General features: G+C 57.4%; 3 protein-coding genes, 1 long non-coding RNA gene and 1 other non-coding gene across 16 annotated transcripts; 3 read left to right on the plus strand and 2 right to left on the minus strand.

Moving 5' to 3' along the window:
* Positions 1 to 11,268: 11,268 nt before the first annotated feature.
* SYT7 (synaptotagmin 7) lies at positions 11,269 to 75,432 on the plus strand. 12 transcript variants are annotated; one of them, XM_049713309.1, is made up of 14 exons: positions 11,269 to 11,485; positions 40,079 to 40,182; positions 44,262 to 44,341; positions 48,095 to 48,176; positions 48,344 to 48,475; positions 49,359 to 49,583; positions 53,147 to 53,515; positions 57,726 to 57,848; positions 62,708 to 62,843; positions 67,066 to 67,336; positions 70,789 to 70,958; positions 71,354 to 71,468; positions 71,964 to 72,163; positions 74,334 to 75,432. In XM_049713309.1, exons 2-14 carry the CDS (start codon positions 40,094 to 40,096, stop codon positions 74,436 to 74,438), a joined length of 2,097 nt encoding a protein of 698 aa, XP_049569266.1. In that variant the 5' UTR covers positions 11,269 to 11,485; positions 40,079 to 40,093; the 3' UTR covers positions 74,439 to 75,432. The 12 variants fall into 12 exon arrangements, with proteins under 12 accessions (XP_049569266.1, XP_033269998.1, XP_049569267.1 ...); XM_049713308.1 differs by lacking the exon at positions 11,269 to 11,485 and adding an exon at positions 16,522 to 16,662; XM_033414107.2 differs by lacking the exons at positions 11,269 to 11,485; positions 48,095 to 48,176 and adding an exon at positions 16,290 to 16,662.
* A 5,200-nt stretch (positions 75,433 to 80,632) lies between these two features.
* LRRC10B (leucine rich repeat containing 10B) lies at positions 80,633 to 84,315 on the minus strand. The gene has a single exon (XM_004264190.4). It carries the CDS (start codon positions 83,979 to 83,981, stop codon positions 83,103 to 83,105), a length of 879 nt encoding a protein of 292 aa, XP_004264238.1. The 5' UTR covers positions 83,982 to 84,315; the 3' UTR covers positions 80,633 to 83,102.
* An 11,341-nt stretch (positions 84,316 to 95,656) lies between these two features.
* On the plus strand, positions 95,657 to 95,729 carry TRNAG-CCC (transfer RNA glycine (anticodon CCC)). Its single transcript has one exon. It is a non-coding gene; the product is annotated as a tRNA-Gly (tRNA).
* A 4,015-nt stretch (positions 95,730 to 99,744) lies between these two features.
* PPP1R32 (protein phosphatase 1 regulatory subunit 32) lies at positions 99,745 to 107,138 on the minus strand. Its single transcript, XM_004264189.1, has 13 exons — positions 106,784 to 107,138; positions 106,499 to 106,616; positions 106,082 to 106,235; positions 104,944 to 105,072; positions 104,288 to 104,351; positions 103,760 to 103,872; positions 103,296 to 103,355; positions 103,098 to 103,184; positions 102,615 to 102,728; positions 102,436 to 102,530; positions 100,654 to 100,818; positions 100,055 to 100,146; positions 99,745 to 99,847 (listed from the first exon to the last, which is right to left on the minus strand). The coding sequence occupies exons 1-12, from the start codon at positions 107,100 to 107,102 to the stop codon at positions 100,068 to 100,070; spliced, it is 1,497 nt and encodes a 498-aa protein (XP_004264237.1). The 5' UTR covers positions 107,103 to 107,138; the 3' UTR covers positions 99,745 to 99,847; positions 100,055 to 100,067.
* Positions 107,139 to 107,855: 717 nt separating this feature from the next.
* Positions 107,856 to 109,436, plus strand: LOC125965115 (uncharacterized). Its single transcript, XR_007478647.1, has 3 exons — positions 107,856 to 107,879; positions 108,141 to 108,284; positions 108,795 to 109,436. It is a non-coding gene; the product is annotated as an uncharacterized LOC125965115 (long non-coding RNA).
* The last annotated feature ends 12,536 nt before the right edge of the window (positions 109,437 to 121,972 follow it).

Consider the following 121,972-nt stretch of genomic DNA (forward strand, 5'->3'; position numbering starts at 1 on the left):
CAGACCCCAAGACCCTGTGTGTGGGCTCAGAGGTGAGGTTGACCCCGATGTGGTCCATGCACGGCCTCATTTCTATGGTCCTGGGGGGTGGGGGCTGGAAGAGCCCAGGACCCCTCTCCTCCGCCCCTTGCGGGAGGGGCCCCAGGGCACTCAGCAGCAGCAGAGGCTCCTGGGTGAAACCAGTCTCTGAAGTCACTCCGCGGTGTGTTCCCACCAGCCTCCTCCATCTGCCCATCTGTAAACGGCAGCTCTGACTCCGTGCTCCTGAAGGGCTTCCCCAGGACCGAGAAAGATGCTTCTTCACTCCCCGGGGAGCAGCCAGCTAAGGCTGCCAGGACGGTCTGGCGTCTGAAAACTCTCCTACCTCCACTGCAGCCCGGGCCCGGAGCTCCAGGAACGCTGAGTGACTCCATTTCCCCGGCTTCAACAGTCTTGGCTGCTGTAGGGTCAGACCGCGAGCACTGACATTTCAGAGGCTCGCGCTCTGCTAAGTGAACATTAGACACAGCTTACTTAGCTGCTGAAATCTGCGGCTGCCTCCTACATGCTGTTTGATAAGCTTTTGTTGTCACCTCCCTCTGGTGCTGCATCCCCGGGACCTGGGGCGGCTTGTTTGCCCAGAGCCAGGAGGTTGGGGGGGCAGGGCGGTGGATGGTGCAGAGCCCTGGCTGGGAGCCACTGCCCAGCTGTGTTACCTTGAGCACAAGGCTTGCCCTTTCTGGTCTGGAAATGGCTTTCCATAATGTGACCCGGCTTCTCTGTCCAGCAGCCTTTTCACCGGGCCACTCCTGGGTGCGGTCCCAAGCTTGGGACAAAGCCACCTACTCTTGGGTCCCTAAGCCAGCTCCCCACTCTCAGCCATAACCCCTGACCCAAACTATTTGTCATTCCGGGACCCTTGCATCTCTTCCAGGCAGAGCCTGCTAGGATCCCTTCTCCAATGCTGCCCTTCCCTTTTCTGAGCCGCCAGCATGCCCTGTCCAGGCTCACTCTGGACAGTGTCCTGGACCACTGTGCAGGTGGGTGCTCCATGGGGCTGGGGTTGGGTCTTATCAACACCTGGACACCTTGCACAGGCCTGGAACATGGTTGATCTCTACAGATGTTCATTCAGTTATTCAACAGAGAGCTCTTGGGGCAAACTGTGGAGCCTGCTCCATGCTGGGTAATGGGATATGGATATTAGAGGCTAATAAGGCACAGCCTGACGCTTAGTCCGCTGAGGAGAAACACAACTACATAGCAGGTGATTAGAGCTCTAGTGGAGAAGAGCCCAGGGAGAAGCGGGAGCACATATCAGGGCTACTCGATCCTAGGAAAACCAGGGAAGGCTCCCTGGAGGAGGCAACATCTAAACTATGACTCAAAGGATCAGTAGGAGTTAGCCAGGTGGAGGGAAGGGTTCCAGGAAGAGGGAACATCCCAGACAGAGTCTGGAGTGTAAAGGAGGCATGGTTTATTCTGGAAACTCTCAGTAGTCGGGCTAGCCCCCCGATTATCTGGCTCTTTCCCACTCCTCTAATAAAGAAAGGGAGATCATTCTCTCCCATTGGATGAGTTTCCCAAATTCCTATCCCTGCCTGAACAGACGGAGGACTCCCAAGAGGCTGACCATTTGCCACATGCCCCCTGATCTGCCAGTCACTTCTCCGCTCTGAGCCTCAGTTGCCTCATCTGTTAAATGGCGGGGCGTGGGGGGGGGTGCGGAGGCAGGCCCTCAGGCCCACATAGTTAATATTTTGAGAGGCCCAAAGGAGAAGACAGCAGGCTCAGTCCTTTCCCTGCCTGGCCAGCAGGTGCAGCCTGAGTTGGGGCCTGGGTCCACAGCGGTGGGATGCGGGGAGATCGTGCCCACCAGTCTGAGGCCAGGCTGTGGACCCCTGTCTCAGGAGTCTCTCTTTCTGGGCCCTCCTCCCTCCCAGCCCCTTTGGATGGGGATTAAAAAAAGAAACGGGGCTTCCCTGGTGGCGCAGTGGTTGAGAGTCCGCCTGCCGATGCAGGGGACACGGGTTCGTGCCCCAGTCTGGGAAGATCCCACATGCCGCAGAGCGGCTGGGCCCGTGAGTGCCCGCTGAGCGCATCTGGAGCCTGTGCTCCGCAACGGGAGAGGCCACGACAGTGAGAGGCCCACGTATCGCAAAAAAAAAAAAAAGAAAGAAACGAAAGAAACGGTCCTCCCACCACCTGGCAGGCGTGCCCACGATGAGAAATGCCTCTCTGCTGAGCCCTCGCTACCACTCAACCCTACCTGTCCTGATCTTCTGGCTGCCCGCCCCCTGCCTGACTGCGGGAGGGGTGGAAAAGGCATCCCTCACGGTGGGCTGGGGACTCGGAGCCTAGGTGTCAGGGCAAGAAGGACAGAGCGGGGAGAAGGGAGCCCTAGGACCAGCTTGACACCGGTCCTTCTTCCCTTCCTGGTTTATAGGGAGAGTGTGGGGAGGGAGTGGAGTCCACGACCAGCAGACACACCGAGCCTGGCTCAATTCCCGGAAAGCCTGGGCCCCCATGAAGGGCTTAACAAGCTTATGGAATCAGACTGGCAGGGTCAGGGGGGACATCAGAAATGGTCTCATCCAATAAATGGGAAACCTGAGGCCCAGAGAGAGGCCAGGGCTTCTCCAAGGCAACACAGCAAGTTAAAGGAGGCAGACACAGGACTAGAACTTGGGGCTTCTGAGTCCTGTCCCAGGGCTGGGACCAGCGGCGGGGAAGGAAAGCAGGGTCACCTTGGGGACTGTGACAAAGCCAGGCCAAGCTGCTGCAGGGTCAGGATCCAAGCCTGACCATGGCTTCAATGCCTCCCCTATGCTGAAAAGGTTTGTCCATAGGTGGGCTGGGTTCCTGTCCCACCAACTGGGTTGCAATAGGAGGGAGATAAGGAATTCGTGCTTAGATCTTCCGAGAAGCCAAACTTCCAGACCTTTTGACATTCCAGAATTACAGAAATGCTGGAAGGAAGCTTCTGGATCACCTATGGATGAGGGAGCTGAGGCCCAGGGAGGGGAAAACTGTCCCAAAGCCCAGACCCCAATGAGTGGCCAATGCATGTCTTCTGACTTCTAGTCCAGCCTCTCCTGGTATATCAGTGGTTAAGAGGCCAGGCTGTGGGTGGAGTGTGACAGACCTGGACTCGAACGCCTGCTCTGCCACTCACTGGCTGTGGGACCTCCCTTCAATCCCTAGTCTCTCTGAGCCTCAGTTTCTCCATCTGTAAACTGGGGATAGCAGTACTGACCACATAGGGTGCTCTAAGGATTTAATGCAATGACACGAGCCACACAAGGGTAGACCTGGCCTCATTCGCCACTGTGTTCCCAGCACCCAGAACGATACCTGACCCACAGCAGGCCCTCAGGAAAAGGGAACACTTATCATCACTGTGCTCCATGCTACTTCTGGCTGACGTCTTCAACTCCCAAGTCCCCGGAAGGAAAGTGGAGGAATCTGGCTGCTGTAGAGGGAAGCAGCCAGCGTCCTAGAAAGAACGGCAGTGCGTCCTTAGGCAAGTCCCATGCTCTTTCTGTTTGGTTTCTCCCCACGGTACAGGGTGGGCATTGCCAAGTGATGACTGAAGTCCTCCAGGTCCAGGAACTGTTCCTGCACCTTGTGCCATGGCCTTGCCTAAGGGCACTGACCCTTACCCTCTGGGGTACCTGGAGGGGGCGCCGAGGGGCAGGGCTGGACACGAGGGATGGGAATGAGGCAGTAGCCCATCTGCGAGGCTCCTGGGAGCCTGGGCTCTATTAGGCTGCCTGCTTGCAGGACACATGAGTGATCAGGACAGCCAGGCATCAGCCCGGCCTGAGAGCCAAGCTGATGGTGGATGCCGCCTGGTTCATTACAGGGGTGAGGGGCAGGGCCAGGGCCTTGCTGAGCACCTCATAGGCTCCCACTCCCACGTCAGCCTTACCAGCACCTGGCACTCAGCAGCTCCCTTCCCACCAGGCATTGGGGAACGTAAGGAACATTGGGGATCTCATAACAGACTACAGAGTCCACTCTGGAGATTAGCACTCGCTCCGTGCAGGCCCCCGTGAGGGTGTCTACCTCCAGATTACAGGGGGTTGGGAGGATGAGTGAAATTCCAGGAGCAAGAGGCCCCAGCTGGGCATGGCGGAGCAGGTCCCCGTGCCAGGGCTGTGAGCCCCCGCCTAGGGATGCCAGCTCCCATCCCAAGGTCTTTCCCTAGTGTGTTACCCCCATGAATCCTCCTATCCCCTCCCTCCATACACACACACATACACACACACACACACACACACACACACACACACACACACACACACACACCATGCCCTTAGCAGAACGCCCTGCATCACAGCCTCAGAGGAGGGGCTAGCCAGTGGGCTATTTTCTAGGGGTCCCAAAGGCCCACATCTGGAAGTCTGCAAGTCTAGAAAACTCTGGGCTCTGGAGAGAGAAAGCAACGTTCTGTCCTGACCCCTTGGAGGAAATGGCCTCCAGGGGCCAGGGAGGAAAAACAGGAAGGGCCAGGCTGGGCAGGAAGTCCTGGGGGTGGTGCCAGGCCAGAGGAAGAGGCACCAGGAAGTGGCCAGTGTGGCCCTGGCTGAGGGCTGAGTTAGGGACTGTCATGGGCTGCGCTGACGGGGGGGGGGGGGGGGGACGGTCCATCCCCAGTTGGCCGCCGCCCACCTGAGAGCTGCGTCAGGGCCCCCAGCTCACATGGTGGGAGCTGGCCACAGGATGGGGGGTGGAGTCCTCTGTCAGCAGGGGGACACAGACCTGACAGCTGCCCTCTTCTCCCCACTCCTTGGCAGGCAGGGGGCCAGAGCAAACTCCCCTCCCATCAGTCACGCCTTCACTCTTCATCCACTGAGCCCTCCTGTGTGCCAATCAACAACTCTTACTATTGCCCCTAATTCACAGATGAGAAAACTGAGGCATGGGGACCAGAAAACACTTGTCCAAGTTTACACAGCAAGTGAGTCATGGAAGAGAATTCAAACGCTGGCTGCCTGATTGCACAGCCCCTGCTGGAAACGGGAATGCTTAGGAAGAGACCCTCTCCTGGCGGAAACAGGGCAGTAAACTCCCAAAATTCAGCGGAGCTGGGGAGCCTGAGGAGCCGGGAGGTTGGCAGCTGACCTGGGCCTGCAGCAGGAAGGCTCTCTGCCCAAGATCCCTTCACAACTACCACCCCCTGCTCGAGGGGGAATATTCCTCACGATCTCCTCTCCTCACACCCACCCCTGCCTCCCCCACCCTCACTCTCAGCTGTGACCTTGTTTCCCACTCCCCGAAGACAATCCAGCCTCTCAGAAGTGCTTCCAGATCCACAGGGGCACATCCGCCCCCACCAGCATCTGTACCCACTCGCCCGACTACCCACGCTCCCACCGCCACTGCCGCTCGGAGCCCAGCCTCTGCTCCGCTCAAGGACGTCACTCCAGCAAGTCTCCCCAGCCTGCGAGCTCGCTGCTCTCCCTCGCTCCCGCAACATCAGTTTTGCCCTCCCCACCAGATCTTTCCGGTCGGTCGGTGGACATACTCGCTGTTCTTCCTCCCATCTTTTTTTTTTTTGTCATTTATTTATTTTTTTAACATCTTTATTGGAGTATAATTGCTTTACAATGGTGTGTTAGTTTCTGCTTTATAACAAAGTGAATCAGCTATACATATACATATGTTCCCATATCCCCTCCCTCTTGCGTCTCCCTCCCTCCCACCCTCCCTATCCCACCCCTCCAGGCAGTCACAAAGCACCGAGCTGATCTCCCTGTGCCATGCGCTGCTTCCCACCAGCTATCTATTTTACGTTTGGTAGTGTATATATGTCCATGCCACTCTCTCACTTTGACCCAGCTTACCCCATCTTAAACAAACCTGTCTTGATACCACTCCCCCGCCGCCAGCTACCACCATTCCCCTGCTCCCCTCTGCAGGGGAACCCCTCAGAGTTGTCCGTATCCACTATCATCCATGTCTCTCTTCCTGATTCTCTCAGAGCCACCCCAATCTGGCCTTCCCGCACCCCACTGCATCGGAAGTGCTCCTGTCCAAATCGCCAGTGGCCTCCCCATGGCAAAATCCAGGGGTCAGTTCAGTGTGTCTGCACTGGCGCTCCTCGCAGCACCGGACGGTTGGGCACCACTCCCCCTGCTGTTGTGCTCCCGTTTTTTCCAGCTTCTCTGGACCGTTCTTCCTTGGTCTCCTCTGCTGGTTCTTTCTCTTCTCCCAGACCTTGGTACCCCAAGCCCAGCCTCCAGTCCTGGTCTCTCTCAGTACTCACTCCCCTGGGCCATCCTACCCATCTCACTGCTTTACACCAACCACCTCTATGCCGATGACTCCCAAACCCATTCCTCCAGCCTGGACCTCAAATGCCCAACTGTCTCTTGGACAACCCCCCGCCCCCCACCGGCAGAGACAGCTTGAATCCATCAGGTGCCAGTGCTATTCTCACTCATGCAACTTGCTTTAACACACACATTCTGCCTGGGGGCGCCATCTCCCCTAAGAGGGCGAAAATTGCTTTTGGGGGGGTGGGGGACAAAAACTCTTAGCTATTGCAATGGGGAACTATTTCTCACCATCTCCTCTCCTCACACTTAGCTATTGCAATGGTTTGTGACTCTCCAAAGGGCCAAAGTACATAAACGTATATACCCCACAGCTGTGGAATTAAAATTTCATAGGGAGGGGGTGATAGACGAAAAAAGTCTAAAAAGGCTCCTTGGGGGTGGGTGATAATTTTTAAAAAGGCTGAGAAGCAGTGTTGCTCTAACACAGATTTCTCATTCCAGTGGATGGCAAGCTTCCTTCCATCGCTCAGGCCAAAACCTTGGAAGTGATGTTGCCTGTTCCCGTTTTGTCACAACCCACATCCAATCCATCAGGAAATCCGGTTGCTTCTGCCTTCAAAATAGATCCAGAATCCAACCACTTGCCTCCCTGCTACCCCCACAGAATCTACCCTGGTCTGAGCTGCCTCATTTCTCGCCTGGATTATTTCTCGTCTCCCTGCCGCTCCTCCCTTGACACACAGCCAGAGCGATCCTTTTACAGTGTAAGTCAGCTCACGTCCCTCCTCACCTAACACTGCAGAAGTTCCCATCTCCCAAAGTTCTCACAATGGTCCTCCCTCCCCACTCCCCGTTCCTCTCCTGAGCTCTCTGCTATTCCTCTCTCTGTCACTCACTTTGCTCCAGCCCCACAAGCCTCCTAGCAAAGCCTCCAGGCACAGTCCCACCTCAGGGCCTTTGCACTAGCTGTACCCGATCCCCGGTACACTGTTACCCAGACAGCCACAACCCTCACCTCTCACCAGGCTTTGCTCTGATGCAACCTTGTCAACAAGGCCTGCCCCGACCACCCTCTCTCAAGGTTGCAATCCGTCCCCAGCGTTCCAGATCATCCTTAGTTCTCCAGACCCTTCATTTTCCCACAGCACACGTCACCTTATAGCATCCCATGACATTCACTTGCTCTGCTGATTGCTGATTGCCTGTCTCCCCCGCTAGATGCCAGCTCCCCAGGGGGCTCTCTGTTTGGTCACTGCTGTCCACTAGCATGAGATGAGGGCTGGCACACAGTAGGAGTGTCTGATACCCCCTGGACACCCACCCCAGGAGGGTTTCGGACTTTTCCCCCACCGGGCTCCATCACATCTCCCACCTTTGCACTTGTTCGCTTTCTCTGAAATGTACCCTCCCCTATACCCATCCACACACACACACACACACACACACACACACACACACGCGCGCACACACACACACACACACACACACCCCGAGACACTATCCGTTACTCAGAACCCTCTCAAAGAGCACTTTATCTCGTTAGGTCAGGAAGGGCCCTGCCTGTCAGGCAGGGAGTGAGCTTTTCCCCAAGAGCAATGGGAATTCATGGAAGGGATTTGAGCTTCATGGTCACATATGGGCTTTGATGCCCATAGATGGTGGGTGGGAGGGGAACCAGCTGGAGGCAGAGGAGGGGACCCAGGGAGGAAGCTGGTGAGAGGCGAGAGGACCCGCTGGCAGTGGAGGAGGGACGGGGGGGAGGCCAAGGAGGAATGGAGAGGTAGCCAGGAGCAGGGAAAGACCAGGCCTTGCCACCAATTCGGGGTGATAGGAACACAGCCGAGGTGTCTGATCCACAGGGCTGGATGGGGTGACGAGCTGGCCAAGCACAGGGAATGGGCAGGGATCACACTTCGCAGGGGAAAGGAGGTTCACAGAACAAGCTTCTCTCTCCCCCAGCTCCAGCCTCCATGCCGTTTCACTGGGGCATCTTGTACCCCAACACTTCTGGCCATCAAGGGGGCAGCCCATGGGGATTTGGAGACGGATGGGGTTTCCCCAGAGGAATCCAGACCTTGGACCTGGGATGGCAGGGAGGGCCCCACAAAGGGGGCTTTTTCAGAACACAGGCCTGAAGCCTGTGCCCCTAAATTTACAGGAGAAAGTCCGGCCAGAAAGTCCATACTTGCCTCACTTTCTGCCTGGCCTTGTTTGAGCAGAAAGACAAATAGGACAGGCAGTGGCCTTTGTGACATCGCAGGGACCCTTGAGCTCTCAGCCCAGGGTGTGGAGGATAGCAGAGGCCAGAGGGCATCTCCTGGTCAGACACAGCTGTCCGACAGAGCATCTGCTTGGAGGAGCCAGATATTCAAAACCACCTCATCTCACATCCTCACGTTGCAGATGGGGAAACTGAGGCCCAGAGGGAGAAGCAAGTTGTTGTAGGGTACATCTGGTTTTCCCAGGGGGAAACTGAGGCTTCCTGGAGAGAAGGACTTACTGCTCTGATGGGGATAGACTAATAATATCGACATATATATAACTCATTTCTTCCCGAGAGTTCAGAGTGGGGCATATCTGTGATCTCATTTGTCCGCAAGACATCCCACTGGGACGGGTCGCAGGGCCACTCCGTGCAGATGTTGCGAAAATGCTCCGTCATCGCCCTCCCCTCCATAGCCTTCCTTTTCTTCTTCAGCCTCTATTATTTCCTTTCTTCTCCGATCCAATTTAATTCAGCAAAGATTTAAGAGGCCCCCCACTTGGTGCAAGGACTGGGCATTTGAGAAGCTTCTGGATTTCCCCAGGGCCAAAGTCATTGCTCTGTTTTCTGTGGTCTCAGAGCACTTTGTTCAAACCTGCATCTGTGCACATGTCATCGTCTTTCTATAGATCAACAGTCCTGGAGGGCGGGCTTGGTCTTATTCAAGCTTGCTTTCTCCCTGGCATTCGGGAGCCTGGAGACATTCTTGTCCAGGGCATGCTTGCCCGAAGCATCTCTCCATTAGTGTACTTGTCCCACTGAATGCCAGTTACCCAGGGGATGAGCCCAGATGGGGGTTGTGAATATGCAGAACCCAGCATACAGTAGCATAATGTCGGCTGAACGGATCAATTAAAAAATGAAAGAAGGAAGATGAAGATGGATAGGAATGGGCTCTCCTTGCCGCATCTGTTCCATGGGTGGGGAAGGTGGGTAGATAGCAGGACTGGAGAGGTGTACAAACACTAATAAAGTAGACAATTCCAGCAGAGTAGAGATGAAGAAGTACCATGAGCCTACAGAGGAGGAGAATCACCTGGAAGAATCAGGGACGGCTCCCTGGAGGAAGCGGAATTTGAGATGGGCCTTGAAGGGTGGAAACACAGGGCAGAAACTCAGGAACAGTTTTTAGCTGAAGGCAGGGCACTGGGCAAGACAAGGACGGCAAGGTCCTCAGACGGGGGCTACTCTGTGTCAGGCAAAGTTGCTCGTACCTGATTCCGCAGGCAGTGGGGAGCCATTGAAGTTCTCGGGGTCAGAGGTCAGCATGATCAGATGACCAGAAAATCAGTGAGGAGGACCCTGGACTGGAATGGAGGAGGCAGTCAACGGGTCAGGAGCCACTGCTGAGGCGGGGGGTGAGGGGATGAGTGTCTGACTTAGGCAGGCAGCCACCAAGTTTGCAATGAGGGTGTGAGAGGCTCCACAGAGAAAGGGTCTGAAGGATCTGGAAGCCCACTAGATGTGAGGGCAGGGCAGGTGAGGCTCTGGGGAACTGATCTGGAGTTTGGGAGAGTGATGGGGCCTTAACAGGCATGGTGTGATCCCAGGGAGGGGCTGCTTCCCGAGGAGGTAATGAGTTCACTCCACCTAGGTGGAGATCCTTCATTAGGACGGCAGATGCCAGCTTGGGAGGGAGGTCAGGGCCCCAGAGACAGGGCTGGGAGTCGGGCTGAAGCAAAAGCCGAGGCCCTGGGAGTGGATGAGCTCATGCAGGAGAGAGTGTGGCGTGAGAAAGAAAATGGGGCTGAGAACAGAGCCTTGGAGGACTCTCACAGTTGTGGGAGGACAGCAGCAGGAAGAGAAGGGAGCCAGGAGGAAACGGAGCCGCCAGAGAGATGGGGGTGGTTCCCCCATCTTCTCCCCTTTTCCAGGGCTGCCCCACCTCTGCTCCCCCCTCACCTCTCAAGAGCGGGGCCGGAGGGACCCTGGTGCCTGCCCAGCCTCCGGAAGGCTCCAAGGTGAAAGGCAGTGAAGCCAGCGATTGGAGTACTTGGGCTCTAGAACTGGTCGGAGCCAGGGAGGTGGGGGAGGGGGGAATGCCCCCTCCCTCATCCTTCCTGGCTGTGTGACCTCAGACGTGCGCCACACCCCCTCTGTTCCTCAGCCTCTTCGCCTTCCCGAGGGGATCACAACAGGACTTCTTCATCGGGCTATTAAGTGGGATACTGCATGTTATGCACTTGGCACTTGGGCCTGGCAGGCCCTCAGAGCTCAATAAACGGTGGCTGCTGCTATAATGATTATTACAGGGCCGGGACTGGATTCTGGCGCTCGGTCTGGCCGGGCCAAGGAGCCCAGCAGCCCCCGGAGCCTTTAGCGAGGAAGGGAGCCTGGCAACGTTAACTCTCCCAGCTCCCGCAGCGCTGAGGCCCCTTCTGTTACCCTCCCAAGCGCAGAGCCAGGCATCGTGGAACTGGGGCAGTCACAGCTCTCTGGGCGCGGATAACCCTTTCACCTGCTGAGAAAGGGGACCCCACACCCACTGCAGTCTTCAGCTCCAGATGGGGCGCGGGGTTGCGGGCCTCAGACCCCGGGCGGGCGTATCGTGTCCCCAGCTCGGCGCACCCGCGTCTCCGGCGCCTCCTCCTTCGGGGCGGACGCGGACGGCGGACGCCTCCTCTCCCGTACGCGGTAATCCACCAGCTCACGCGGGCTCCGCGGCGCCCCCTCCGCGCACGCGCATCCCCGCCTCGGCCCCCGCCCGGCCCGAGACTCAGCTCCGGGCGCTCCGGGTGGGTCCGTCCAAGTTGACGAGAAGGACAGCCGCGCTGGGGGCGCCCGTCGCGGGGGCTGATGGCCCTGATCCTGATGCCTCGTCCCCCGCCCCTCACGGATTCCGCAGCCGGGGCCCACCCCCAGCGCGCCTTCTGCGCAGCCCTGCAGGAACCGGAGCGCGGAGGGGCGAGTGGCGCCGGCTGTGCTGGGGGCTTGCAGAGCGGGCGAAGGTCTTGAGTCGGTGGGTGCCGGCTCTTGTCCCCTCACGCACCGAGACCTGTACCTGAGACTTTTCAAAGCCTCATTTTCCCCTTCTCAGCTTCAGGCTAAGGGATCTTTTATTGGACCCTGGAAACAGGTTAATCGATCCCTTGGGCCGCGTGCCCGTCTATGCAGCCTCAGTAGGGAGGGGAGAGGAGGCGTGTTCCGCCGGAGTCTGGGGGATACTTACTCCGACCCCAGCCTTATCTGGACCGGGTGGGGGCTCCCTGGGAGGGGCGGGGGTTGACTGAACTGGCCCCTCTACCAGCGGGGCTCGGGTCTGGGGTCCCACCGCTGCAGGCAGAGCCGTCTAACGCTGGGTAGCCCCCATTAACTAGGCCACTGCTGGGGGTGGGCGGTGGCGGCTGGAGCTGACAGGCTTGGGTCTCTGGGGGAGGTGGCCCCAAGGGCCAGGACTTTGAACAAACCACAGAAGGTTTCTGCAATATCAAAAGAGCTCTTAGTCACTAATCTATGGTGGGGAGGGGGGCCGTTGGTGAAAGAGCCTCTCCTTGGTTCCCATCAGCGGAGGATCAAAAAGCATTTGGTCAAAAAACCTTTAAATACCTTGAAAGGCAGGTGAAGCCTGTTCAGTAGGCTCCAGGAGGTACTGAAATATTAGTCTGAGCTGCCGGCAAGCTGGCTCCAGCCACAGCGAGTGCTGGGGGAGGGGGCCGCTGAGGCAGGAGGGAGAAATGGTGGGGATAGACCACCAGCCCTGCCCCACCATGACCCAGGAATCACTGTGGGGAGGGTGAGTAGGGCAGAGAACTGGGCTCAGACTCTCAGAGCTGGAAGAGACCTTGTAAATCTCTGGGTCAGGGTTTTTTGTTTGTTTGTTTGGGGTTTTTTTTTTTTGCCGAGCTGCGCTGCACGTGGGATCTTAGTTCCCAGACATGGGACCCAATCCGTGCCCCCTGCAGTGGGAGCACCGAGTCTTAACCACTGGACTGCCAGGGAAGTTCTGTGTCTGGGATTTTTATCTGGAACCTGTAGGACTCTCTCTCACCCAATTATGGACAGAATGTTGTGTCTGTATTTGAATACGTGTTTTTCTAAGGAACAGAGGTCCCTGGGGTTCATTAGATTCCCAGAGGAGTCCAAGGCTAAATTAAGACTAAAAATCAACATCCTTGTTGTACAGATTGGTAAACTGAGGCTTGGAAGGATGGAATCACTTACCTCAGGTCACTCAGCTTGTGATCGGCAAGCCAAGGTGATTCCACAATGCACCCTGATAAGGGCATCTCACTAGTCCCCATATCTCTGTCTGTCTCAGGGGCCCAGAGTTGCCTGAAACTAAGGTAGGGGTGTCTCAAAACAGAGGCCTCAGGCCAAGATTCTGACTGAGGGCGGGGCTGTGACCAGCAGGGACTGGCAAGGAGAAAAGGCAATAGCTTCCATCTTTTGGGGTGATGGGGGTTTGAGCTGCTGAGCCCAGCCCTCAAGGGTGTCGGGGTGACCATGGAGAGAGAGAGAGACTCAGAGCCAGAATCTGGAAGGGGAGGAGGTTACAGGGAGAAAGGATGTGGATGGGGTTGGGAGTGGGAAAGGGGTTTCCGGCAAGAGAATGTTTCAGGCCCTACGACATGACCCGAGGATGTGGAATGGGGACCCAGGGCTATGAGAGGTCAGTTTGGAGCAGGGTCTTTGGTCCCTGGGGCACCCCCCAGGGAACTAAGAAAAACACCTAGCCCTTGCCTTGCCATCTCCCCAGTGTATTCTCACAGACCTACATGGTGCAACTATTAGCCCTATTTTATGGATGAGAAAAGTGAGGCCCAAAGGTGTCAAGTAACTGGCCAAGGCCAAACAGCTGGGTAGTGGCAGAGGCAGGACCAGAATTGAAGTCTAGTATTCTTCCCTGGATGCTGTGGGCCAGACCCCGCCTCTTTAGTATCAGGCCTCCAAAGCAGGACCCAGCAGAAGTGTGGGCCCCGGGTAGACCTCTGAGATGCGCGGGTTACTGGGTCTCCACTGTGAGGAGGTGGGCAGAGAGGGCTGCAGCTGCCTTCTAGGGGTTTGCCGTCGCGTCCTTTCTGGGGAGATAACGTCGGTTAATGTGCTTTTACCTTGTCCAGACTCTTGTCCTCTGTCCATGAGGAAGGGGAAGCCTGGGGCGGGGGTAGCTGCGGGGTTGGGGGCAGGGTGGCAGAGCAGGTTGCTCCTGGTCTGGCCCATCCGTGGGCTCTGCTGCTGCCCTGCACGGCTGCCTACTGGCCCATCTCTGAGCCTGCCCCTCCTACATCAAGAGGATGCTGAGCCTGAGTCTCTTGCTACATGGATGGTGGTGAGGAGAGAGGTGTGTTTGTTCTGTCACGTGAGCTGCACAATCAGCTTCCTCAGCATTTTATTAATAATTCAGCCCATGTCCAAGGAAGCGGGGTAGGGGGGACAGGAGCTGTGGGGAGATAGCAGCACTGGAGACCATGGCAGATGGAGGCCAGAGGGGAACCCAGGAGCCCTGCCTGCTGCCGTGACCTAGCAACAGAGCCAGGTGGCCTCAGGGGCCCTGTTTAGGAGAGTGCAGGCCTGGCATCTGCTTCTGTGGGACAGAACGTCCCTCCCTGCTTCGCACCCCTCCCAAAGCGGACCCAGGACACCTGGACCCTGAAGACAGCACCAGATCAGAAGCAGGCCTGAGGGGTCCACAGCAAGCACCGTGACAGTCCTTGGAGAACCAGGTGCTGCCAACATTTCCTGCCACGACATGGAACCCAGGACACAGGGGCCAGCAGCGTCAGAGAATGAGAGTGGGATGGGAAGGGGAGAGGGCAAATCCCCAGGCCCTCCTCTGGGAGGGACCGGGCAGAACAGGGGTGATTCACACGCTCTGATCTCCTTTCTCAGAGGGACCTGCTCACTCCCCCAGGCTTCATTTCCTGCTTGTGCCCAGCCCTTTGTGAGTGCTCAGAAGACAGGAACTCACAGCTGGCTTGGCTGTCAATGATGCTCCAGCAGGAGAGAAGAGCCTTCAAATTCAAGAGAATCGTTCAAGGTTAGACATCTAGAAGAACTTCCCTGACAGGCGAAACATGGGAATGGGGCGTGTCCCTGTTAAGGGTAAAGTAATGACAGTAAATGGCATTCAAAATCGATCAGGAATAAGTTCTGTGCTCCAAGTACAGAACTTGGTGGGGGGGAGGGATGAACTAGCTGCTCTTCACTAGGGCAGGGAGAGAGGCAGCTGGGGGTACAAGCAAGAGCAAGGCGAGCCTGGGGACCCTGGAGCCCCAGCCTGTTGGCTTGGCTCTCTGGGGTTTGCCAAAAAGGGGTGTGTGGATAGTGCCTGAACTCTTGGCTACTCGTGGATGAGACTGGCTGCAGGGCGTGTGAAACGTAATGGCCCTTGACCAGGGGATGAGGAGCTGAGATTTCTGGCCACTGAGGAATTATGGGCTAGAACCTACAGTTGACTTTTTCCCTTCCCTATTTAATTAGAACATTCAATCCAAGGAAATCTGTCCTCCACCGGAACAGTCTTCATGGAGGTTTGCTCGGGGGAAGTTCCTTGTCTGTTTCTCAACCAGAAAAGCTGTGGGTGGAGGTGAATGTGTGTGTGTGTGTGTAAGAGGCTCCATGTGAGTTCAAGGCGATGGTTTGTGTATGTCAGTGTGTTGAGGGAGACTTGAGATGGAGGCTTGCCCCTGTGGATGCTGTGGGAAGGTGGAGGTGTGGCTGGGTGTGAGCTGAGCAGTATAGAGTCTGCTTCTCGAGGTGACAGTAAGAATCCTTGACTCTGGAAAGCCTGGTTCACCTGTGAACTGCATTCTCAGTGGAGGGGAGGGGAGGATGCCCAGGGCTTTTGCCCCCCTGCTTGTTCCCTTCAGTTCAGGGTAGGGGCATGCCCTGTATTGTGTGAGGCTTCAGCGTCCGTATCTCGTTGTGTAGGAGGTTTATTTGTGTACCTGTGTGTGTGTGTGTGAGGAGGGGTGTACCTGAAACCACCAATGGTTCAGTTCCTGGCTTTTAAAAGCCCTGGGATATGGGCCCCTTGTCCTCCCTGCCCCAGAATCAAACAGTTCCAATTCTGCAGAGAAAGGAGAATTAGGGTTCACCTGATTTGGACTGTGCTGAGCTGACAGAGGGACAGAGAGGGCCAAGTGAGCCCCCGGGTTGGAAGCGGAAGGAGGCCTTTCTTTCTTACCCCCTGAAGTTCTGAGGTCAAGGAAAAGGAGGGGGGCACTGGAGGAGTGGAGCGCGAGAAGCAGGGGCAGAGGCTGAAAGGTCTGTTTTCTTCTATTGTGCGGCTGGGTTAAGTGGGGAGGGTCACTAGGCCTAGTCCCTCATAGAGGGTGGAGCTCCTAGACTCCAGCTGTGCGCAAGCTCTGGGGATGGCCAGAGTGGTGGACCCAGGCTCAGCGCTGGCAAAATTCCACTCCTGGTTTTTACACACGCCAGCTCCCCTTCCAGGGACGCCGCGCTGTCGAGTCCGGGGCTGACGCCCTGCAGCCGCCACCGAGCGGAAAACCCGGAGTGGATTTCCACGCCTTTTGGAACGGAGTCAAAGGGCACCTCGGAGGAGGTGGCCGGCTCCGCCGCCCTACGGGGTTCGAAGCCGCTGCCATCAGGGGCGCACCGGCGGGGTGGGTCGATCAGTGCGGCGGGACCCGCAGGCCCAAAGAGCCCAGCCGGCGGGCTCCGTGCCCTCCCTGCGGGGGCTGCGGGCGGGGCGTGGGGCGGCGGTGGTGCCCTCGGGGCGGCGGCGGGCGCGGGCTGCAGTGCGGCGCGCGGCCAGCAGCGGGCAGCAGGCGGTGGCTGAGGCGCTCGACAGCGGGCGGGCGGCGCCGGCGGTGCCCAGGGCGCGCTCACACACGAGCTCACACACACATACACACGGCCTCGTACACACTCACACACGCTCCGGCGCGCACACGCGGCGCGCAGGCCGGAGGGAGGAGGCTCGGCGCGGCTCGGCGGCGGCTGCAGCGTGCTCGGCGGGCGGGCGGGAGGGCTGGCGGGCGGCCCCCGCTACCCGGCTCGGCGGCTCGGTGCAGCCCGCGCGGCCCCCGCCCTCGGACCCGCCCCCGGGGGTCGCCCGGCCCCATGCCCTGCAGCGGCGGCGGAGCAGCGCGCGGCCACGGGCGGCTCTGAAGAGCCCGGAGGGAGCCGGCGACGAGGGGACCATGTACCGGGACCCGGAGGCGGCCAGCCCAGGTAAGCGCGGCCCCGCGCGGGCTGGGGCGCCCCGAACCGGCGGGCAGGACGGCGGCAGCGCCGGGAGCCGTCTCGGAGCCCCAGCCCGGGGCTACTGTCCGCCGGAGCCGCACGGACTCCCCCCACCCAGGGTCATCCCACACCGGGGGCGCGGGCTTGAGCGGCAGCAGCTCGGACCCCGGCCCCCCGCAGTTCGGGCACTGCCAAGCTTGATGCCGGGCGCCGGCTTTGCAGTGTCCCCACAAGGACCTCCCCCCCCACCCCCAGCAGCCCAAGGACAACGTGTGTGGCGGAGCGAGGAGCCGCTGCCCCCGCAGTGCCCTCAGAGGCACCCCCGGGTCCCCAGCCCCAGTGCCTCCCGGGTGCCAGTGCTAGGGGACCCCAGAACAAGGATCCCGGGCAGCTTTCAGCCAAGGTTGTGGGCACCGGGAAGCAGAGTGACATCGGCGGTGCCAACTGTGAATTGAGAGGGTGCCAGGGGGCAAGTGGGCATCTGGTGCAGCAGCAGGGGAGGGGGGCTTCTAGAGGGTGGTGAGCCACAGGAGCGTTGAGGAGGGAGGTGGGGGTACCTGAAGGGAAAGAGAGCACAGATTGATGAGAATAGGGGTACCAGGGGAATGTTCTCCTGGGCTTGGGGAGGGGGGAAGCAAAGAACCCCAAACTCACTCCCGTCCTGTCAGGGTTGGCAGGGGGAGGGGCCGTGCTCCCTTGCATTTCTCCTGAGCCCAAGCCAGGGAGTGGCCTGGGAGCCCACGTCTGCCTGGTATCCTGGAAGCCAGGCCAAGGAATCCTTCCACCTTCCCCAGGAAATTGCTCTGCCATTTCCTCCTTGGCTCCGGACGCCTCCTCACACAGCGCCCACCTGTAGGCAGGTCCCCTGCAGCTCCTGCCCAGTCTCAGGCTCAGCTCCCACCTGGGGTGCCCCACCCCTGACCCAACACCCGCAGTCTGCCAGTTCTGGTAGCAGGGTCTCCGCTTCTGGGTTTCTGTCTGATGCTGAAAGCACGACACCTCAGCCTGAGGACTTGCTCCCGGACGAAGAGCCTCTAGGCTTACTGCTGCTAACCTCTGGGGGTTGGCTGGGCGTCCTGGGGGAAGGGAGAGCTCTAAGGCCCTCCACAGAAGGGGCCTAGGGCCCCAAGGCTTTTGAGGGCAGTCCAGTGGGCGCCGGCTTTGTCCACTCTTGCCCCAGCCCCACATCTGCTCTTTCCCTCTAGGGGCAGCCTCAGCCTGTCCCTGCATCCATTCTTACCCTCATCAAGCCATGGCAGCCCGAGCCCACTGAGGAGGACCTCCTGGGTGCCAGGCATTGCACTCATTCAGCGCTTGCGTATATGGGTGAAAGAGACTCAGTCTCCCTCTCTGGAACCTCATGCCCATCTATGAATGTCCTCTAGGTAATGGCAGAAGGGACATTGCCTTTGGAGACCCCTCCCTTCATCTCTCTGGACCCAGGTCACCTACCCTGGCATCTTTCCCCAAGACACTGCCAGCTTCCAGCACTTGGACCAAAGACAGAGGTGTTCTCTTGCTTGGATCACCCTCTCAGAATTAGTTCAGAGACCAGCTCCATGGTATGAAGATGGAAGGGGGGATGCAGTGAGGACACTCCCCTCCCCTGCCCTGCCAGGCTGGCAGCCTCCCCTTTCCTGTTGTCAGGCCAGTGACCTGGGGCCCTGCCCTCGTCCCCTCTCCCTCCCTCCGTTTTCCTCCCACGCCTGGGCACCATGACATCACCACTCCTCCAAGCACCTCTGCCCTCTCCATGGAGGCCAACTTGATGTGCTTGGCATCTTCTGGGCAGAGGGCCTGGAACCCAGTGCTGCCCCTGGTGTGCTGGCAGCCCCCAGACTTTGCCCTCTCCCCCTTGAATGGGCCTTGCTGTCTGGGCTGGAGACCTGTCTTGCCCACTCTGGTTGCAGGACCCACTAGTCCTGTGGCAGGGGCAATTCTGACCGGGAAACAGACCAGCCTTACGTTTACTTCTCTCTGATGTGGACAGTGGGCTGGATGGGGTCAGACATAGGCTGGAGAGGGCAGAATTTGCTTTTAATCCTAGTCCCCTGGGGCTCTCTGAGGGGCCGGGGGGTTGGGGGCCTCAGTCTGGCCTCTGTGCCCTCTGACATCCCTGCCCACCTCCTATAATCCCTACAGCTTCAAGCCAGACTTCCCACCACCACCCCTCCACCCCAGCTCACCCCAGGCTCCCCAGACCCTGCTCCCCCAGGCAGGGTATGTGTCCCCCAAGGCAGGCACCAGGTGGGAGTAAGATATGCAAATTAATTCCCGTGTGATTCAGGCCCATCCATCTGGTCCCCCAAAGGCCAGTACCATTTACATCCTCATCCCCTCATCCCACTGCCTGGAACACCTGTGGCCCAGTCCTTTAAAAAAAATCTTAATCTCCTGTCCTCTTGTCCCAGGATGGTTCCAGAAGGTCCCTGTGTACCCCCTCCTTCAGCCCATGCACTCTGCAAGTCCCCACAGGGCTCAGTCTGCTGCTAAGACCCTTATCCTGACAGGGGACAGGAGCAGTTCCCTCCCCTTGTGGGCCCCTAGCCTCCAGGCAATTCTCTTCCTGATCTTTTGTGGCTGAAGCAAGGGACTGTGGGGAAAAGCCACAGCCCAGTGAAGAACGAAGACCAGCCCCCCCCCCCCCCCGCCCTCGCTTCTGCTCCAAACTCTGCCTCGCCTCCCCCCAGCCATGCCTGCAATCTCCCCTCTGTCCCCTCCAATAGACATGCGGCCCTCTCCCGGCCCTCAGCCTCCATCCTCTGTCCATCCCAAAGCTGGCCTGGCCAGGCCTCCCTGTGTCCCTGTCCCCCGGCAGGGCAGGACCTCGGTAGGCCCGCAGGGGTCAGTGTTGCAGTGGGCAGGCAGGACGGCAGCAGGGAGAGAGGGAGGGAGAGGTGACCTTGCGGGTGAGCAAGGCCAGAGAGGCAAAGTCTGGGCTGGTGCAGCGGCTCTGGGAGAGGGTTCAGGTCCTGAGGACTGCCAGCCCTGCCCCCAGCCCTCTATGAACTTGTCCTTGGGGATAGCAGTGCTTGAAGTCTTCTCTGTCTGTCCCACCTGTTAGTGGGCTCTGCCCCCTACAGCAACTCTTCCAGGCAGGTCGTTCCTAGGGAGTGTGGGGGACCCTCTGCATGGGCCAGGGGGCCTTGGCACGTAGGGTCTTCTCTCTCAATGCAGGAGGATCCACACGATTGTCCAGGCCAACCCTCCACCCACTGGGCACAGGCTAGGGACAGAGGCTGTTGGGTGGCGTGTGGCGCAGGAATCGGGGCTGAAAGGGCAGACCAGCGGTGTACGCTGTGAGGGCCGTCAAGTTTAGGGACGGGACTGGGGTGTGGGACTGTCCAAGGAGACCTGACTGACCATTTCACTGACAAACCCTGCCCCCACCCCCAGCTCCCCCATCTGCACAGGCCCAGACCTCCCTGGCCTGCCTCCTGGGCTTGGCTCACAGGCTGGGACTGAAGATCAAGGGACCTCCCAGCGGGCCATGGCTGTGAGGGGGACTTGGGACAGAATAGGTCCAAACGCAGGGCTGGGCGTATGACTTCTGCCGGGTTTGGGTCAGGGTAGCCAGTGCCCCCAAGCTGTAGCGTTTCCAGGGAGACAGGACTTCCCCCTACCCCTTGGCCTCCGATCATGCTGTTCAGTGGCCTCGCGGGGACAACTTGACCGCTAGGCTGGGTGCTCAGGACTGGGGGATGGTGGAGAGGGAGAGAGCCTCAAAGCGCCTCCTGGTTGGGGAAGAGGGGCTAGAGCAGGCTGGACTGGGGTGGGAACCCACAGGCCAGCAGGTGACAAGTGAGGGACAGCTGGAAGGCAGAGGAACAGGTGGGTGTCAGGCGAACAAAGACAGGCCCCGGACAGCTGGGCCCTGCCCCTGGCTGACCCCAAGCTCAGGCCCAAGGGGCACTGCAGGTAACATCGAGTGACAGTGGAGGACTGTCCCCTTCTTACCCCCTCCAGCCCTGCCTGAGGGGCAGGCAGAGGAGGAGTGTGTGGGCCCCCCCTTCCCACTCCTCCGTTCCCCACCCGCACTCCCCGCCCACCCACCCCCATTCTCTCAGGGGCTTTGAATCTTTATTGAATCTGATGGACCGTTCTCAATAACTGCTTCCCGCAGGGGAGTGAGGCTGGGATCAGCAGGGAGAGGAGTGGTAAGGGGGGCCTTGTGGTGTGTGTGGGGGGGCTCGGGGTCGGGGGGGCGTGCGGGAGGCAGAGTCCTGAGCAGAGGACTCTTGGCTGGACAGGCTCCGCGGAGGCACGGAGGCATCTCAGGTAGGTGCGGGCAGCCCTGCGTGGAGCCGGCGCCCTCTCCCCTGGGCAGTGCCGGGCAGGTGGTACATGCCGCCAGCAAGGTCAGTGCTCTCTGTTGGGGCTGTCACTGGTCTGGCCAGGTGCCAGAGCCAGCCTGTGCCAGGCCAGCCCGGGTGCCCACCTGCCTTGCCAGGGGACCCCAGCCAGTGGTGCCAGGTGGACCTTGCCAGTTCCACGGACGTGGATGTCCCTGACCTTCCGGGCAGCAGGGGCAGGCTTGCTGGGCCCTGTCCAACTTGTGTCTGGAGGGCAGGACTTCAGTCTCACCCAGCAGAATTCCCCAGGGGTTGGAATGGAGTTGGCAGGCAGCATGGGACCTGTGGAAGGGGCTGGACGGCGCCCAGAGCCTGTGCCTGGGACTCTGGGCCCGGTTGGTCAGAACGTGGGCTGGCACGTCGGGCCTGCCCTGGGGGGCTCTGCAGCTTCTGGTTGGAGGAGCCCCTTGGAAGAGGTGTGTCGCCTGTGAGGCTGGGCTGGGGGCCGACTACTATGGTGAACTGGGACGTCTGGGGAGTTGACATGTCCGAGGGGTTGAGTGTGTGGGGCTGCAGCACCAGGGAGCGGGAGGGCGGGGCCGGTGCACAGAAGCGTTGCGCTGCGTGTGTACCTGTGCGTGCGCGCGGGTGGCAGCTGGACGGCCGTACTCGCTGTGCTCGTCTGAGCTCTGTGCCCGCTGTAAACAGCAGCTAATGAGTGGATTTGTAGCGAGGTGCGTCGAGGTGCCCAGGGAGCTGTGACGGAAAGCGCTGGGGGAGGGCAGCTCCCCTGGCCCTGTACCCAGCCAGGCGGGGCCTGTGCCCTCCAGGGGCCCTGCCTGCCCCCTGCCACACCCTCCCACCTGCCAGCTTGGCCACCTCTGAGGGCTCCATCTGCTGGGAGCAGGGCCTCACCTGGCTGTGTGGCGTGCATGGGCATGGATGGGGGGTGGTGGTGGGGGGTGGAGCTTTGGCCTGTACAGATACAGGCATGTCCACAATAGCGTGTGGGTCTGTCCGTGTGTGTGTGTGTGTGTGTGTGTGTGTGTGTGTGTGTGTGTGTGTGTGTACCCCTTCCCAGAGCCCTAAGAGAACTGCCCACCCAACCCCAATCTTGGTAGTGGCCCTGCTTCTTCAATGCCCTTCCTGGAGTGCAGGAAGTTGGAGTTCTCCAGCTGGCTCGGGGAGAAAAGGGGTGACCCTTTCTGCCCATCGGAGGAGGCAGGCGGGAGAGGTCTGAGCCCCAGCTGGGAGTTGCTGGTTGCATCAGAGAAAGGGGAGAACTTTGGGCCTAGAGAACCCCAAAACCCCAGCCCTGTGGTTCTAGGGCCCTCAGGAAGCCCCCAAAATGAGAGAGGTGGGGTGCCAGGGGGTCCGTCCTAGCAGGTCCGTCTCACAGTGCTAGCTGGCGAAGCGAGCACCCTGCTTCCAGCCAGGCGGGTGGTGGGTGTGGGAGGCCCCGAGGGGTGGCTGCTTGAGTCCCTCCACGAGGGGAGCAGAGGACAGAGCTGTGTGGCTAATGTGTCCAATTAAATTACTTCAAACCCTGCCGTGGCAGATGCTCCCGGCGGGTACCTGGGTACAAATTGGATCCGTCTCGTTACCACGGGGTGGTGTCAGTGGGGCCAGAGTGGTGTCCAGATCAACCAGTGGCGCGGCAGGCCCTCTCCTGCTCTGCCCAACCTGGGCCTGCCGTGAACCCCTCGCGCACTCACTCACTCCAGCCTCCCTCAGGTTCCTCAGGTCCACCGGGTCCAGATATCGGGGCTCCCTGTACAAATCCTTGCCATCCCAACCCCAGTCCCTGGCAGCCCAAGGGTCCCTCTGAGCCCTCACTTTCTTTCTCCAGGAAAACGGGAGTCCCCTGCTTTATAGGGGGTTCAGCCTAAGGAAGCCCCTCTTAGGTCACCCAGCATACCCTGTTCCCTCCCCTGATAATAACAATAGGACAATAATAGCGAGTCCTTATTTGTGGAGCACGCAGTACGTGCTGCGCACTTTACCTCCGCGAAGCAGGGGCCGGCTTGCTTCAGCTAGGTCTCCGGGGTCAAAGAGCCTCTGGCAGAGACATTTGCGGCTGTGTCCCTGAAGCAAGTTACTCACCACCCTGGCCTCAGTTTCCTCCTCTGTTAAATGGGTATGAGGATGGTTCTTACCTCCCATGGGATTGGAGGATGAGATAAGGCAGAAAACATCTTTAGCAGAAAGCCCTGCACGTAGTAAACACTCAGCCAACGGCAGCTGTTATCAACATCGCCCTGCACCGAGCGATTGATGTGTGGGACGAGGGTTCCGGAAGCTCCGAGGAGGATAGGCCTGCCTCAGCCCTGGTGGAGGAGGCCTGGGGAAGGCTTCACCGAGGCAGGGTCTGTCAGTTACCATCAAAACCGCAAAGATGTGTGGCGCGTTCCACAGGTGCCACGACGTATGTTAGCTCGTCCATCCTCAGACCACCCTGGGACGGGGGCATTGGCGGGTAGAAGTTGATTTGGGATTCCAGCCACACCACCAGATCCAGGAGCGTGAGCGTTGGGTCCGGGGCTTTGGGTGTTGGAGGAAGAATAAGAGCTTGCCATGTGAGCAGGCCGGGAGGAGGCATTCTGCGTGGTGGGGACAGCACATGCAATGGCCCGGAGGTATGACGGGTCTTGGCCAGTCGAGGCAGCAGTGAGTGTCTGAGCGTGGGGGGCTGGAAGGGAGTCCTTTGGGGGGCAATAGCAGGAGTTGAGGATTGGGAAAGGTGGGCTGGGCCAGATTATGAAGGTCCTGGCATTCTGAAATAGGAAGGCTGGGCTTTATTTATTTATTTTTTAAATTAGGGCAATGGTGGGCCGTGGATGGCTTTCAAGCATATCTCTATAAAGAACTTTAACTCGGTGGCGGTGTGGAGGGTGGAAGCCTGGAGACAGGCCCATATCTGGAGCTGGAGGCCCAGCCATTAACATATCTGTTCCCACCTCTGCCCAGACCCTCCTCAGTCCCTCACCTGCACAGGGCTGTGTCCCAAGCAACCATACCGGGTGGTCTGGGACCCTGGCCTTCGAAAGCTTGTGGTGGGTAATGGGCAGTCAAGGGGACAGCCTGGCGCAGGTGGGCACGGATTTCCCCTCCCCACTGGGGGCTTACCTAGGGGGCTGGGGTATCAGAGAAAGCCTCCCAGAGGTGGACAGGCCCAAGGCCCAGCGAACGCGGTTACGGTTCCAGAGAACCGCTCTGCACCCGCCGCCCCCACCGTGGGCATCAGGGTCCAGCCCTGGAGGAGCCGCACAGCTCAGGTTCCAGCTGCCAGGCCTGAGCTCCAGAGCCCCGCCAGAGCCAACCTGTCTCCACAGCAACTAGGCAGGCCACCCCGCTCCCCGTGCCCACGGCCCCTGGCACAGGGGCCCATTCACAGCAGGGCCTGGGTACATCTTCCCACTTCCCTAGGGGGCCACCCCAGAGCAAACGCTCTCACACCCAGGCACTGGCAGCGTGCGAGCATGTTGGCGTTTGGGTCCGTGTGTACACGTGGTGTGTATGCGTGCCCCGCGGCAGGACGCGGCGGGGTGGGGATGGTCTACGTTTTCTAATCACCTTAGCTGGGGATATATTCCCCTGCGGGAGAGGGTCCAGCAGGCGCCAAAGGGCCAGGCTGAACTGTGGGCTCTCAGGGATCACGGCAAGGAGGCAGCCCAGAGAAGAGACAGTTAGGAGGATTTGCCGCTAAGGGAAAGCAGCGAAGGAGACTCTCTTAGCAGTGCCTGGTGGGTCCACAGACCGTCTTGTTCTTCACCTACATCTTCCATTTAATCTTCACGGCAGTCCCTCAGGGAGATCTCATTACCACTGTTGGACAGATAAGGAAACTGAGGCCCAGAGAGGTGGAGTGTCTCACCACGTCACTCAGCAGAGCAGGGATGAGATTGCAAGTCAGCCTCACTCCCAAACCTAGGTCTTAACCACTGGGCGACACTGTCCAGTGCCTCCCTTATCCCACTAGGATCTGAGCCAGCCTGTCTCTCGGCCCATCCCTCGGAAGGGAGGGCTGGGAATCGGTACTGGCCCCAGCGCCTGCTTCAGTACTCCGTGTCCCCTAGAGCTTTGTTCTCAGGTCCCTGGAGTGGGGCGGAGCCTCCTTCCCATCCTGTCTCCTCTCCCTCTCTCCAGGCCCCATGGAAGGATCTTCTCACTCAAGGGGAGGCACCCCTTACTCCCTGCTTGGCACCTGCCAGCCCCGGAGGAGCCTGATGAATCGGCTGGGTGTGTACCCCCCGCACACAGAACCCCATTCCTCCCTCTCCAGCCCCCGCCTGGTTAGGGAGGTGTGAAGGGAGCGATTTCACAGCCTGTCAGCTGGGGCCTAAAAATACCCAGAGCTCTGAGATGCCTGGGCAGAGGGAGGAGAGAGCAGGGACCAGGATGGGGTTGCAGGGGTGCAGCGGCAACGTGGGCAGAGAAGCCCTCTCGGCACCACGGTCCTGCTCGGGAGCGATGGGCAGAGCCACCGTCCCCGGGTCCCCCGTCTGGCTCCGTGTCTGGCGATGCAGAGGGGAGCTGGCATCTCTAGGGTCTTGAGAGCTCAGCTCTGGCGCTCAGACCTAAGGGAGGGCTTAGTCTCAGACAGGAACCGTGAACCTCGGGCCCCCAGAGCCTCCGATCGATGCCTCTTTCTCCCTCTCCGCCCCCAGGTTGGCTGGCATCTTTGGGCTGTGGGAGCCAGGCTGGGCGTGTGCCTGCTTCCTTCCTGGAGAAGGTGCCCGCTTCTGTTAGGGGAGAGGTGTGAGGAAGGCATCGTGGATGGGGGTGCCGGCAGGTGCGGGATGTGACGTGCGAGCCACCCAGGCACCGGAGGGGGGCAGAGGAGAAGGGGCGTGGCGGCCCACATCGCGACCACGTGGCCATATGCTGCAGCCTGGCACACGGCTTCCACGAGTCAGCCCAGAAAAGGGGGCCGTCCGTGTGTATGCGTGCATGTGGGCCTGCCGGAGCTGGCCTGTTCTTGTGGACATGGATGGCCGTGTGTGGCTATTCCAGACAGAAACTGGGTGGAAGCACAGGAGCGGGCGTGGAAGCATGAGCAAACGCATGTCGTGTCATGCAGACACGTGATAGTGTGTGTGCTTCCCATGTGGAAATATGATGGCATGTGTGCCTGTGCAGAGGGACATAGGCAGATCTCTCTGGGGCACCAAGCAGGGGCTGAGAGAGTCATTAGGGAAACAGTGCAGAGTAGCAGGCAGAGCAGGGGCTCCGTGTCAAAAGCAATGGGGTGCGAATCCCAGATCGGCCACGTATTGATTAGCTTTGTGGCCTCGGGCAAGTTACTTAACCTTTCGTTGCCTCATTTCCCCGTCTGTAAAGTGGAGACAGTAATAGCTCCTGCTTCAGAGGGCTGCTGGGAGGTTCGCTGAGTTAATGTCCATACATTGCCTGGAACCGTGCCTGTCACAGAGTTAGCACAGTGCATTCTAGCTCTTGTTATCTGGTCCTACCCTTTGATGATATAGGTGGGAGCACCAGGCCAGAGAGGGCAAATGACATGCCCAAGGTCACACAGTATGTTAGTGGCAGAGCCAGGACTAGAACCCAGACTCCAGCACCTTAAGACAGGGCTTGTTCAAGTCTGAGACCTCCTTTGGGCCACAAGAAGCCTCCACAACACAGAACTGTAACCCCATTGGCATTTGGGGCCTAGATTCCGCCAGGGCTGGGCTGGGATCTTGGGAACTCTGGGATCTGAGCATCTTCAGATAGCGCTGGGGTAGAGAGGTCCTCAAAGCAGTGGCCAGCCGCCTGAGTTAGAACCAGGCCACTGGTTAGTCTGCGGACTTTGCCAATTACTCAACCCTGAGTCTCAGTTTCTTCCCTGTAATAGAATAATAGTAATACATACTCTATAGGGTTATCCTGGGGATTAAATGAGATCTGCATGTAATGTCTTAAGTGGTGGGAACACTGTACCTAGTAAGTGCAATAATGTTAGCTGCAGTTGTAACCCTTGCAGAACCCTCCCACCCAGTGCTCTATAAATGGTGACTTCCTTTGCTTCCCTTCCAGCCCCTGGCAACCCTCACTCCCTTCTGCCTGCCACCCCACACTCCACAGAGCTTAGACTGATCAGGGGCTGACTTGCTGGCGACCAAGACCTGTGTTGTCTCCTGTTATTGGCTTTGCCGAGGAGGGAACAGGACCCACCACTGCAGCTTAGCCCCTGCTCCCTTTTCACCTGGCCTTAGCACTCACTTGCTCTGTGACCTTGGACAAGCAGTCTTTCCTCTCTGGACCTTGATCCTGCCTCTGTAAAGCGGAGGGGCTGGACCACACGGCCCCAGAGCCCCTTGGCCATGCTGTTTTGTGACACCCAGGAGGGTCCTGGCTTAGCCTGCTGGAGGGGGTGGCAGGTTGGCAGGAAGGGAAGTCGGCTGGCTGCCTTGGGCGAGTGGAGCATCTGGGGCCTGAGCCGGCTGGTGGCCTGCCATCATGCCCGCCCACACCTGTGGCTGCGTAGGAGGGCGTGCAGGCCCGACTGGCTGGGCACTGACATTGGGGGAGGCTCAAGGACAATGATGTAGAGAGAGCCCTTCTTGGGGCCCTGGGAGCTGCCGCTCCAGCTGTCCTCCCCCCCCCTTCTCCCCAGGGATTTCCTTTAGCAATTCCTCCTTCCTGTCTTCTTCCCCTTTCTGGAGTCTCCCAGTATCTCCCCGCCTCTACCTCTTCCACTTCTGTAATCTTGACCATTTTCCGGGGTGCCTTCTTTCCTCCCTCTGCAGAAGGGAGATCTCTCCCTCCTCTTCTGTCTTCCTGCTTCCTGAGATGCCTCCTTTTTCCTCCCTATGATGTGTCCCCGTTTCTCTGGATCCTCCCGGCTCCCCCTGCTTCTCCTGAGCCTAGGTCTCTCTCTTACTCTGTATGGCACGTCCAGGCTCCTTCCAGCTTCTTGTCCCCTGGCTCTCTTCCACTGCAGAGTCCCTCCCCCCTCAGCATCCCCAGCTCCCTTCTTCCCGTTCCTTGGAGCCTCTTACTCCACCACCAGTCCCCCTGCCCTCAGAAGTTTCCTGGCCTCCTTCAAATGATGGGGCCGATCCAGGCAGTTCCTGTGACTGCTGCTGCTACCCAGTACCTCAAGAACACCCCACCCCTGTGAGTTGAGTAAAGGGGTCAGCCCAGGGCCCAGGGACTGTCAATCTTGCCTCCTAATTAGCAGGAAGTAATTGCCTGGAAAAAAATTTCATTTAGAATGAGACTTGGAGACTCCAAGTTAGAGCTGAGCCAACTGATGTTCCCCTAGGGAGCAGGAGAAGGGAAGCGGCTCAGGTCAGGGCCTCAGGAAGCCTGACCGGAGACGAAAGCCCTTAAGACCCACTTCCGGCTTGCCTGCAGGACCTCAGCCTTGAAGAAGTGGCGAGAGAGAGCTCTGGGCTGGGAGTCCCAACATCTTCATCTGACTTGTGGCTCCACTGCTCATCGTGTGACTTGGGACAAAACTTATTCCTTTGAGCCTTAGTTTTTTCTCTCCTGTAAAATCAAAGGAGGGCCTCCGCGCCATGAGGGCTGATTTGGACGGTGGCTATGAAAGCAATGTGCAGGCTGCAGAGTGCTGTGGGAGTGTGAGGTGCTACTGTCTTCCTCCGTGTGGCTCTCAGCTGAGACGTGAGGATCGTGGAGTGGTGGGGTAGCCCTGGAAACACGTAAGTGGCACTGAGGTTTCCCGAAGAACATGGAAGGATGGTGAGGTAGACCCAGCTGAGCTGCAAGATTAAGGGCAGATGGATGTGGTTTCCCATGCCAGTCTCAATACTTGCACCACCCTGAGTGGTCACCTCACCTCTCTGAGCTCCACTTTCCTGATCTGTAGGATGCGGATCCTGATGCTTTCCTGGGAGAGGGAGGTTTGGTAAGGCTAAATGTGATAATGTTCGCAGAGCTCTTAGCACAGTGCTTGGCCTACAGTACGTGCTCAGCATTTGATATTAGCTATATCTACTGTAATTAAAGGATATTATCTTTACTCCATGCCTGGATCCAGAGAAGCTGATTTGGGGTGTTGTCTTCAGGTGGTTTTGTTTTGCTGTTTGTTTTTGGAAGAGGGGAATTTCTACACCCAGTGAGGCTAACCAAGCAGATCTTCTCAAAGTGCCCCTACCCGTGGGGTGCGAGGAGAGGAGTGGGCTGCAGCTGTGGGCTTCTCCCCCAACACACACTTCTTCCTAGGCAAGAGCCGTGGGCAAGTTTCTTATGTGGGTGGGTGTGAGGTAGAGAGCCTCTGCCCTGGTGGAGGGGTATTACAGGTCTGTGTGTTCATCTCGTTAGGACTGGCCCAGCAGCGGGAGAAAAGGTTGTGTTTGTTTAAACAGGTCTACCCCACCCACCTTGGAGGAGGGAACAGGAAGTTCCACCTGGTAGGGTCCAGCAATGTGGGTTGAGTCTTTGCTGTGAATGGGGCAGCATGGCACCCCAGGGTGGCTGGAAAACAGTCAGACAGCCTGGAGCTTTTGGGTGTTGGGCAGCACTGCAAGCTCAGAGCTCCAGATTGCCCCGGGAGGGGTGAGGGGGCGGCGAGGGCCCGGCGGTCTGCCGCTCCTTCCCCACACGCCCAGCGCCACCGCTGGGGACCTTCTGTGTTCCTGATCTGAGCGCAGTACCCGCGCCAGCCGCCAGGAGGCAGTGCGGCGGGGTCCCCTGAGGGAATGGGATGCGGCATTTACATTAGAGGGGGAATTCTTTTTGTCTGGAGTAGGGCTGCTGACTGGAGTTCTTGGTATCTGCGGACCTCATCCAAGAAAGGGGGTTCTTGAGGTCGGGCTGCTCACTGCTGTGGCTTCAACTTCGGACTTATCACGGAGTGATTAGGAGAGTAAGGTAGGACCGCTACGCTGCAGTCCTGAAAAAGCTGCTGGTTTCCTGAATTCCGCTCGCCCGGGGCAATGCACGGGGTGGCCTGGAGGAGGGGGCAGTCTCGGGACTGAGTTTCTGTTTCAGAACCAAGGACAGAGGCCGTGGGCCGATCGTTGTTTCAGCACCGCGGACAGAGTTCAGAGCAGCGGGCTCTGTGGATCCATCCAAATATTTGCGGTGCAAACGATACCCCCAGAATATGGAAGAATGGCACCTCCAAGAGGGAGTCTCGGATACCTTATATTCCAACGAGGAGACTTGGGGCCAGGCAGTTGAGTTAGTGGACTAAGGTCACACAGCCAGTGACAGTGGGTGGCAGAACTGGGTTCAGATCCACAGTGGTCTCTCTCCAGCCACCTCTCCCACACCTGGATTCCCACTGGTTATATCCCTCCTTCCTGACCATCTCTGAGAGCAGCTTCACAGTATGTTGCGTCCCCGAGAGCCCTTGAGCTGGTGAAGATTAAGTGGACCCCCCACACCACCAAAAGCTCAGGAATCTGAATCCCAGGAGAGAAGATTCCTAGACCCTGGGGCTTTCATGGCTCCAAGCTTCAGATGGGAGGGCGTCAGGGCAGGACAGGTGCCCTGTCCTGTAAGGAAGCCTATGACTTGGGGAGGTAGTGTTGAGTCATCAGCATGAGGGACTCTTAAGTGCTCTGAGATCCTCAGATAAAATGCCGCACACCATTCCAACCCCGGCTTCTTTGCAGCCGTGTATTATTAATAACAGTAAGACGCTGATTTAGGCCAAGACACAACAATGCATTATTCATAAGAGTAACTAGTGGTCAAGGCCTGCGCTTAATCATCACACGTCCCTGATCCTGCCGCCGCTCCACAGTCCTGGTGGAGAGACCCTCCAGCTGAGCTCCTCCTTTTCCTGGGGTCCTGCTGCCCTGATGGACATGATCATTTTCATGGCTGCCCAGGCAGCTCATCAACTTTGGGATCAGGGTGGGTGGCATGTTCCGGGCTAACTTCTGGCTGGACACCCTTCAGTCTGGGCTCCCTGCTCAGAGCTGGCACCTGGCCCTGTCTGTCCTGAATGGCTTTGACCCTGATGACTTCCATACTCTGCAGCTCTCTGGGGTCTACAGATGGCCTGTTACCCCGCACCCCCTCTTTTGAGGCTGAAGACTGAAGGCAGATGCACCAGGCTTTCCTAAGCCAGGAATTGTGGGAGTTTTTTTTGGGGGGTGGCTGTGGTGAGAAGAGGGGCTCACCGGGCAGAAGATACCCCCACCACCTCCATTAAATATGACGATGGATTTTAAACCCTCGGTAGACTCTGGAGTACTTTGTCAACTGTTGTGCACTGAACAAGCCTGAGCCATTGTTACCAAGGCCACACTCTCTGCTGGAAGAGAGAGCGGAGGTAGAGAAGGTGTGGAGGAGACCCTCGTAGCTCACCAGGCCCCGCTCCCTGATGAGAAGTTCAAGTGCTTGTGGATCCTGACATGTCCCCGGCCAATTTCTTGCTGGAACGGCTCCTGGCCCCTCCGGATAATCCTTCATTCGCTGTTTACTCACTTGGCATCTCCTCTGAATTCTAAACCGTCTGCATCCAGGCGGCCTCTGCGGCCCCTGCCAGCACACTCTCCCTAGCTCACTCACACATTATCTGTTTTTATTACAGTCAAGGTCGAGGAGGCTTGCTCTCACTAAGCCCCTATTTTCAGCTACTTGTAACTTTCCGAAACAGTTCCCCGCAGGCCTCCTCTTTTGCCAGCCTTGTTCCCGCCCCAGGTGAGGCCGACATTGCTTTCGAGGCCTGGAGCTTTGCCTAGCTGTCTGGGGTTCAGAGTTTAGCTCATTGGTTTTCTGTTGCTTTCTCCCACACGCTGCCTTTTTCTGGCTTTCTTGTGTGTGTCAGGTTGAGAAGAGGAAGGGAGGTGGGATAGGCACCAGAAATGTTCCCTTCCGGTGCCCAAATAGCCCTGGGGCTGGTAGGCTCTGCCCTTGCCCTCCCACCTTCCCCCATTTCCATCTGCTCTCCGTGCACGTGGAGGGGTGCTTCCTGTGGAAACCTGTGACTCCAGCTTTCGCTGTTTTCCACCTCGAACGTCATCCCGCAGCCACCGGAGGATGGTGGGGGGAGGCGCTGGGGCATGATGCACTGTCGTGCAGCATCAAGTGGGAGGAGGCAGGACCAGGATGGGGATGTGATCCGCACCATCACTGCTTTATCTCTGGAGTAGTGGTTGCACCCTAGTCCGTACCAGAGACGCGGCCCTGGGAAAGTCCTCAGGTACCCCACCAGCCCCTTCTTCCTGCTCCTGCCCGGCCCCAGGCACCCAACCCCCAACCCGTTCTGAGACTTTGAGAACATCTGAGCATCTGTCTAATGAGGCTGCTTTACTGAGGCCAAGGGCTGGGGCAGTGGAGGTGGGAAGGAGCCGTGGCAAAGGTGTGTGGGTAAGAGGGGTCGTTGAAGTGCTTGGGGGAGTTCGTGGGGAAGTGGAAGCCCTTTCCCCGGCTGCTCTTTGTTTTGTGTTCACCCCATTTCTTTCTTCCCTTCCGTCTATACTCGGAGCAACTTGCTTTAAGGCTTAGTGCCCGTGGGGCACAGAGTTGAGGTCTTCCAGACTCCAGGCTCAATCCAGGCTTTGTCTCTCTTCTGCTGTGTGGGCAAGTGCTGACCCCTTCTGAGCCTCAGTTTCCTTCTTTGTAAAATGAGGATAAGAGGATTTACCTTCAGAGGGTGCTAAGGCTGTGAACATGATTCAGTTCTGAGCATACATTAGTTACTATGGCTAAAGGCACTTGGTGAGGAAAGCAAGGGCCTGGGATCTGAGGATGACTCCAGGACGTTAGGAGGGTGTGGGGGTGATGGGACAACTTTGGACTGGCTAGATGTGGGGAGTGTGTATGTCACCATCTGAGCGTGTCAGAGCAAGTGAATTCTGGGGAAAAAAGCCTATGTGCTCAGATCTCCAGCATGTCCAATGGCTCCTCTATATCGTGTCCTGGACTATGGGCTGTCAGAGACACCGAGCAATGAGGAGAACCTCTTAGCCCTGCTTGGAGGACAGGCCTACTCCCAAGAAAAGGAGGCTGGATAGAAGGCAGTTCATTCAAGTTTGGAGACTGCTGTGAACGCTTGTCATCAGGGAGGGCTTCCTGGAGGAGGAAGGCTCACATGGACCTTGAATAATTTCATGCATTTGTTTAGCACATATTTATCCAGCCTCTCCAGTGTACCAGACCTTGGGCTACAGAGATGAGTGATCTGGGGGGTCTCAGCCCTCCAAGTGTTCCCAGTGGGGGAAAGACATACAAAATGCTAATTATTAACCCACAGTGATGAATTGTCATAGTTATGGGGGCAACAGAAAGGAATGTGTGAGGGAATGAAGACCATCTTTGTCTAGGGATTTTGAGAATAGAAAGAAGAGAATAGAAGGGAGGGCATTCCAGGCAGAGGGAAGAGCTTATGTGAAGTCTCAAGTGTGAAAGAGGTTGGCCTTCTTGAAGGAAGGAGGGAAGTGGGGTGTGGCTGGGTCACGCAGTGTAGCATGTTACAGAGTGCTGTCACGTGCTTCACCTCAGAGGGGGACAGCCATAGCAGGGTCAAGGACAAGTTCAAGTTGCCTTAATTCCCCACACCTGTTTTTTCCTCTGCGAAATGGGAATAATAATTTTAAAGGTTGCAGAGAGCACATGAGATGGTGCCTATAGACTTCCTGGCACGGTGTCTACCACAAAAGGCACGTGCTCAATGAACGTTAGCTATTATTTGATCCTGACAACACCCCAGCAGGGCAGGTCAGGGGTTCTTATCATCGTTTGAAGGTAAAACACTGAGGCCCAGAATGGGACTCGCCCTGGGTCACTGGCTGGGAGCAGAGGTGGGACTTGAACCCAAGTCATTTGCAAGTCTACTGCCTGTCCCACTGCTCTGCTCCAGAGGACAGATATGCATGGGGGGAGAATTCCAGGCCAGAGGAAGTGCATGAACATTTAGACCTCGTGGACAGCAGAGTGGTCTAGGCATCTGTTCGTGACCGTGACCATGACCGTGACCGTGGGTGTGTGTGCGTGTTTGTGTATGAGTGTGAGCATGGGTGTCCATTCAAGGGGTGAGTCAGCATGGCTTGTGTGTGTGTGTGTGTGCGCACGCGCGCGTGTTTATACGCGGGAGGCGGGCACAGGCGTCTGTGCCGAGGGTGAGTCTCCGTGGCTCGTGTGTGTGAGCCATGGGTGTCCACGTCTCTGGCCTGTAGGTGCGCACCTGCTCCCCCTCCCCTCCTGCTCCACCCTGGGCAGCTGGTGAGCTTGCCCTCAGAAGTCCATTCCCTCTCCGGCAGCTCCTCAGCAGCCAGCGGCCCTGTTTGATTCTGTTCATCTATAAATCATGGCTTGCTGAGGAGATGAGAAGGAGTTGGGAGTGGGAGCAGAGCCCTGGCAAGGGACGGGATCATTTCTGCAGTTCACACCTGAAGCCCAGCCTGGCTTCCAGCTGTTGCCCACCCTCACCCCCCAGCCCCATGCCTCAGCCCTCCCCATTCCTTGCCATAGGTGTTCACTGATACTTGCTCTTGGTTAAGCCCTGGGCCAGGTCCTGGGGCAGGGATCAGGGGTGCACGAGATCGAATAAGACGTGACCCCTGGCTTCCACTATCCTGTGGGGAAAACTGAATGTGTATTCAGTATTTCATACAACACACTGAGGGCCAACTCCCTGCCTCAGATGTCTCTAATGCAGGGTTCGACGTGGTAATGCTACGATAATAGCTAGCATTTACTGCCTACTTATTCCGTGTCAGGCACTGTGCTAAGTGCATTCTTTGTGCTAATTCCTTTAAACCTCACAGTAGTGCTACGGGGCCTGTACTATCCCTGTTTACAGATGGGGAAACCAAGGCACACAGAGATGAGGTCACACAGCTTGGAAGAATAAGAATCCGAATTGCCTGACAGTCTGGCTCCAGAGCCCTGGCACTTAGTCACTGCACCTTAAAAGAAGGGTGCAGGCACAGTGTGATGGGAGCTCTGTGAAATTAATTCCCACTGGGGAGATTATGGAAGGCTTCCTGGAGGAGGTGCTTTTCATCTGGGTCTAGAAAAATCAGGACTTGTCAGTCAAAGATGGGCATGGGGGAAGACCAGAAGGGATCCTGGTGTGTGTGTGTGTGTGTGTGTGTGTGTGTGTGTGTGTGTGTGTGTGTGTGTGTGTGTGTGTGTGTGTGTGTGTGTGTGTGTGTGTGTGTTTAAAGGAGAGAGGCTCTCAAACTCTGTCACTGCAGCCTGTCCCATCTTTTCTATCCCGTCTTGTTTGGGTGACAAGTGAGATAACGTATGCAAGCACTGGACATTCAACAAATATTTACTGAGCACCTCCTGTGGGTTTGCCTGTCACAGAGGTTATCAGAATGAACAAAGCAGGTACAGCCCCTACCTTCATAGTCTGGTACACAGTAGGCACTTAATAAATGGTAGCCTCTATTACTATCATTCCTAGAGGCTTGGGATTCCTCCTCATTCATTCAACAAGCATTTATTGGACACCTACTATATGCCTGGCTCTGTCCTTGGTGCTGAGAAGACAACGGTGAACACGAGATTGAGCCATGCCCTCATGGAGTTGATGTTCTAGAAGGGAAGGCTGTGTGTGGGCATCTTGTCCACCTGCAAAATGGGTCCACCTCCTCAAGCACACAGGTTTTATTTACCCTGAGAGCTCCCGGTGGGGTGGCATGGTCAGAACCATGGGCTATGCCCACAGCACCTGGCAAAGCCTACAGGACTCTACTGGATTGTCATTAATCCTGGGCTCTAATTGGTTGACATGGCCACCAAAGGCCTGGGCAGAAGGTCAGGGACATGCCTGAGTTTACATCTCACATCCTGGCACTCTTGGGACTGGACCCCAGAGGCCTAGCTCTCCTTGTTCCTGGCTCACCCAGCCTCCCAAGTCTCCCGATGTCATCTGTCTGCCCTTGTCTGTGTCTCATCCCTGGGACCCAGATGTCTCCTCTGCCCACGGATAGGTCGTGGAACTCAGCTCTGTCAAAAGGCTGACTAGGGCTGCAATATTTTCTTTCCCCAAATGTTAATATGCTGACGCTAAGGGGACTTGAAACCATGTATGTCATCGGAGGAAGGGTTAGAAGGGCTGGGGCAGCTTTGCCTGGAGAAGACTGGAAGGGGACATGAGAGCTGTCAGCAGGGATTTGGAGGCCTGTCATGTGGCAGTGGGAGCTGGTTTGTTCCCGGCAGCTCCAGAGGACAAGCTTAGGACCTTGGGGGGAAGTTCCAGGGAGACAGATTGAGCTCAGCTCAAGACACAGCAGCCCTAGCTACCAACGCCCATTTGTGGAGGGTCTGCATCCTGCAGAAGCAGCTTCCTGCCCCTGACAGGGCTGCCCAGGGCGTGCGTTCATTGATGAGGCCTGACTTCCAAGGTCCCTTGCAGCCCGAGACATAGTGACTCCGTGTTCTGGGAATGGTTTCGCCCTGGCTGGCAGGCAAGAACAGGCTTGCCCCCCTTGATGGCAATGTCGCGTGCAGGCCGAGGACATCGTGTCACTTTTGTTCACAGCATCGATGCAATTTGCACTGGCAAGGATTTGTTTTACCGTGGATTCAAGGGCTGTCCAAGGGTTGCTTGGGGTGGGGGGCAGGGAATCTTTGGGACTCTTTGGGGGAGGGGTCAGCTGCCTGGAAGATGACAGCATCCGTTCATGCTGCAGGGGTTCCTAGGGTCACTGATCCAGGAGGGTTCAACTTTCCTTAGTAACACATCCCTTTCCTCAAATGGAACTTTCTGTGGAAGCCCAAGATGTGGAACAGGGAAACCATGCTGCTTTCGTTGAACAGGGCTTGAAGGGACACAGCCCCGTCTACTCAGCATCCATCTCTGTGGCCCCTGAGAAATTCCTGGGAACCCTAGGTGTTCCAAAGAACACACCTGGAAAACCACTGGCCACTCGCCTCTGTAGTGGGTGTGATGTCGAGACAAAGAATGTAGACTGTGAGTCAGACTGCCTGGGTTCGAACCCTGGCTCCACCGCCTACTAGCTGAATGACCTTGGGCAAAGTACTTGGCCCCTCCGTACCTCAGTTTCCCCATCTGTAAGATGGGGACAGTCTTAATGCTCACCTCGGTTATTGTTGTGAAGACGAATTTGTTGCTGCATGTGGAGCACCTAGAACCCCTGCTTCTCATCAGAGTGAGGAAGGATCAGCTCTCCACACGTGAAGGCACCGATTCCAAGAGGTCGCCTTGCTCGTGGCCACACAGCTGGTTAGTGGCCAGAATAAGGCCTCAGCCTCATTCTCCTAGACTCCAATTAGCCCAGTGCTAATTCTCCATGCCCACAGAATACTAATTGCTTAAGATGGGCATTCCCTGGGTCTCTGGGGACCACTGGCTTTTGGGATTGACAGCCTCTGTCCTCAGGGGCTCTCCAGCCTAGAGCAGGGCTTGAAGAGCAGTTTTTGATAAGGACCTTGTTTGGCAAAGAGAGGAAGAGGCTCCAGGGAGGTAATCCCTTGGAGAATTGCCCCATGGCCAGAGATATGTGGGGGAGGGTGCGGGGCAGAGGAATCACCTGGACTCTGACCTCCTGCCACAGCTCCCAGCTCGTGAGCTCGCTGACTCGCCCTCTGACCCTGCCCCTCCCCTGCTCAAAAACCTTCCATGGCTCCTACGGCCTACTAACACAGGAAGCCCCTCGGCCTGGAAGACAAAGCCCCTCGCCATCGGGCCCTACTCTCATTCCCAGCCTGGATCGCCACTTCACTCCCCATAACCTAGTCCAGCTCCTCAAGCAACACGCCTGACCCTTCTTCCCCTCTCATGCCTTTGCTCTCGCCGTTCCCTCTGCCCAGATTGTCCTACCCTCACCTCACATCCCTCTCCCAGACCACACCAAATACCGCCTCCTCAGGAAAGCCTTCCCAGATAGCTCCCTAGTCCAGCAACCACTTCTTCATCTGTGTTTCCAGAGCTCTCTGTACACCTGAGTGGGAACTAACCCAACAACCTTAATAATAATCCGTATCTACTGAGTACTACCACGGGGTGAGTGCCATTATTATCTTCACTTTGTTTCTTTTAATGTAGGGTTTGTTTGTTTTTTATAAATTTATGTATATTTTATTTATTTATTTTTGGCTGCGTTGAGTCTCTGTTGCTGCGTGGGGGCTTCCTCTAGCTGCGGCGAGTGGGAGGTCAGGGGTGGGGGGCTACTCTTTGTTGCGGTGCGCAGGCTTCTCACTGTGGTGGCTTCTCTTGTTGCGGAGCACAGGCTCTAGGCATGAGGGCTTCAGTAGTTGTGGCTCTCAGGCTCTAGAGCGCAGGCTCAGTAGTTGTGGCGCACGGGTTTAGGTGCTCCGTGGCATGTGGGATCTTCCCGGACCAGGGATCGATAGCGCCCCGCCCCCCAGACCCTCCCCGTGGGGCAGGGGCAGCTTCCATGAAGAGAGTTAGAAAAAGCGCCGGCCTCATTCTCGGAAGGTGTGTTCGCACACCTCTTTACCACAGGCCTGAGTCTGGGGGCCCTGGTGGTGTGCCCTGTGGTATTATGCACCCCCCCATCCCCAGAAGCCTGGAGGTTAAAGATGGAGGCCTCCCATTTGGCCTGAGAACTGTGACAAATGTGGCCCCTTCAGCCTTGCAGAGCTGCGCTCCTCCACCCGAGGGAGGGAAAGGCAGGACCAGTTCCTCGGTGTCTGTGGACTGTCCGGATCAGAGCTCCCTGGTGCTGTGGGCCCTGAGGTTGACAGTGAACTGGTGCAGTGGCTTCCTGGGGACCGAGGCTGTGGACCTGGGATGGGAGGAAGCTTAGTTGGCCTGGCAGGTGGACAGGAGGCGCCCAGCAAGGGTGGCTTTTTCCCACAGCTCTGCGGCTCCGGAGGTTGGGGAGGGAGGGGTGGGGCCCAATCAGGATTCTGGGGAGAGCGGGCAGCAGACTGGCTGCCCAGGGCACTGGAGTGGTGGTGGGAGGCGGCCCGAGGGCCCTGAGAACAGGGGATGACCGCCTGGCCCTCCTTCATGAGGCCCCGCAGCAAAGCATGAGACACCGGACGCCAGAAGCTAAAACCAAAGGAACCGGGACCAGACAGATCTTGTCAACTCTTAATTACCACCATCGCTGAAACCGAAAGCCTAAGCAGGCTCCTCTGTAAATAAACAGCATCCCCTTGACTTTTAGACGCGTCCCCGCCGTACACACATTTACAGAGCACGAGTGATCTATGCCGGTCTCTGTCGACTCACTCCCCCACAGGACGATTTCTGGTCAAGTTTTGCCTTCCTTACCTTTGCTCTGGGCTCGTGTTTACAGCCACCTGTGAGGAGGGAGGGAGGAGGTTTAATCCACATTTCCGGGGGCGGGGGGAGGAACTGAGCTGTTAGGTGACTAAAGCCACACAGCTAGCAAGTGGTGGGATTTACACAGAAACCCGGGGTTTTGCTCCCAGGGCAAGTCCATCAAGGTTTCCACTCCGAAAGCACAGGACCCCTGAGCTGTTAGAATGGAAGCTGTGGGGCAGCCCCTGGGGAACATTAAGGACATTGCCAGCCAACAAAGGGGGCGCTGAGCCGATGGGGTGGGAGGACTGGAGGCGAGCTCAGGGGCTAGGGCATGGGAGGACAGGGTGTGCAGAGGCCAGCTGGGTAGACTTGCAGCCCAGAAAAAGCTGAGCCAAAGGGGATGAGGACGGGTCAGAGCGTTCCAGAGATTCCCTCTTTGACTATACATGTAGCTGTTGAGTCTTGGGCAACACTTAAGAGGGTCTGTCAGTGCCTGTGGGGCAGATGTCGTCAGAGGGACTACGGGAACTAACGCTTTGGGCAAATTGGGCTGGAGCTGTGGCTCCGGGTATGTGGGGGAGGGGGCGGGCGGGGATGGAATCATGCCACACAGAAGCGGTGGCTCTTTTAGAGGCATTTGAAAGCCCGGTGGGTGAGGCCTGGCTAGGCCAAGGGCACACTTGGCCTCTCCCTTCGAGGGTGCGAAGTTTGGGGGATGGTGCGGACCCCACGCAGGGCTCGTGCAGTGAGGGACTGGGAGAGACCTGCCCGGAGACTCCCATTTTACAGGTGAGGAAAGTGAGATGCAGAGAGAGGAAGAGACTGCCCAAGGTCAGCCAGCAAGGCAGAGCTGGGAGTAGAACTTGGGGCACAGAGCTCCCAGTGTGGCTAGGGTGGTGGTTCCGGGGGGCTCTGGGCTGAGGGAGGGTAGCTGGCCCTGGCCAGTGAGGGTCTGACCTGTGTGTGTCCTCTCCAGGGGCGCCCACCCGCGATGTCCTGCTGGTCTCTGCCATCATCACCGTCAGCCTTAGCGTCACTGTCGTCCTCTGCGGCCTCTGCCACTGGTGTCAGCGCAAACTGGTGAGGCTCCCAAGGGCCCCGGGGACGGGGCCTGGCCCTGCCCCCACCCCCACTCAATTACAGGCTCGCGAACGCTCTCAAGGGCGCGTGCAGATGACCCACTTGCCCACATAGGCACACTTCCGTGGAAACTCACACCACACGCACGCACGCGCAGACTGAGAATCGAGGCCCCCTCCCACACAGCTCTGAGCGCCCCGTGCCCTCCGCCCACGGCCCCCAGCACAGGGCTGGGCGTGGCCGAGCTGGGCCTCCTGTCCAATGAGGAGGCTCCGCCTGACCCGGCCCGCCCCCCCGCCCCCCTGGGCGCCCGCACATCCATCCTGGTTCTGGGGGTTTGTACAAGCACAAACGGCTTCTTTTCATTTTTAACGAGGGCTGGGAAATTAACGAGCAGGATTAGGCCATCAGTAAGTAACGAGACCATCAGGAGGGACATTCATCACCGGAGGGCGCCGGGAGGAGGAGGAGCCAGGCTGAGCCGCCCTCCCTGCGCCCTGGCCGCTCCCAGAGTGGGGCTGAGCCTCGAGAACCCTACTCATGCCCCGTCCTGCTGCCCCAGCTTAGAAGTGCGATGGGGACTTTGGGGACTGCAGGGAGGACCCCCGAAGGTGGGCCCAGAGGTGTCCCAGGTGTGGGGCCTTTCCAGGCTTAGGTGAAGAAGGGTCCCTGGCAGGCACCTTCCATGCCCCAGATTGAGAACGGTGGGAGGGAGGGCAGGGTGCCGCATCTGGGAGCCCCATTCTCTCCCTGCCCGCCACAGAGGGGCGGGGGGCACGGTGGGGGGAAGGGCTGTGGCCACGGGTGCTGTGTGGGCGGGGGCTCAATGCCTTAGTCCTAACGAAGAGAAGGGGCAGATGCTCCTGGGGAGGGCCCAAGAGGCCCATAACCCAGCGTGCTTCCTTCAGGAAAGGCGAACCCGGGAGATGGGAGTCATTCTTCATCCCGGGATGTTCAGCTTCAGGAAGCTCCTTTCCCTGGAGAGGAGCCAGGGAGAAGGCCAGCCCTGCCCCACGTGTGAGTGTGTGCGAGTGTGTGTGTGACTCGGGCCCACTCCTTGCATGCAGGTGCCAGACTGGCTGCCCTGCATTGTTCCTGGATTTCCTGTCTCTCTGTCTGTCTCAGAATTTCAGGGGAGGTGGAGGAGGGGCTTGGCCACGTGCTCGGGTGTGCGAACGTCCTCCGAGGCTGGGGAGTGGCTCGCACGCACTGCAGCCCTGTGCGCCTCGCTGCAGGGCCCGTCCGGCTGTCTGTCTGTCTGTCTGTATTTGAAGGCAGGGGAGAGTTGTATGAACAGGCGCTGCTGGTGACCTTGAGCGGGGGTCTTTTGTGCTAAGGGTGTCGACTTTGAGGGCATTGGTACAGTGTGTGTGTGTGTGTGTGTGTGTGTTTCTCTGTGTTCGTTGAGAGCCCTACCCCCACTCACCTGGAGACAGGAGTTCAGAGATGACAGCTTTTGTAGCAGGTGGGGGCCTGTCAGTGCAGTAAGTGCCTCGGGAAGCTGAGAGCTGTGGAACCTTCCCTGGCCCAGCCCCTCCTCCCAGCCTCCAGCCAGAGCTTCCTCAGGGGTCTCAGGGGTCCGGACCGCAGTGTGTCCCTCTTGACTTGTCCCTCTGAGCTGCTGATAGAACGTTCCTTCGCCTAGGACCCCCAATCCTGCCACCCCCTTCCAACCCCTGGTCTCAGAAGCCAGGGAGCCTTTTGTCCAGGCTGTCTCCATGCTCCATGGAAGGGGCTTTACAATGCTCCCCCTGCACAGTTGCTGAGCTCTCCTTGCCTGCCTGTCCCCTCAGCAGCAGTGACGTGATACCTGACAGCCCAGATCCCATTTCCAAACATTAATAACTTCCTTAATCTCCAACTGGCTTTTTCCGGATCAGCCTGGCCAACCCCCTCCCTGATAAGCAGGCTTGGGGGATTGGGCTCCTTTGGAGCTGTTTTATGTCTCCTGTACCCACCTGGGGTTCCTATCGTTGCCCCATTAACTTCCCCTGACCCCCAAGGCAAGTCCTGCCCTGGTTTCTGTCCCCCATGTGCCCCAGCTCCTCTGCAAAAGGGTCCTTGCAGCTGGAGGGGAAGCCTCTCTGAGCTGTGGAAGGAAGAGGGACAGGCAGAAGCTCCCAGAATGCCTTGGGTGAACCAGGTGCCGGGCCTTGGGGAAGGGGCAATGGACCAGCCTTCGAAGAGGGTGCGGACCAGAGCAAGTTCCCTGAAGACTAGGAAGAAAGAGGAGAAGGGGTGAGGGGTGGGATGGGGGGGCTCTCGGCAGGGTGCTGCCTGCCCCACGCTGCCGCAACTGCTGGAGAACGGGGGGCGGGGCTCCTGCCTGAGGGTCCTGCCCAAGAAGGGCCCTTGGCCACCAGGGAGGGGCTCCAGGCTCCTGATCTGCCCAGTTGGAACTAGGAATTGTTTGGGATTTGAACTTCTGGGTAATGATGGGAGGGACCGGAGTTGAGCTGAGAGAGGGCAGCTTTTGTGGACCCAGGGGATCCAGCAGCTCTGTTTTTTAACTCTTAAAGTTCTGGCTCAGAGGCAACGGCCTGAGGCTTGGACCCCTGGGGGGTGGGGCTTCCAGTTAATGGATTTGGGGAACTGCCGGGTACCAGGTTCCACACCAAGTACCAGAGCCCATACAGTCCCTGCCACTGGGGACAACGTTCCCTGGGGTGGGAGCTGAAGTAGGTAAGCAGAGTAATAATAATAATATCTGTGATGAGAAGCTTGAAGGGTGAGGGACCCAGGGCTGATCCAGTGACATCACACCATTTCAGACAGGAGGGGAAAGGGGGGCTGGAGAGGGCACGGGACGTGAGCAGGGTGACATGAAGAATGTGGGGCACTGCTGGGACAGGACCCTGGCACCCCTGAGGCACAGGGGTACTGGAGGTGGCATGAGGGCCCTCCCCCCACCTCCACCCCTTCCTGGGAGCTCCGCTGTTGTTCTCCCGAAGCAGGCGGCTCCAGTCCCCGGAAGGGGCTGCAGCTGGCGGGAGCGTCGGTGAACGCGGCCGTGTGGCTTTTATTTTGCTTCAGGGAGGATGCAGTAATTGACTGATGTGGCTGTGGTCTTGGCTCACATGACGGGATGTTGGAGGAATGTGTGCCTGCGTGTGCGTGTGCGTGTGCGTGTGTCCCCGACCCCACTCGGCTGGGCAGGGGCAGGCCGGTGCCCAGTGGGAGACAGCTCCGGCCCCTGCACAGCCCCCCTCCCCCGCCCAGGCCCGTGGCCCCTGGGTGTGCGTGAGGACATTTGGTGGCAGCCAGGAATGTTAATGGTGCCGGGCTCTGTGTGAGCTAAATTTAGAAACCCAAACCAAAGAGGTGAATGGTGCTCACCTTCCTGGCAGCAGGCCCTGTCACCGCTGCAGCCTTCCTCTAGCCAGGGGACCTGGCATGCCCACCCCGTCATCCTGCCCTGCCCCTCCCTCCACCTGTGCTGGCTGAGGAAGAGCCAGGCTGCCCCCGGCCCCAGCGTCAGTGGGCAGCCTCGCTTCCCAAGGCTGCCTTCCTGTGAAGGAGGGTGCTCAGGCCCTGCCCTGCCTCACGGGCCCGGGGCAGGAGGGACCCCCAGGGAGCCCCCAGACAGTGACGGACATGGCCCCGGCAGGACTGGGCACGGGCCCTCTCCCTGCCCCTGCCACTCACGTCACTGGCCACTGCCAACCTTGCCCTGCAGGATGCCACCCCACCATCTGGGGGCAGTGACGTGGCCAGTGGGACGTGGCCAGGCGCCTGAGAGCCGTCTGTCCACGGCAGAGGGAGATATGCTTCTGGGAGCCGAGCCAGAGCCCCAGGAGACAGGCAGATGGGAGGGACCTCATCCCTAGGGGTCAGGGATGGGGTGCAGGTCAAGGGGGCGGGCCAAGTCCTAGAGCCCGATGGGGCCCAGGAGTTGCCCACCAGGGATCAGGGATTGGTAGGGCTGGCACCCAAGGTGGTGACACCCTCACACGTTGGCCCCAGACCTTGTTGCCGAGGCTGGGCTCCAGTGTACTCCCCTCCCCCCAGGGCCCCGTTCTGGGGAGGCAGGGAGAGTCCAGCCCTGTCTCCCAGGAGTGACCCTGGTGCTGTCTCCACAGGGCAAACGCTACAAGAACTCCTTGGAGACGGTGGGCACGCCAGACTCAGGGCGTGGGCGCAGTGAGAAGAAGGCCATCAAGTAGGTGCCAGGCTTCGAGTTTGGGGTGGGGCACGCAGGCAGCCCAAGTGGGAGGACCACCCCCCCAGATCTGGCCACACACACATTCAGTTTCCCCCCTCACAACCTGGTGCCTTGCTCTCTCCCCAGCCCAGTCCCATACACCCACTCCCAGCACCTCAGGGTGGCCCGGGGCTCCGCCTTTCCTGCCTGTGCTTCCCAGACCCTCAGTGTTCCAGGGCCCCCAGCCCCGTGTTCTGGCTGGTCTCCCTCCCAGCACTGTCCGCTTCTTCCCTCGACCCCGGGCGCTACTTCCTCCTTCCAACCCTCACGTCACACTCACGCTGTCCCCAAGCCCTGCCTAACTCCCCTGCACCTCCAAGCTCCTCCCCCAGCCCTGGGGCTGGGGAGCCCCTCTCTGGGGGTGGGTGGTGGCGGCTCAGACTCTTTCCTCAGACCCCACCAATGTTCTGAGGGTAACCTGGAAGAAGGACGGACAAAAACCCTGGGGACCCCAGCAGGACCCAGTGTTGGTCTGCTCAGGGAAAGCAGAGCGATGGGGAGAGACTCTCCCCTCCCCCGTCACGCCCGGTCCCCAATGCACATCTTGCTGCCTCTGGCTCACCCCAGTTTCCGCATTTGGCTCTGAGATCAGTCTTCAAGTCGGCAGGTCTGCCGTGCACTGCAGACCCTCTGCAGACCCCTGCTGAGGGTCACTGGGAGACGCTGGGAGAAGGTTCTCACCTGGTTGGGGGCTCTGGGAACAGGGCAGTAGGGGTGGGGCTCTCCCTAGAGGGCTCTGTACCCTTTGGCCAGTGCCTGGCCCTTTCCTCTCTGCTTCTTGGCCTAGGCCTTCACGGGGAGGCTGCGGGACGCCCCTCCATCTTAGCCTGCCAGCCAAGGGCTCCGCCTGGAAGCGGGGCCTCCCCCAGCCCTTCCTGCCCCACCCTGCCTCCTTCAACTCAAGGCCCCAGCCGCGCCTGCCCATGCCTTCCCTCCTGCCCTTCCCCTGGTCTATCTTCCTGTCTTCCTACTTCCCTCCTTCCTCTCCCCTTCTCCTGAGGGCTCCCTCCCTGCCCCTCGTCGGCCCCCCTCCTCTTTTTGCATCTCTTGCTCTGACCCTGTTTGGGGCCTTCGCAGAAGCTGTGGGTGTGTGTCTGTTGGGGGGCGGGTAAGTGAAGGGGTGGGCCAGGCCGAGGCTGGGCTTGGGAGGAGGCCGCGGGGAGCCTTTGAAGCTGGGTTTAGTTGCATGCTCTCCAGTCTTCAAAGCCGAGAGCTGGCAGAGCCCAGGCCCCAGGCTTTCTGAAGAGGGGAGGGACCACATGGCGGGAGCACGGGGCCAGCCCGGCACCTGCCACCTCCAGGCCAGGCCTCTAACCGAGTTTGCAGCCACGGTCTGGGCCAGAGAGCTTGTCTCTGCCAGCTGACCATCAGCTTCCTGGGTAAGGCTGTGTGTGTACTAGATAGACCTAAAAAGGGCCCACAAGAGAAGCAGAGAGGGGGCAGTGGGGCGGGGAGCAGGCTCTGCGGGCTCTCTAAGGCAAAGTGAGCGCAACAGTGGGTCGTCCCCTGCCTCTCTGTGGCCCTGCAGTCCCTGCCCCCTCCCACCCGGCTGAGCTTTCAGACCCTCTGCCCCAGGGGGAGGAAGCCACCTTTCTTGTCTACATGCCCCCAGGTTCCTAGGCCTTTGCCTCTTCCCTGGGCCCAAAGCCAGTCGAGTGGCAGGAAGCAGGGTTTACCTGCTGCACAATCTCCCCCTGGGCTTAGGACCTCCTCCAAAAGGATCGTGTTATCAAGGATTCTGGGAAGCTGCATTCTTTAATACTGTTTCTCAAACTGTGTTCCTCAGAGCGCTTGTGCCCCATAAAAGATTAATAGTGATCCCATGAATCAAGGGTTCCATGACCAACTAAGTTTGGGAAACAGTGATATTCATTGGCACATTAAAGGCTCTGAGAAGTCCTGCAGTACAGGAATCAGTGTTTCATAAACTTCTTTAATTAAAGATCCTCTTTTCTGGTACCACAGCATACAACCCAAGGGGCCCTGGAGCTCCTTGGAGCACAGGGTGGGAGACCAGCCTGGCAGTGATGACCCTGGGTGGATCTCTCTCCAGGACCTAGGGTTGGATGGCCCTCGATTTTGGAGATCTGGAGGGGGCAGGGGGAGAGAGGCCTTCCAACTGCTCCATCTCTCTGTTACACTAGGGGAGGGGCCCAAAGGATGTCTCTGGTGGGAATAGGGAATAGGCTCTTCTGTGGAGGGAGCCTCCCCAGGGAGACTCCCCCCCCCCCGCCGGTCGGGTTCCATCCCAGTGGACTGTTCTGCCTCTCCCACCTCTGGCACCCACTGCCCCTGTGAGCTGGCTCAGGACTTTGGCCTTGGACCCTGTGCACAGAGTCTCCTGTGAGATGTTTCCAAGGTGTTCTCTGGACTGGCAGAGACTGACCACACCAGGGAGGCCCAAGGGGGCCCTGCCCACCCTCAGCCCAGGGCCACTGTCTCCTCCTGGCCTGTGGGGACAGCTCAGCTTCTCTCCCTCTTTCTCTCCTTTGTTCCCGAGGCTAAGGTTGAGAACCAAGGTTGAGGTCAAACTCTGGGGGTGGTGTGGGGGAGAAGCAGGTCCCCCAAGAACACGTATCCTCCATCCTCAGGGGGTGTGCCTCCCGACAGTGCCCTCCCCGCAGCAGGGCTCTCACCTCGGCCTTGAGCAGTGGCGTGGCCTCAGCACACGCCAGGCCCACCCCTGACTCTCCTCCCCGAGCCCCTTCCCGTAGACACATTCCTGAGGGCTCAGGCGTGGCTCCTTTCCGGAATGTTCCTTTGGCCTGGGAGTTGCCCTCCTTTCCCTGTGCTCCCAGTTCTGCTCTTTGGGGTCCCAGGAGCCTGACGAGCTGGTGAAGCCCCTGGTCCTCCTGGGGTTTCCAGGCCACGCCTTCTGCTGAGGCTTCTGTTGCCCTCCTCTAGGGGAGGTCCCTGCCTTCTCTGTGCTTCTAGCATATCTGCTTCTTCGGTAGGACATGTCACAGCACAGGAGGGGGTGGGGAGACTGGGGTACACGTTCCTTCCAGACCCAGGAGCTCCAGTTTGGAAAAGGACAGGGGCAGGCCAGGTACATGCCAAGGGCTGGAGGCTGAGTCTGCCCATCTGTCCCCCCACAGAAGGGCAGGCTTCCTCCGCACAGGCCCAGGCCTCCACGTGAAGGGGCCCCCCGTGACCTGCAGACAACCACCATGTCAGAGGCCTGGAGACGCTTCCCTTTGCTGGGGTGACCCAGCCACCACTTTTGCAATGAGCAGAGAATGCCTTCCGTTCAGCTGAGATCTGGCCGGTCTCCTGTGAAGCCTGCATCCCAGGCTTTCCCGAGGCCGGGAGAGAACAGAGGAGGCCAGGGGGACCTCAGGCCAGTGGGAGGAGGAGAGACTGGCAGGGAGCTGGGCCTGTCCCAATAGTGGCTCCGTTAGGTAGCTGGAAGGGGGGAGAACTCCCGGTCTTCCAGAACTGGGGCCTCAACCCGGCATGGGAGAGCGGATGGCTCAGCGGTTACAGCCAGCCTTAGGGTTCGACAGGCAGAGAGACTGAGGCCCAGCACGTGGGCAGCAGGGTTTGATCTACCTTTCAGCAATCTCCAGCCAGAAGCCAGCACCCTGTCCTCCGCCCACTCCCCACGCCATCGCCATCCCAGCCCAGGCCGTGTCCCCGGCCCCCCCACCTCTTCCCTCCCCTTCCCCTCCCCCTCCCCTCCTCTCTCACCATCTTTCTCTCTCCCACCAGCTTCCCGGGTGCGAGGCTCCAGTCTGCCCGCCTGCGGCTCGCCTCCTTGCACGCGGCTTCTCCCGCCCTGGAGCGTGTGCGGGTGTGTGTGTGCGCGTGCGCCCGTGCGTGTGCCACCCGCCTCTCTTCCCCTCACAGGAGCCGACCCCGGCCCGCCCCACCCTCCCCCTCTGCCCGCCGCACAGGACTTGCAGTTCTTGTTTCTTCTTGTATCTCCCTGTTTTCTCCCCTCTCTCTCTGCCCCTCCAGTGATCTAGACAGAGACTTTTGGAATAACAATGAGAGCACAGTGCAGCAGAAATGGAGCTCCTACCCTCCCAAGGAGTTTATTCTAAACATTTCACCCTACGCCCCTTATGGCGACCCACGACTGTCCCTCAAGTGAGTGACTTTACCTGGTTTGATCATATGTACCGAGTATCCGAGTATCCGCGCACGCCCTCCTCCCCCCGTCCCCCCCGGCCCCTCACTTCTCCTGCTCCTGCCCCCTCCCCACCCGCGCACCCCATGGGCAGGCTGACCATGGAGACGAGCAACCCCTCCTGACCCCCCGGCCTGCCTGCCCCTCCCCGTCTCCTCCCCCAGGGCTAGCCCCCAGCTGGTCCCCGCGGCCCCGGCCCCCTCTGTGCAGTCAGGATGGGGTTGCCCGTTTTTGGTCCCTCCCTCTCGGTGTGGCTGCTTCCTCCTCCCTGCTGTGTGCCGCTGCCCTGGCTGCTCTGGCGGTGGTCGGTGGTCGGTGGTCGTGGCGGTGGTGGCGGTGATGGTGGTGGTGCTGATGAACTCTGACTAACACGGCTTTCTCTCTCTCCCTGCCTTGGGGCCTCCTGGCCTGGACAGCCCGCTCTTCCTCCGTCGTTAACCCTTCGTTGTCCTGTGGGATAGACTTGGAGGTGGCTGTCCTCCCCCCACCCCCGCCGCCCCAGCCCCAGGCGGTGGGGAGGGGCCCCCTCCACTGTCGTGGTGCGTTGTTCTCCGACCCCAGCCCGCCCGGTCCCCTCTCTCCTCTCTGCAGGCTCCGCTGGTGACCCATCTGCAGTGCTGATGTCTCTCTCTCTCTCTCTCTCTCCCTCTCTCTCTCTCTCTGTCGTCTCTTGTCCGTCTGTCTCTCTCCTCCTCCTCTCTCACTGTCTCTTTCTTCCTTTTATCTGTCGTTGTTTTTCCCCCTCTTACCACCCCATCCCCACCCCCACGTGTGGCCTGCCCTCTGTCCCCCCACCGCCACCCCCGGTGCCCCTCTGGACCGGCTGCCTCCTGGTGCCTCCAGTGGCACCCTCCTGGCTGGCGCCAAAGTGGCCGCCGCTGCGGGGCTGGCAGTGGAGCGGGGAGGCCGGCTGGGGGAGAAGCCGGCGCCGGTGCCGCCACCCGGAGAGGACGCCTTGAGAAGCGGCGGCGCTGCCCCCAGCGAGCCGGGCAGCAGCGGCAAGGCGGGGAGAGGCCGCTGGCGGACGGTGCAGAGCCACCTGGCCGCCGGGAAGCTCAACTTGTCCAAGTGAGTGATGGCCCCACGGCCGCCGGAGCCGTGAGCTCAGGCCTGCCCCCGCCAGTGTGGACAGCAGGACCCCTGGCATGCCCGCTGCTGCCCCCAGAGGTGCCGTCCTCGGCCCCTGGCTCATCCCATCCCTTCACGAGACCCCCATCATCCTTGCCATCGGGCACGACTAACTCAGCCATGCACTGTGCATCTCAGCCTCCGGCTGCTGCCCCATCAGTTTCTTTCTTTGCTGGTGACCAGGTCATTCCATTTTCTGCCCCCGGGGCAGCTTCATTTCAGTCCTTGGGTCATCCCATCCTCTTTGATTGGCCGCTCCATCTCAGCCTCCATGGGCATCAGGCTGCAGCTGTTAGCCATTGGACCATCCATCCCTGGGGAGCTGGCCCACTCTCAGCCTGTTTTCTGCCACTCATCTGCCACCGGGCTTTCCCTCTTGCAGCCAGCAGGTGGCTCTAGACCCGGGGTTAAGCCATTTCATTCTGACTCTCAGGCGACTCCATTGGCTTGTCCCAGTCTTGCTTGCACTGTGACACCATCCGTTCCACAGGCCAGCCCTGAGCAGCCGGGACGCCCCCACTGGCTCATCCTCATCTCGGCCATCCCCATCGGCTGTCCCAGTCTTGGTCAGTGCGCGGTCCCACTCTCAGCTGTTGGGATTGTGTGTTCTTGGAGGTTGGGTTGTTGAGCCCTAGCTAACTTCTCTTTTCTGACGAAGGTGGTCTGGACATCAGACAGAAGAGCTGTTTCCTTTTTAATAACTGTCTGAGCCGGCCAGTCAGTCCCTCCCTGGGAGCAGCAGACATAGGGCTAGCTCCTGTTCTCAGCAGACAGTATGTTCTCCCCTCCCACCATGGGGCAGCCTTATTCTCATCTTGGCTCTTAGAACCTTCCATTTCCCCATAGCTGAGCCTTCCGGGCTCTAAATCCTTTGAACTACGACCGTTCTCACCCATTGGGATATAGGTTCCATTTTCAGCTTTTAGAACTGCCTCGTTCCCAGCTAATGGAGCAGCCTCTCACTTAGAAGGCCAACAGCCCTGACCCCTTCTTAGCGGCTGGGCTGGTTCTCCTTAGAAAGCCTGTGGTTCCCGCCATTGGGACCACCGAGGGCCACCACGCTGAGACCCCATTTGCTCGTTGGCCTGAGGGAGCACAAGCGGATTTCTCCCCGACACTGAGCCTCCAGAGAACCCCAGAGGGAAGCCCCACACCCCCTCAGAGAGCCAGGCCCAGTGCCCCACCCACACCAGGACACCCCCTCAGAGAGCCAGGCCCAGCGCCCCACCCACGCCAGGACACCCCCTCAGAGAGCCAGGCCCAGCGCCCCACCCACGCCAGGTTGCTTTGGCCACAGACTCCAGGCTGGCTGAGGCCTCTGAGCCATCCACTGGCTCCAGGCCTGGAGGAACCGATTTTACTTTCCTGTGACTGAGAGGTTGTAAGTTGGACTAATTTGGGCTGTGACAGAAAACCAAAATGAGGTCAAACACGGAGGAGGAGGCAGCTGCCCGGGTGCCGTCCACCCGCTTCCTCGGCCTGCCCCCCGGGAGCTGTGGGCCTCCCTGGCCAGCCAGGCCTGCACCTGCCTCTGGTGGTCGCCCTGATTCCAGGCCTGAGCCAGGCAAGGCTGCCGCTCCTTCCAAGACCCCAGCTAAAGCCCTGTTTTGCTTTTCTCTCTTTCTTCCTTCCTTCCTTCTTTCCTTTTCTTTTCTTTCCTTCTTTCTTTCTTTCCTTCTTTCTTCCTTCCTTCCTTCCTGTCTTTCTTTCTCTCTCTCTCTCTTTCTTTCTCTCTCTCTCTCTTTCTTTCTGTCTTTCTTTCTTTCTTTCTTTCTTTTTCTCTTTACTATTCTCTGACTTTCTCTCCCTCTTTTGCTCTCACTCTTCTTGTCTCTTTCTCTCTCTCAGCGCACAGGGGCAGCCTAACTGTTGTCCTTTTGATTCCCAGGATAGGCTCAGGGGGTGAGCCAGGCTGAGGTCTGGTTGCAGTGGTGAAAGTGGCTCCAAGGGCCCTGGGGCCTCCCTCGGGCAGCTCGGGGGTACCACGGCTACCCTGTGGCTCTAGACCAGGAGGTGGCAAGCTATCTCTATAAGAGGCCTGATAGGGAAGAGGCTTTGCGAGTCACATACCCTCTTTTATGACTACTCAGCCCCAGCCTTGTAGCCCCAAAGCAGCCACAGACAGGATGTAAATTAATGACAATGGCTGTATTCCAGTAAAACTTTATTTACAAAAACAAGTGGTGGGCCAGATTTGGCCCACAGGCCATAGCTTGCCAACCCCTGCCCTAGACAACTGGAATGGAAGATGGAGGGAAGGAACAGAAGAAGTGGAGGTTGGGCCCTCTGAGGCTGTGGCCCTGCATGCGCTGAAATCTCTGGCCAGGAGACAAAGCAGACAGGTTGCCTGGGGAGGCCAGGAGTCTCTGACTCCTTCTGTCTCCACCTCCTAAGACATTTGCAGCTTCCACTGTCAAGGGAGCATGCTTCCCTGGGCCTGACCTCATTGGTCCCCATGGCAACTGCATGACGGAGGCAACTCAGGAATTTTTACCCCGTTTTACAGAAGAGGAAACTGAGAGGTGGACTCCCTTTTCCAAAGTCCCACAGTTAAGAAGCGGCAGAGATGGGCTTTGAACCCTGGGTCTCTCTGACCCCAGACCACCTCTGATGAGCCGTGTCCTGTCTCCTGTCTGTCCTTGCCCTGTTCCCAGCGTGTTTCAGAGATGCTGGTGGCCCATGAGGCAGGTACCATCTTACAGGTGCACAGAGGACAGGATAATTACCCTGTTCTTCGTCAGAACTGTGGTAAAGTGGCCAGCCAAGTGGTTTCCTGCGTCCCGTCCTCTGACTGGGCGTCATTCCCAAGATCCCGGAAATTGACCCTAAGCCTCAGATACAAGGAACCCCAGAAGGAGGGCAAAGATCTGCGCCAGAGCCTGAACCGGAGTCAGCGCCAGCCACAGGGCAGAGGTCCGGGAGCCCGAGGACGCGCCCCAGCATCCGAGGACAAAGCACGAGAATCCCTGGCTTCCGCTGACTCACCACGCATTACTAGGCCAGCGCTGCGCTGGCCTGGATTTCCTCGCGTCTGCAAACGCCAGTAGTACTTAGAATGCAGAGGCAGACTTTCCCGGGGTCCCCCAGTGAGACGACGGGAGGGGGTGGCCCAGCTCCCTCCACCCCGTCCCAGGCCAACATGACAGGCAGCCACAGGGCCCTGGGACCTGCCTTCACCACGCAGCCTCTGCAGCTCCCGCGGCCCCACCCAGACCATCAGACAGGAAGTATCGGGCACTAGCTGAGCCAGGGCCAGGGCGGGGGGGGGCTGCTGGGCGGGGCCGGCCTGGGGGCCTCAGGGTGGGCGCGGGGCTCAGCGGCCGCCTGGCTGAGGGGGTGGCAGCGACGACGGCAGTGGCGACAACTCTGATGGAGGCCCGGCGAGGGCCGGCAGAGCGCGCCCCTTACTGGGGCCTCCTCGTCCTGGCCCTAGGCTTCTTTCTCCTCCACTGTGATCCCTTCACCTGCTTCTCCTTTCTCTCCTCTCCTCCACCCGCCCCAAGTTTCGAGGACTCCACCCTGTCCACGACCACTACCCTTGAGTCTATCCCCAGCTCCACGGGAGAGCCGAAATGCCAGCGACCCTGCACTCTGATGCGGCAGCAGAGCCTGCAGCAGCCGCTGAGCCAGCACCAGCGGGGCCGGCAGACCAGCCAGCCCACCACCAGCCAGAGCCTGGGCCAGCTGCAGGCCCACGCGGCCTCCGTGCCGGGCCCCAACTCTCGGGCCTACGGCCGGGGCCAGGCTCGGCAGGGCTCCTCGGCCGGCTCCAAGTACCGGCCTGCCGGCGGCCGCAGCCGCTCCAACCCAGGCAGCTGGGACCACGTGGTGGGGCAGATTCGAAACCGAGGCTTGGACATGAAATCCTTCCTGTAAGTCCCCCCCTTGAGTGGCCCGGCCCGCCCCCCTCCCCGACCCAGCCTCTTTCCTCCCTGTCTCCTTGGGAGTGGCTGGCCCAGAATGATCTTAGCCCTCCATCTACGAGGCAGGGTGCCCAGCAGACTCTGCTGCCCCCTCCCCAGCCTCCTGTGGCTTGCGGCTCGTGCCTAAAGCCCCCCGTGGAAGGACTCGTATCTGAGCCACCCCTCTGAGGACTCCAGCCCCGCTCGGTGCCCCCAGGGCTTGGAGAAGTTCCTCCCTGAAAGTCAGTGGAGACACTAGGGGATGTTGCTGGGGTCCCCTCATCTGTCTCTCCCCTTCCCAGCCAGTCCCAGGCTCTCCTGGCCTCCCTCCCCTCCCTGCTCTCCTGTGACCTCTCTCCTCCCCTCCCAAACCTGGCCTCCCTCACTCCATGGGTCAGGCCTCGCCTCCTCCCCTCCAGTTTCCTTCTCCCTGTAACCCAACTCTGCTCACCTTCCTGCTGCCACTTCCTCCCTCCCTCCCACTTCCCCTGTCCCTGCTGTGGGCCCTGTCCTCTGCCTCTCTGACCTTCTGTAGCCACCTGCCCTCCAGCTCTCTCCCTGGCTCCCGCCACGACCCATTCCCTGAGGACAAACCTCCGATATTCCCCCGAAGCTTTAGAAAATGTTTCTGAATCAGAGCCCTCTTTCGCGTGTACAGGTCAGAGAAGTAACAAGACACCATCGGTGTCTGGCCTTAGCCGTTCCCCTCTGCTGTGTGTGTCCCCCCAGCGCCCCACCGTGTGCCCCCCTGGCCCCGCCCTCACTGGTAGAGCCCTGCCCAGGGTGCCCTCTCCCTCGTGTCCCTCTGAGCATCTATACTCACTCTCAGAGCCCAGGGCAGGCCTGGGCTTCAGTCCCTGACGTCACCTCCTTCCTCTGGCCTAACGTGACCTTCCTTCCAGGCTCTGGGGATTATTCTCATCACCCAGGTCTTTCCTGGGAGCACTTTTCATGGAGCAGGAGACCAGCACACTAAGCCTGGGAGAGGAGAAAGGGAGGAGGAAGGGGAAGGCCAAGGTGAAGGCCCAGCTCATTGGCAAGATGTGGGGATTCTGAAGGCGAACAAGTCCTCAGAGCATCCTGCCTCTCTGGCTGAGACCCCAGCCCGAAAGGGCGGTCGGGAGTGCTGCCCCTGGAAGGAGCACCCCCATGGAAGACACCCCACCACGCCAGCTTCCCATACCCATGCAAGTGGCCTGTGGCCCTGGCCAGGCAGGACACGCTGCCTGTGACGCTACTTGGCAAGACCGGGCGGCGCATCTGTTGGGGCTTCCCCCCACCCAAGGACCCTTGGGAATCCAGCTGGATGCCTGCGTGAGACACGATGCCCAGCAGAACCTCCTGGCCTCCAGGAGGCGGTGTGTCCTGGGACGGACGCCGTGGCACCAGTGGATTAGGAGAGTGGTGGGAATTGAACAGCGCCCAGAACCAGCCAGAAGCCGGCAGCCCTCTGCCCCTCCCGACTGCAGGCTGCTCTCTGCACAGCCACCCCCTGCCTTGCATTCTAGCGGCCATCACAGGGGGGCACGGGCTACGCCCAGGCTCTGGGAAGAAAACCCGTGGCAGAAAGCCCCCAGGGTACCCACTCTTCCCCGCCTCTCAAGCTGGCGAAGATTTGATGAGCATCACTCAGCACCTTTGTCTGCGCTGCTTCTGCCCACCGCAGCTTTCGTGCCCCTCACCTGCCGGCCACCCCCAGAGCTCTTCTCATCCCCCGCCTCTTCCACTTGTCGTCCCTCACAGCAGGGGCCAGCAAACTTTTTCTGTAAAGGACCAGGTTATAAACAATTTAGGCTCTGAGGGACACGTGGTCTCGATCACATTTTTTTTTTAAACAATCCTTTAAAAATGTACAAACCATTCTTAGCCTGTGGGCTGTATAAAAACAGGCCACCAGCTGTAGTTTGCCGGCCCCCGACCCCTGCCTTACAGCTTCGCTGGCGCGCTTCTGACGCCCTTCTCTTGCCCCAAATGCTGGTGGCCCAGGTAGAGTCGGGGTGAGAAGGCTGACCAGGCGCCCCCGGGGTCCCACCCCCCTTTGCGGGGAGAAGGCATTCCTCCTGCTTCGTGGATGTGGCGCCTCCCAACCCCACTAGCTTCTCCCCCAAATCTCCACCTCTCGCCCTTCATTCTCGCCCCTGCGCCCCGTGATGCCACGGAGAACGACAGATCGGGGACTTACGCAGAGGAGCCGTTTTGTTTTTAAGAAGAGCACAAGGAATATCCGGAAAATGAATTAACCGGGGGAAAACCTGCTGCTTCCGTCGGGTTTGCCTTCCCCCAGCACAACCGGCTCCCGAGGAGCCAGATGGAATTTTACCAAATCTGAAACAGTACCGGTGGGCAGGGAACAAAGAAAATGAGGATTTGTCCTGAGGGAAGGGGGGAGTTGTTTCCCAAAAGTTAGATGCGGCTGCAAGTGTCAGCCTGGAGCAACCGTGCCCAGGAGAAAGATGCAAAGACGAGGCAGCGTCCACCTAGCTTCGGCCCCTCCTCGGCCCCCACGGCCATCTCCCATTTTCCAAGACCCCCAGACCTCCGCCCCTCCCCTCGCTTGTCACTACTCAAGGTAGAGTTCCCTTTTTGACAACTTCTCTGGAAAACAGCCATAGCCAGCAGTTCCTCTCTGAACCTCGCCCTCTTGGATGGTGGTTGAAGTCGTAGACTTCCTAACTCAGGATCTCCCACCTTCCAGAACCTTCCATCAGGCTTACCATCTTTCCCTTGGCCCTTCCTGAGACATGCTTTCATGTCTGCCCCATCCAAGAATCCCCTCTCCCCTTGTTCAGATGAGAGCTCAACACTGGAGGAGCTCAGCAAAGCACCCAGAAAACACCCACCAACTCAGATGGTTTTGAGAGGCAGAGGGTCACTTTTCACCCCCGGAAAGTGCAGGCAGCCCTGCAGTTGCCCAGCGGTTCTCCGACAGAGCCTCACACTAGAGACGTCTCACCTTGACCTCCGGCCGCACACTGCTGCCCACATGGCGACTCCACGTCCACCTGGACTAAGCCTCCCTCAGAGCAGGATCCCTCCAGCCTCCTCCAGACTGTCCTCACCGCAGACACAGGCTACCTCGAGTCCTCCCGGGACGTCTCCAGACCTTGCCAGCCTTCTGCACTTTCTCTCTCTCCGCCTTTGCCTTTTTTTTTTTTTTTTTTTGGCGGTACGCGGGCCTCTCACTGTTGCAGCCTCTCCCGTTGCGGAGCACAGGCTCCGGATGCGCAGGCTCAGCGGCCATGGCTCACGGGCCCAGCCACTCTGCGGCATGTGGGATCTTCCCGGACCTGGGCACGAACCCGGGCACGAACCCGTGTCCCCTGCATCGGCAGGCGGACTCTCAACCACTGCACCACCAGGGAAGCCCCCGCCTTTGCCTTTTGATGACTTCTGGACTGCTTCTCTAAGGAGAGGCCCCTGAACTGGCCCCAAAAGCCTCGGTGGTTACTCCCCGGATCTCCAGGAAGGGGGACGCAGGAGAAGACCCACGACGGCCAGCACGCCATACGCCGGAAGAGACTCGCATTCTCCTCCAACGGGCCATGTGTCCAGGGACCTGGGAGAGGGAGCTCCTGAGACCCCCCTCCTGGCATCAAGCACACCTGGCTGACCAAAGGACCCAGAGATGTCTTTATGAGGGGCTTAACTGGGTGCAGTGCCCATTGGATTTCCAAACCTTCTGAGAACCTCCCGCCTGGGAGCCCAAACCTACCCGCGCGGTCCCCAAGCAAGATGGCAGCACAGCCCTCCCTCTTCTCCCAGGGGCCCAGATGGTCTGAGCGAGTAGCCCCTGGCCGTTGTTCCGCCAGAGGTGAACCAACCTTGGAAAGGGACCATGTCCCAGGGCCTGGGGCCCACTCCCCGCAGCCTTCCCCGTGTGTTTCCTGGGGACGTCCCGGTCGCGGGCCACCTCGCAGGCCTCTGCCCAGCCCCTTCCCCACGGCTAGCTGGGTCTCAGGCCGTGGACACCTCCCCTCACCCCTGCTGCCTCCTGCTCTGCTCTACAACTGTTGACAGTGCTGAAGTTTGGTTTCTCTTCTGCAGGGCCAGTTTCTTACACTTGTTTCTTCTCTCTCTTTGTCTCTGTCTCTGTCTCTGTCTCTCTCTCCTTCCCCTCCCCGCCTCCGCCCCTGGGGCCTCCTCCTTTCACCCTGACTGGTGGGCTGCCCACCCCTGGCAGGGAAGGCCGGATGGTGGTGCTATCCTTGGTCTTAGGGCTTTCGGAACAGGATGACTTTGCCAATATCCCTGACCTGCAAAACCCAGGAACCCAGCAGAACCAGAACGCTCAGGGGGACAAGAGGTACGAGCACAGGCGAGGGCCTGCGGCGGCGGCAGCAGAGAAGGAGGCGTGGAGAGGCCACCAGCCTCGACCGCCGGTTGCTGGACGAGGCGGCGGCGCCTTCAGCGGATGCTGGAGCAGGACAGCCCCCTCCCCAGGCGGTGCCCTCACACAGGCCACCCTGGTGGTGTCCCTCGGGTCTGAGGCCCGTGTGGCTGTCCTGGGGCCATTCTGGATCAAGCCTGCTCCCTGGGCATGCCTGCCCTCGCCCGGAGCAAGCCAGCCTTTCTGCCCCATCTTCCCGCTTGGCTCCCCTCTGCTGCACCCTCATCTTTCATCTCTGCCCCACCCCGACCCAGAAATCCCAGTTTCTCCGGTGGTTGGTGGGCGGCGGGGATGTTAGGGAAGGGGCGCCAGCCTGTTCTCCCTCATCCCCGCCACCTCAACCTCCCTCTTGCCTGGAGGTCCTGCTGGGGTGATGGTCACACACACACACACACACACACACACACACACACACACACACACACACACACACACACACCCCTGCAGAGATGTGATACGGCTGCTCTCGGCTGATGGAAGAGGAGCCCCTGGTGGGAAGGGTCTGGGGCCTCGGAGAGGCCTGGTGACCAGAAAGGCAGCCCCTGAGCCCAAGGTACCAGGAGGAGGAAATGGGATAGGGGGTGGGGGGGTGAGAGCAGCCGGCAGGTGCTGGTCAGGCCCTCTGTCACTGGGAACCCTGCTGCTGGCCCTCAGGAGTGGCCTGTGTGGCCACAGCACAGGCTGAGCCGAGGCCTGGGCATCCAACCATCGTGGCCCCGGCCACCAGGAATGCAGGGAGGCATCTTCGGAGGCCCCCGTTAGAAGCGCTCTCACGGAGCAGGGGACGGGGAAAGATCAGAGGTCCCAGGGTTCAGGCAGCATCACTAAGGTGGGATGATCCTGCACCTGGTCTGGCCGCTTTCTCCCACCTGGCCTTGGGCTGGGCCAGCCACACACCTGTGATCGTGGGAGGAGGCCTCATCACCTTGGCCAGGTGTGCTTTTCATCAGAAAAGGCCTACAGGAGAGTGTGGCCTGGCAGCCAGGTTGCCTCCTCGTTGCTCTGCTACCAGAGCCTCGTTCTGCAACCTTGGGCAAGTCACAGCCCTTCTCTGGGCCTCTGTTTCCTCACCTGTCCAATGAAGGATTGGACAGGGTGACCCCTTCGAGCTCGGACATGCTAAGCCTCTAATGAGGGAGCAGACCCTCGGACTGGGGCGCTTGTCAGAGCCTGTCAGCCAGGCGGAGACCCTGACGCCTGCTTATTAAGAGTCCTGAAGGTGCAGGAAGGGACTGTCCCGGGCTACTGCCAGGGGCCTGTGTGTTAGGGGAGGACAGGCCAAGTTAGCTGACTTGCCTGTCCGTCTGGTGGCTTCTGGAAACCAACTCTCTTATTTTCTTCCCATCCCGAGTTCCCAGTTGCATGTCTATGGTGGACAAAGCCAGAAGTCCCCAGAGAGTGGGAGGGGAGAGTGGGACCAGCTCTTTCACTCGGTGGTACAGATGGTGTCACACCCTGAGCCCAAGTCCTGGGGTGCGGGAGGAACGGAGTCTGTCACCTCCAACCCCCTGGAGCCACCGGGGTCCTGGCTTCCTGAGCTCAGAGCTCAGAGCTGGGCTGCAGGCGGGCCAGAGGGCCATGGGGAGAGGGCCAGGGGCCATGGGCCAGAGGCTGCAGGAGCAGGGCTGCAGCCCTCTGAAAACCTGCTAAGGACCCCCTTGTCGAGAAGGGTGAGAAGCGTGAGGGAGCAGATGCAGGCTGGAAACGAGATTTCATGTCACCCATGTGTTACTGAACTGGTTCCATTTTCACCCACAGCCTGTTTTTACCTTCTCGCCACTTGGTCTCACTCCATATAACACACTCACCCCTTCTGATCATTACATCAGTCGTCCCCTGCCTCCCTGGGAAAGGTGGGTGTGGAGCTGGAGGCCCTGGGCCCACGCCCCAACCCAGCCCGACTTTCCCAGTGGACACAGGCCATTCCCACCTGGTCACGCCCACCCCATCCTGGAAGCTCATTTCTCGAGGCTCTTGGGGGGTTTCCCAGGTGATCGGCCACTGCAAGGGTGCTTCCTGCCCGGCACTCTCCCATCCCCAAGCTTGGCGTTAGCACCACCCACAAGGCACTTTAGGGCTCCACCCCTCTGGGTTGCTGGCTGCATGAATCTTGGAATGGTGGGCCTGGGCCAGCTGTCCCTTCCTCCTCAGCTTCTGCCTCCAGACCCAGGGTCTGCCCTTCGGCACCAGTGCCCCCTTCTCCACCCAGCTGACCCCTTGGCCGGATGTCACCGGGGTAACGGGTGGGTGGCCCTTGGCTGTTGTGTTGGGGAGGACATTCTGCCCCCGAGGTCTGTTAGCAGCAGGCTCCTGGGAGACAGGAGGGCCCTGGGAGGAGGAGTGGCCACTCCAGGTCCCAAGCAAGGTGGGGTGCATCTAGCAAGTCGCTGCCCCCCACTCCCAGGGTCCTTGGGGGCCCTGAAGCCCCGCATCCAGGATCCCCCAAGCCCCTGGGCCTCAGCGCCGGGGCCCCAATAACTTCGGAATGCTGCTGGGCCCAGGAGGGAGGGAAGGAGGCCAAGGCCGCCCCTGGCTCCCACACCCTGCTGTGCCCGCTCCACCTCGCCCATGCTGTCCTGCACCCATGCGCACCTCATGCTCTCAGCCACCCGCTCACCCTTGCTCCTTGGGATCCGAATGGTTTCCCCCGTGGCCCCACCCCCACCGGAGTCGGGGGCGGGGCCGGGCGGGACCTGGCCACCCCCACGCTGCCCTCGCTCCGAAGCCACCATGTTTCTTCTGTCCCGGTGTGTGTCCCCCGCCTCCTCTCTGCCTCTACTCTCCTCCTTGTCCCCTCGTCGCCCCGCAGCCTCTTCACTCGCCTCCGACTAACCTTTCTCGGCCTCTCTCTCTCCCCCTCCCTCCCGGTCTCCTTCCTCCCATCTGCTCCTCGCAGGGATGTCCCTGGGCCAGTGACGGGCCCTCCGCCTCTCCCTCTGCCTCTGTGCTCCTGTCTCTCTGTCCCTTTCTGTCCTGTGACCTCCGATAGCTTCAGTGGCGCTGACCATCTCTTCCCAGGCTGCTTTGCAGCTGTGCTGACGCTGTGGTGTGGCCAAAATAACTCCGACTTTCTCATACCTTCAGCAGTCAATCTCGGCTCTCTCCTCCTCTCCCACTCTATTTTTAACCTGACTTTACCTCTCCAGCTATTTCAGTCTCCTCCTCCCCGTGCCTGTCTGTGTGAGCACGTGTCCGTGTGTGTATATGTGCGTGTGCTCTGCTCTGGCCGCACCTCTGGGAGGGCGCCCCGCGCCTCCCGGGTGGGGTGGGGCGTTTCCGTGTCGTCCGGGCAAGGCCAGGCCCTCACAGCAGGTGCGCCGTGCCTCTGATTCTCAGAGCGTCTGTCCCCGAAACCGCTCCCTGCTTTTTTGTTTCAGCGTTTCCCAATTCACATGCGCACCTTGGCATGCCGGGGCCTCCCTGAATGTGTGTCCTCTCAGGATCTAAGTGTGCACATCGCTGTATGTCTGTCATCTTGCTGCTCTGGTTGACCTGCCTGGTTGCCCCTGCCATTCTCTCCGTGTTGCCCTGGGTGTCTGTCAGGCTTGTGTGCACTCGTGTGTGTGTGTGTGTGTGTGTGTGTGTGTGTGTGAGCGTGTGCACACCCTGCTGTTGGGTCCTGGTGTCTCTCCTCCAGGGCCTGGCATATCCTGTGCATGTCTGTCTGCCTGTCGTAGTCAACCGTGTGCTGGCGGCTGGTCCATTCCGAGGGCCACGGCTTGTGTCCAGCCTGTGTGTGTGTCTGAGTCTGTGGCTCTGGTACTCTCGAAGCTGTTCTATTGTAGCCCATCTCGAGCCCTGTGCTCCCATCACCCCGTCTTCCTCGCTGCCTGCCCCCATCTCTCCTCCTCATGGGGTGTTCCAGCCTGGTCCCTGGGCAGGCTTTTAATGCCCCCTTCCTGAACCCCAGCTAGACGGAGACTGGGCTCACCACCCAGCCTCTGGACCAGAGAGCCCAGCTTGCCGGGGGCAGTGTGGAGCCAGGGTGCACACAAGGCCTGGAGTGGAGCCGTCAGATCTGGGGTTTTTCGGTGGGACCCTGTCTTTCTCTGACCCTGGGCGAGAGCCTTATCAAACGTGTAGCCCTCGGAGTGGGAGAAGGGTCGGGTTTGGGCAAGGGGGTGTAGATTTGCCCTGTCCAATAGGTGACTATTTAAATCTAAATTAGTTTAAGTCAAACAATCGTGAAAATTCAGTTCTCAGTCATACTGGCCACATTTCAAATGCTCAATAACCATGGGTGGACATAGAAAGTTCTATTGGACAGAGCTGTGCGGACAGTGGTCCTGAGCTCACCTGGTCAGTCTCGTGTCTAAAGGGCACCTGTGTTCCCGCTGAGCCTGAGCAAACAGGTGGGGCCTCCAGGAGACAGGTGCTCTGGGCGTGTTTGCCTAGGGTAATGACACGGAGAGAGGACACGCCGTCTTGGGAACCTCCCAGGCTGGGGCAAGCAGGGATGGATGGAGCCTCTGGGGAGGGAGGATGCTCAGAGACCACCATGCAAGCAGGGGCTGAAGGGTAGGGGATTTTCTGGGAAACAGCAGGAGTGGGAACACTGGCCGAAAAGGCACCTGCCGGGGAAGTCAAAGCCGGATCGCGCTGGGGCAGAGGCGAGGGGGACGGCCCTGCCCCCATGGACAAAAGCGTAGCTCCTGCTGGCCCGCAGGAGGTGGCAGCGACTTGGGTCTCAGGAGGTTCTGCTGCCACCCAGACCCGTGGCGCCCAGCCCAGCCCGCCTCTAGGTCCATGCTCATTCGGATTCCTCCCACCCCCAGGTTGCCTACCGGAGGGAAGGCAGTGAACACAGCCCCAGTGCCGGGCCAGACGCCCCACGATGAGTCTGACCGCCGGACCGAGCCTCACTCCTCCGTCTCGGATCTCGTCAACTCCCTCACCAGTGAGATGCTCATGGTGAGATGGGCAGGAGGCCCGGGGCCGGGGGAGGGGCAGGCGTGGAGATCGGTGACAGCGTGGGAGTCACGCAGGGGAACCAGCATGGTCCTCTGTCAAGAGAGACTAAGAATTCCCACCCTCCTCCAGTCTCTGGATTGAGCTGGGGCCCAAGAAACCTGCTGTGATCCTAGAAGGAAAGGCTAGGGGAGCGAGGGCTTGGAGGCGGAAGGTGTCCCCTCTCTTGGGGTGGCATCCCACTGAGTAGCGGTCTCGGGTGGCGCTCCCCGTGGAGCGGGTCTCATATCCCCATCCCAGGGACCATCCCCAATCCCCATGGCTGGGGAGCCAGCTGAGGCCCAAAGAGAACAGGAGAGCAGAACCCCTCTGGTCCTAGTTCCTATGAGGGAACAGCTGTGCTGGGGTTCTCCTGTCCACACCCCAGCCTCCCGGGATCCCTGTCTTATGGATCTGGGGTGTTTTCACCACGGGAGAGGTTGTGGCTTCACATGGCGCCCCCTGGTGGCAGCAGTGAGTCACAGCCGTTTGCCTCATCTGTACTTTCCAAAGAGCTCCTGGAGGGACCAAGGCCCCAGGGCGATAGAGCACACTGTGATCTGGCAGCTGGAGATTTCAGGCGGGAGTCAGTCACAGGCTTGGCAGCCCAGAGTTTCCAGGAAGGCTGGGCGAGGACGTGAGGGTGGGAACCCGGTGCCTGCTAGGTTCCTACTGGGACCTGGGCCCCGCTTCCTCTTCCCCCTTCCCTCCTCCCTGTCTCCCCCCTTCCTCCCAAAGAGGGAGGGAAGGGGGCTCGGTGGGCTCTCAGGCCCTCGCCAGACCTGACGTCATTCAGTTCAGAGGCCCCTTGCCCACTGCTCTGACACCGCAGCCCCCAGCCTCCCCGGGGCCCCCGGAGCCCCCAGGCCCCACCCTCCTGCCATTCAGGGCTCGGCGGGCTCTAACCATCCATCCACACTCTTCTTTTCTAGCCCAGCGCCTCTCAAATTGTGATAGGCACACGAATCACTGGGGGATCTGTTAAAATGCAGATTCCCAGTCAGCAAGCCTGCTACGGGCCCCCAGATCTGCGTTTCTCTCAGATGCAGATTAGAGCATCAGATTTTCCACGTTCCAGATCTGGTCTCCCTTGGGCCTCCCCACCTCTCCCCTCTCCCTGCCCCCTGGGCCCTGAGTGCCTGGTCCTGCACCGCCTCCTCTCTGTCTTCCCCCATCCATGTAGATCAGCCCAGCCATCCTCTCCTCTGGACGGGCCATCGCCACAGTCCACCCTGCCTCTCTGTGCAGCCTCTTAATTGGCTACAGCTTCCCGGTAGCCAGGTTCCCAGAAGGGACGGCCCTTTCCCAGCCAGCTTGCCTACCCCTTGCTGCCCCCGGTTGGGGGCGGGGGGGTGGGGAGGGGGGAAGAGCCGCAGGCAGAAAGAGGAAGTGCAGGCCCCAGCGCCCTCTCACGTGCTCAGCAGATGCTCAGAGGTGGGCAGGCAGGGTCTAATTGCCTAGCCCTAGGCCAAAGCCGGGTCACTGGCATTAATAGTGATGATGAAGATGAACAGGGCAGAAGTAAACCATTGGCTGAACTCCCTGCCCCAGGCGTGGAGAAACAGGAGTCGGGCACCCGCAGCCTTACAGACAAAGGGACCAAGGGGACAGGGTCAGAGAGGAGTCTGGGCCGCATCCCCATCTGAGTTACTCCTGCCCTGCTTGCTTCTGCCAGAGCTGGGGCTCAGGCAGCACCTCCTCCAGCCCTTGGTGGGGGTGGCTAGCCTGGTTGCCATGGAAACAGATCGAGGCCCCGCCCCAGCTGGTTAATTAAGGCTCAGGGCTGTGGTTTGGGAAGGCTGGGGGTGGGCACAGAGCCACTGCCCGCTTCTGAGGTGAAGCCCACTGGCCCAGCTTGGGCCTCTCATCCAAGACTACCTTGTTTGGGAACCAAGATCCCACCTGGGCTCCAGCCACCAGGGTCTCCACCCCAACTTTAGAAGGAATGTGGAGGGGCCAGTGGTCGTGGCAGGGACTGCATGCCCAGGCTCTCAGTCCATGGCCAGCAGTGGCAGGCGCCGGGCCACAGAGCAGGGCCACGAAAGTGATGTAAACCCCCCCTTAACCTTCCCTGGAACCCCGTAACATAGGTGTGTCTCATGGTCCCATTCTACAGATGCAAACACTGAGGTTAAAAGGGAGTGGGACTGGTAGGAGGAGAAGGAAGGAGCGCCAGGGGAAAACTGGATCTGGGTCGGGAAGCCAGATTCTCAGCGGGCCTGGGTGGCGCTTGCAGGGCTGCCTGGATCCCGCCAAGGGGCAGGGCTTGAGGGACCCGCTTCCACTGTGAGAACAGCGAGGGAGGCAGCTCGGCCCCCCTTCCACCTCCAGGCAGGACCCGGGGTGTGGCTAGTGAAGCCTCAGATCTGAGTGTGAGAGTGAGGGCAGCTGGAAGGGCGCTCACGGTGGCTGGGCGCTGACTTGGGTTCGAACTCCGGGCTCATCTCTTAGTCACAGGCGACTTGAGGCAGTAATCTCTCTGTGCCCCCAACCAAGTTGGAGCATGGTAGTGCCTGCCTCATCAGGATGCTGTAGGGAGTAGAGGAGGGCAAAGCATACAGTACAAGGAGCAGGGTAGTTACTATCGTTAGTGTGATTTGCGTACTCCTCGCCTAGGGCAGTTGAGTCCTCACTGGCTTGCAGGAGGAAGTCTCAGAATGTCTTGGGATGTGGGCCTGTTTTGGTGGAAAGAGTGGACTTTCAAGTCAGAGAGAGTCCATGCTGCTGTGCAATCTTGGACGTGTGACTTAACCTCTCTGAGCCAGTCTCCTCAGCTAGAGAGCGGTGATAGCTGCCTCTCCCGGCTGTTGTCAGGATTCAGTAAGAAGAGGTGATGTAAGAGTCTTCCGCAGCGGTTGGTGGGCACTATACACATTCTTATCATCTGTATTAATTAGTATTTCAGAGCCTGGGGTCACCTCTCCACGATGAAGGGGGAGGGCACAGAGAAGTCTCCTGCAGGGGAAGGAGAGAAAGCAAACCGGTACCAGCAGTTTTGTCATAAATGTGGTACCCTGAGTCCTACCCTGGCTCTTACCCAATCACCTCAGGAGCGTTTTTTGTTTTTTTACTGGAGTATAGTTGAGTTACAGTGTTGTGTTAGTTTCAGGTGTACAGCAAAGTGAATCAGTTGTACGTATACAGATCTCCACTCTTTTTTAGCTTCTTTTCCCATATAGGTCATTACAGAGTACTGAGTAGAGTTCCCTGTGCTACAGGGTAGATCCTTATTAGGTATCTATTAACCACCAGGTGGCTGGGGGATGGGCAAGATTCTAAAACCTAACCAGGTGTCCCCAACGAGCAACCACAACTGGAAACACTTGGCTGGGAGACCCTCCCCCCAATTACTTCCTAGTTTTTCAACATCCTCCTGGGAATGGGACACCATGCCACCCCCCACATGTCTGTCGGTTGCTGGGTCGGCTCCAGTGCCACCCCTGGGGGATGAGGGCTGAATGCAGGTGTAGCCTCCGTTCCAGTGGTCCTCAGCCTTGGTTTGCAGTACTGTCGTCTGAGGCTCCTATTACACAATTCTGCCGCCCAGGGCCACCCCAGCCCCATCAAATGAGGCTCCCCAGGGATGGGGCCTGGGAATCTGTACTTTTAGTGTCCCTGCCTTACACAAACAGACATTGCTTCTGAAAACTCGCCTCTCTCATTTTGTAAATCACATCATCCTCAGAACCCCAGAGTCGCTTTCTAAAGAAATACCGTGGTAAACTCTTTCGAGATGAGAACAATCTCCCTCGTCTGTTTTGTAGCCCAGGTTTTTGTGTCGGTGTATTTCGCAGGGGACCCTGCAGGGCTGTTGGAAGAGTGGAAAGATGGAGGAGGGTGCTGGGTGGGGGGCGGGTCCCAGGGTGCACCAGGGGAGGCGAAGCAGACCCGGGGCTCTGAGAGGCTGGGAAGTGGGGTGCACGCTGCTCTGGGGTTCAGGGGCTGTCCCGGCTCTGCCCCTCCCTCCCTGTGTGACCCTGGTCAGGGCACCTGCCCTCCACCTCAGCATCCTCACCCAGATCTGAATGTGGGCTGTACCACCACCAGCCCCGCGTGGTGACCAGGGGGAGGAGGCGGCTGGACCGGCCTTGGGCACAGCGAGGCCTCCCAACCCTGCTGGGCTGCAGAGGGGGCTTCAGGGAAGCAGAATCCTCCCCAGCGCTGCCTGCCTCTCCCCCGCCCCCAGCTCTCCCCAGGCTCTGAGGAGGACGAGGTCCACGAGGGCTGCAGCCGAGAGAACCTGGGCCGGATCCAGTTCAGCGTCGGCTACAACTTCCAGGAGTCCACGCTCACCGTGAAGATCATGAAGGCCCAGGAGCTGCCGGCCAAGGACTTCAGCGGCACCAGCGACCCCTTCGTCAAGATCTACCTGCTGCCAGACAAGAAGCACAAGCTGGAGACCAAGGTGAAGCGGAAGAACCTGAATCCCCACTGGAACGAGACCTTCCTCTTTGAAGGTGAGGCTGCACTGCCCCTGCCCCCAGAGTCCCCCTCTTCCCCTCCTCCACCCCCCGCCCAACCCTCCCCCCTCCACGTGACCACATGCACAAACGCACACGTACCGGTGCGCGCACACGCGCGTCCCGACACACACGGGCGAGTAACTCGGCCCGGTTAACCTGCTGCGTACCGTGTCCAGCTGGGATGAGGTTACAGGGCTGAGTGGAACCAGCATCACAGCCAGAGGCCGAGGAGGAAAGCTGGGCCCCTGCCCGGACACAGGACCCATCCTCAGGCGTGCAGGGAGGAAGGAAGGCAGCCGCAGGGTCCAGAGGTGGGGCACCTGCAGTGACCGTAGTGTAGTGGGTAAGAGCCCAGGCTCTTACCATGGCCCAGGCTGCCTGAGTTTGAATCTCAGCTCTGCCACTTACTAGCTGTGTGACCAGAGGCAAGTTCCTGAACCTCTCTGTGCCATGGTTTCCCCATCTGTAAAATAAAGATACTAGTGAGGGTTAAACAACTCAGTGCATTGTAAAAGCACTTACAACACCCAGAAAACACTTTATACCAGTTTGTTAAACACACTCCATCGGCTGCCCTTCTCTGACCCCTCCCCCTATTCGGGACAGGCCCCCCCAGATGCACAGGAACAAGAGCTCTGAGCCATGCCCCGGTGTCCTAGAGGCAAATATCCTTCCTCTCTCCTGCAGGCCCACCTTTATCTCTTGTCTCTGAGGAGTCAAGGTAACCAGGAAACTGGGTGTGTGATCAGGGAGTGATTTCTGTCCCAGGCCCTTTGGGTGCCTGGACCCCACTTAGAGAAACCATTACCCTTTCTTGACAGCTGTGTTCAACCAGTGAGAATAAATCCCTACAACACCAACTGCCGACTGCCTGGTGCCCTGGCTCTTCAGAACCTACAGTGTGTGCCCCAGGGAATCAGGAATCTTCCCCATCTGGTGTACCAGCCACTTGATATCTCACCCCTTCAGCTGGCACAGTGACAGCCAGCTCACCCACTAAATAAATCATTGAGGGTGAGCTAGTGAGTGCTTGCTCGTTTCTTCCCTCCTCAGTTCTGCATGGGAACAGGTTTAGAGATGGCACAACCAGTGAGAGGCTTGGCTGTCTGTCTGCAGGTGTATGTAGCCAGCTGGTGGGGTGAAATTTATGGGCAGAGCCCCAATCCACTGATCCCTTCTGCAGACATTTACCCAGCATCTAGTATGGGCTGGGCACTGTCCTGGGTACTTGGGGTACAGAAAAGAATGAGGCACCATTGTGACCCTCAAGGCATTCCTTGGAGGACACAGATGTGTAGATAATTAAGCCATACATTGCGTGACAGATGCTGCGAGAACCCAATATAAACTCCCATTGGTGGCGCTGAAAACCATTTCCCAGAAGAGAGGCCATTCATGATGGGTTCTGATGGATGAATAGGAGTTTGCCAGATAGGAGACTGCCTCCTCTGGTGTTGAAGAGAGCTGACTCAGGCGCAGGGACCTCTTGAAGCCTTCAACCTTTCCAGAACACTTGTCCTCATGCATTTTACCTGAATGGATGCCAAAGGTCACCTGGGGAATTCCCTGGCAGTCCAGTGGTTACGACTCCGTGCTTTTACTGCCAAGGACCCGGGTTCAATCCCTGGTCAGGGAACTAAGATCCCACAAGCCATGCGGCGTGGCCAAAAAAAAAAGAAAAAAGTCACCTGGACAGGTCCCTGGGGTACTCCAAGGTGAGCAAGACACGGCCCGTAGCCCCCCTCAATATAAGGAAGAGGCCCTGAAGGAATTCAGAGTCTGGGGGCTGAAGGAACATAGGATTTCCTCTTCCAGTGCACCGGCCCTGGTGAGAGGTAACTCTGTGCTTCCAGCGTCTTTGGCAAAAGGTGCGAGAATCCTCCAGAACCCTTCCTCCCCCTTCATCTTCTCCACCAGTTGAGCTAAGGTAGTACGGATCCTCTCTTCTTCCTGCGCACACCCTGGTTCAGGATCTCAGCACCTCAGGCCTCCAGGCTGGCCTGCACCCACTGCCCGCCCCAGGCCGGCCCCTCCTCTGACTAAGCCTCCCAGGGCTGTGACTCCAGCTTCAGACCTGCCCTGGCTCCCTTGTACCTACCGTCCCATCCAAGCTCCTTCCCCTGGCTCTCCGCTCTGGCCTCATCTCCTGCTCCAGCCCAGCACACTCCATGCCCTTTCGTAGGCATTTATTCATTTGTTCAATTATTGATTCACTTAACAAATATTTAATCGAGTGCCTACTGTGTGCCAGAAACAGTGTTAGATGCTGGGATCCGGTGGCTGAGGACAGAGATGCCTTCCTGGAAATGCTGGCCCAGTGGGAGAGTCAGACTCATGGAAACATAAATCTCTAGTACAGCCTGAGATAAGTGCTGTGAAAGGAAAGTGCTAGTGTATAAAACAGGGGATCTGACCCCATCTGGCACGTCAGGAAAGAAAGCTGAGACCTGATGGAAGAGGATAGGCCAGGACAGGGCACGGTGGGGCTGGGGCAGGAAAAGCCAGGGTGGCTGGAGCTCCGTCATTGAGTGAAGAGCGGTCACAAGATGAGCAAGGAGAGGACAGCGGGCCAAGTTGTGGAAGGACCTGAAGGCAAGGCAAGGCGCACGGCTTTTATTCTAAGTGCACTGGGAGCCTCTGAAAGGCTTTCGGCAGGAGAGCATCATTATGTGATTTCTATTTTTAAAAGATCACTCTGGCTGCCGTGTTGCAAAGGGGCTGTAAGAGAAAGTACACAAGCGGGGAGGGCTGTTTGGAAACTCTTGCAACTATCTAGGCAAGAGGTGCTGGCGGCTTGGATGGGGAGGTGGCCTTGGAGACGGGGGCGGCTGCTGGTCTGATGAGGAAGGACAGGAGGACTGGCTGGTGCATCGGCAGGAGGAGGAAGGGGAAGCGCAGAGTCCTAGGACAGGCGTCTACTGCTTTTTCTTTGCCTTTGCCATTTCCCTCTGCCCTGAGTCCTCCTGGGGCTTGCTTTCTGCCAGCTGTGGCCATCTCAGGCAGGGCCACTTGCCTAGGCTTGTCTCAGGATGATTGGCAGTGGCAGGGCTACCCAGAGAGCAAGGTGGCCACTGCCCAGTCGCCGAGATGGACCCGTGATGAACCAGTGAATGAATTGTCCCAGTCTGCTCTTGATTAGCTGTGGGACTTTGGGCAGGTAAGTTAAGCCATCGGAGCCTCAGTCTCCTCCTCCGTAAAATGGACAAGATACCGTCCACCTCGCAGAACTGTCAAGGGAGACAGATGAGACCACGACAGTCCTTGCTAACATTTCAGGAGGGTCTGAACGTGGGTGTTGCCGGCTGCACCAAGGTGGGGTGGCAGCAGGAAGACACAGGGCCAGCCCTCCCCTTCCTCCCGGGGCCTTCCTGCCCAGGAGCGTTGCCCTGCCCCGGCCCCGTGTGGCCACTCTGTCCTGCTCTTCCCCTGTGCTGTCTGTCTCCCAGGTTTCCCCTACGAGAAGGTGGTGCAGAGGATCCTCTACCTCCAGGTCCTGGACTACGACCGCTTCAGCCGCAATGACCCCATCGGGGAGGTGTCCATCCCCCTCAACAAGGTGGACCTGACCCAGATGCAGACCTTCTGGAAGGATCTGAAGCCATGCAGCGATGGGAGTGTAAGGCCCCACCTGCGGGTCCTGGCTGGGAGGCTGGCAGATCCTGGCCCGGTCCTAGTCCCCTCACAAGCTCAGGGAATTGGGAAGGTTATGGGTGGGGCAGGGCAGGTGGGCGGGCCTGACAGAGCAGTTCCCACCCACAATCTCAGGGGAGGCTGGGCTGTGATAAAGAACCTGGGGAGCAGGGCCCAGACCTGCCAGATGAGGGGAGACCAGGTGTGCATCCGTGACAGACAGAGGGGGCGGGTAAGCACCCAGGTCCAAGTGGAGGGGTCCTGGGGCGGGGAGGGGGGCGGGGGGGGCGGGCTCCCCTTGTCCCCACAGCCCTCTTGTTCTCCCTCCCAGGGGAGCTGAGAGGAGTGGCCCAGCCTCACCCCTCCACTTGTCCCTCCCAGGGGAGCCGAGGGGAGCTGCTCCTGTCTCTCTGCTACAACCCCTCTGCCAACTCCATCATCGTGAACATCATCAAAGCCCGGAACCTCAAAGCCATGGACATCGGGGGCACGTCAGGTGCTGGCGGTTCTCGCAGCAGAGGGCAGACGGGCCGGGGAGCTTCTGGCGCACGGGAGTCTCACTGCATGTGGACATCAGGGTCCTGGCTGTGGCCCTCACCCTTGTCCCCCGTGCCCCACCTCCAGTCCCAGCTCCGTTGCCCTAGAGCCCTGGCGCTGTCTCCGGAGCACCCTCAGGGTCAGCGCCATCTTGGATACTGTCCTTCCCAGAATCAGGAGGAAAGCGAACATGACGGTGGGGAGGCCTGGGTTCTAGTCCCAGCTCCGACACCACTTGTCCGTGACCTCGGGTGAGACCTGGCCTCTCAGTCTTCTCCTTCGCGTTCACGGAAGGGCGCTAGGTGATGGCTGAGGCCCCTTGCGGCCCCTCCATCTGCTGACCCCCCCGATCCCCCCTCCTCCTTCCTTAGGGCGTTCCTCACCCTCTGGGGAAATCACGCAGCCCCAGCTTCCCCCCGCTGCTCCTCTGACCCTTCCCCCACCTGTCCCCCAGACCCTTACGTGAAGGTGTGGCTAATGTACAAGGACAAGCGGGTGGAGAAGAAGAAGACGGTGACGATGAAGAGGAACCTGAACCCCATCTTCAACGAGTCCTTTGCCTTCGACATCCCTACGGAGAAGCTGAGGGAGACAACCATCGTCATCACCGTCATGGACAAGGACAAGCTCAGCCGCAACGACGTCATTGGCAAGGTAGGGGGCCCCCGGCAAGGGTCTGTTCTCCAGAGAAGCAGCCGGGGTAGTGGACGAGCACAGGGCTGGACAGCAGGAGAGAGAGCGTCAGTCCCTACCCCTGTCAGGGCCTCTGTTTCATCTCAAAATGAGAGGATTGGACGAGATGCTCCCTAAGTGTCCTACTGTGGGTCCACCGCTTCAGGACAGACCGCTGGAAGAGCAGGGAAAGAAGGAGGTGGTAGGAAAAAGTGCCCTGGATCCCCAGAAGAGGGTTTTCTGGACAGGACCCTCTGACAGGGTAAGGACATCGGAGCAATGTCACCCAGCGTCCCGTCTGTAGAGGGTGAGCTGCGTGAGGCAAGTATTGAGAGCTGTAGTCAGGCTCCAAAGACCTGGCTTTGGTTCCCACCTCATCTTGGTTCCCCAAGGTCAGTTGCCCAAGCGACCTTGGGCCAGTCACTTGCCTCTGTGGGCTCCAGCGTTCTCATTTGTAAATGGAGCTGCTAATACCAACCCTACAGCACCTCACAGGGTGGCGTAAGAATTGCCTGAGATACGTGGACATTCTCCTTGTGGAAAGTGACCTCTCCTCCTATTTTAACCCCAAATCCATGCCTGGCCTTGAGTTTCTGCAGGACGCGATTCTGTGACATAAACGCATCCATGTCTATTCCTGTGTTTGTTTATGGCTTAGTGTTGAGAGTACGCTCCTGATAGTCATACTACCTGGATCCAGGTGCCAGGTCCACCTCTTAACAGCCATAACCTTTATGAGTCTCATTTCCTCCTCTTGAAATGAGAGCAAGACGATCCTAACCTCACAGTGTGCTGGGAGGATTAGATAACACAGGCGAGAGGCTTAGCACAGAACTTGGGATGTATATGTTAGCTACTATCATAATGAAAGTTGTTTTTGAAGAGTTCTTAGTAAGGGCATGTGTGTCCATTTAGGCTTGGAAGTTTGACCAGGAACAGTGCAGGAAGCCAGTGATCAGGGCAGGAGGAGGGGAGGGGTAGATGCCAGGAGCAAGTGAGGGGAGACCGTGGATCACCCAGGGCACAGCCCTGTATGAGGGAAGTGGGAAGGGGTGACCTGGGCGCCCACAGGGAAGGGGGCTGAGGTGGAGACACCTCTCAGACAGATAGGAATGGAGAACCTAGCTGCTGGGGGTGGAAGAGAAGCAGCTGGCCCCGAAGAGGAGAGCTGGCCCTGCCTGCCATCTAGCAAGGCCCAGGGAGTATGACTTGCCGACCTGTGGTCACAAGTGGGACAGGACTCCAGGACAGCATCACCTCCACCCCAGCGGGACTATGTGTTCTTAGCAGGACCTGCTGAGCCCTTCCTTGACGAGCTCAGGCCAAGTAACCATCCTATTTCTAAGCTCTTCTGAAGCTTAGCCTTTTAGAGTTGGGTATTCTCTGGACACCACTTATAGCTCCCTTTGAAACAGTGCTACCTTCTGTTGTCTGAACCAAGGTGGAGGTGGGTTTGTTCTCACTTTGGTCTGGGTGGCTTAGAGAGCCCTATGCTGTTAGCTAATCGTCAGTCACAAGGCTGGTGTCAGCCCGGGGATCACGCACACAGCCCTCCGAGGCTGTGAGGCCCCTAACACAGAGGCAGGTGGGCTTGGGCCGATAGGATAGAGCCCAAAAGACCTAGATTCAAATCCCTCTGCACCACTCATAAATCCTGTGACTATGGGTCAGTCTCTCTGTACCTTAGTTTCTCCATCTGTAAAATGGGGATAATAACATACCTGCCTCACAGGTAAGGATTTGATGATCTATGTATATAAAGTCCCTAGCTCAGTGTCTGGTGTGTAGTAAGTGCCCAGGAGGTGGGAGTGATTGTCAGTAAGGAGAGATAGGCCGTGCCCAACAGGTGGGGGAGGGAAGGATGTGGGAGAGAACTGCCTCCATCCCCATCAATCCCAAACCACAGAAGAGTCTGGGAGTCCAATTCGGAAGGGCCAGGCATGCCCAGGCTCCCGAGGGGAGGCACAACAAGGAAAAGAGGGGTGCCTCTGTGGGGTAGGTTGTCACTGCAGGCAGAAGCCCCTTGGTCCCCATGATCACAGGCCATTGTGGAAACGGAGTGTCACCACCATTGACACTCCGTTTCCACAATGACACAGGGGTGACGCCCCAGAGAGTGCCACTAATGTCGTCCTCTTCCCTTTCTCCCCAGATCTACCTGTCCTGGAAGAGTGGGCCCGGGGAGGTGAAACACTGGAAGGACATGATTGCGCGTCCCCGGCAGCCTGTGGCTCAGTGGCACCAGCTGAAGGCCTGAATGGGGCCACGGGAGGCCCAGGGGGCCAAGGGCCTGGGTCCCCATCATGCCCTCACCACTTTATGCACAATGCCTGGCCTGGCCCCCCTGCCATGGGTGAGGGAAGGATCCTGAGGGCTGGGCCAGGGAGGGGTCCCAGGAATCCAGCCCCATTTCTCGGGAGAACCAGCCCCATTCCCCACCGGTCCAGCTCTGGTGGAGGGGCTCTGGGGGCCATTTTCCTGCTTTGCCCCTTTCCTTCCTGACTTGCCGATACTAAAGAAGTGGGGGGCGGAGCACGAGAGCCAGACGGGCAGACGAGCAGATCCCTCCAGAGGCCCGCCAGGTGGGCACGGTCCCCCGTTTTCTTTAAGGCAGTGCCTGGAGTGGAGAAAGGCCACCCCCTCCCCAGGCCGCAACGTGGGCCCAGGAGAGGGGAGGTCGAGGCGTTTGGCCCCGGCCCCACCAAGAGAGGCGTGTTCCAGGGCAGTTTCAGGTGCCGGCTGGGCCCTGATTACCGAGGATCGTATATAGCCCGCTCCGGGGTCCTGGAGCCGCAGCCCTGTGTACTTGTGTTGTGTCCACCGTGTGTGTGTACGTGTGCGTGCGTGAGTGCGTGTGTGCGGGTGGGGGAACTCGCTCCCTGTTTCCCTGGGGCCCGCAGTGCTGAAGACGATGCAGAGAGGGTTTCGTGAAGTGAGGTAGGGCTGGAGGCTGAGAAGTCAATGCGCAGAGCTGGGGGGGCGGGGGGAGGAGAGGCAGGGATGGAGGAAGGTGGGTGGGGAAGAGGGGGCAGACAGGAGCTGGGCTGAGAGCTGGGCTGCCTCCTCCTCCCCGACCCCGCCTCCCCAAAACTCCACTAGCTCCTTCCCCAGCAATTTCGTCTCTTGAACATTAGGCACCCCCTGTGTGTATCACATTCCACCAGGACTCCCCTGCTCCCTTCTGTCTCAGGGGTCCCAAGCCCCCACTAGCTCTCTTCCCTGACACCCTCATCCAAAGGCACCCTCAGCCTTCCCAGATGTTGTATCCCAGCCGCGCTGGCAACGTTTGCCACGCCTTCCAGCTTCCTTCCCTTTCCTCGTCTCTGTGCAGACCTCCCCAGCCACGCGCCTCCACCCCTCCATCCCCTGTGCCCATAGACCTTCCCTTTCATTCCGTCGTGGTCTCTGATCTGCCATCACCTGACCTTCCCCAGGGCTTTCCTTTCACCTTCCCCACCGATCCTGGTCCCTCAGAGCAGCTCCTTCTGCCCCTCTCAGTTCCGGCAGAGGAAGCAGGGAACATTCCAGGCTTCTGTGAGTTCTTGGGTTGCCCCCACACAAAGAAGCTGTGGTTCCTCTGCCTCAGCTCCTGCAGAGACGAGAACTGGCATCCCCTTGGAGGCAGCAGATTTCGGGATGATCCCTGCTTAAGCCCACTCACCCCCACGCCGGTCCCGGTATTGATGCAAGACAGCCGGTGACAGCCTCAAATCCAGGGGTCCGCGAGCCTGGGCCTGACATTCCTGGCACACATCGCGAGGTGGCGCCCTGACACTACAGTCTGTGGACGAGGTCTGGGAGCACAGTTCAACCCCAGATGGGTCTGACACCCCAGGAAGGAGACTCTGGAAAGGGTCCCCCACTTAGCACGGCAAAAGCATAGGCAGTCGGGAACCATCTTCCTTAAGTAGACTTCCCTTTGAGATGAGCGTTCTGCTCTGTGCGGTAGACGCTCACAGCTCTGCCCGTATCAAAAGTTTCTTACCTAGAATCTCACTCCCCCCACCCCGCCCCTACTCCCTAACCTCACGGATCTAGAGGAATATCATACGAAGTAGGTGAATCATTTCGTAGAGTGAAGAGTGCTAACGTAAAGCAAATAGTCACCCACATTCCTTGTAAATCCCAATTTTTCCATATTGTAGCTTTGCTTAAAATGGGGGTCTGCCCCAACGGCACGGTCCTTATCGGACAGGCTGGGGAACCAGCCCCCAACGGGGACGGGAGGGCAGCGACCCCGGAGACAGTGGAAGCGAAGAAAGGGTGTTGTTGGAAGCTTTGAGAAGCGGAGGGGATCTGCCATCCTCCATCCCTCGCTGGAATCCTGTGCCCCTCCGCGCCGGAGGCCGGTGGGAGAGCGAGCCTAGTCCCAGGCCCCGGTGTCTGCTACAGAGCGCTCGGGGACTGAACCAACTTGCATTGAGTGGGCGGGGCAACTGCATCCCCGTTTTCCGAGCCCGGTCCCGAAGCTCTTAGCCAATCACACACAGAGAGCGTCTCCAGGCCGTGCCTGTTCCAAATCTGACCCCACCCAGGCACGTCGATGAACCGGGCCTGGGGTTCTCCAACCGCGACGGGCACCCTGAGCTCTGGGACGCGGGGGAGGGGTGGCAAGTGGTGGGCCAAGGGCAGGGTGGGCTAGCAAGGGAAGCAGCGGGTGGTATGGGGTGAGGGCGGGGGCGGTCTAAGGCTATAGAAGAATAAGGAAAGGGGGAACTTGAGGGTGGGGGGAGGGCCCTCGTGCCCTGTCACCATCCTAGGACCTTGGACAAATCACCCACACTTCCGGGGCCTCTGTTTCCCCATCTGTAAAATGATGGTAATAATACTTCACCTACCTCATAGGAGAGGTTGTAAGGCCGCTGTCACCTGACCTGGGGGTGGGGGCAGGATTCTGAAGGTGCTACCCGTGAGTAAAGTATTATTACCGTAGCCTGAAGGCAAGGCCCGCCTTCCCCTCCCCCCACAGAGCCTCCAGGGATAGCTGAGGCCTGCCTGGGCCCATCTATCCCTTCTCCACTGTGTCCCCGGTCCCTTCCTGAGCGGTCATCTGCCATCTTTGTGGGCGCCCTAGACTTAGTCGTTATCTTATTCAGGTATCCTTTCTTGTGACCATCTCCCCACATAACTGCTGTACAAATTCCACCTACTCCAGGGCCCCGCACCTGCCCACCGGCGCCAGACGCCAGGGAAGGGACAAGGAAAACAGCCACAAAAAAAGCCAGGGGAAGCCCCAGAGTCCCCAGCCCCTCTGGGGTCCCAAGGGTGGGGATTGGTGGTCGCTGTTTGTACTGTGTTTGAGTCCTTGAGTGCAAGCGTTTTATAAAAACAACAACAAAAACCCACTATCACAAAAAAATGTGCAGCGAAGAGAAATGAAGGAAAACTGAAGAAAAAAAAAGGAAAAAAAGAATCATACAAAATTTTTCCACCACACGCACCCTCTAAGCCAGCAAGATTTCCTCTTTGCAAAATCATATTTTTGTGGGAATGGGCCCTGCTTTTTGTGGCAAGGCCTGTTCTGATTAATAAAGGATCGTGAAAAAGTAGGGCCTTGCCTGTTTCCTCCGTGGGTCCTAGCTCTCCCTCTCCTTCCAGGGGAAGAAGCAGTGGGGTGAGGGGATGGGGAGCCTGGGGCTGCATCTCCCCTCACCTGTCACCTTTGAGATTTGGCTTCACGGGTGACGAGACCCTTCCAGCCCCTCCTCAGGTTGAGCGTATGAGCCCACCAGCTACCCAGAAATCAGAGGAGCAGCCGTACCCCCTGGATCAGGCCTAAAGCAAGGCTTATTGGGAGTGGAGTCTCCTCGGGGCCTGAGGGGGGCCCCTCTAGCTCACCCAGCCCGACATCCCCTTCCTCAGTTCCCAGGGGAACCACCCTCCAAGGCAGGTCAGACAAATCAAAGGGAGACCCTCCACCTTCCCCACCACCACCTGAACTCTGGCTGGGCCACTGTGGTTTCAGGCCAGCTCGTCCTCCTCCTTCTGTTCCCTGCGAAGCTCTGGGTCTGTTGGCTGGACCCGTGGCTTCTCTCCATCCTTTTCTGGTTTCATCCTTTAGGATTGCAAAAGTCCCTCCAACTCGAAAACGCCCAAGGCCGGTCCTAACCTGAGGGCCTGGGAAGCTGGACCCCAGTGTCTTCCTTCTCCAGACACAGTGGCCCCGGGCAAGCTAGTTCCTTCCTCCTGGTGTCAGTTCACTCCGTCCACAGAAGAGCAATAATCATCCCAGCCCTTTCCCCTTCCCTCCCACACATAGCCCAGGAGAAGCCGAGGCCTGGCAGCTCTCGGGGTGCTTCAGAAGGAAGGTGCTACATCTGTTGCAGGCACACCAGAAATGAGTGCCCTCTGTTGTCGTGTGTCCCCTGCCCACTCCGAGTGAAGGGGCCACGGTGCCTCCTGCACTAAGTACCCCCACCTGAAGCTGCCCGCCCTCTCCCCTTCTGCCCCATGAACTTCCGACAGCCTGGTTTAACTGTCCCGTTAAAAGGTTCTGATCTCTGGCTCAGAGATTGGAGGGAGCCCTAGGGTCTGGGAGGTAGCCTCACGATCACTCCTTGCCAGGACTTCTGTTCAGCCTCGCTCTGGAAAATCTAGGTTTGAAAGCAGGACAGCTCGGCCTGGCAGAGGCAGTAGCCCCATGCCACGGGCTCCAGGCCTCCTCCTGGCCTTTTTTAATCTCCTCCTGCCTTCACTTCGTGGGGTCTCTCTTCATCCATGCCTGCAGAGACCCCCCATCCCTCCCTGTGCCTGGGGCCAGGGACCTCTGGTGTTCTTTCTCCTGCAAGTCCCTCCCGGATTCCGCTGCTTTCTGGAAGGCCCTCTCAGGCCGCGTCCTGCTCTCCTCTCCCTCCCCGACAAAGACAACAAGGACAACGCTTGAACACGCCCCATATGCCCCAGCCCGCGTCTCCCCAACCATCTGTGTCCCTTGCCCCGCTCTCTGTGTCTGTGTCCCGTGTGTATGTGTGGTGTCACCTTTAGATTGTGAGCCCCCCTGGGCAGGGACCCCTGTCTGAATACATGTTCTGTGCAGCACACTCGGGTGTGCTAATAAACGTCCATCCTCAGAACGGGAGTGCCCAGGTGACTTAAGAAAGCTCTGGGGCGACGGCTGAGCAAGCCGATGTGGTGGCATTGGATGCGACGGAGGGGCTTCTGGGCAGGGCCCCCAGGTCCCGAGCACCTTGTCCTCCTGCTTTCCGAAGGCCCTGAGTGTGGGTGGGAAGAGGGGGATGGTGGTAATGAAGCCAGGAGAGGATCCAATCTCTGCTGCTCCGCCGGCCAGCAGAGGGCTGTTGGGAGGCCCCGGGAGGAAGACAGGCTACGATTCCCACTTATTCCACACCCAGACCTGACCACCAGCCATGGAGGTCCAGAGAGGATCTCCCGTGGCGCGGATCGAGCATTGGGTTAGGAGGCCTAACACCCATTTATGGGCAAGTCACTTAGCTCCCCAGGCCTGTCCCCTGCCCCATCGCTGCCTCTGCTCTGGTCTCATCACAGTCCTTGCAGCCTGCCTTCCTGGTCTGATCTGCCAACTCCCTTGGCCTCTGTCCTGCTCCCCCATGGCCCACCCACCCCTGACTGTCCCCCCAACAACGTGCGGAACTGTCGATGTGGCCACTGTTAACAAGTGCCCCTACGAAAGTCATCTCCCTTTCTCCCTGCTGCCCCCAGGCCAAGTGAGAACTCCCCAACAGGCAGTGCTCTCTTCATCACCAAGGAGAGCTGTGACGCCCAGCTTCCCTGGCAACAGCTCCTTTCCTATCCTAGTCTCCCCCATTTCTACATAGAGACAGAGACCCTCAAGAGCGCTCTCGAACCAGGCATCAGCGCCCACTTTAACCCAACCCTCTAACTTCCCGAGAGAAAGCGGCTCCTGATGTGAAGAGCAAGCAGGCAGCAGAGCTGGTTCCCGGCCCGTAAGACACTTCCCTCCTCTTTCCCTGCGGAGAAACTCAGCCTCAGCAGCCCTGCTTGGCTGGCGAGCGGCTGTGGCTAAGGGTGCCGTCCTTGACGATGCAGAAAGGCACAGCCCTGTGTGCCTCCGGAGGGCCCAGGGGGACTTATCACAGGGCCTTTGCCCGGACCTAGAGTCCTCGGGGGAGTGCAACGGGGGAAGAGGCACAGGGAAACAGACCAGAGAGAGGAAGGGAATCTGGGCTGGCAGTGATTTCAGGATAACTGTGGCTCCCCTGCACCCCCCCCCACCTCTAAGATTTGCATAAAGGGAAGGCGGAAAAGCACCATGTCACATGCAGTGCTGAGCTGCAGCATCAGCTCTAAATAAACGCAGCTCCTTGTGTGCAGATGGATAAACTGAGGCCTGGGGGGCAGGGAGGGGCATGACTTGCTTAAGATCTCTCGGTCAATAGTAGAACTAGGACTGAAATCCATGCTTTCTTCTTTTTTTTTAATTAATTTTTATTTATTTATTTTTGGCTGTGTTGGGTCTTCGTTTCTGCGCACGGACTTTCTCTAGTTGTGGCGAGCAAGGGCTCCTCATTGCGGTGGTTTCTCTTATTGCGCAGCACGGGATCTAGGTGCGCGGGCTTCAGTAGTTGTGGCACGCAGGCTCAGTAGTTGTGGCTCTTGTGGCGCACGGGCTTAGTTACTCCGCGGCATGTGGGATCTTCCCGGACCAGGAATCGAACCCATGTCCCCTGCACTGGCAGGAAGATTCCTAACCACTGTACCACCAGGGAAGTCCCAGGACTGAAATCCATGCCTTCTGATTCTAGGCCCAGGGGAATATGCCATCATAGGAATCACGGGGCAAGAGGACAGTCTGGATGGCTGACACTCCTACCCCACCTGAGTGACTGAGAACTCAAGTTCCTTCCTGCAAGTTCCAAGACCCCAGGAGGGACCACTGGCCCTGATGGAACCTCAACAGGGGGAGCATGGGCACCTGAGGAGCCCTGGGAGGGACAAGGTCTGCAGCCAACCCCCGCACTCCTCTTCCTCCTTGAGAAGGAGGCAGCGTCCAATCTTTCCCACCCTAAGAGCACTTTCTGTCCATTGGAGGCCTTCGCTCTCCCAAGCTGCCTCCTTCAGATCTATCCCCAGCCTCCTCCTAACCCCCAGGTCCAGCCCAGTGGCCAGCAGAGCTGCTGGGCCAGGCCTGACCTTTGGGCCTTGAATGACATCATCCCTGTTGCCATGGTGATGGTGGCCTGGCAGCATCTTCTCAAGGGAGATGGGCCTCTAGGCTTGAGGTATTACAAGTTTCTCTCTTTCTTTAAATATTTATACTTTCTTTTTTTTCTGAACAGTGAGGGGAGAAAGTAATGACTGAGTTAAAAAAAAAAAAAGACTAAGAGGGAGAGACAGAGAGAGGAAAATGGAGCCAGGGAGATGGAAGGAGGGAAGAATAGACTCAGACAGGGAGGATGGGGGTCAGTGCCAGTGAAAGAATAGAGAAAGGTCAACCAAGCTTGAGATTCAGAAACATATTAAGAGTCAGGAATTTGAGGATTAAGCTGGAGAAGACCAAGGAAGGGGGACTGGGGGTGACGGGCGGTGGCCAGGTGGCAGAGAGTAAGATACAGCCAGATGAGAGCGCAGCCAAAGCCATTTGTGACTGAAGACAAGCTCTTGTTCCCCAGACAGGATACAACAGTTGGCCAGGGCCACTGTGACACAGAGCTGGAGCACATGGACAGAGGGCAGTGCCAGAGGGAGCCCACGGTCCCCACAGCAACGGGACCCAGTGCTCCCAGGGCTTATAAATAAACAGGCATGTGGGAAACGCACATTCTTTCTCCGAGAAATATAATTTATGTTTACAGCCAGTTTTTTTTTTTCTTCCTAAAGAAAACGCTACCATGGAGGGGGCCCTGCCCCCGACAGTGTCCCTGAGCGGCCCTGGCCCTGGGCCCTCCTCCCATTATTGCTTGGATGGGAAAGATCTGGCCCTGGGAATTGCAGAGCGAGGCCTCACTCCTCACCCCCGGAGGCTGTCCTGGTGACGGAGTGGAGGCACACAGTGCTCGTCCCATGCCCCACGCCATGCCAGCCACCCCGATGGTGCCCATTTAAGGGAATGGAGAGTACAGGCAGTGGCTACACTGGAGCAGCCGCCCAGAGTAGAGAGCCTCTCTCTCCAGTGCAGGAGGCCCTAGAGGCACAGTGGCTTCTTTTCAAACTTGACAGCTGGAAGACTCAGGCTGTGGGGAAGGGAGGGAATGTTCTCTTTCCCAGCAAGATTCCAGGCACAGGCTGGAAGAACAGAACAGAGTAAAAGGCAAGGGCAGAGACCTTGCCTTCTGAGTCCCCCCTTCCCCACACAAAATTTAGGGGACCTGGGGAGGGAGGTATGTACCATGATCCCCGGTGGAGGAACAAGGGCAGCTATGGTTAGGGCCCCAATCCCGGTTTCCCACACCTGTCTGTCCTGGGCACCAGCCCCAACTCCAACCCCTGCCCCTGGGCCAGGCCTTCTTCTGGGGGCAGTGCTTCCTCAAGCAGGCATGTGGTCCACACCAGAGGTAGCGGCTCCTGCGCCAGAAAGGGTGGACCTAGAAGACCCAGACTCCAGGAGGAGGGAGGTTGCTGGGTGCCCTGAGCCTCCAGACTCTGCCAAGGGGATGATTCCATGGTCAGTGTGACCCTGGTTCCAGGAAGAAGCTGGTGCCTTTACCACTGTGTTGTCAGTGACTCTATCAGGGACCAGAAGGAGCTATAAGAACTGGACGGAACCGGGACTTGTTGGCCTGAAGACCGCCCAGAGACCAGCCAGTAGGCAGTCTTTTCACTACCCTGGAATGTCTGAAGATGACCCCCAGGCCTGCCTGTCCCCGGCAGCTTGCCCAAAGAGACCCCTTCCCTGCCTCAAGTAGGGACCCACCGTTCCCACAAACCTTCCCAGAGGCCCTCCTCCCAGAGTGGCCGAGGCCCAAACACCTAGAGCACAGGTTCAGGTGCCCAGTCCTGGAGCTGCTTCCAGGGCGCAGAGGCTGTCCACGGGGGGCCCCAGAGCCCGGGAGCTCCCGCCCCCTATGAGCAGGTCTTCTTCCTCCTCATCCTCAAAGACCCGCGCTGGGCGCCTGGGCGGCGGCCGGGGCGTGGGTTCGTCGCGCTCGGCCATGCGCTCGACGGCGCCCTCGCCCACAAGGAAGACCGTGTCGGCGACGCGGGGGGGCCCAGTGACCGGGTTGTGGTCGTAGGAGAAGACGCGCAGGGCGCGTAGCGGGTGCAGGTCGGGGAAGCCGCCCAGGCGGTTGCGGTCTAGGTCGAGGATGTGCAGGCGGCCCATGCGCAGCAATGCGGGCGGGAACTCCTCGAAACGGTTGCCGTAGAGCCAGAGGCCGCGCAGGCCCGTCATGCGCGGCAGCTCCGCGGGCAGCGCACGCAACCGGTTGTCGCCCATCTGCAGCGACTGCAGCGCCACCAAGCGCAGAAGCGGCCGCGGGAAACGCCGCAGGAAGTTGCCCTCGATCCAGAGGCAGCGCAGGCTCTGCAGCTGCGCGAAGTCGTTGGGCAGTGCCGGCAGCCGGTTGCTGCCCAGGTAGAGGCGCGTGAGGCGCGGCAGGCGACACAGACCGTCGGGCAGGCGTTCGAGTTTGTTAAAGTCGAGAGCCAGGATGCGCAGCTCGCGCAGCTCCTCGATCTCCTCGGGCAGCTCGCGCAGCCCCGTGCCGCTCACGTACAGCTTCTGCAGGCGGCTCAGAGCGCACACGGCGCTGGGCAGCCGCCGCAGCCGCCTCCCGCTCAGCTCCAACTGCTCCTCGCCATTGCGCAGTTGCTCCTCCGCGTCCGATGGCAGCTCGTCCGGCATGGACTCGGCTATGCCCATGGTCACGGGCCCCAGCCGGGGCCGCCGCCGCCGCCCGGCATCGCCCCGCCCTCGCGAACCCCCGGTCTCCTCGACGGGGCCAAGGCCGCGCCGGCTCCGGGGCCCCCCGCCCCGGCCTGCCCCTGCGCGGGGAGGGGGGCCGTGCCTGGCCGGGAGGAGGCGCCCTCCTGGGGCCCAGCCGCCGCGCGCCACGGGCCGCGCTCCGCCGTCCGCCCTCCGGCCTCGCTTGCTCCCTTCGCCGGAGGCCGACTGGCTCAGGTTAGCACTGACTCGCAACTCTGAGACCCGTTGCCCTGGCAACCCCCGACGCGCGTGCGGCTGCCAATCAGGCGGAGGGAGGGAGGGGCGGGGCCAAGGTGCCACCAGAGCGGGGTCCCGGCGCCGGGGCTCGCGCCCCGCGTTCCCACCCGACCAGCCCAGGAGCCAGCGCTCGCCGAGGGAACCCAAGATCCGCCGTTCGCAAGCCTGGCACCGTGCCAGCACAGACCCGACGACAGACGCTGTCTATGCTTCCAGCCACAGCGAGCCGTTTGGTGTGCGGTTGTGTGCGTCCAGAGCTGCAAGTCCAAGAAGAAGGAACCAAGGATCGAGGAAACGCCGGCGCGCGACCCAGGACTCTGGACAAGTGGCTCTCGAGGAGGGACTGAGGGGCGCGGTCATTGCCGGCCGTTCATGTACAGCGGCGTGCGCCCAGTCTTCCCGCTGGGGTCACTTTAAGATAGTAACTCAGACCATTGTTCCTTTCTGGGCTTTTTCAGACTGGGTCACAGCTGAGGATCTGCGGGGACCCAAGCTTGGCTCCGCCCCCCTCCCCGCCCAGTGCACCCGCAGTGCACAGCAGGTTCCTGGTTCGTGCACTCACACCCCCCTCTCCTGCCGAGTCCCTCCAGCTATGCTCAAGTTCGGTGTGTGGCTGCGGTGGACGGAGGACTGGCGCACTCAAGCGCCTTTGAGCACCACCAGTGATGACCACGCTCGTTCTGGAACTGTTCCTCTTGCACACGCTCCCACCAACAGCTTTTTGCCCATGACTTCTCCCCTCCTGCTCCGATCCCTCCTGCCAGAGCTGCCAGCAGAAACACTCCCTCTGGTTTATTGCCAGCCTGCCATGTGCCCAGCACTATGCTAAAAGCATTGCGCTGAGTCCTTGCCACAGTCTACGAGGTAGGTACCCTCGTTGCCCCAATTTTAAAGATGGAGAAACTGAGGCTCTGAGAGGTTTGATGTGAGGTGGGTGACTTGCCCAAGGTCACCCTGCTGGCTGGTGGCTGGGATATGAAACCAGGCAGTTGGAGAGCAGACTCTCCAACTTTTGCTCCTAACCAAGTACCACTGCAATAAATGGAAACAATGACTCCACCTCTGTCCACGAATATTCTCACAGCAGAGCCTCAGTCTAACTCTTATGACAAAGGCATTATTAATTCCATAAGAAAGATGAGGAAAGTGGCCCCAGAGGGATTAGGCAGGCAACTTGCTGAAGATCACACAGGGAGTAGAGTGTACAGCCAGGAAGTCAAGTCTGCAGGCCCAGGCCTCCTCCATCCTGCCTTCCCACCTTGGTGGGTGTGACCATGTAATTGGCTGCAGGGACAGACCTCTAGACAGCGTCTTGCCCTCTGACCCACCCCCACTCCCATCTCCACTACAATCTGGGAAGGAGGCCAGCCCAAGGGCAGACAGCAGGGGCCAGTGCAAGGAAAGGATGAAAACTACAACCCCTGAAATGTAAGCTGCCTGGGGCAGGTAAGCGTGTCTCCTTCCCTGCTGGCACAGGGTCTGGCCCAGAGTAGTCGTTCCATGAAAATTATCAACATTTTAAAAGATGGAGGCAAACTTTACATAGAGTGAAATGCATAGATCATAAGTGTACAGTCTGGTGAGTTTTTGTTTGTTTGTGTGTTTGTTTTGTTTTTGTTTTTTCAGTCTGGTGAGTTTTGACTAATGTAAACACCCGTGTAATATTTCCGTCACTCAGAGTTCCCTCACACCTGCCTCTTCCAGTCAGTCCCAGAGGCAACCATAACCTTGACCTCTATCATCACGGATCAGCTTTGCCTGCTCTCGGATTTCATATAAATGGAATTATTCAGTGTGTACCTTTTTATGCTCCTGGCAGCTTTTTCTCAGATACTCGCTATCTATGTGTTGGATAAATAAACGAAAGAGCAGAGCCGTAGTAGTTGTAATCAGGCAAGGGGTGTCATGGGATGAACACAGAGACGGGTACTGCTCTGAGCCAGGAACTAGCCTTGGACCCCTGTCCTGGAACGAAGACTGATGAGGTGCAAGCTGAGGTAGAAGCCCCCGGGCAGAGAATAAGTGGGGCCCAGACACCAGATCTGGGATGTAGGAGAATCCTGAGACCCAGCCAGAGGGACTTCAAGCTCCTTCCAGACCCCACCTAAGCCCCAGTCCAACCTTCTCCCCTCTACTCATTCGGGAGAACTGGGAAAAGGTGTCACCTCAGACACCAGAAAGCTGAGGAAAACCCAGCCAGGCAGCCGGGATAAGGATGAGCACCTCCCCCCCACCCTCCTGCCCACCTTCCCCCCAGCAGTTTCCCCAAGGGAACATTTGCTGTGGAGGAGGAAGCCCAGCCAGCCCCCCTCACCACGTGCTCGGAGCTGGCGCTCCAGCACCAGGCAGCCCTCTTGGGCTCTGCCAGCGCGGGCAGGAGCTGCACGAGCCCCTGCAACGCCAGCACCAGGCTTGACGGCGCTTCCTGGGTTCAAGGGTACAGGGTACCAGCTCTCTTCTTTCTCCGAGTCTTTTTCTTGCTCCGGGTAGATGCTGTACCTTCGCCTCCCACCAGGCCCTGCTCAGTGAGTAAAGGTAACGTGTACTGCCGTTCCGGGCCCACGCAGGCTGGCAGCGGGGCAATCGTGTCGGTGAATCACGCTGTCACCGCGGGCGCCCAGTCCTTGACAAGGCGTCACTAATGAATTAGCTTCACCCCCAGCACGGGGCCTCTCAGCCTTTCCCCACTCCCCAGGAAGGCAGGAAACTGAAACCCGGGAGCAGGGAGGGGCGCTGACAGCTCCAGGAATGGGCCCAGATCGTGGCCAGCCCCTCTGCCCACATGCACTGGAAAAAATGTCCAAAGAACAGGCCCCTCGGCCCCCCAAAACGGCCTCTCCGTGCCTAATCATGAGCTATAACTGTCCTGCCCACCTCCAAATCTGTATTTTTAAAATAAATTTTTGAAATATAGAAAAAGTACAAAGCTCTCTGTGATAAACACCCCTGTGCCCAGAAGCCAGCGCTGACAATTGCTCACCTTTCGTCATACTTGCTTTAAATCTATTTTCTTTTAAATAAAAGGAAGAAAACAGCACGTGTAATGTAGAAGTCTCCTTTGTCGCCCCTCCCGTGCCCCCACAAGCACCCCAGCCGCCTGACCCACTGACCCTGCCAAGGCCCCTCTGGTTCCCCACCCCCGCCCATGCCCCCCTACTGATCTTTGGAGCCACTGTGGCAGCTGAGACTTGAATAAGATCATGGAATGCTGGCCTCGTAGGTTCTTAGAAAGCAAGGATTTGCAAGTATCAGAGCCAACAAGGAAATGTCAGAGCTGGGAGGGTGCTTAGCTCCTCTGGGAGATCACAGGCTCTGTTAAATGTCTGTAAGAAGCCGGTGACCCTAATCCCAGAAAAGTGCATGGAGGCTGGAACTCGCTCAGTGATGCGCACAATTCCCATGGTTCGTGATCTCCTGAGGGTCTAGTCCAACTCCCTCATTTGGCCAAAAAGGAAAGGGACACTATCCTTCGTGCCATGGCCCACTCCCCTTACCTGCACCAGCCAGAACTTGAGTCCTCACCATCATTCAGGTATTCATTCAACAAACGTTAAGCCCCTACTTGTATGCCCAGGCACTGGGGATGGCTATGAATGTGAACATCATAGACAAACAACCTGCCTTTGTGCAACTTGCATTCCTGTGAGTGGAGATAATCAAGAAAACGCATTTCGGTGTGTCAGGCGATGATCAGGCTATGGAGGAGACAAAGCAAGGAAGAGACGAGGAGGAATGAGGACCCCGTTTAAAACAGAGCGGCCAGGGAGGCCTCACCAACAGGATGGCATCTGAGCAAAGACGGGAAGAAGAGGGAACAAACCAAGCAGGCGGACATCTGGGGAAGATGCATTCCAGGCAGAGGGGATGGCGACACCGAGACCCCAGGGCAGGGGTGTGCCTGGGCGTTCTGGAACCACAGAAAGCCCGGGAGAAAGGGGAGCTTGGCAGCAGGCAAGGCCAGAGAGAGAAAGGGAGGGGGCAGACCACGGAAGGCCTGTGGCCTCTGTGAAGGCTTTGACTTTGGGTGAGAGATCACTGGGGGACTGAGCAAAGGAGTGACATGATTTGACACACATTTTAACAGGATCCCTTTGGCTGCAGCTGCAAGAAAGATGTGTGCGCGTGTGTGTGTGCGTGTGTGTCTGTCTGTCTGTGTCTCGGGGTTTGTGCGGCTCCCACCCCTCCCATCTTGGTTCTCTTCCAAAAGGTGATGATGTTTATCATTCACTGAGCACCTGCTGGTTATCTACTTTACCTTTCTCCACAGCTTTGCCAGGCAGGTACTAAATCCCCCTGCTCTACAGGTGAGGAAACAGATTCAGAGAAGTTAAGTAACTTTATCAAGGTCACACAGCTGGTCAGGGGCAAAGGCAGGATTCCAACCCAGTCCATCTTATTGAAGAGCCAGGCCTCTTCCTACTATGTCTCCTTGCCTCTCAGCTAGGGAAAATCAGAGAAACCACCTAGGATGCCGAAATGCTTGCCCGTATCCTGCAAACAGCACAAAGATTTCCAGGACGGCCCTACTTGGAGATCTTGATCCCAGGCCCTGGGGTTCAGCGTTTACCCAACTGGGGGTGTCCTAGAACCCACAAGGCAAGCCTAGGAACCCCAAAACAGGCTGGGGAGGGCAGAGCAAACAGGTCCCTAGGGGCTGTGATCTGGGCTCAGGGGTTTCCTATTAGCAAATCCCAGGCAGTCTCTGGCCCCCCGTTGGCCCAGAGCCCTTCATTAGACAGCCAAACTCACAAGGCTAACCCAGCCTCTGCGCATCTGCTCCCCAGACTCCCTAGAAACTGGAGCCTAGACGTACCTTGGGGATCACTGTCCCCTGAAACCAGAGCTCTGAGACTGACCTGCTTGGTCTGTTGAAAGCTGAGAGTGTCATTTTCCATTCAGTCCCCCCCACCCCCCGCCAACCCCCTTCATCTCTTCCAAGGACACCGGAGCTGGAGCAACAAGGCCAAGGGAGTGAGACTGACTCGATGGTCTGGGCCACGTCTCCACGCTGTGCATGGGAACCTGACCATCTTAATGGTTCTGGTAGGTTCCACGTTCCAGAATGGCTTCTGAGCGTGATGGCTCCTTCCTTCTGGAAGAGGCCATGGTGGTCACGGCTGGCAGCTGCCCATATGTTAATACCTTCCTAGATCTGTGGCCGAGTGCAAGTCCAGTCTTGCTCCAAGACTACAGACACAGGTCCCAATCGTGACCACCAAGGACTTGCCTGGCCTCCTCCCCCTCCCTGTGGCAGGGGCTGCTAAGGGTCACCAGCATCTGTCCCCCCACCCACCACTTCTTCCTGAGCTCTCAGGCTGATGGGGTGGGGCCCTGGAATGAGCACTGGGCCAATGGATGTGAGCAGAAGTGACGCATGCCACATCCCACACAATCCTCCACTCTCTTTTATTTTCTGCAGTGTTAAAGGTGGAAAGGAACTGGATCCCTGAGTCACCACTTGGAGATGAGCTATCTGACCCACATTAGACTGTGAAGCAAATGAGAAATAAATTTTTAATATGTTTAACCACTTAGACTTAAGGGCTGTTTGTTACAGAATTGGCCTGGTCTAACGCACTTTCTCTCAGTTTCTCAAATGCACCAGCTTCTTTCTACCCCAGGACCTTTGCACATGCTAGTCCCTCTTTTTCCCATTCTACTTGGCTCACAACCTTCCTCTCTCTCGGAGAATCCTTCCAGGTCCCCCAGAGCACATGGGAGTCAAGCCCCTGTGTTACAGATTCTTGAATTCCCACATTTCTTCTTCAAATCACTTATTCCAATTATAATTAAATAAATAATTAACCATGAATTAGTTGAAGTCTGTTTCCTCTGTACCAAGATATAATCTCCATGAGAACAAGGAAAATAAAGGGAACAGTGAACAGGCTAGAGAAGAAACATAACCTGGCCTGAAAGAGTGAGTCAATCCTAGTTTTATTTTAACTGTTACTAATCTGTAGTGTCTTGTAACTAGATTTGTACTTCACAAAGCGAACCTATCACTCTTTAACACTACGTGAATTACATCCTGCACTCCCTTGTAGCAAATCACCCCTTGTTGTATTTGCATGTCACAGAGAAGGTCGCAGACGATAACCCAGAGACAGACGGACCCAATTACCAGGCTGCCTGACGCCAGATGTGACTGTTTTGAAATAATGCAGGAGGAAGAAGAATGCAAGACCTTCACTACTTTGATCTTTATCATATACCCCAGACTGCAAGCCCCACATATAAAATCTCTGATTCCCTGAGGAGGGGGGGGCACAGTTCTTGAGAGGCTAGCCTGCTGTGTCTTCCCTTCTGCCTGGCAGAAAAATAAAGCCATCTCTCTCTTCCTCCAAAATCTCTGTTTCCGTATTTCTGTTTGGCATCGGTACACAGAGAAGCCAAGATTTCGGCAACAGCAGGGACCTTGTTCACTGATGTTCCGTGGTTCTCAGCCCTGTGCTTGCTGCACTGTACCTACTCAAGGAATATGTGTTGAATGAATGAATGGGAAGTCTCTCTCCCACAGGTTCCCTGGGGCCATCTGTCCCACTTGAGCTACTCACTCTCTCAGAACCTCAATTCTCAAATCTGGAAAAAGTCCCAAATAGTGGTGGAGTGGGGCTGGGGTGAGGGGGGAAGTGGGGGTGGGGGGTGCGGAGGGCGGCTAGGGTGAGGTGAGTGAGGCACTTGCCCCGGGCACAAAATTTAAGGAGGTACCAAAAAGCTCCGTAGTGATCAAGAGAAATAACAGGTGAATGCAGTATAGGCAGGATTGGTACCAGTGCTGTGATCCATTTGGAGCCTGCAGCAAAAGGAAAGATCAGTAGTACGAATCCTGTCTTTATTCTAAATTTTGATATTTTGTTCATCATGAGTTTTTTGCATTAATTTTGATTTTTTAGCTTATTGCATTCAGGACTTCCCTGGCGGTCCAGTGGTTAAGACTCCTCGTTTCCACTGCAGGGGGCACAGGTTCCATCCCTGGTCAGAGAACTAAGATCCCACAGGCTGCACAGTGCAGTAAAAAAAAAAAGTAAAAAACAAAACAAACAAACAAAAAACCCACCGATGCCTGCATTGAACTACTACTGATCTACATTCCCCAGCTGGGGGGCACTTCCTTACATTTTGTGCCCAGGGAAATGCCTCACTCACCTCACCCTAGTCCCAGCCCTGGAATGGTTTGCGATCACCCTCTCCTCGAAGGATTATCGTGTCAGTGAGATAACACGGGAGCTGGGTATTATCATTTTGAGATATTAACTGCTGCTCCTCGGGAGGCAGTTTCCTTATATCCCTTCCCCTCCATTCAGACACTAAATTAGCTTCTCCTATTCTGCTGTCCAAAGGAAACTCAGAACAGAGAGTCAATTCCTCGGCTTTGAGTTGCAAAAGAGGCTTTGGAACACAGAGCCCGTTTTAAGAGAGGAATATTTTTTGGAAGTCAAAAAACTTGGCTTTGAACTTGGAGAGCAGGGAACTGATGCTGTAAGCCCTGGAGTGGGGAAGCACGTGCCGTCACAGAAGCCAAGATTCCACCCGAAAGGAGATAAAGTTTCAACAGGCAGGTGGGAGAGAAGGGGCAGAGCAGTACTCCTAAACCTGGATGCTGGCCCTCAAAGGGGTCCCTGGCCACCTGCTCTGGGCTGAGTTTGAGGGTGCCATGAAAAGGTCCCAAGTACATTTGGGGGACACCGGGGCAGAGGGGACCTACACTTCCTTTACCAGGTATGTCCTGAGGAGGCAACAGTCCTCCCACAATGCCCTGCCCGCCTCCACGGTATGGAGAAGCCTCAGTAGAAATGGAGGAGAACTGGCCCCTCCCCAGAATCCTCTATACACCCCTGTATCATGAGGGGGAGTATCCAGAAGTTTATGCACCTCCAGTGCGGACCTGGTGTGTCTGAGAGCAAGCCGACGGACCTGGAGGAGATGTGTGTGTGGTCCAGGTAAGGCAGCTGAAGGATTGATTGCGTGACCCTGGCAACCAGAGATCAGAGTGTCACAGTTGCTTTTGGGCTGGTACGAAACCGCTAGGTGGAGTTTTGGGGGGCTCTGAGGAGCTCCGGTTCTTTACGTCTCAGTGCAGAAAGAACTCAGCGAGAGGCAAAGTGATAGCTAAGAAGTGATTTACTAGAATAGGATGCTTGTGAGGCTCACAAGTGGGCAGGCGAGACGATGCCTCGCCCCGAGGACTTAGTGGGCTACAGTTTTATAATCAAAGGAAAAGTGGCGAGGGGGAAAAGACCACCTTCTTCCTCACTCTTGAGTAGACGTCACGCTTCCATCATCAGCTCCTCTTCCATGTCAGGTGGGGGAGTTTTCTTATCCCTACATGGTCAAGCCAGGAATGTCATGGCACAATGGAAATGAGCAAAAAGGTGGTAACATATGCTAAAAATGGCATTTCAGATTTCCTTATATATATATATATATATATATATATATATATATATATATATATATATATTTTGTTTTTAATGCGCCCAGAGGAGCGTGTCCTAGGAATCATTAACTTACTGAGCTCACTGGGCAGGAAGTGGGTCTCATGCCATAACTGTTTTAGTGTTTGGGGGAGTGTGTCATGCTTCTGTTGCATGGTTTTGTTGCTAAGCAAGCCTGCTTGGTTTTGTGGTTCAGCAAACCTGCTTTCTTGAGTGATCATTAACTTACAGGGGTCTCCCATACTTTTTTCTTTATTTACAATCCCCTAGTAGGATTAACTATTTAATTACCTACTTTGTCCCTTTACTCTGTCCCTATCAGGTACGGGGAGGACAGGTGTGGATGACCAAAGCCCACTGAGTTCCCACATCTCAGGGGGAGTCAACATGGATGGGTGCTTCTCCCCCGGCAGCGAGCTCCGTGTATACACCCTCCTGGAGAAGGAGATGAAGGGGAGGGGGCGGATCCTGACCTGATTGGATTTGAGTCCTGAATGGACAGTTTTGTCAGCTACCAATTGGCACTTGCCATCTACCTCCACAAGGATGAAATCATGAGTCACTGCAGCTGCTGACTTTCAACACCCCCTGAAAGAGTTTGGGGTGGAGATCAGGAATGAGGCACTCTGTGCTCTGGGAGAAACTGGCAGAACAGGTGTTCAGATAGTTAGATATTTTCAGGAGAAGATTTTATGAGCCCACTTCTTGCATCTCCTTGTATCTAGAAAAGCACTAAAATCCTTCATGGTGACGTCTGCTCCTCGGGACAAGCAGTAACCTTCACAAGACTCGCAGCAACGTTCTGCAAAAAATATGCATGAACCCCCCCCTTCACCAAAATCACATATATACTGACTCCCCCCCCGACCTCTTCGGAGCAGTTGCTCAGAGCTATCCGAAATGCTGCCTCTTGGGCTGTAGTCCTCATTTAGCCCCAAATAAAACTTAACTCACAACTCTCACGCTGTGCATTTTTTTTTCAGTCGACAGTTTCAATTCAGAGAGGACTAAGTTGAACTGGAAGCAAAGAGATGGATGCCAGTTACAGAGAGGCCAAGGTACATTTCTGAGCTCCCGAGTATATGCCTGTGAAATCCACACCTGCCGTGCACAGAGCTGAACAGGGGGTGCCCTGCACGCGGGAACCAGGTCCAAGGGGCTCCGTTTGCATCCAGAACCTCATAGATTGGTATACCATTAGGGCAAGAGAGGAAGGGTCTGTTTTCCCATGTCTCACGAAAAGTCCTTAAGGGCCAGCAGCATCCCGGCCAGGTGTGTAAGGCATCCGGCTCACAGGAGGCGCTCCGCAAATTCTTATTTCCTTCTTCTTGACGGTAACCCACATGTGAAGGACATTTGAACTCTTCGGGCCTCCCAGCATTCTCCTAGGTTGGAGAACCCCAACTGCTTTACAAGGCGGAACCCACACGTCCTATTATGGAAGCTGAAAACTCTGGGAATTCCCAGCTTCCTTTGCAGGTTGGAAGCAGGCGTGTGACCTGGGAGCCACCCAGCAGAAGCACCCACCCCAGGTTTTGAATTGGAAATGAGAGCAGAGCAGAAGGGACTGTGTAGAATCCCCCCTGAGGACAGGTGGGGACGGCGGCTGCGGGAGGACCAGCATCTCGTGCCCCTGCAGCAAGACTGTCCTACCACAGGGACTCGAGGGGACCAGAGGGGCCACACGTCACCGGGCCCAGAGCCTCCCAAAGTCTTTCCCGAGCACAGCTTTTTCAGGAGCTCGCCCAATCTCTCTCTTAGGATGCCTTTCTTAGATACCTTTCCGGCCTGTCTCTTTAACTGGGGACCTCTGACACACACACACACACACACACACACACACACACACACACACCCCTCTTCTTCAGCAAATGAAAATAAAGCCCCATGCTTTTCACCAGCTGCACACTTGAGACCCCCAGTGCAGTGATGTGATGGGAAAGGCCCTGTGTTCTTAACAGAGACCCAAGCGTGCTCTCACTAAGCCGTGAGCCTTTGGGAACCGGCCGCCTCTCTCTGGCTCAGGCTGACCTGGTTTTTACAAAGGTCCTTCCAGGGGTGAAGTTTTATGACTCAAAGAACTTTCTTGGCAAACCCTGTCTGTAGCAGCATCTTGAGAAGCAAGGAGTGTCAGGGCGCCTGGAAGACCCCAGCAGGCCCTCCTCTGACCTTGAATAGAGGCCCCAGGTAGGGATTTCCTGGGTCTGTCTTCTAAAATATTTGCTGTTCAGGGAACATTTCCGTGGGAATGGGTGGCCCTCCAGATGGTCAGAGAGGAAATTGGGGATGGGGTTCCGACTTTCAGGCCCTCCATCTGTCTGTGGGTAACAGACCCACTGTCCTGCAGCCTCCCCACTCAGGGCCTCCCTCCACCCCCCAGGCCTCCCGTTCCCATGAACAGATGCCTTTTCCCAGCGGACCAGTTGTCAAGCCCATGAGCTGGTGGAGCTTCAGGTCGCCACGTGACTCAGGCCAGATGGTGCCCGTCAGCATTAGCTGTCACAGCGCCACGACGGGCCTCAGCCTCACACACGTCCGCGTGCGTCACAAGTGGGCACCCAGCATCTGTCCCCATCCTGCCATCCCATCAGCCCTCTGGGCTCCGCACCCCACCCCAATGCCGTCAGCGCAGCACCCACCTGTGTCCCCAGACTTCCCCCAGAGGGAGGCCCTCCTGCGTTCCTGCTGAAACGATGGATGCCCACGGAATGTTCCCAGCCCCCGGCAGGCTGTGAGGGCTTAATAAAGGGTAATCATCATCACTGTACACCTCAGAGCTGTTTCTAAAATATCGGGGGGCGGGGCAGGCAGGAAGCTTTTGGGAACAGATTCAATAGGCACCCGCTGAAAGGAGAGACTCGCTGGTTACAGCTGAGTGGAGCAGCTTCCAGGAGGGCCTGGAAGAATTGGCCTCAGAGACAGGGCCCCCGCGGGACTTCCCTGGTGGTCCAGCGGTTAGGACTCTGCGCTCCCAACGCAGGGGGCCCAGGTTCAATCCCTGGTCAGGGAACTAGATCCCACATGCCGCAACTAAAGAGGCGGCGTAGCCAAATAAATAAATATTAAAAAAAAAAAAAAGGAGAGAGAGACAGGGCCCCCGCACGGGGCTTCCAGGTTAGGCGGTAAGGCTGTACAGGGGGATCACCCACCCAAACTCTCCCAGAGAAGTGGAGGCCTGCTCCCAGAGAAGGGTCCCCAGGGGCCTGTCCACGGCCAAGCAGGAGGGGACAAAGACCAGACCCTGTGACAACTTCAAGTCCCCACTCCTATCTGGGACTCGGGTTTCCTCTGCTCCAGCATCACTGCAGCAGCTCTTCTAGCCCACAGGGCGGGCACGGCTCCTAGCTGTAGCTCAGAGGGTCAGCTGGAGGCAGGAGGCAGCCGCAGGGTGTGGGGAGCCGGGATTTGGACTCAAGCAGTCTGACTCCGGAGCTCAGGCCTGGACAGCTACCCGCTGCAGACAGCCTGGGCCCGGGCGAGGAAAGGGGGCCAGGCTGATGCTGGTCGGGGCCAGACTGGAAGCTCACGTCTCAGGCGTGAGCGGACGGACCCCTGAAAATGAAGCCACATCTCCCGCTCTCCACCTGACAGCACAAAGGAGAGTGATGTGGCAAAGGCCAGTCCCTCCCACGGGGTTTCAGTAACACAAGTGGCCACAGGGTGAGACGTGCCCACCGCTCCTGCCCTGGTGATGCACAGAGGACTGCTTGGCACTGATCCGGCCGTGGTCGTGGGACCTGCCGGGGGTCAAGGTTGGAATGCAGGGCCCTCAGGCCACTGTAAGGAAGCGTGGTTGGGCTTGGTCAGAGGCTGGGCCAGAGGGGAGAGCAACAGCGCACACGCAGAGGGAGAAGGGACGGCCTGGAGGGCAAAGCACAGGGGTCCCGGGGGCCACAGCCACAGCATCCGGGCGAGGGGTCTCAGCTGCTGGGCTGCACTGATGCAGGGAGCCTGGGTGACTGACATCCTGGCACAGCGCAGGTGGCACCTAGAACCCACATCTGGTGCCCCCACTGGCAGGCAGAGTTCATTCGTTCATGTGTTCGTTCATTCATTCCATTATTTAATATTCACTGAGCACCTGCAAAGGTGCCAGCCACCACCCTGGTCTTTAGAAGTCCAGTGTGAACAAGACAGACACGTCTGTGCCCTTTTGGAGCCTCATAACGGAGGAGGGGGACAGAGAAGGGCCCTGTAATAAGGTCAGCGACACCCCTGGAACCTGCCCAACCTACCTCCTCCACGGGGATGCCCGCCTCTCAGCCTCACTTGCTCCCACCCCCGTGGCAGAGCCTTGGGCTGGCCCCTCCACGGGGTCCTTGCCCCTAGCCTTGCCTCCTTCGGTACCCACTACTGGCCACTCTGCCCATTTGAGTTGAGTTCCCTCACTGAGGGGTCCTGCCCTGAGTGACTCGGTGGGAAGAGCAAAAGTCAGGAAGCCCGGAAAGACTTGGAGTCCACTCACGGCCCCACCAGGAGACTTCCTTACTGGCTATGTGACCGGTGGCGAGTCGCTCTACCTCTGTGTCAGCCTCCTCTCCTAGAGATAAGGAAATCTGTGTCCTGCACCAGGCAGGGGCTCTAGAACCACCTAGGTTTGATCTGGGTCCCTCCTGGACCCCCTTCCTGCCACCCCACGCCCTGGGTCACCCCGTCTTCAAACGACCCCTTGGGCTGGAGCCCAGGACCCAAACAGGGAAGCCAGGATGGTCTGCCTGGGAGAGAAGCTGCAGGGGGAGAAGGCAGGGGCTAAGGGGAGCTCAGGGGTGGGGTCCACAGCTCCAGCTCAGGAAACATCCCGGGGTGGCCCCAGGTCACCTGGCCTGGAAATTGGGTGCAGGACGATGGGGGAGGGCGGGGGAGAGATGGTGTCATCTGGCACCAGTGTCCCTGACACCATATCCCTCGTTGAGCCAGTAGAGGTAGGGTGAGCAGGAAACACGAGCTGCAGCAAGACACTGGTGGGGAAGGACATGGAGAGGTGAAACGGAGTGGGCCGCGGCGCGTTTGTGTGTGCACGCTCACGTCCGTCCTGGAGGTCTCTATACATCTGTCTTTGTGTGTCTGCATGTCTGGGTCTATGAAGTGTCTGTAGGTCTGCCTGTGTGTGTTTGTGGGTCTGCATGCACAAGCATCTTGGGTGTTTATGTGAAGGTTGTTTGTGTACGTGTCTGTTTTGTGTTTCCATATGTTTCTATGTGTGATTGTGTTAGTGAATCTACGTGTAGTTGCCTGTTGGCGTTTATGCGTCTGTATGTGTTTGTGTGTGCGTGTCTTCAGAGGTCTGTGTGCGTCTTGTGTTTGAGTGTGCTTTTGCGTGTGTGAGCCTGTGGGCAGGAGCCGCTGGTGGACCCCCTCCCTCTCCCCCAACTTCACTATGGCCAGACCACTACTGTGGCCCAGCCCTGCTGGCAAGTCTCTGGTTTGGTCACTTACCCTTGATGTTGGGGCCATGGACCAGCGGGCTGCACCCGCAGTCTGTGGGGCTGTCGGTGGGTCCTGAGTCTGGCTGGGTACGTAGTCGAGATACTCTGTGTCCCCTCCGCCCCTCCTCCAATGCTGGAGCCACCCACATCCCACATGGAGCCCCAGCCAGGCCCTGGACAGCCCCCAGACCTGCTGCTCAAGACTGCTGGGTACAGCCAGGCCCCAGGGCCAGCAGAGCTGTTCCACAGACTCCCACTAAGGGGCAGGGGTAGAGGTGGAGGGTGGGGACCAGCTGCTGGATGACTGAGTCTGCCCTCCTGCATGCGGGGCTGGGCTGCAAGGTGCAGGGGACATCCCCGGCCAGGGGTGGCTTTTGCCTTTCTGTCCTGTGCGACTTTAAGCAGCTCATGCACCCTCCTCTCTGGGTCCAGGTTCTTCATTTATAAAATAAGGGGCTGGTGCTAGCAGGGCCACGGCGTACAGTTGTATAGTTGTGTACTGCACAAAAGCACCTGGCAGAGGTGACGGAAGGCTCTGAGAGGCAGCCCAGATTCCGCCTTGCGGGCTGAGGGCCCCTGTCTCAGGCTGCAACACCTGGAGAAAGAGAGGCGTTTCTCTTCCCGTTAAGACTTTTACTTAGGTTCTGTGCTCACATGGGGGCGTCTGCCTAGAGGTAGCCTTGTTCTAATTCTCACAAAGGCACTGGGGCACCAGCCTTTGGGACCAGCCGCCACCCCTCCCAGTGTCGGTGTCCGGGGACTCCATCCACTGCAGACCCTCCTCCATCCATCTCTGGAGAGAGATCTCTGCGACTCTTCCTGCCCGGCTGTCCTCACCTCTCCTTTATTTACGTGTATATGAGTGTATGTATGTATGTGTGTGTGTGTATGCGTGGGTGCGTGTGTATGTATGTGTGTGTGTGTATATATGCGTGCGTGTATGTGTATGCGTGTGTGTGTGTATGCGTGTGTGGGTGTATGTGTATGTATGTGTGTATGTATGTGTGTATGTATGCGTGTGTGTATATGTATGCGTGTGTGTATGTATGCGTGTGTGTGTATGCGTGTGTGTGTATGTGTGTGTGTGTGTATGCGTGTGTGGGTGTATATGTATGTATGTATTTATTTAACTTCTTGGCTGTGCCGCGTGGCATGTGGGATCCTAGTTCCCCAACCAGGGATCAAACCGCGCCCCCCTGCGTTGGAAGATGGGCAGCGCGGAGACCTAACCGCCAGATGGCCAGGGGAGTCTTCCCCCCCGTCCTTTAAACCCAGATGGGCCCCCGGCTGTCCTGCTTTGATCCCCTGCCCCATGCTGTAGACCTACCTCCCGCCCGCCTCCGCCTCCCCCTCTCTGGCCCGCCTGTCCCTCCCTGGGACTTCCTCCCTTCCACACTTGATGGACCGCTTAGCACAGGTCCTCGGAGACCCCTACATGGGAGAGGAAACTGAGTCTCAAGAGCAAGGTGCCTTGTCCAGAGCATGAGAGTGAGTCCCACCAGGCCTCCCTGACTCCAGACCTGGCCCCTCCAGCCCTGCACCCACTCCCCACCCTCACCCCTCCTTTCCCAGCCCCCTCTGACCGCGCTGACACTGCTCTGCTGCACTGCTCTTTATTTCATTAGCAAAGTAGCCGGGGAGCCCCCCGGGGAATGTGGGAATAGGGACAGTAGCCAGCTCCTGTCCCCTGGGGTCGGCAAACCTGTGCAGACAGAGATGAGGCCTGAGGGGCTCCGGTGGTCTGTGCACTCTCCCCACCTCGAGATGCCCCTGATCTCCCACCCCCCGCTCTGGGGCTGGGGTCCCCGGGCAGGATTGGCCTGACCCAGGGCTTAGGATGGGGGGCTGGTCCACGATGGCCACCCCTGCCCGGGGAGCAGCTGTGGGTGGAGGTCCCCTGGCCCCTTACCCAGGCCTCAGGCTCAGAGGGGCACCGCGAAGCCGCTGCCGTGGCTGCCGGGAGGCGTGGCTCGGTAGAAGGGGTCAGCCGAGACCAGGGTCCTGCAGGAAGGAGGGGATGCAGGGGAGGGAGGGGTGGGGCAGCGAGCCCGGACCTTCTCTTTCCCCCCCACCTCCACACGGCGCCAGGGCTCAGCCGGGATGGCCAAGCCACAGAGAGTATTTGCCGGCCAGCTCTGGGCCATTATTGGTACAAACGGGATTTCTGAGGAATTGGATTGAGCAGAAAGGAGTCAGAGAGAGGCAGAGCCACAGTCATTCCGCTTTGTCCCCACACACCCCACCCCACAGCTGGCAGGGAGCAGGTGGGAGCTGGCCAAATGCGAGGAAACACGAGCGCCCCAGGGACTGGGGCGGGGGGGGGGGCAGCCGTGCAGAGGGAGGGGTCGCTGGGCAGAGGAGGGCAGCAGCCCCGCTGGGCAGGAGAGGCAATGAACAAACCAGAGAGAGGAAATGGGCCTCTCAGATGGAAGACAGACGAAGGAGGGAGGAGAGGCCAGGGAAAGGCCTAGATGCAGCAAAGGACAGAGCAGGAGGGGGGCGTGCTACCTGCCCACATGGGGATTCAGGCGCCGCAGGCTCTCTGTGGGGTTGGAGGTGGCCTGTAGGCGGGTGACTGGCTGGTTGAGGGCATAGCCTCCAGGCTTCTGGGGCTGGAAGCCACCTCGAGTCCAGCCTTCACTGTCTAGACCCTTGGGGATGCTCTCGAAGTACCTTCAACACAGAACAGTAGCTGGCGGGAAGCTGGTCTCTGTCCTCCGCAGCCTCTCTGCGCTTCTCCAGCAGGAATCTTGGCTCCAGCGGAGCACAGACTGCTGCAGGTCCTCCAACCTCCCGAAGGCCCTGTCCACTCACTCACCTCTTACCCTGGAAGCCTGCCCTCACGCTGCCCCTGAGCTGGGCGCCCCTCCTCGGAGCCGCCCCTGAAGCTGAGACAGCACTCTGGAGTGTAAAAGACTTTTAAGAGATGCCATGCCTCCCTCCCTGGCCTGTGAACGTCTCGGGGGATGGGAGAGGATGGGGGCTGGGGACCCCGTCGCCTCCATTTCTCTCTAGGCGTTTGACTTTTTCTTCCATTTTGCCAATTTTCACTGAGCACTGGGCCGGGTTCTGAAGGTGCCAAAATGAGCAAGGTGTGGGCCCAGCCCTTGAGTTTACAAAGGGGGTGCGGAGAGATACATGAGAAAATCAGTGACTACAACCCCTGGGGCTCTGGGCCCATGAGGAAGGAGTGGTGTGCCTGACACCTGCTGAGCGCTCAGAAAACCAGACAGGCAGGCGGGGGGAAGGAGAGATGGCTGGGCCTGAGGGTCTGCGGGAGCCTGGGGAGGGGCAGGAGCACAGCTGTCCCCCAACTCCCAGAGTGAGGCCCCGCCCCTCCCCCTTGCCCTCCCCGGGAACTGGAGCTGCCACGTGCATCGCGGATCTGCTGTGAGGTTCAGGCACCGCTTCCACCCTCTGAGCCTCAGCGTCCCCATTCAAAAGAGGGAGCATTTCACTCCAATCCTCCTGGGAGATGGAGGAGCTGGGGGAGCAGTGTGGACGCGGATGACACAGGCTGACACACAGATGACAGAGGCCAGGAGGGGACGCTTTTGCCTAAGAATTACACCTCCATTATCCCACCCCTGGGATGCCCTCCCCACCCAGTCCTGGCCTGGGGAGCCTCCCCCATGACTCTAGGGCCACTTCCTCCTGGAAGCCTTCCCTGATGCCCAGGACACTCACTCCTTGCCCAGGGCTCACACAGCACAGAGCTTACCTTCTGAGAGTGCATGGAGCCCACCTGCCATGGACTGGTTGTGGTCTTAGCAGATGCCCTGTTGCTCCACATAGACCCCATTGTACTCCCTCATTCCTCCCCTGCCCACCAGGGGCCTGCACTGCATCTCTGGGAAAGCTGCCCTTGGGTTACTGGAGCAAGGAGGTACCTGGGTTTTAATATCACCCCTGGGGACAGCCCTTAACCAAGGATCAATGGGTGTGGGGTATGAATACCCCAGCTCTCTCGTTCCTTGGCTGGGATGATTCTGAGTTGTGTGTTTTGCACTGTTTTCTAGCGTCTCCCCATGGGATACCTGGTTTAATAACACACTGTTCTTGGCGGCCATCCCTTCCCCACCCCATTACCCCCATCCCTGACACCCTTAATAAAGGGTTCACACCCAACTCCTTGGCTCGGGGTCTGCTTCTGGGGGAACCCACATTAATCAAGTGTTGGCCTTCTTCACTCATTACTGTGAGCTCATTACTTTTCGCAGTCTCAGTCTCCCTGTCTGTAAAATGGGTCAGCTTCACAGACCCAGATGTGGGTAGGGAAGAGGGGCTCACCCTTGGTTGTAGGTGGTCAGGTAGCGATTATCCAGGTCAGGGTCATAGGGGCTCCGGACATAGCTGGGGTTGTTAAGGCTGAATCCTGTGGGCTCCTGCACCAGAGGGATAGAGAGGGGACTTCTCAGGTCAGGAGGGGGTGGGGATTTGGGGTAGGGGCTGGGTACCCCAGGCCTTACCTTTTTCCACACGGTCTCCTGGCCAAGCAGGGCAACATTTGTCTGTTGCATCCTCTGCGGGGGCTGGAATTGCCAGTGGTTCATGCTGCTGGGTTCTGGGCCGGAAGGGGGCACCTGCAAGGGACAGAATCACAAGAAGGGTGGCCGGGTGGCCAGGGTGAGGCAGCAGGATGGAGGGAAGGCAGGCAGAGGCCCATGCAGCCTCAACCGCCCCAGCCCCAGGATGCGTCCCCCTCCAGCCCCACTGAAGTCACGGCTTTGAACACACCCCTCACTTTCCAGCCCCTGGGCCTTTCCCCCTCCACCCAGAGGTCCTTCCTCCCTCCACCCAGGGGTCCTTCCTCTGCATCTCCAAATATCCTGATTCTTCCCATATTGCACTGCCCGGATCGAATGCCACCGGGTCCAAGAAACCTCCCTGTCTCCTCCTCTCTGAGTGTTCCCTTCTCAGAACACACAGGGGAGCCCCCCGAGGCCACTCACTCTGGGGTTCAGAGTCCTCTCCTTCACTCGGCTGAAGCCGGTCTCCCGCTCGGAGCCTCTGGCCAGCACCGGCAGGAACTCATCCCCCTAAGGCAGCAAAGCAGCCCCTGGCATGGCTTCCGGCACCATCCCAACTGCCCCACAGGAGGACCTCAGGCTGTGGCACAGACATTCCCCTCCAGCCCTGGCTCAGCTTACGTGAGGATGGGTCATGGGGAGAAAGTCTGACTTGGTGACACTCCGGCTGGGGAGGAGGACCTGGAAAGAGGCCACAGAGGAGCATTAGGCTGCTCAACTGCTCCTTTGTCCTGAGCACAGAGAAGGGCTCAGCACAAATGGGTATAATTGGACGCACAAAGGAAAGGGGAGAGTTTGGGAAGAAGGGAGGGGAGGGCATGATGCTGAACGGGAACCAGCAGTCCAGGGTTCTTGTCTGAACTCTCAGTGACCTTGGCTATGCTGCTTTTCCTCTTTGGACCTCAGTCTTCTCATCCAGAAAATGGGGGAGTTGGACCAAAGTAGTGGTTTTCGCCCAAGCTCTTTCATCTTGTGTTTCGGCAAAGGCTTCTGCAGCTCATATATATACATTTTTAAAGCTAGAAACCCCCAGACTGGAAAGCTTCAATCACCTTGAAATTCTAGTGGGGCCCAGCCTGACTTACCGGGTCCCCAGGGAGGACCTGGGAGGGCGGCTGGAAGATGATGGGGCTCTTGTTGGAAACTTCGGTTAAGCCAGTCTCCTCCTTGGCCCCAGCTGATTTCTTCTGCAAGAGATCTGCAAAAGACAGCCCCTCTGTGCTGGCCTGGGACAAGCAGGCCCCACCAACGTTACCACCAGTGGCTCGGTGTCCCAGTAGGTGTGGGGGGAGCTGGAGGCCGGAGCAGCCAGGATCATGGGCAACAGGGGGACTCCAGAGTCCAGGGCAGAGAGCAAGAGAGGAGAGCAAAAGGAAGGGCAAACCTCAAACAGCCCTCCTAAGCAAGAGAGTCGTCCTTTGGAGATCAGCAGACCTAAAGCACAGAGGTCAGCCCAGGGAAGATGGTTTCCCCAAGCTGCCGATATGTCCTTCTGTCTTCCGCTGGTGCCTCCTCAGCCCTGTGCCAGCTCTGGGGTCCCCGGGGGTCTCTCCCAAGGGTCGGGAATAGGGAGGTGTAGTGGGAGGCCTGAGCTTAGACTCACTCCTGCCTACCTGGCTGGTTTGAAGGCTCCTTGAGATACTTGGGATCATACTCGGAAGTCATGAAGCGGGGGCCCTGGAGCACAAAGAGTGGAGCGATGGGGGACGCAAGGTAGACCAGGGCCCAGAGGCAGTGGGGGCAGTGCTGGCTCTCCGGTTCTCTGTGCTTTGAGTAGACCTGCATGCTCCCACACACATCTCTCTCTCATCAGGCATCACAGCGCCAGAAATTCCACCAGGAGAGCACAGTTCCTCCGTGACAATGAAAACTAAGTCATATCCCACGCTGGACTCCAGTAATAACAACGGGACCCAGAGCTCCTGCGACCCAGAGCAGGAGGGGCCCAAAGAGAGGAGAGAGGCGGATGGAAGGGAATGGGTGCTCACAGTACACTGGGGCCCAGGATGGGATCGGAAGAGAAGGGAACTCAGGTATTAAATCCCAAGATACATGTAAGGAAGCCCGTGAGGACCACTTTGCTGCTGCCTTAGAAATACCAAATCTCAAATCCTTGCCTCGCCCCAGTCTCTCCGAGTGTGTGTGCCCTGAGCCCACACTGAGCTGGCTGCTCGGGTGAGTCAGCACAGAACCTGTCTCGAGGAAGCCGGAGGAGGTGCGTCCGGCCCCTCTGCCCGGCCCAAGGCCCTCATCGGGGCCACCCACTCACGTGTCGGGCATCCTCCCACTCCAGCGAGCCCTTGTTCTGCTGTCGGTGGAGCAAGGGCACTTCCTTGGGCTCCAGCCCCTTGATGGCCTGGGGCCCACAGTCCTGGGTGTCAAAATGGACCTTCCTGACCTGGGAGGACGGAGCAGCCAATTACGCTCCAGGTGAGGGGATGGCAATCACGTCTAGACTCTGATTCTGCCCTTGACCCCTACAGAGTATCTGCACAGCAGCCTGGGGGGTCCCTTTACGATGAAGCTGGGCCATATCCCTCCTCTGCTCAAAGCCCTGCAGTATTCCCATTGCACTCCGGGTAGGATCCCACGTCCTGACGGCGGCCCACAAGGACCTAAGCTCCTCACTCCGCTCCAGCCACCTGCCTCCTTGCTGTCCCTCCTCCCATCAGGTGCTCCCACCTCAGGGCCTTTGTACTTGCTGTCTGCATTGCCTGGAATGCTCTTCCCTTACTTTGCTGCATCTGGAGGAATACTGACGTCCCTCAAGTTTTTGTCTAATGTCTCCATAGTAAGCTCTTTTCTGACCCTCCTGACTTGCAGGTCCAGTTCCTTCACTTCTGCTTCAGTCCTTGCCTCTTCCCTGGTATATTTTTCCCCAGCACTTATCATCTTCAGAAATCGAAGAGGTGTTTAGAACGTATTGGTTGCCTGAATGGCAGTATCCATTCTGGCAGTGGTGGTGATAAGGATGATGGTCACACAGTGATAGAGATGAAGACGACAGGGATGATAATGACAAAAGTGAAAGTGACAGCCACAGTGGGGATGGTGATGTGGGCGTGGACATGTGGATGAGATGGGGGAGATCATGGGGAAGTGGATGGGCTTGGGGTGCGGAGGGAACAGGACTGGAGGTGGCGATGGTAGAGATGATGATGGTGACAGGAATGGGGATGGATATGGAGGGGGAGGGGATGGGGGGATGGGGGCGAGGTCAAAGGTGATAAAGGTGAGGGGACCCCAGCCCACACTGTGGCTCCCCCAGGCCCAGTCATCTCAGCCTTGACCAACACTTGGCAGTGCAGCCCCACCCTCTGGAGGGATCCCCACCCTGTCCACTCTCTAGCCCTTCCTCCGCCCCAGGCTAGGGTCCCCCTCCGTCCTGGTCCTGGCCCAGCACTGACCTCCCTGGTGGGGGTGGCTTCCCAGGCCTTCTCCCGAGAGGAGCCAGGGTGGGTCTGGTGCATGTTCCAGGGCAGTGGGTATTTGCCATCAGGCACCTCCAGGGGACGGGAGCTCTGACTGGTCACTGTCTGGAAATTGTTGCAGACTTGTTCCCTGAGGGCGGGGCAGGAGCGGGGGAGCTATTACCACCAGGGCCACCTCCCCTTGTCCCCTGGAGGCTTCCACCTCCCTCAGACCTCCCACAGCAGCCTCGGGAGTCTGCTTGCCTTTGGGGCCCAGGCTGAGGACCAGGCCCTGAGTCCCCCAGGATCCCGGACCCCAAGCGCGGAGCCTGGAGTTGGTCTGATGAGGTCCGATGGCCCTGAGGGCTAAGGCCCGGGTGGGCAGGGGGTGAGCAGGGGTTGGACCGACTGTACCCCACGGCCGGGTTGTCCAGGGCACTGAGATTGGGTTGACATGAGACCACGGGCCAGTAATTTGATCTGTAGCCTGTGCCGTGGTGAATGCCCATGCGGGGCTTGAAATCCTCCCGGCCTGCCAGAGGGGAAGCAGGCAGACAGGACTCAGGGTCAGCAGAGCGGCAGAGCAGTGACCAGGGCTCCCCAGGCAGGACCAGCATCCGCCCGCACCAGGGGTCTAGGAGGGCGTCCCCACTCCTGCCCCGTGCCCTGGGCGTGCCTCCTACACGAAGGTGCCCTCACCGTAGGCTATGCAGTAGCTGGTGGCGTAGAATTTCAGGGGGTCTGTGCAGCCCCCCGAACTCATCTTCACATAAGGGGATACAACCCCCAGGGGGAGTTTCCCCATCATGATGCTGTGGGGCAGGGCCCCCGGGGGACCTAGAAAGGAAGCACAAGGAGTCCCAGAGGTCTGGCAGCCCAAGGGCCCCGAGCCTGCCCCAGGCCCAGGCTGCGGAGACCACAGAGGAGGTGATGGAAGCCCACACAGCGGCCCTTCCCCCAGGTCTGTGCCTTTCCACCGACACCCACACCCCAAACTGAAGAAAGGACTAGTACTCATCAACACTTGTGTACCCTGTGTCTCATCTCACCTTCCTCACACCTTATCACCAACCCCCTCCCCCATTTTACAGCTGGGAAACTGAGGTTCCAAGTGGTGAAGGATGATCTCATCATAGGTAGTAGAACCGGGATTCAGACCCAGGGTATCCGACCCCTCAGCCCCTGATCTTTGCCCCCACGTGCCCTCTTCTGGGAACGGAATAGCCCGACAATCGCCCACCCTGAGCACTCTTGGCCACCCCAGCTGGGAAGCTCACTCCCAGCCCCAGGCTCCTTGTCTCTCCCTAGGGTCCCTCGGCCTTGCCCACCTCCCACTAGAAGTTGGCTCAGCTCTCGTGGGGCCCAACCACCCAGCTGGCCCCACCCTTACCTGCCCTCTGCAGGGGCTCTGAGGTAGGGCAAGAGGCTGCAGGAGGCAGGCGCTGCTCCACAGAAGCCTGAGCCCTCGGGCAAGTGGCCAGGCCAGAAGAAACAGTGCGTTGCCTAGCAACAGGTGCCTAGCAACAGTGTCCCCACGCTTTGGAAGCCCTTCTGAAGCCAGGGCCCACTAAGGGGCTGACCTGGCCAGGAGGGGAGGCCAGGAGCTGCCCAGGCAAGGTACTGCCTCCGTGGCTCCAGCCCCGATGGTGGTGTCCCTCACCACAGCCGGGCAGAACTGCCGTCTGAGTGACATGAAATAAAAGATAATCCTGAACAATCACTCCAGTTTATTGAGCACCCACTTCATCAGACACTTTACATCCTTTATCTCCAGTCTTCTGAATAGCTCTTCCAGGTAGCTATTATTATCCCTCTTTTCACACAGGGAAAAGGAGGGTTGGACAAGCAAAGTGACTTGGCTGGCCGGAGATCTCACAGTCAGAAAATAGCAAAGTTGAGATTCAAATGTGGGTGGGTCCAGATCCCACTCTTAAGCCTCTGGGTAAATTAATGTCGACTCTGTTCTGCTAGAGCCAAATCTGTACCGAGCTGTTTCACACACATTACCTCGCATAATCCCCCAAACCACCCTGCGAACTGGCTACTCTTATTCTAGGTCCAATAAACCACAGCAGTGAAGAGCGTGGTTCAAACCTGATCTGTCGCCCCCATTTCCTCATCTTCATCGAGGGTGGTCACTGGACCTGTCTCCTGGGGCTGTTGGAAGATTTGATGAAAGAGTGGATTCGGCACCTGGCAGGTGGTTGATGCTCGGTTTTTAAAAGCTCTTCTTAGCTTTATTTTGCGATGGGAAAGGTGGGGCCCAGGCCTCACAGCTGGCAGAAGAAGAGTCTGGATTAGACTGGCGTGAGCCGGATCCACAGGCCACGCTCCTTCTGTATCGGCTCTAAGGCTTGTGAATGTCTAACAGTTGGATCTCTGGGGACTGATTGGTTGTGGGTGTGTTGGGGGGGGGGCGAGTCTCCTGATTTGCAGCATTTGTCGATTTCTATGGTGTAAACACGCCCTGCTTTCACGGCTGTTTTCAAACTACCAACGCGATGTTACTGAAAAGGGAATTGGGTATACAAGGTCAGCAGCCCACCACGATTACAGTACTTCCACCATAGGGATTCAGTAGTTGGAAGTAACCCCAAGAGCATAAATGACAGGAAAATATGGGAATGTAATGAGGAGGTGATGACTTTGAAGTATTTATTAGCTTCTTTTTAAATATAATTTAGTAATATGTAAGTTTATATCATTGAAGTGTTAACAGCGGCTGCGTTCAACAACCAGCTGGCAGATTTCCTGGAAGTTTCACCGTCAGCTCTCAGGAGCCAGTGCGCCCCTGCTCTTCGGGGAGAATGAGGTGTGAATGAAGGGGAGGCCGAGGGAAAGGGGGCTGCCCTCGCCCAGGAGACGCCCTTGCCACACCCACCTGGAGGTGACCGGCCTGCTCGTGAGGGAGCTTGTGTCTGCCCCTGAGCCCCACAGAGAGGCCCTGGACTCAGAGGTGACCAGGACCCAGCAGAGGTGTGGCAGGCACCCACCCTCCAGAGGAACGAATCTGTTCGGGGGTCAGAAGATGCAGGGACAGAATTGAAGAGACACAGCCCGGCCCTCCAGCCAAGAGCTCCAAGTGTAATGACGGAGGTTCCCATGAGCTCCACTCAAGAAACACAAGATAGGGAAGAATGGGTGGGGCTCACCCAAGGCGGAGGGAGAGAGAGGCCCTCCTTGAAGTGTCTGCATCGCAGGGAAGGGTTACAAGCAAGGACTCAGACTCTGAAGCCAAATGGCACGGCCCCGCCTCTGACACTTAATAGTAAAAGACTTGGTGCGTGTTACATGCGCCTCGGTTTCCCCCTTCTGGAAAGTGGGGGTGATAATGGTACCTACCAGTGGGGCTGTAGCTGGCACACTGAGGTGGTAGGTGCCCTCTAAGAATTAGGGAAAGGTCTTGGCAAAGGATTGGGCTCAAGGGTTAACAACAGGAATTCCACATGGCCCTGCCCTCAGGGAGCCCACAGTCTACAGGGGTCTCAGTCACTGCCACTGTGATGTAGCCAGCGAGAGCTCAATTCAGGACCCTGAGCGTACTGAGATCAGAACTCGCTTCTGCCGCTCGCTGGCTGTGCAACTCCCGGCTTCCGGGATTCACCTCCAACCCGTATGTTGCAGGGCTGCTGGTGGATTTGAAATACACTTTGCACCGTGTCTAGCAGGCAGTAGGCCTGCACCAGGCGGAGATGAGGTAGGGCACTCCACGTGGAAGGCCCGGCGAGAACAAAGGTGAGACTACTTGGTCCCTTGCGGCTGGAGCAGTGGGTGAAGGGGAGGGGCTCGCTCAGCTGCGGGAGGCAGCTTCGAGGGAGGCTGTGGCCAGGCTTTCCTTTTCGCAGTTGATGAGGGGCAAACGGGGCTGTGAAAGGCTTGAAACTGTCCCATAACGTTGTGACGGGAGCTCTTGCGTTGCTGGGGACCCCTGGGTCGGAGCCCACGAAAGACGGGGAGGAATTCTGGGAGGCGGCGGTGATCCTCCTGGTGGCCTGTGGTTTTTTGCTGTGTGGCGACACCCAGCGGCCATCACTCAGAACTGCAGGTGATAGACTGGTGCTGCCCTCATAAAGCTGGGGGGCTCCTGGAGGGAAGCGAGGAGAAGGCGCAGCTACTAGATCGCCCGGCCACCGGCCACCAGGTTCTCCAGAACAGAGGGGCCCGGCCTGGGCAAGGAGTGTTCGGGAGACCAAGGGCCCGGAGCTCGCAAGAAGCAGGAGCCTAGGGGCTGCTCACCTGGTGCTGGACCCAGTGCTGACCCCATCGCTGTGTGACTTTTGGACCTCTCACCTCTGGGCCTCAGTTTCTCTAACTCCCCATTCCCCCCTCCCCCCAGCCCTTGGCAACCCACAGGTGACGTTCTATCTCTATGAATTTAACTGCTCTAGGCACCTCATATAAGAGGAATCGTACAATATTTGTCCTTTTGTGTCGGGTTTATTTCACTTAGCATAATGTCCTTAAGCTTCATCCATACTGTAGCAGGTGTTGGAATTTCCTTCTGTTTTAAAACTGACTAATAGTCCCTCATATGTATATGCCACACGCTGTTTATCCTCTCATCTGTAGATGGACACGAGTTGTGTCTATCTTTTGGTTATTGTAATACTGCTAACATGGGTGTATAAGTATCTTGTTGAGTCCCTGCTTTCAATTTTTGAGGGATGCACAACCAGAAGTGGAATTGCTAGAACTTACTACACTCATACTTCTGAAGTCTGTGTGCTGGAGGCTGGGGAAGGCACAAAGGGTAATGTTCCCTGGCTTCAGGTGGGCCCTGAGGCAAGGGGGTTGCTCGGGGAGGAGAATGGAATCAGGTGTTGCCCCCAGGAAAGGCCTGGTCTGAGTCCATTTAGGTGAAAGAGGAAGAGGCAGGGATGCCAATGTCTTGGGTGAGCTGAGGTCACATCTCTACTCCTTTCTGAGCCGCTTCTGGAACTTGAGTTTGAGGTCTGCCTCTGGCACAAATAGTGCTGTGTGACTTTCCTTAATTAACCACACTCTCTGGTCCTGCTGCCTGTGAAAGAGGGAACTAGGCCAGAACTGGAGGTTTGGCTTGTTTGTTTTTAGTTTGAGATGTGTTGTTTATTTGGCCTCAAGGTCTTGGAACTCTTTCTTCAAACAGATATTAAAATGATGACTGGCTCTGTGTCTCCCTCACCCCCCTCATCTGTGAGACAGCAGGACCCCAGCCCACCCTCTTTCCAGGTCCCTCCCCTTGTTACAGGAGAGTGTGGAGGGGAGTCTGCCTCACCCTAGCCCACACTCAGCCTCACCCTCTGGGGCCGGCTGGGCCAGCACTGGCAGTGTCTCCAGCCCAGACCCTGAGGTGTGTCTATGGAGGGCACAGAGTTTGAGGAACAGAGCTCATCGAACCCTACATTCTGCCTACAGGAACACTGTTTCTGAACCCAGATTCTTCTAAGCCCACCTGACAATCCCCATCCAGGCCAGGTGCCCCCACTCTGTGATCCAGGACGGAGCAACTTGAAACTGGAACGTGGCATCAAGGGGGTCATGACAGGAAGGGCTGGTTGGAGCAACGCCAAGCCCATGGGCCCCTCTTGTCCGTGGCATGGGGGTAGCAGGGTGGCCTGGATTCGCACAGCCACCTCTTGGTTCAGCCCTGGGTGGTGGCGCTGCCCCGCTGAAGGGCTCAGCGGTTCTGAGGCTGAGGTGACTGGTTTGGGAGAAGTGGATCCGGAGGCTCCTGGGTCTGAACGGCGTGGTGTTAGGATAGGAGCCCTGGCTTTGGGGCCTCACCGACCTGCGTTTGGATCCTGGCTCCATCTAGGACAGTGTCCCAGGCCTCGCTTTCCTCCCTGTGACAGCAGGATGCCACCTGCTCCCTGGGCTGTTGTGAGAATGAAATGAGAACTGTAAGATAGGGGCTCAGTGTGACACCCGCACAGTGGGACCGGTGAGTGATGGGGGCTGTGATTATTAGGGGTGTAAACGTTGGGTCCAGGGAGCAGGCCAGCAGCCGGGCCAGGATGACTTCAGTTTTCTTATCGATTTTGCCCATTTGCAGCATCTCTGCACTGTGACTCGGGCCTCTAGGACGGCTGCTGCCTTAATGAGGCAGGAGAGGTGCCCGGGACTGGGGTCCTAAAACCCCCACCTTTAAAACGTGCCCTGGAGGCTCTGCTCACTGATCTGTTGCCACCAGGAACTGAAATAGCCCGAGTCTAACAGCCTAAGTCCAATCCCTCTCCGTCTCTGTCTTTCCTAAAAGGAAATGATTCCCTTGCTGGTTTGAGCGCTCTCTCCCCCCACCTCCCACCAAGCTAGCATAACTTCCTGTAGTTCATTTCCACTCCCATCTGTAGATGTTTCCTGGAAGAACTCTGCCGAGCATATTTGTTGGCTGTTCTGTTTCTGCCTGTTCTGTTCTTTTACTGTCTCCTCTGGGTGAACTGGTTGATCTCGCACAAGGTTTAAAAATTCATGACTCCCGGGGAAGATGGAATGAGACGGAGCAGAAAAGAAGAACACAATCTCAGTTTTCCAGTGGGATAGAGATATTCTCATCAGTGAACAGCAAGAAACCGAGGACAGGGGTCAAGAGGGTGGCTTCTGGATAGACAGAGATCTGGGTTTGACTCTCCAGCCCTGTTTTTCTGGGATCTGTGCTCTGGGACTCAACTCTACTAAGCCTGTTTCCTTACCTATATGATGAGGTCATGGTAGAACTCACACAGGCTGAGGACTCCAGAAAGATAATATTTAAGGGCTTAGCACATAGCCTGGCATAGAGAAGGCACTCAATAAGTGCTTATGGTTATGTTACATTTCCCAGCCTCCCTTGCATTTAGATAAGGACCATATGGCCAGTTCTGGCCAATGTGCTGCATGAGGAATTGAGGAATGCCACTCTCAGTCTGAGGCAGTTATCAGTGGCTGTGAGTTTTCTACTCTCTGTGGGTGGAGACAGGAATGTCAGGATGGAAGAACCAACGGATGGAGGCAGCCTGGATCACTGAGTCACCTCCTGGAGGTCAGCTGCCCCAGAGAGCGGGCTTTCCCTCAGCAGACGGGGATGTGATAGAGAGAGCTTCAAGCCCCGGAGGTCTGGGATTTTGTTTGCTACTGCAGCATAAGCAAAGAACTGAAGATCTGAGGACTTTTGGGAAATAAGTTCAGATGTGATTCTGTGTATTAGTCAGGGTTCTCCAGGGAAAAATAGCCAATAGGATGTACAAGTGTTCCTAAGTGTGTATATATAGTGGAATATTATTCAGCCATAAAAAAGAAGGAAGTCCTGCCATTTGCAAGAACATGCATGGACATTGAGGGTATGATGCTAAGCAAAATAAGGTGGACAGAGAAAGGCAAATACTGTATGGTCTCACTTATATGCAATCTAAGAAAAACAAACTCGAGAATTCCCTGGCGGTCCAGTGGTTAGGACTCCAAGTTTTCACTGCCAAGGGCCCGGGTTCAATCCCTGGTCAGGGAACTAGGATCCCACATGCCACACAGCGCAGCCAAAAAAAAAAAAAAGAAAGAAAAAAGAAAAGAAAAGAAAAACTCATAGAAAGAGAGAGTAAATTGGTGGTTGCCAGAGGCAGGGCGTGGGGGCTGGGGGTGGGGAGGAAGTGAGTGAAGATGGTCCAAGGGCACAAACTTCCTGTTATAAGATGAGTAACAGGGCTTCCCTGGTGGCGCAGTGGTTGGGAATCCGCCTGCCAATGCAGAGGACACAGGTTTGAGCCCTGGTCCGGGAAGATCCCACAATGCTGCAGAGCAACTAAGCCCGTGCGCCACAACTACTGAGCCTGCACTCTAGAGCCCGCGAGCCACAGCTACTGAGCCCGAGTGCCACAACTACTGAAGCCCGTGTGCCTAGAGCCCGTGCTCCGCAACAAGAGAAGCCACCGCAATGAGAAGCCTGGGCAACGCAACGAAGAGTAGCCCCCGCTTGCTGCAACTAGAGGAAGCCCACGCACATCAACAAAGACCCAATGCAGCCAAAAAATAAATAAAACAAAGTTTTAAAAAATTATGGGCTTCCCTGGTGGTGCAGTGATTGAAAGTCTGCCTGCCGATGCAGGGTACACGGGTTCGTGCCCCGGTCCGGGAGGATCCCACATGCCGCGGAGCGGCTGGGCCCGTGAGCCATGGCCGCTGAGCCTGCGCGTCTGGAGCCTGTGTTCCGCAATGGGAGAGGCCACAGCAGTGAGAGGCCCGTGTACCACAAAAAAAAATAAATAAATAAAAATAAAACAAAAAATTTTAAAAAATTTAAAAAAAAATTTTAAAAAGATGAATAGCTTCTGGGGATCTAATGTACAGCATGATGACTACAGTTAACAGTACTGTTTTGTGCACTTGCAAGTGGCTAAGAAAGTAGATCTTAAAAGTTCTCGCCATGTACACACAAAAGGTAACTGTAAGATGATGGATGTATTAATTAACCTTACCGTGGTACTCATTTTACAATATATGCATAGATGGAGCATGAGGGAACTTTCTGGGGTGATGGGAATTTCTGTATCTTGACAGGAGGTTGATGCAAGCATTTGTCAAAACTCAGCAAACGTAGAGTTAAGATTTGTGCATTTCACTGTATGTACATTTTACAGCAAAAGAGAAAAAAACTTTAAATACAAAATATCAAAGTCGAGTTAATGATACGCATTCTGAAGTATTTAGGGCAAGTGTTCTGATGTCTGTAATTTTCTTTGAAATGCATCCAAAAGTAGATGGATGAGTGGGTGGAAAGAGGGATGGAAAGATGGAAAGATATACAGCGAATCAACTAGAGTGAAAAGTTAATGGTTATCTAAGTGCTGGATATATGGGTGCTTACCGTAAAACTCGTTCGACATTGCTGTATGTTTGAAATTTTTTATAATTTAGAAAAATTCAATAACATTTTACGTACTTATTTTTATAGTTACCTTTTTAATTTTGGCAAGTGACACTACTGATATGACTTTTTGCATTTACAGTGATGATGTAAGGTTTCCTTTTAAAATTAATTTGTCTAGGGAATTCCCTGGTGGTCCAGTAGTTGGGACTTGGCGATTTCACAGCCAGGGCCCAGGTTCAATCGCTAGTCGGGGAACTAAGATCCCACAAGCTGCGTGGCGTGGCCAAAAGAAAAAAAAAAAGAGTTAAGAAAGATGAAATAAAATTAATTTGTTTAAATAAAAAGGGGCTCAACTTAAGAAAGATAGCAAGTGAATATTAGTATAGATGGTGCATGGATACGGCAGAGCTCACGATGGCAATGAGCGAACAGGGTAAGTCTGGGACAAGTGCGGTGCTGGGAAGTACACAAGTTCTGGGGCAACCTTGATTTACATCCTGTTTTGCTGCTTGCCAGCCGTGTGGCCGACGGCAAGCCTCTCTGAGTTTCAGTTTCCTCGTGTAGAAATGGGATAACGCGATCTCCTCTGAAAGGAGGCTTGTTGTGAGACGACCCAGGGAAAGCCTGGCTTGGCAGGCCGCAGTAGAGGATGGACCCCAGCAGCCCTGGCTCCAGGGCCCTCTGGTGCATCTATTTCCTGAAGCATGCTTGGCTTTGAGAGTTCGCTTCTTTTAGCATCTCAGGTCCTCCAGACGCCTGGGCAGAGAACCAAGAACTCTCTCCACTTTCCACAGTGAGAAAGACAGATCTTACTCTTTAAAACCCTTCTCCCCAGTCCGAGGGCATCCAGCCACCTGGAAAGAAGGGGACCAATCCTTCAAGCACACTGAACCACTGGAACTAGGGAAGGGGAAAAAAAATCTCAGGACAGCAGGAGACCCAAGAGGCCTCTGAGCCCTGCAGACCCACAGCTCTTGCTGTTGGGAAGGTTTGCTTTGAGCTCTGCAATCAGATTGACACATCAATTTTTTTTTTTTTTTTTTTTACTCATTTCTTAAATAATTGGGAATGCCTTCTACATGCCAAGTGATGTGCCAGGTACTACGGATCTCAGGTGAACAAAAATAGATCTAGTCCTGTCCTCATGGAACTTGAAGTCTGATGGGGAGACAGGCATTGATCAGAGAGTGATGGATTTAAAATTGAGATGTTAGGGAGGTCTTCTCTGAGGAAGTGGCACCTGAGCAGAGATCTGAAAGAGGATAGGAGTAAGAAGGAAAGGGAGGAAAGAGCACTCTGGGCAGAGGGAACCGTGCAAAGGTCCTGTGGTGGGAGAGGTCGTGGAGAGGATCAGAGGCCGAAGGAGCCTAGGAGGAGCTGGAGCACAGAAACTGAGAGTGGGACCAAGATGACGTTTAAGATGTGCGAATCCCTTGAGCTTCCCTGGTGGCGCAGTGGTTGGGAGTCTGCCTGCCGATGCAGGGGACGCGGGTTCGTGACCCGGTCCGGGAGGATCCCACATGCCGCGGAGCGGCTGGGCCCATGAGCCACGGCCGCTCACCCTGAGCGTCTGGAGCCTGTGCTCCGCGATGGGAGCGGGGCACGGCAGCGGCAGGCCCGCGTAACGCAAGAAAAAAAGAAGGGAAGAGATAAAAGAAGAAGAAAAAAAAGATGTGGGCATCCCAGGCAGGAACCTTAAAGGTAATGTTAAGGGTGTTCATTTTTTTTTTTTTCACTGCCATGGGCCCGGGGTCAATCCCTGGTCGGGGAACTAAGATCCTGCAAGGTGTGCGGCACCCAAAAAAAAAAAAAAAAAGTGTCCATACCCTGGTGTGGGTGAGATCAGTGGAGGGTGTACAGAGAGAAAAAAGGAGGGCTCCTAGGACAGCATCATGAGGAACTTCAAATTTAATGACGGGGGGTGGGGGTGGGGTGGGGGTGAGATGCCTCCAAAGAGGTGGAGGTGTGGCTGAAAAGGCAGAAGGAAACGGAAGGAAATGCTGAATCATGAAAACCAAGGGACGGGGAGGTTTCTATCGTTGGTCAGAGGGAAAAGTAAAGCTTTGAATAATGTCCGCTGGATTTAGTAATATGGAGGTCCTGGTGACCTTAGTGAGAGATGCTTTCATTCAAATAATGAGGTGGAAAGCTAGAGAGGTGAAGATGCGATAAGGAAAGGAGACAAGGAAGTGGTGATGAGTGCAGTCAACCCCTCGGAGAAGCTGACTTGTGAAGAGCAGGAAAGGAAAAGGTTTCATGTGCCAGTGGTCACGCTCACCCAGTCTTCCCCCAGACCTAATTCTTGAGCCTAACTTGTTTTGCTGGTTCCCCTCCTCAGTGTCTATGTTGAGGCACATTTAGAACAATAAATAGGAGGCAGGCCTTTAATCTGATCCTGTCCTGAGACACTTCATCTAAGGCAAAAGTCTTACTGGGCCTTTGTTGCCCAAAGCATTGCTTATATCTCATCTTTTTCTATTTAGCGTATAGATTTTTAACCCTGGAAGGCCCAAGACTTCTGGATTCTATTTCCTTTCATTCCTACTTGAACACCAGGTAATTCTTTGCTGAGCTCATCTCGTCCTTCTATATCCTCACCAAATGCAGCCAGTAGTAGCCAACAGGGATGACTGGTTTTCTGCTTTCCGGCCTCTTCCTTGTGGGCTGCCAGCTTGGAAAACACATAGGGTACCTCCCCCGTCAGAGCAGGCATTAGTTTACCCAGTGTCTTGCTAGTGCAGAACACAGAACTCCTACTTTTCAAGGGTCCTACATCACTTTGATCGCTTCTGCCCAAGTGCTAAGCCAATGTCACCACGGGCGAGTAACTCAATTCCTCTGGGCCTGTTTCTTCATTGGCAAAATGAAGATAACAGTACAACTTACTTCATAGGGCTGTCATAGGAACTGAGTGAGTCAATGCAGGTATTGTGTTAGCCCAATGTGTGGTCTAGAAAAAGCACTCGGTACATGTTGGCTGTTCAAATAGTCGAGGAGGAATTACATGTGTTTGTATGAGACTGATACTAAGTTCACAAGAGTCTGATATACTAAGCAGCCTCCTTTTAAAAAGTATTATAGTGAAAAGTTCACCTGCCCAGGGGACAGGATACTCACTCATGCTGGTCGGTTGGTGATTTTTTTTTTTTTCTCTATAAGCAAATCTACACTGGAAGCCCAATTACCATCTGTTATCAGTTACCAACAGCTATAATACTGTTGGTGACTGTATGCAGCTATAATGCTGCATAACAAATCACCCCCAAACTTGGTGGCTTAAAATAAGAATAATTTGTTTAGCTTAAGGGTCTTTGGGTTTGCAGTTTGCACTGGGCTTGGCTGGGTAATTCTTCTGGTCTTGACTCGTCTCACTTACCTACCAGCTGACTTTGGCTAAGGGGAAAGGGATGACTTGGACACATGACTCTCATCCTCCAGAAAGCTAAGCTGGGCAGGCTTTCAGGTGGTGGCAGAAGAGGTACAAGAGCTCCAGCAAGCCCAATTGTGCCAGTGCTTCTCAAGGCCCTGCTTACTTCATGATAACCGACATCCCGTTGGCCAAGCAAGACCCTGGCTGACCCCAGGGTCAGAGGGGAGGGCCCTGCAAAATCACAGCAAAGGGAGTGGCTACAAGGGCTAAGAGTCCGCCAGACCCTCATAAAATTGATCGGTGAGAGTGAATTCAGAACAAGGGAAGCTATTTCTAGGATATTAAAAGTAGGTGTCTCAGCTCCACGGCCTGGTGTGGAGGTGTGCCTGTCACATGAGGCTGGATGTCCCACGGCCTGTGCCCAGTTGAGTCAGTGCCTGAGACACACGGACCGATCATCCCTTCTCTTCTGTTCGCTTACCCCTCCTACAAAGGTCCTCCAGAGCACGGGCTGTATATCGTTCACCTCTGTCTCCTGGGCCTGGCACTAGGCCTAGCACATGGTGCTAGGGCTGACCACCTCTGCTTGTGAATCAGTGAAATAAAGAGTGAAATTATAGGGACTTCCCTGGCAGTCCGGTGGTTAAGTCCGTGCTTCCACTGCAGGGGACATGGGTTCGATCCCTGGTCAGGGAACTAAGATCCCGCACGCTTTATAGCGTGGCCAAAAAAAAAAAAAATCCTTCTCTGATCCCAGCATCTAGTGAAGACCGTTATAGCGTCACTTTCTAATCAGATTTCTGAGCGTCACTCTTCCTGTTTGGACCAAGCCCACTGCTGTTTCTATTTGCGCAGGAGACACAGCATCTAGTATAACTCTACTAAAACCTTCTCACTGTGCATGACTCTGCTTAGGGGTGGGAGCAAAGAGAGACAGGGGAGCAGGGGAGAGCCTGTGCTCTTAGGAGCAACCAGCAGTGGCTTGTCAGCAAAAGTGCTGGAGCCAGTGGGCGCAATAGAGGTTGGACAACTCAGCTGGGGGCCCTGGAATGGGGTCCGCATAGTCTTTCCGACCAGCCACATCCAGGTCTGAGACAGCCTGTGGCTTGGAAGGAAAAGACGGATAGTGACAGCAAGACCCCGAAAGCTTCCATCCTCATCTCTGCTGCTCAAGGTAAGGATGAAAGCCTTGAAGCAGGGCAGAGATCGAGCCCTGCCCCTGGCCCCCCGAAAATCCAAAGGCAGTCTCTCTGAACTCCAGACCATCACTTGGAGAGCTAGGTTGCACCTGTCCTGCTTGGAGGGCTCAGGTATTCGGGCTGGAACTGCTGAGGCTGTGATACCATCTCTACAAGAGTCAGGGCCCGAGGGGGAGGGGGGAGCCTATAGGGAACCGAGAGGGGGTCTCCATGAAGGACTCTGCACAGCAGTCCTCCATGGACCAAGGCAAGATGCAGGTGACGACTCAGGAGCAGAGGAGTAATGACGACAGTTCCGTGTTTCGAGGTAGCAGACGGGGCCTCGGTGCACAGGCCCTGGAGGCCCACGGCCTGGCTTCCAATTCCAGCTCCCACGCTTCCTGCCTGCGGCTTCCGGCAAGCAGCTTCATCTCACCGGGCCTCACTTTCCTCACCTGGCCGAGGGAATGATCGTTGTGCCTGTCTCATATCCCTGTTGTGAGGCCTGAGTGACGTCATTCGAGGCATGCTCTTAGCGGTGCTGGGCGTGCCTTCGGCCAACACCACCACTAGCCGTGATTACGAGTGTCGCTCAGGTGCCAGATGCTGTGCTGAGCACTTCACACAGGTGACTTATTTAGTCCTTACACCCACACGTGAGGTGGTTCTTTGACTTTCCTTTCTACAGATGAGAGACACAGAAGCGTGGAGGTACAACGTGACCAACCCAACTGACCAATGGGAGAGCCAGGACTCTACCTTAGGCCTGACCCCCAAGCAGCTGCCCTGAACTGCTCTGCTCTATTTCTCCAACACGTGTCCCAGGGCATCACCAAATGTGAACATTTCACCACATACTAACTGAAATCCACTGCGAAACAAAATGTACATCTTAACATCATAATTTGCTTTCTTAACTCTACATGCTGTGATGTGTAGTTACGTAAAATGTGTTCAAATTGTCCTTTTAAAGAGAACGTTCTCCTCCTTGGCGGGAATATCTGGATTCAGGCGAGACCTGGGACCTAGCAAAAGACTACCTCTCAGGTTACGAGGAGGTAGATTTCTCCTCTGCACGTCTTCTCCTTGGACGCCTGATGGTATCTTGGATAGCTTCAACTTTTCCACCATCTGCCCTGAAATGTCTGACTGCTGACAGACATTTGTTTCTTAAAGGCAAAGGAGCGCTCCACTCCTTGCCTCAGGTCACCTGACTAGGGAAGAGCCTAACGCCGGTCCTCAGTGCCAGAGGGTTCACTGGGAAACCGAACAAGGTGGCTTAACTGGGAGCTGGTCAGCACCCTCAGCTTGTCAGCTGCAGGATGGCAAGTCCTCCATCCTCAGATACGACGGGCTGTACCAATGAGATGCTGTCAGCGCAGGTCTCCCAGCCCTGCTTGCCATTTAAGGCTGCGTGAACTTCCCCATCATGGAAACTTCCTGTCTAGCCACGATAGCAGATGGATGGAAAGATAAAAGTAGGACTCTCTACTCCCCCAGTGGAATCTTTCCCTGGGGATGTTTAAAAATATGAACAAGGTTTGGGTCAGTGCCACCCTCACCGAGCTGAAGAGACAGAGCAGATGACCTCCAGACGACGGCCAACACCAGTCAGAGGTGCCTCTGCGATGACCCCGACAGATATGCCCCATCTAAGGCTCAGGGTCGGGCAAAAGGGATTTGGCTTATGGATTCTGAAGACTTAAAATGATTAAGAGAGGAAATGATGGGGAGAGGACAGCTTTTACTGCCCCAGTTTGACGTCTGATGTGGGAGCTTGTGCGACAGGTCTCGTGAGACCACTTCAGATGGGACAGGGCAGGGCCAGACGCCTGGGTGCCCCACAGAGGCTCTGAATGAGGTCAGTGAGCAGTGATGTGTCACAGGGAGAGGAATAAGTCCAGCTTTGTTCATCACAGATCTTGCGGGGCTGCTGGCCCTTGCAATATGTTTATTAATTTTTAAAAAATGTCCTGTGGCTGGCCTAGTTTTACTTAATGCCTAATAAAGGGAAAAACTGTTTACATAGCACCCCTGGTCTGACACTGAGCAGCTGAAGTTAAGCAAGATCCTTCACTTTCAGAGATGATACAAGACAGCAGCCTGGGAAGAAAACATCTCCTTTAGAAGCATGCCATTCCCAGGTCAAAGTGGCAGCAGCTGAACGTTATGTTAAAAAAGACAAAATCAGGGTGAGGAGAGATCAAACCCCAGGGGGATAAAGCCCAGGCTGCATACTTGGCTGCTGGGATCTGTTGCACAAGAGTCCAGGATAGATGCGTAAGTCGCTGCCCAACGCATGTGCACTTCTGACAGTCCAGACATCTCTCTGCATAAACTCTGTTTAACATTCTCCACACAGTACATCAAGTGAGGCCCGAGAGATTGGCCAGAGCCTGTGCTGAGCTCCCAGGGCGATCGATGTCTGCTTCTGCCCGCCATTTCTCACTCCCATTCCTTGCTTAGGTGACAGTGCTACAGATTTTTCCATCGAAGTTCTTGACACCAGAGGGTCTGTTTTCTCT

Source organism: Orcinus orca, chromosome 8 (assembly GCF_937001465.1).
Source record: "Orcinus orca chromosome 8, mOrcOrc1.1, whole genome shotgun sequence".
Lineage (NCBI taxonomy): Eukaryota > Metazoa > Chordata > Mammalia > Artiodactyla > Delphinidae > Orcinus > Orcinus orca.

Coding starts and splice junctions, on each gene's coding strand:
- SYT7 (XM_049713309.1), top strand. CDS start 40,094: ATGTCCTGCTGGTCTCTGCCATCATCACCGTCAGCCTTAGCGTCACTG. Junction 48,177..48,343: donor CCGCCCTGGAGCGTGTGCGG/GTGTGTGTGTGC, acceptor CTGCCCCTCCAG/TGATCTAGACAGAGACTTTT. Junction 62,844..67,065: donor TCACCAGTGAGATGCTCATG/GTGAGATGGGCA, acceptor CCCCGCCCCCAG/CTCTCCCCAGGCTCTGAGGA.
- PPP1R32 (XM_004264189.1), bottom strand. CDS start 107,102: ATGAGTACTAGTCCTTTCTTCAGTTTGGGGTGTGGGTGTCGGTGGAAA. Junction 106,617..106,783: donor CAGCTACTGCATAGCCTACG/GTGAGGGCACCT, acceptor CCCCTCTGGCAG/GCCGGGAGGATTTCAAGCCC. Junction 103,356..103,759: donor AGGTCCTCCCTGGGGACCCG/GTAAGTCAGGCT, acceptor GCCTCTTTCCAG/GTCCTCCTCCCCAGCCGGAG.
- LRRC10B (XM_004264190.4), bottom strand. CDS start 83,981: ATGGGCATAGCCGAGTCCATGCCGGACGAGCTGCCATCGGACGCGGAG.